The 144179-nt window shown below is 41.6% G+C and overlaps 2 protein-coding genes across 9 annotated transcripts; one reads left to right on the top strand and one right to left on the bottom strand.

Annotated features, from left to right (window-relative positions):
- Positions 1-3383: 3383 nt before the first annotated feature.
- Positions 3384-47534, top strand: LOC140204678 (eosinophil peroxidase-like). Its single transcript, XM_072271368.1, has 16 exons — positions 3384-3498; positions 4649-4742; positions 11067-11195; positions 13865-14040; positions 23371-23503; positions 24550-24679; positions 24786-24992; positions 25104-25464; positions 26995-27155; positions 31242-31500; positions 32503-32673; positions 39956-40193; positions 41990-42198; positions 45089-45253; positions 46199-46295; positions 46503-47534. The coding sequence occupies exons 1-16, from the start codon at positions 3384-3386 to the stop codon at positions 46564-46566; spliced, it is 2709 nt and encodes a 902-aa protein (XP_072127469.1). The 3' UTR covers positions 46567-47534.
- A 3528-nt stretch (positions 47535-51062) lies between these two features.
- rab3il1 (RAB3A interacting protein (rabin3)-like 1) lies at positions 51063-119289 on the bottom strand. 8 transcript variants are annotated; one of them, XM_072272385.1, is made up of 12 exons: positions 112293-112561; positions 93134-93215; positions 91337-91687; positions 87571-87666; positions 87226-87303; positions 86360-86575; positions 77120-77248; positions 76327-76439; positions 76216-76239; positions 58750-58849; positions 54813-54879; positions 51063-54520 (listed from the first exon to the last, which is right to left on the bottom strand). In XM_072272385.1, the coding sequence occupies exons 3-12, from the start codon at positions 91520-91522 to the stop codon at positions 54438-54440; spliced, it is 1092 nt and encodes a 363-aa protein (XP_072128486.1). In that variant the 5' UTR covers positions 91523-91687; positions 93134-93215; positions 112293-112561; the 3' UTR covers positions 51063-54437. The 8 variants fall into 8 exon arrangements, with proteins under 8 accessions (XP_072128486.1, XP_072128488.1, XP_072128490.1 ...); XM_072272387.1 differs by having other exon boundaries at positions 91337-91592; XM_072272389.1 differs by lacking the exons at positions 93134-93215; positions 112293-112561 and adding an exon at positions 119272-119289 and having other exon boundaries at positions 91337-91592.
- Between the last annotated feature and the right edge of the window lie 24890 nt (positions 119290-144179).

The following is a 144179-nucleotide window of genomic DNA, read 5'->3' as shown; positions in this document are numbered from 1 at the left end:
CTTAGTTTGGAGGAAGTGGGAGGAGCCGAAGGAGAAATTATTAAGAGTAAGGACTAATTCCGCTAGACGGAGCAGAGTGGTGGTAGAGGGGAACTGATTAGGTCTGGAATCCAAAAAGAAGCGGAGAGATTTGAGACCTTCCTGATGGGGGATGGAAGTATATAGGGACTAGACATCCATGGTGAAAATAAAGCGGAGGGGGCCAGGGAACTTAAAATCATCAAAAAGTTTCAGAGCATGAGAAGTGTCACGAACATAGGTAGGAAGGGATTGAACAAGGGGGGATAAAACCGCATCGAGGTGTGCAGAAATGAGTTCAGTGGGGCAGGAGCAAGCTGAGACAATGGGTCTACCTGGATAGGCAAGTTTGTGGATCTTGGGTAGGAGGTAGAAACGGGAAGTGTGGGATGTGGGAACTATAAGGTTGGTAGCAGTGGATGGGAGATCCCTTGAGCGGATAAAGTCGGTGATGGTGTTGGAGACAATGGCGGGGTGCTCCTTAGTGGGGTCACGATCGAGGGGTAAATAAGAGGAGGTATCCGTGAGTTGTCGCTGAGCCTCGGCAAGGTAGAGGTCAGTATGCCAGGCTACAACAGCACCCCCCATATCGGCAGGTTTTATAGTAAGGTTAGGATTAGTGTGGAGGGAGTGGAGAGCACAGCGTTCGGAAGGAGTGAGGTTGGAATGGGAACAAGGTGCAGTGGAGTTGAGACAGTTGACGTCCCGTCGTCAGTTAGCAATAAAGAGATCCAGAGCAGGCAGAAGACCAGAGCGGGGTGTCCATGAAGAGGAGGAGGGTTGAAGAAGGGAGACAGGGTCATCAGTGGGGGTGGGAGAGACCTTGCCGAAGAAGTAGGCTTGGAGACGGAACCGCGTCATGGCAAACGCGGAACTCGCTGAGGTGTGTGCGAAGGGGGACAAAGGTGAGGCCCTTACTGAGGACAGAGCATTGAAGGTTGGAGGGGATGGTAAAGACCCGGCACGGATGAGAGCTGGGATCAGAGGGAGGAGGGGGAGGGAGGCTGGGAGTGTCAGTAGAGAGGGGAGGGTTGGGGTGAGAGGAAGAAGGAGCCTCCGGGGGCCCAAGAGTAGCTGATGGAATGTGAGGGAGACGGGGTTGCAGAGTGGTGGTGGGGGAAGGGGAGACGGGAGTCACAATAGCAGCACAAAGACCTGGCCTGGAGTTCAAGGCTGGAATCTTGAGAGCTAGTATCAGAGGAGGGAGAGGGGAGGCTGGGGGAATGGGACGTGGAATTTTAATTCCACATCCCATTCCCATTCTGGTATGTCTATCCACGGCCTCCTCTACTGTCAAGATGAAGCCACACTCAGGATGGAGGAACAACACCTTATATTCTGTCTGGGTAGCCTCCAACCTGATGGCATGAACATTGACTTCTCAAAATGCCGCTAATGCCCCACCTCCCCCTCGTACCCCATCTGTTATTTATTTATATACACACATTCTTTTTTTCTCTCTCTCCTTTTTCCCCCTCTGTCCCTCTCACTATACCCCTTGTCCATCCTCTGGGCTTCCCCCCTCCCCCTTTCTTTCTCCCTAGGCCTCCTGTCCCATGACCCTCTCATATCCCTTTTGCCAATCAACTTGGCTCCATCCCTCCCCCTCCTGTCGTCTCCTATCATTTCGGATCTCCCCCTCCCCCTCCCACTTTCATATCTCTTACTAGCTCTTCTTTCAGTTAGTCCTGACGAAGGGTCTCGGCCCAAAACGTCGACTGTACCTCTTCCTAGAGATGCTGCCTGGCCTGCTGCATTCTCCAGCAACTTTTATGTGTTTTGATTATATTGCTGGATGCCAGGAATCGATGATACCCAACAGCTTTATAATTTGCACAAATAACGGCTGTCATTACGGAGATCACTCTCTGTGTGGGGGTGGGCTGCATTTCAAGGTCAATGGTGAGGATCACAGCACAACTTGTTTTGTGTCATTACTTATATTACGTAATACCAGAATCATTTTGCGCAGCGCTGGCGCGACAGAATTGGTGAAACAAGTTAAAGTGTGTCTCATGCGCCGATGGTATACACTACCTGCCAGAGGAACTCAGCGGATCAAGTAGCATCAGTGGGAGGAAAGAAACTGTTGAAGTTCTGGGTCAAAACCCAGCATCAGAGTTTTGATGTTGACTGACTTGCAGAGCGTTAAGTGCAGGTTTGGATGGACGCAGTGGGGGAAGGGAAACCCGCAAGTCACTGAATGATAATCTGAAAGGAATGTTTAAGATTACGTGTCAAAAGAGTTTAAAAAGTAGGAACCTTGGGAAAACAAATGGAGAACGTAAACAGAGATACAGGATCTGTGAAGCCCAAACGCAGAGTAGCCAGTTCATTTTGCTTCTAGAGTTGGTATTAAACATGCACGGAAAAGGTGCCTCCAGACATTACTTACACTCAATGCCACATTATTAACTTCCTCCTGTACCTAGTATAGTAGCACTGAGTGAATATTTGTGATCTCCTGCTGCTGTAGCCCATCCGCTTCAACGTTTGATGTGTTGTGCGCTCAGAGATGCTCTTCTGCACACCATCATTGTAATGTGTAGTTATTTGAGTTACTGTTGCCTTCCTGTCAGCTTGAATCAGTCTGGCCATTCTCCTCTGACCTCGCTCATTAACAAGGGATTTTCACCCACAGAAATTCCTCTCACTGGATTTTTTTTTTTGTTTTTCGCACCATTCTCTGTAAACCCTAGATACTGTTGTGGGTGAAAATCCCATGAGGTCCGCAGTTTCTGAGCTACTCCGGCCACTGCTCCTGGCACCAACATCATACCACGGTCAAAGTCACTTAGACATCGTTTCTTCCCCATTCTGATGTTTGACCTGAATAACAACTGAACCCTTTGACCATGTCTGCATTCCTTTACACGTTGAGTTTCTGCACGTGATTAGTTGTTTAGATATTTGCTTTAATGAACTGGTGTGCAGGTGTACCTAATAAAATGGCCACTGAGTGCATGTCATCAGATTCAAATTAGTTCAGATTCATTTATTTATTCATCGTATTTCAGAACAGTGCTCACAAGACATGGTAAAGCCATAGATGCATGGCACAGTGGCCTGCCAACTAGCATTCCTGCCTCACAGCTGGGTGGCACTACTGACCCGAACTTGGATGCAGCCTGCTCAGAGTTCGCATGTTCTTTCCATGGGCTTCCTCCATGCGCTCTGTTGCTTCTTATTCAAAGGACATGCTGCCGGGCTAATTGGTTACATAACCTACTGCAAGGTGCAGGTTAATGGCATAAAAAAAGAACTTAAGGAGAGTTGATAGACATGTGTGTGAGGAAGGAAGTTGCAAGTCTGCAGGGAAATGGTGTTGGTTGGCATCTGTCTGTCTCAAAGGACAATGGGTGATGATGATCATCATCATAAGCCTGGGTGGAAAGTGTGGAGATCCTGAGATGCCCAATAATCAAGATCCGCCTCTCAGCTTCACCAGTGTAGTCCGAAAGAAAGCTTATGAAGCAATACGTTTGGCACCAGCTTGGCTGTAGGAGCTGCCAGAAGGATGTTAAATAACACCCAGCCGCCTTAGGGGCTCCACTCCAGATTTGCTGTCTGGATTTACTCTCATAGCCTTCGTCTCTCCCGAGGCTGCCCACAAGGCAGTGGGACTATTTAGCCGTAGCTGGGGATCTGGTTCCCGAGCACCAGGGTGTGCCTGCGTGCTACGTGTGCACGGGCCAGACCTCCTCCCCGTCCTCTGTAGTTCAGCCTGAGTCCGAAAGGAGTTTAGTTTCCATGTGTCACCTGCGAGGAGGCACTACATGAGGCTTGCTGTTGGAGAGACTATGTACAGGCAGGGAGAGACTTCCACATTCAGCTCTCCTTTTCACGAGACTGCTAGCCAGTGGTGAAAGATGAAAGTGAGAGCAACAAGCACTACCCACTACACCACCCCTCGAGACGCGTCACAACAACCTTGCAGGGATATAAGGAGAGATTACAGGGGATGAAAGGAAATGCTCACTTGGGGAGCTAATATGGACCTCATTGGGACAACTAACCTCTTTCTGTCACCAATGAATTATGTGCCAGCAGAAGACCACGTGTCAAAGCAGTAAAAGGCACCGCCATTTCCCCATGGTTCTTGCCCAGATGAGTTTTATGACCTGCAGCTTAACTTTGTGCTATCTTGGTACAGTCAGTTGAGTCATGTTCAATATATTATCACATCAAATCCAATTCTAATGCTAATTGTCATCAGCTATTAAAGTAATACAGTGAACTTTCCTTCTTTGGTCTAAAATTTCAGCCACTTTAGTTTCAAAGTAACTTAGAACACAAACTCACACCTTTAACCACCACCCTGGTATTAACACCAAAATCCGACCCGGATTTTCGAGACTGCCCACCATTAGCTTTACAAACTAAGCCATGGAAATGCTTACAATTATCACCTTTCTATTCCATTGGGAGCAAAAAAGATAAGATTTTTCTTGCGATATTGCAGACGAGGTAACATCACAGCAGTTAGCAGAAGAAAATGTTGATAATTGCACCTCCGTGGACAGATGAATGAAAATATATGGAAAGCTTCTGGGACAAAAGCAGAATATTAAAAATCTGTCATAATTTTACAATTAAATTCATTGCTTAATCATTTCTTATAACCTTGCAGGATCTGTGACTCAGCGAGGCAGCATACAAGTCATCGAGACATTCCATAAAGCAGCCGAGCTTGTGAACGCTGCCTACAAAACATCCAGAGGCAGGTATGACTAAAAGTCACTTAAGAAAGGAACATATCAGAGCCATTTTCAAGTTAGAGATATTGGGCCAAGATGTGTTGTATAGGTTTGAAACAGATTAAGCAATATTGAGATAAATGTGGATGCACATGGAAGCTGATTTCAATTGTAGAAGAAACAGAAAAATGAGAAGATTTAATTCAAAATCCTGAGAAAGAGAAGTCTAACATTCAGAACATGAGGAATAATAAGGATAGCAACCAACGTGCTGGATCTTAAAGAACCAAGCAGAAAATTCAAGACACACCAATAGCACTATTGTTTATAAAATTAAGAAAAAAATCAGAGACCTTAAAGATTTGCAGAAAATGCATTCACCTGTTGAAGTGTTTAAGACAGCATGAAAATAAATTATTATTCAAATATTCCAGACACTAGCATTCATTAGGTCTGCCCTAACTGTAAATTTCTTTCTTTGCAGACCACATGGCTTAAGCTGTCTGGATCAACCAAACCATCTACTCATTATATGGTCCAATAGTAGTCAGTGAGGGATATGAAAATGGAATATAAGAAATACAGCAATAGCAGACAGGCAGTACTTAGAAAAGTTCTGATTAAAACATGAAATGTAATTATCATTCACACCAACCCATAACTCACTGTGGCTAATTCCTTGTCCGTGATGTTTGGAATGTGCGAGTGAATTAAGTATAAAGAGTTAGGTAAGAAGTTAAGACACAGGACCTCACTGCCATGGCAAGGACAACTTGTCCTTACTGTATGAAAATACTGTCAGGCCAATAGGAAATGTGTACCAGTGTAGTGTCTAATTATAGCGAATTTGAGCCGAAGCAAAACTATATCTCATCCATAGTGTGGGCTTCGACAGGTGCTGAAGCTGGAAAACTTTAAGCAGACAGAACAAGGTCAATAAATCTCCCAGCAACAGGTATAGAAGGCAAACTGGAATATTAAATAAAGGGAAAACTCTGAACAAGAGAGAAAGAGAATGAATGTAGGCATTGGCAGATGCTGCCAGGTGTCCAAAGGTTTATGTAATGCAGGGGTCCCCAACACTTTTTTGCACTGAGGACCGGTTTAATATTGACAATATTCTTGCGGACCGGCCGACCCTGGGGGCAGGGGGTAGGGTTGACAATGGACAAGAGTAGCAGTCAAATGCATTGATCTTACCCCAAGAAAGACTACAATGACCATGAAGCCTTGCGTGGGCACCAGTGCGGATGCATGACATGCGCATGTATGTACCTGCCAATTTCTTTCTGCAAATTGTTTTTGGCAATTCTGCTCGGGGGGGGGGGGGGCACGTTAATCACGACCGGAATATGGGTGATAAGTGGCTAATACACTCAATTTCCTTTCTAAAACGGTTTATCTAACGAATTTAATATTAAACACACATCGCGTATTTTCCTCACATGAATATAGTGATAAGTCAATTATCAGGGGAGGACAGGGGAGCTTGAAGTAGGTGTTGAACGAACTTCCAGTAGAAGTGGTAGAGGCAGGTTCAATATTATCACTTAAAGAAAAATTGGATGGGTACATGGACAGGAAAGGAATGGAGGGTTATGGGCTGAGTGCAGGTCAGTGGGACTAGGAGAGAGTAAGCATTCGGCACAGACTAGAAGGGCAGAGATCGCCTGTTTCAGTGTTGTAATTGTTATATAAGCAAGTCAATAGCATCATAATATTTTAAGTAACATTTGGTTATTAAACACAGCACATATTTTCCCCATATGTACATATAAAATCATTGCAACACACCAATATCGCTGAATCAGTGGGAGCCCTGGGCTTGTTTTCCTGCAACAAGACGGTCCTATCGAGGGGTGATGGGAGACAGCGATACTGAAGGGGGTTCCTTATTTCCAGTCTATTCCGCAATTTCGTTTTCATTGCATTCATTGCAGAAAACTCCGCTTCGCAGAAAAATATTGGAAACGAAAGCAACGTTTTCAGTGCTTTCGTGGCTATCTCAGGATATTTAGCCCTGACTTTGATCCAGAATGCCGGCAGAGCTGTTATGTCAAACATACTTTTCAGCCCGCCGTCATTTGCAAGCTCGAGGAGTTGATCTTCTCACCTGCGCTGACATGGATGACGCGCTGTTGATGACCTCATGTGCGTTCAAGTTCAACAATGTGCGTGACAGGGAATGAGGAAAGGTGCAGCTGGCTCATATCGCCAAATCATATTGTTTCCTCGCGGCCCGGTAGCACATGCTTTGCAGCCTGGTGGTTGGGGACCGCTGATGTAATGCACCCACTTCGAAAATGAACCTCTGAGCTTTGAATACCAGTTATTAGGGTGATATAATGTGCAAGGTAAAATGCATTTTAGAGAAGGGAAATAACAAAACAAATTAATCTATAACAGAAAGAAAGAGATTTTCTTCTGAAATAACTGAAAGGCAGGACTGCTGAGAACAGCAATGTTTTCAAGGAGTTCAATTCATTAATAATCTTGCAGATCTCTGGATTACTCCCAGTGCCATGTGCAAGCAATGTCAGAAATAGAATATTCGGCTAGGTAAACTTGTGGCTGAGGAGCTGGTACAAGAGCCAGGGATTCAAGTTCTTGGACCATTGGGATCTCTTCTAGGATAGAGGTGATAGAGGGATGGTTTCTATTTGAGCTAGAGAGAGACCAATATCCTTGCAGGGATGATTGTTAGTGCTACATGGGAGGATTTAGATCACATTGACAGTGAGGAGGGGGCCGAAATCTAAGCAGGAGCAAGTTATCAGATAATGCAGTAGCCTGCGAGAGCAGGATAAATAATCAGGATCTCCAGGAACACTGTAAAGACAAGAAACTGAATTGAACACTGTTAAAGGAAACACAGTTAAACTGCAATTATTTCAATGCATGAGGATTAACAGGTAAAGTGGATGAACTGAGAGCATGGATTGTCTCTGGGGACTGGCATGTGATTGTTATAACAAAAACATGGCTGCGAGAAGCTCAATGTTCCAGGATAGAGATGCTACAGGTGTGACAGAAGTACAGATAAGCAAGAAGGGATGCCTTTTAGATAAGGGGGAATGCAATGGTTGTGTTTTAGACTCAACAACCTTGCAGGATTGTTCAATAAAGTTATATGGATAGGATTTACAAACAAGAAAGGGCCTGCCACTCTAGTGGGGCAAAATTTTAAGACCCCCCCCCACCCCCATATTCAATGGGAACTTGAGGAACAGGTGTTTTGAGATATCACTGACAGTTTTAAGTTTCCTGTGTCAATATATAGAGGGACCCACTCAAGAGAATGCAGTTCTTGGTCTTGCTTTTGGGAAATGAGGCAGGGCAAGTAACAGGGGTGGCGGTCAAGGAACACTTTGGTACTAGCAAACATAATTCCATTTGTTATAAGATAATGATGAAAAAGGTTAGGACCAGTCCACAGTTAAAGGTCCTAAACAGGAGCAGGGCTAATTTTGATGGAATTAGGCAGGATCTAGCAGAGGTTGATTGGGAGGTTCTGTTTGAAGGAAAAGGAATGAATGGCAAGTGGGAGGTTTTTAAGAGTGGGATATCAAGAGTCCAGAGAGAGCATGTTCTTATTAGGGTGAATGGTAAACCTGTAGGATGTAAAACAGTTCCACAAAATTGTGGCCTCCATTTCCCAGCACATGGCAGGAACAAAGACAATTGATCTGTCTGCTTCCTCTGTTCTTAACCCATTCAAGTTCAATGTTTTAAATCCGCCATGACCAGCACTATTAGGGTGAATGGTAAACCTGGCAAGTTTAGCCAGCTCGGGGTGACAAGAGCTATTGAGGCTCTGGTTAAGAAAAGGGATGAAGCATAAATTGGGTTTAGGAGGTCAGGGACAAGTGAATCTCTTAATGGCTATAAAAAGTTGAGGAATACATTTAAGAGGGAAATCAGATGGGTGAAGAGAAGGTGTGAGCTGGATCTGGAGGCTAGGCTAGGGAAAATCCCATCAGTTCTACAGATGTATTGAGAGCAAATGAGTGGCTAAAGAGAAAGTAGGTCTGCTTAGAGATCAGCAAGGCTGCCCATGACACAAGCCACAGGAGACGGGTGGGATTTTTAAGGTATATTTCTCCTCAGTGTTTCATCATCATCATCATCAGGTGCCATGCCCAGTTTGAGCTTTGACTGCCATGGACCACACACTCCTGTTTCGGGTCAAGTGGATCAATTCATTGGTATTCATTTCCAGTTCTCTGGCTGCTGTCTCCATCATCATTTGTCTTTGTCTTCCTCTTGCTTTCTTCCCTTCAATCTTCCCCATAATTACCATGCATTCTAACTCCTCTTCCTCAGTGTTTACTGAGGAGAAAATAATGGTTGTTCAAGAGATAAGGGTATCAAGTGGAGATATTTTGCCGAACACTCATATTACTGGTAGGAGGTACTTACACCTTACAGCACATTATGGTAGATAAATCTCCAGTGCCTAACCATGTGCATCCTCAAATTTTCTAAAGGAGAAATTGCAGAGGTTCTTGTGGAGATAATTACTTTATCATTTGCCACTAGCAAAGTTCCCGAAGACTGGAAGGTGTCTAACATCATTCCTTTGTTTCGGAAGGATAGCCAGTCAGACTCACATCCCTGATGGGGAAGTGACTGGAGGGAATTCTGTGGGACACGATCTACCAGCATTTGGATAGATAGAATCTGATTAGGAGGTCAGCGGGGCTTTGGATGTGGAAAGTCATGTTTCAAAATTTTTTTAGAGTTCTTTGAGGAGGTGGCCAAAAGGTTCAGAGGAGGAAGCAGAGGATGATGGTTGAAGGCTGTTTCTCCAAATGAAGACGTGGGAGCCTTGTTATTTGTTATTTATATCAATGTTTTGGATCTGAATGCAAGGCTTGATCAACAGGTTTGCAGATGACACAAGATTAGGAGGTGATTTGATAGTGAAGAAAGTTATTATAGATGTCAGTGGAATCTTGATCAGTTACAGAAATGGACCAAGGACTGGCAAATGGATTTCAATACTGGTAAGTGTGGGTGATACATTTTGGAAAGTCAAACTATAGTTGGACTTATACTATGAATGCTACAGCATTAGGGAGTGTGATAGAACAGAGGAACCTGGGAGTACCAGGATTAGAAGGCCTGAGTTAAAGGGAGAGGTTGGCCATGTTAGGTCTTTATTTCTTGAAACATACAAGAATGAAGAGCAACCTTATAGAAGATGTTTTACATTACGAGAGATATAGATAAGGTGGATGGTAACCATCTCTTCTCCAGGGTAGGGAAGTCCAAAACTGGAGGACATAGTGAGAGTAGAAATATTTAAAAGGACCTGAGAGGCAACCTTTCTCATCCAGAGGGTGGTGAGTGAATGAAATAAGCTGCCAGAGGAAGTGGATGAGACAGGTACAAAGGTATCTTTTTAAAAGTACTTTGGTAGGTACATGGAAGGGAAATGTCTGGAGCAGGGTTTTTCAACTGGGATTCCATGAGAGGCCGCCAGGGGTTGCGTGAGAGATTGTGATTGAAAAAAAATAGGCATTATCTTTTGAACTTCGTGCAACGCACAATACTAGCGGTCACACTTGTGGGAAGCGACGGAGCAGTCCCATTAGCAATCGCGTTAGACGTCTCTCAGCTCAGTAGGACCCTGTTTATTTGCTTAGATCCATTCTCAGTTTTTAATTGCGAGATAGGGGAGGCCGTTGATAATTGGTGAGCACTGAATTGCATGGAGGGGATGATGGTAGGCTGATAATTAGTGAGCACTGTATTGCACGGAGGAAAGGACAGCAGGCTGATAATTAGTGAGTGGCTCTCCACTTGGCCTTTGATCATGTGTACAATAGTGAAACCTACGTCAGGCTGCTGTTTATGGATTGCAGCTCAGCGTTCAACACCATTATACCCTCAGTACTAATCAACAAGCTCCGAAACCAGGCCCTCTGTACCTCCCTCTACATTTGGATTCTTGACTTCCTCACTGGGAGACCACAGTCAGTGTGGATCAGCAAGGACATCTCCTTGCTGACATTCAATACTGGCGCACCTCAAGGATGCGTGCTTACCCCACTGCTCCACTCTCTCACAGCTCAAATGCTATTTATAAGTTTGCTGATGACGCAACTATTGCTGGCAGAATTTCAGATGATGACAAGGAGGTGTACAAGAGCGAGACAGATCAGCTGGTTGAGCGGTGTGACATCAAAAACCTTGCACTCAATGTCACTAAGACCAAGGAACTGATCGTGTGCCTCAGGAAGGGGAAGTTGAGGGAACACACATCAGTCCTTATCGATGGATTGGCAATGGAAAGGGTGGAAGGCAAGTAAGACAACTGAAACATTACTTGTAACAATTTTTCTGAAGTAAATTTAGGTCAACTATCACCGAAAACAACGCAGAAGCAAGTGGAGGCGAAGCTGATTCAGAGGATGAGCTGTACTGGTGTATCGCAAAGCCGAAACACAGCATGTTCAAGACGCGGTCGCAGACGGAGTTAGTATCGCCGTCGCTGTTGGAGTGAACAATTTGTGAGAGGAAGAGTTTTGATGCCCATCCATTTAACCGGGGTACAATGTTGGATCACTCCAAGTGCCGAGCTGATTTTGTGAGGTTGAGAATGGATTTGGGATGTGTGATCCAAGTGTGCCGTTGCACCGGGGCCCAGGTCCAAGAGTGAGGCACTAACTCGGTGCTTAAACAATTTAAATGCTAGACTGGAAAGCCCGGGTGTGGAGGCAAGGCTTGGGCTGATTCTGCTCGCTTTCTCATGATGTTCATTCCTTTCTCTGGTGGCTGTCGTTTTTGCGAGTTTCGCGGCATTTCTGATATGATAAACTTGATGATCAAGGCTTGGGCCTACTACTCTACCTGCTCCGGGGAATAGATCTAAGGACTCATTCTGGGTCGGGATGTTGTCGATCGCATCTATTGTTTGTGTGATTTGTGTTTTCTCCCTCTTTCTCTGCGTAGTGGCTATGGTCTTTTTTTAAATTGGGTTCTTCAGGTTTCTTGCTTTTGTGGCTGCCTGTAAGCAAACAAATCTCAAGGTTTTATAATTTATAATTCTTTGATAATAAATGCAATTTGATTTGAATTCCTCTGTTGATAACAATTAGAACCAATACAGAGTTTTATAGTACTGTAGTGGAATTGGTAATGTTCTAGTTTGTTCTGTATATCATTTAAATACACAATTTGGTACTCAGTTAAATAGTAGTTTGTCTTTTTTTTATACCTTTTTTTTAACTAGTTCCATGAAACTTCAGCTTACTGGAGCAGTCACTTAATTGGGCCAGAATGTACTGGTCCCAATTTATCGGCACCCACTGTGAATACATGTCTTATGGTAATTTTTTAAAATGGTTTTAAAATTGTGTATTACAATGTACTTCTGCCACATATCAACAGATTTCAAGACATATGCCAGTGATATTAAACCTGATTCTTATTCTTATTCTGATTCTGATCCTGTGGCCAAACCTGAAGTGCTTTGCAGGATCTGACATGAACTATGTGATAGATATTGCTCATGCCCCCTGACTGGATGAACTCTGAACAATTGCTAATAGGAACACATGGCAAAAGGCTGATGTTGGCCTCCTTAAAAATACCACATAAACAGTCAGCACTAAAGGTGGAAGTCATCATTCGAAGGTCCTGGCAGATCAGTGCATCATGGGAGTCAGAAGATCTATGGCTGTGTGCCCAGATAGCTGAGATCTTTGGGCACAGAGCTCGGAAAAAGCGACGCAATGGACTTAGAACACCGTAAACCAGCGAGTTGTTTGTTATGTCTCCCTCTTGCTGTGAAACAGAGACACCCCTTTCTTCCTTATTAGGGAGAGAGAGAGAGAGAGAGAGAGGGGGTGGGGGGGGGAGAGAGAGAGAGAGAGAGAGAGAGAGAGAGAGAGAGCCTGTGGTATGTTGAATACTAGGTGAACTATGTCTTTGGGGTACTGCAAGTCTGTGTCTTTGCTGTTGCTTTGCTGCACACTTGAGTGCTTGGTGGGGGGGTTGCTGATGCTTTTTTTTTAACCGGTGAGGGGAGGGGGGAATCATTGCTTACTGCCACTTACATGTGGGAAGGGGAAGCTGGTGGGGGGGAGGGCTTTGGGGTTCTAACATTTAACTGTCATTCATTCTTTGGAGGCACTCCTGTTTTGGTGAATGGTTGCAAAGAAAAAGCATTTCAGGATGTATATTGTATACATTTCCCTGACATTAAATGTACATTTGAAACCTTTGAAACTTTTGAAATGTTACATGAATATCTTCTGACATTTTAAGGGACCACATGTAGCAAACCAAACAACTTGCCTTTTTAAGCCACACAAAGGCAAATAAGCAAGATGTGGAATTTTCTAAGTTTTATAGCAAGAGTTCCATTAAGATTTACCAGTTTTGACTTACCATAATGCCTCAGGATGGTTCCTCAAAGGCAGGGAATTAGCCACAAAAAATAAACAAGGAATAATGCTCAAAAAGAATTTTCATTCCTTTTATCTTTAAGTGCAACAACTGTGTCACACTGGAGTTAGGACATCTGCAAGTTCCCAAGATGTGAGCTCTGGAGAGTGTTACTATTTTCTTCTCTTCCACTAACTCAGTAGAGACCCAATATCTGTGTCCTCTTCCAGGGCATTAACCTTGGTGCCCAAGTAGCATTTCGTCAGCTACTCTGAGTAGACCGTGTCATCCACAGACATTTTATTCCAACCTCAGTCATTGGCTGTCAGAGAAACAAATACTCAAGGATGTCCTCAAAAATTCCTTGAACGAATGTTACCTCCTTGTTGACTCTGAAATATTTCTGGCCCACAGTCACCCAAAATAAAGAAGGAAATTCCGTGATGGTACTGTATTGAGAAACTTAAGCTCAAGTGTGAAGAACACATAGAGTTCCTGTGAAAGTCGAGGAAGGAGTGGCCCACTTTATAAGCTGCTACTTTCTGCCCCACCTGTGCAGGTTTTGAAAGAGTCTGCAGCTCCCACATTGGCCTCGTTGATGGAGGCTAATTTGGGAGAATCACTAAAACTAAAAACGTATCCTTTGATGAGTATATTTTCATGTAATTATACATCTTATTTGCCTGCATTCTACTGCTTCCACTGTGAAAATTTTAGTTTGCCAAAGTTAAGGCATCTGCTACTGTTTTTCCCAGGGGTAAAACAGCTACACACAAAGACTCCATTCTTGCAAATGACCTGCTTAGTTTTTTCAAACTTCCTGTGGCTGAGACGCGGAATGCAGTGAGAGCAGCTGAGCTGATGGAAACAACCATTGAACTTATTCGGCAGATGGTTTACACCCAGGAGAAAATGTTCAGGAATGCATCAGGTAAACAAAAGATAGTTCTATTGACATCTCGTATGTAGTGTGAAGATGCCTTGTGATACTTTACAAAACAGATATAAATTTCTTGTTGGACAAGCTATGGATGAACAATCAAACTATCAATGAATTGTCTGGATGTTAAAAACTTAAGGAAAAATTATAATTAATTCTAGATTGACATTGATTGTAAATGAATCTTGCGGATGTTCACATCAAGTGTGTCTGTTCTGTGCAGACATCAGAAATAAAGTAACTTCAATTTATTTCAATTCAGTTCAAGTTTAATTGTCCTTCAACCATACATGAATACTCATGAATTCAGCCAAATGAAATACCATTCCTCCGGGGTCGGGGTGCACGGTACCAACAGTCACATACAGCACAAAGCACACAGAAGATAGCAAGCACAAATTCGATGACAATCACACTATAAAACCGTATCATCAATTCACAGTTGACCACAATAAAGCTCATATCCTCCAGCCTGGATGCCATGCTACATTGTCCCCCGATGCCCACCCACCCTGCACCCACCCACCCCCCAAGCGACACTGTGGCTTGAGACCCAGTCCTCGTACATACAAGCCAACAAGCCCATTCAGAATATCAGTAAAATTACAACCATACAAAATGTATATGGCCAGACCCTCCCAGCCCATCAAAAACTACAGACCCTTTCGTCCTTTGAAATCTTCAGTCTACCACAAAAGAGCTTGTCTCCAGCTGAGCAGACACCGTGGGGCAGCCCTGACTCCAGCCTGAATGCTGTGCAATGCCACCCCTAGCGGAGAATACCAGCTCGTAGACCTCTCTCCTGGCGCCTGTAAGATAGGTGACCCTCGGCTTGAGGCCCTGAGACCTTTGAGTGCCACAATAGAGCTTGTCTTCTGCCAAGTGACCACTGGGGGGCGGGGGGGCACACAGACTCTGTTCTGGATACCGCACATCTCTGCCCCAGTGGAGCGCACTAGCTTCAATGCCTCTCTCCCGGTGGCTGCAAATAGGCGACACCATGGCTTGAGGCCTAGTCGTCACTACAACTGAGGCCATGCAGCTCCCCCACCATCTGCCCTGCTCTCAGCCAATAAATCAGTGAATCAAACTTGCAGCATCCCAGATTAACAATGTCCAAACAGGTCGTGCAATCACAAGAAAAGCAACCATGACAACCACTCACTATTAGACTGTAAGCCTCCATTGACTCAGGCAGCAGCACATTGTGCAGCTCCTTCATTAATCTCCACCAGCAACTCGCTGATGGCACAGTGCTTCAAGTTCTTAATGTATAGCAGGATCTTGGGATTTAAAAATAGGTTTAAATAACGACCAAACCCAAGGGCCAAGTCTCCGCAGTAGGAACTGTAACTGATCAGGCCCAAAGCTGCATCCGGGTGCTAGAAGAGCAAGTTCAAAGCCTGTCTGACTATATCAATGATCTTGAGAACAGAACAGAAGTAGGAGAAAGAATATATGAATCATCAGTCTACCTGAAGGTACAGAAGGCAGCCAACCAGTGAAGTTTTTTGAGGGCTGGCTGTCTAATTTCCTTGATTTGGAAACCAAGGCTGGACGGATTAAAATGGAAAGAGCTCACCGTACGCATGTGCCAAAACCAGGCCCAGGCCAAGGCCCTCAACCTGTCCTCGTGCAGTTCTATAATTTCGGTGATAAGCAAAGAGTGATGGAGGCTTCGAGGCGCCGTGGGACTGATGCCCGGGCTTTAATATACAAGGGATCCAGGCTTATATTTTTTCCAAGATTTTTTGGCAACTGTTATTCGGAAGCACAAGGAATTCAATCAGGTAAAGAAATGGCTCAGAGAATCCGGAATCCAGTACTTTATGCTACACCCAGCGGTGCTGAAAATCACCTACAACGGGACCACCAAGATATTTGATTCTCCTGGCAAAGTTAAAACTTTTGTGGACATGTTGGGCTAAAGAATGTATATACTGTGTAGCCCTGGTTATGGACGATAACATGCTCGATGGTCGCTTTATTTTACCTTTCCATTACTCAACGGCAAGATATCTTATAGGATGGGTAACATGGTTGTTTTGATTAATGTAGTTTCATTATTTGTTTAAATTAGCAGTGCTGCTGCAGCCTGAAGGAGTTTAAACATGACGGTAACAAATCGGTGGATTGATAAATTATGCCCTGTTTTCATTTTTGACTATGTTAAATACCATATTGGCAGTGGGGCAGAATATGGGGTACTAGAAGGTTCAGATATCCCCTTTAAGTGTGGGGCAAGTCCTCTTGTTCAGCGCTGTTGGTGCTTTGTGTTTTTTTGTGGGGTTTTTTTATTTACTTATTGCTGCTCCGTTGATCTTAAGTCGGGTTTCTTCTCCTCCGGAGTCACATGATTGTTATAAAGGGTTATGACCAGTGATATATTAAAATTGTGCACTTGGAACATTAAGGGGAGTCATTCACCGATCAACAGAAAGAAAATCCTACTAAACCTGAAAAAGGAAAGGGTGGATATAGCCTTATTGCAGGGGACACATTTAAATGATAAAGAACATCTAAAACTGCAACAGAGTGGATTTGATCAAGTCTATTTTTCATCTTTTAATACCAGGAGTAGGGGGGTGGCCATTTTAATTAGGAAGAACTTACCTTTTAATTTATTAGACTGCATTAAGGATAAGTATGGGAGATTTGTGATTGTTAAGGCTTCAATATATGGAGAGAAATATGGTATTCCCAATGTTTACTGCCTTCCAGCTCATCCGCTCAAATTCCTAACAGATGCTTTTTCCAAACTTACAAGCTTTTCAATACAAAACATTATTGTAGGTGGGGATTTTAATTGTCTCAGGGACCCATTGATGGACAGAGTGTCTAGTGGTCCCCCATTGCTCTCCTCACAATCCAATCAAATCATGGGCTTATGTGGAGAACTAGGACTTGTGGATGTCTGGAGATTGTTATATCCCTCAGACAAAGACTTCAGATTTTTTCTAATCCATGCATGTTACACCAGAATAGACTTTTTTTAACCCCCATAACGCTCCTAGATTTAGTTGTATCCAGCACAATTGGAAATATCACTATTTCTGACCATGCAGCAGTATATTTAAATATTAAGCCCAAAGATAATTCAGTACGATCTAGACATTGGAGGCTGAATCCTTTTATTCTCAAAGATAATAAATCTATAGCCTACTTTACTTCCGAATTCAAAACTTTCCTATCTATTAATTCCAAATCAGCTAGTAGTCTGTCGATGCTCTAGGAAACCGCTAAGGCCTATGCAAGGGGATTAATGTGCTGTACACTAAACTCTTTACTTACACAAGCAGCCAAAAGAAAATTGACATTTGCTAAACAACGATTGTTTGAACATGCTGAGAAACCACATAGGTATTTGGCTTATTTAGCTAGAAAACAAAATGCCTCTCAGACTACTGTTTCAATTAGGGATGGGACAGGAGCCCTCACTAGTAATTCTAAACTAAAGGTGTCACCATGGGCACCCGTATGGGTCCCAGCTATGCCTGCCTTATTGTTGGCTTTGTGGAACAACCTATGTTCCAAACCTATTCTGGTATCTGTCCCCCACTTTTCCTTCGCTACATCGACAACTGTATTGGCGCTGCTTCCTGCACGCATGCTGAGCTCGTTGACTTCATTAACTTTGCAAAAATTTTCAGATCTCCCCCTTCCCCTCACACTTTCAAATCTCTTACTAGCTCTCCTTTCAGTGAGTCCTGACGAAGGGTCTCAGCCCGAAACGTCGACTGTACCTCTTCCTAGAGATGCTTCCTGGCCTGCTGCGTTCACCAGCAACGTTTATGTATGTTGCTAAAATGATTAATATTGTGTTCAAGAATTTTTATTCTAAACTGTATCAATGTAATGATGGACAATCTAGGATGGAGTTCTTTTTCAGGAATTTAGATCTCCTAGGCATTTCTTCTGAACAAGAGTCCCTCCTCAATGCTCCATTATCTATACATGAGATACAGCAAGCTGTGAGACAGCTCCAAAGTGGGAAGGCCCCTGGTCCTGATGGACTCACTAGTGAATTCTATAAAGAGTTTACAGGGTTATTATCAGAGCCTATGCTAAATATGTTCAATCATGCATTTAATTGATGTCAATAAAATTGAGAGAGTACAGAGGAAGTTTACTAAAATGTTGCCTGGGTTTCATCTCCTAAGTTACAGAGAAAGGTTGAACAAGTTAGGTCTTTATTCTCTGGAGCGTAGAAGGTTGAGGGGCGACTTGATAGAGGTGTTTAAAATTATGAGGGGGATTGATAGAGTTGATGTGGATAGGCTTTTTCCATTGAGAGTGGGGAAGATTAAAACAAGAGGACATGAGTTGAGAGCTAAAGGACAAAAGTTTAGGGGTAACATGAGGGGCAACTTCTTTACTCAGAAAGTGGTAGCTGTGTGGAATGAGCTTCCAACAAAAGTGGTTGAGGCTGGTTCGATGTTGTCGTTTAAAGTTAAATTGGATAGCTATATGGACAGGAAAGGAATGGAAGGTTATGGGCTGAGTGCAGGTCGGTGGGACTAGGAGAGAGTAAGAGTTCGGCATGGACTAGAAGGGCCAAGATGGCCTGTTTCCGTGCTGTAATTGTTATATGGTTATATAATTGTGGTCTCCTCCCACTATCATTGAGAGGAGCTAATATCTCTCTAATTCTTAAAAAAGGAAAGAGCCCTGAAGATTGTGCCTCCCACAGGCCTATTTCATTGTTAAATGTTGACTTTAAAATCTTATTTAAAACCTTAGCGTTGCGATTAGAAACTGTGTTACCTTTTATCATAAAAGAGGATCAGATGGGTTTTGTAAAAGGCCGTAGATCATCTAACAATATCAGAAGATTACTTAATGTGATTCAGGCATGTCAACAACAGGCAGTGGACGGCTTGGTGGTTTCCTTAGATGTAGAAAAGGCCTTGATTCTGTCGAATGGCCGTATCTTTTTTTCACTTTAGAACGATTTGGTTTGGGCAATAATTTTATTAAGTGGCTGAAGGTTCTTTATAATGACCCTTTGGCTGCGATTCTCACTAATGGTATTAGGTCGGATAATTTTAGTATTCTGAGGGGCAGCCGGCGGGGCTGCCCTTTCTCACCACTACTTTTCACACTAGTGGTCGAGCCATTGGCTGAGGCTATTTGGCGAGACCCCAAAATATCTACTCCAGACATAGGACTAAAGTCACATAAAATTACATTGTATGCGGATGATGTTCTAATTTTCTTATCAAATCCTGCTATATCAGTGCACCACCTTATACAATGCATCGATTCATTTAGCGGCTTTTCAGGTTATAAAATCAACTTTACTAAATCAGAGGCTATGCCTCTGGGCAATCTGCAGCAGGTGCCTGACACTCAGCGTGTTTTCCCCTTTAAATGGTCGCAGGTAGGATTTGTTTACTTAGACATATTTATCACACCTACGTTTGATCAATTGTTCAAAGCTAACTTTACACAGTTATTTGACAAAATCAAACAGGATCTTGAGTGATGGAGCACTCTTCCCATTTCTTGGCTTCGCCGAATATCCTTGCTCAAAATAAACATTCTTCCTCGTCTGCTCTACCCAATACGAATGATTCCAGTCATTTTTACCCAACAAATACTTTAAAAAATAAATGGCTGGTTTGTTTCTTTCATCTGGAACAAAAAAAAGACCCTGTATTAAAATGTCTACGTTACAGCTTCCCAGTAGTATAGGGGATCTGGATTTTCCAGACATCAAAAAATATCAATTAAGTTCCTTTTTATCTTGTGTGGCTGACTGGGTTTGCAGGGACCCCTTCTCAATTTGGCTAGACATTGAAGCTTCACAAACAGAATACCCTCTTATTAATTTGCTTTTCCTCAATAAGATGAAACCAGATAAGGAATATTGTCGCAACCCAATAACAATTAATACAGTCAGGGCTTGGAGGGCGGTGCGACAAATTGAGGATAATGCAGCGAAAATAGCACCCTTCTCTCCAATAACCGGCAGTCCAGATTTTCAGCCTGGCATAATGGATTCTGGATTTAAACTTTGGATTTCTAAGGGTATTTTCCATCTAGGGGATTTGTTTGATGAAGGAACGATGATGTCTTTTAGTCAAACAGTACACAAATTTAACATATCCAACAAGGATCTTTTTTGATTCTTTCAGATAAGAGATTATATACAGAAAAAAACATCATTGTTAACTGATTTCTATAGTTCTGACATAGAAAAGAGGGTGAAGTCTCTATTAGTAATTTTTACAGCATCCTGAGGGAATGTTCTTGTGGAGAGGCTGAGCAGCTGGGAAAGGTCTGGGAGGAAGAGCTGGGAGTAGAAATTACAGCTGAAACATGGGAAGACATCTGTGAAAATGCAAAGAAGATTTCAGTTTGTAATAGAACTAGAGCATTGCAACTCAAAATTCTGCATAGAGCCCACCTGACTCCAGATCGTCTCTCAAAATGTATTCTAAATGTAAAGTAACTACTGGAACTTCCACCCACTGTTTTTGGACTTATCCCAAACTTCAGGCATACTGGAGTGATATTTTGGGAGAAATGGAAAAGATTCTGAAGATAGAGCTTGAAATGGACCCAGTGTCTTCACTCTTAGGCTTATCCAGCAGTCACGTTATTAATGCACATCAGAAAAATCTTTTTAACATCCTGACTTTTTGTGCGAGGAAGAACATTTTAATTTGTTGGATATCCGATAAGGCCCCTGGACTTTTTGGTTGGCGTAAATTAATCATGGAATACATTTCTTGACATGTATGGTACACTCAAAAACAAATAGTTTTCATAAAGCATGGCAACCTTTTGTGCAGTATATAGATTTAAACCTGTCTGCTATACTAACAAGGGCATTTATATAGGATGTTGTGGTGATGTCTATATTTTGATGGAAGTGTTCTGATGCCTGATATCTGTGAGAGGAAGAAATGTAAATGTAAGTGTATCTGGAAATTGAAAGTTTTGTTATGCTGAGCAAAAAAAAAATTTTTAATTATATTAAAAAATGGTTCAAATAGGGCAGTTGTGTTGGCGCCTGGCCAAGTGGTTAAGGCATCAGTCTAGTGATCTGAAGGTCGCTAGTTCGAGCCTCAGCTGAGGCAGCGTGTTGTGTCCTTGAGCAAGGCACTTAACCACACATTGCTCTGCGACGACACTGGTGCCAAGCTGTATCAGCCCTAGTGCCCTTCCCTTGGACAACATTGGTGGCGTGGAGAGGGGAGACTTACAGCATGGGCAACTGCCGGTCTTCCATACAAGCTTGCCCAGGCCTGCGCCCTGGGAAACCTTCCAAGGTTCAAATCATGATCTCACAAGACTAATGGATGCCTATATATAAAATAGGACAGTAGCACCTTCTGTTGATCCAGTTGAAGCTGCTGGCACAGAACAGGCCGCTATCTTAATTTGACTGAGTGAGAGATCTGGAAGAAGAGTTTTTGAACATTCATAAATATCTCTAGGCTATAGAAAAAGTAAATCAATTATTGCTGGGTCAACAAAACAGAAAGTGAGAATTCTTTCATCTCCTTTCATTGTACCTGAGTGTATCTTATATTTGTTGAAATCACATGTGAGCTAAAAATAATGTCCAATGTATGAACAATGGAAAAAAATAGGCAGGAACTGAGAATAAAAAGAGGGAATGTGTTAGACAAAGTGAGAAGGGGGGATGGGGGGATGGGGGGAAGGGAGAAGAGGGAGGGGGAGAGCAGGGGAGGTGGGGAAGGGGAAGGGGGAAAGGGGAAGGGGAGAAGGGAGAAGAGGGAAGGGGGAAGGGGGAAGGTGAGAGGGAGAGGCACAATGGGAAGGAGAAGATACAGCAAAGTTGTGCTAAGACATAGTCAAGATGGCTTTTCTGATTGAAAGGCAGGGTTCAGTTTGGTTCATTGTATATTATACCTACAGTGATCTGTAGTAGTCCTCCCACTTCACTCTCTTTTCTCTCCATTCTCTTTTCTAGTCCCTCTTCTCCTCAGAGACCCTTCCCTCTCAAAATCAACATTCCTCTTTTATGCAATGTTAAAATAAACTTTTTTACATTGTGTTTACCATGCTGTTAAAGTATAATTAATTCTATTTTTATTGCACAGTTAATCACTTGACAGCCTAAATGATAATGTTGCCACGTTAAAATGTTGATAATGATGAATGCAATACAAAATTAGGTTCACCAGATTGATTCCTGGGATGGCAGGACTTTCATATGAAGAAAGACTGGGTGAACTGGGCTTGTACTCGTTGGAATTTAGAAGATTGAGGGGGGATCTGATTGAAACGTATAAAATCCTAAAGGGATTGGACAGGCTATATGCAGGAAGATTGTTCCCGATGTTGGGGAAGTCCAGAACGAGGGGTCACAGTTTGAGGATAGAGGGGAAGCCTTTTAGGACCGAGATTAGGAAAAACTTCTTCACACAGAGAGTGGTGAATCTGTGGAATTCTCTGCCACAGGAAACAGTTGAGGCCAGTTCATTGGCTATATTTAAGAGGGAGTTAGATATGGCCCTTGTGGCTACGGGGGTCAGGGGGTATGGAGGGAAGGCTGGGGTGGTGTTCTGAGTTGGATGATCAGCCATGATCATAATAAATGGCGGTGCAGGCTCGAAGGGCCGAATAGCCTACTCCTGCACCTATTTTCTATGTTTCTATTTTCTATGTAAAATGCAATCTTCCTATTTGGCTGGTAAGTACAATTCTCTGTGGTGTCACAGAACTTACATAGGAAAATGTCACATTTTCATAACACTTATTCCTTGATTTTATCATCTTCCTACTGTGTTTTCACAGTAGCAAGTAATTAACTCCTGTGGTTGTAATCTTTCACACAAAATTTGAATTATATTTACCATAAATGTTAACCATCCACTTCCACATTGTAGCTTAATCTACCCCCAGAGTAAATATTCTGGTGTTTCAATGATTAACACAGAGCTCTAACGCATACTCTGTCACCTTTGTTTCAACTCCTCTTTGTACCGAATGACCTGGTCTGCATCGGTGCAATAATCAAATGAATAATTTGAGTCAAAGTCATGAATAGGGTGAAAGAAGCTCTTTTCAGAAAACTCTCAAGTGATGTCTGCTAGAAAATGAACTACAGATGTCAGCTGTGGGGCAGGAATGTTGCTCAGCTATGAAAATGCCTCCCAAACCTTACTATCTAACTCCACATGCAAGGAATGATTAGTCAAAAGTGGCAGCTGGCTTTCTATATAGATCAGCAGTTTAAGGGAAATGAGAAATAAACTATAACAGGACAATTCACATATCCCTCTGTTTCTCTGACCAAAATCAAGCACCATAGCCTCTGCTTAACATGGTTTCTTTACCCCTTAGATCTACTCAGCACACTAGATCTTCAGACACTGGCCAAAATAACCGGTTGTACCACTCAACTACAGATGGTCACCTGCTCCAGCTCCTGCCTATTGGACAAATATCGAACTATTTCTGGCATCTGCAATAACAGGTACTGCATCCCCGAGCAATCCTTACTGCAATACAAAAATAAAAATTGCTTCCCCTTCCTAGCTTCTTCGCAGAAACACGTAATTAAATGAAATGGAAGTAATATTGAAAGGCTGCAGACCTGACAAGATGTAAACTATCTATTGGATAATGTATTCAGTGAATCCTTCTTACTGGGTTCTTGAAAGCAACCATGATTAGTACCCCAAAAATCAAAGGTAGATTGGGAGGGAGATGGAGGAGGAGGAAATGGATAAAGTTTAGATGGAGAATTCTCAGTAGACGAATCAGCTTGATATACATTACACTGATCCCTCAGAGAAATCTTCAAATAGTTCCGCTTGCTGAAAGCTGACCAATATCTTCATCATAGAAACTGTCCAGTGCAACAGGTTTGTCAGCTAACTTTCCAACATGAGCTCACTATCACCACAGGATCTGAGCTGCGGTGTGTAGGTCTGATTTGTGATGTTTCCATTCTAGACATGAGCATAGACAGCTGCTTATGTGTCATTGGATTACGTTAATGAAAGTTGATATTTCAATGCTAGTTAATAGCAATATACATACAAGGTGAACCACATTAACAGAAATGGTATCAGCAGAAATAGCTTTTTTTGAAAGATAGGCTGGAAACATCATTACCATTTTCTCTACCCACTGTAACAGTCCTCCTCCAAGAGGACTACAACTTTGTCATAGGGTTGGGAGGCTTGTGTGCCTCAATGACCCGGAGAACTATGGTTGGCTGGAGTTGGGGCCTTATGCTTTGACACCTGGTACGGTCACCCATGCCATACAGGTCAAAGGTAGAGCAGGACTAAGAGTGGTACACCAGTCCTCCAGCTCAGGGCTCACAACCCTGACTGGTCAAAAAAATTGTTATGGGAACGCCAATGAAGATTCCTATATCTGTGTGACAGAGATGGAGGAACTTCATTGTGACCCTCAACGCCAGTGATGTAATAAGCAAACGGATGGACTGTAATAGTCCTGCAAACCTTGCTGACATACACAAATGAATCAATCTGCTTTCTGTGACTTCAGACAGCACACCCACTGGGGAGCAGCTAATGTCCCATATGTTCGATGGCTTCCTCCAGAGTACGATGATGGGTTTTCAGTTCCAAAAGGATGGCGTGAGACTAAGGAATATAATGGATTCCAATTACCGCTGGTATGTAGCAGGGTTTGCAGGGGTGTGGTGAATGTATGAAGGTGGCTGTGCTCATACTGAAGCAATGAATCTTCTAAATCTTACCAACTCCAATGATAATTTGCAGGCCAGGATGGTGTCTACAGCAATCCTGCACACTGGCAACAGGAACATTTCTCTGGACAGCAATTATGCCCATATTTTGGTGGAATGGGGACAGTGGATTGACCACGATATGGACCTGACACCACAGAGTGCCAGTACATCTTCCTTCATCGACCGTGTTGATTGTTCATCATCCTGCAGTAACAGAAGCCCATGCTTCCCAATACAGGCAAGGATCTGTGCTTTGCACACCACGTGCAAATTTTAGTCAATCATCCTTTGGTGCACTCTTGATATGATGAGTGAGTCTATTTTCTGATTAGATCCAAATGTCTTGCAGATCCCAGATGATGATCCACGTGCCTGTGAAAGGGAGAAGTGCATGCCATTCTTCCGCTCAGCCCCAGCATGTGGGAGTGGTGAATCCGGAATCCTCACAGGACAACTCCACCCCAGGGAGCAACTGAACAGCATCACCTCATTTGTGGATGCCAGCATGGTGTACGGAAGTACAGAGACCCTGGCATGGAAACTGAGAAATCATACCAGTGGCCTTGGGTATCTGGCCATTAACCAGCAATATTCTGACAGCGGCCTGGCCTTCTTGCCCTTCATGACCAAAAAGCTTCAGAATCCCTGTGCTCTGACAAGAGACCAATCCTGCCTTGGAAACAAGTCAGACATTCCATGTTTTCTGGCTGGTAAATTCATAACAGAGAACGAGGACAAATTCAGCATTGGAACATGAAAGAGTTCAGTAGTTACCTGATGCTATTTGAGGTGTCAGCTAGCATTCCACAATTAGCCGTAGTGCAAGAGGGTAAGGGGGGGGGGTGTAAAAGCAACTCATTTCTGAACATTGAACTTCTTTGGGGGCTTCTGCATGGGAGAGTTTTGTCCTCAGATTGGGAGTTCTAAATAAACAAAAGATCAACATCTATGTATGGGATGCAAAAAAAAAGTTCTGGAATTCAGTTCAGTGGAATGCACAGGCATTGCCATCAAAGGCACTTAGGGCCACCAAGCTGAGAATGATTTTCTGGATATTTCCATAGGTATGTGAGACACACTGGTTCCGTCGGCTGTGTAAGTCTAAGGAAGACAATGTCTGGCCCTGCCAATCGTGTGAGATTGAGATGCGAGCCCACCCTGAAAGCCCCTGTTTGTGTGGATACTGCATTGCCCTGTTACAAATCAGTGCCATGGAATAACAGACCACACTCTGCATACAATTAAAAGATTTAGCTTTATAGTTCTTAATTGGACTAAAGGGTTAATAAAGAAAGAACAAAAATAGAAAAAGGACCCATTTTAATGAAACAGTCTAAAGTGCACAAGTTGGAGCTCACGGTTTCCCCTTCTCCGATCCTCCTTCGATCTCACCCCCGGCTTCACTGTATCACGGCCCCGCTCTGGGTTGAATCCTACAACCTCTTCTCTCCAGCGTCTTCTGTCTTCATCTATAACAAAAGCCCAAAGCCTAACCTTAGTGTTCCTCACCAGAGAAACCTCCCCTTAATCTGCCCATCCTCATTGGATGGCACACGATTCTCCTATCCCTTGTCATCAACAGTAACCCAAACAAGCAGCTCACACAGAACAGCACAAAATGAAATACAGAACAGCATAACAGTAAAATATATGAACCAGGGCATTACATATATAAAAATGCACAGTATCTGCGAGATTGAATTTAGCTTAAATGAGGTACCAGAGTACTTACATTGAACTATGCACCTTTAAAGCATCTTGCAGTCAAGTAATAGAAAGAGATAAAAATTAAACTAGCAACTACTTATTGATTATTACTGAAGAGTAGGTGTAGACAAGATTGGACTTGAGTTTGCATCATTACTCCAATGATGATCTTACTGTCAGAAATTATCATTGATAACTCTATCTTACCAAGTAACCTTTCGTCTGTTTGCTTGAAAATTAAGACATACAGAGTTTATAACAATAACTATTACAAATTGTTTTGTGTGTTTAGATAACCTAGTGAGTATTATAGTTGGGAATATTGAACATTTCATATCTGAGGCTCAGACTGTATGGATCTCAGTCGAAGTCATATCTAAGAAAGGAACACCAGGAGCTCTAGAACATTTCAATAACCTTCAAGCAGTTCCTAGCAAGCCCTTCCAAATTCTGCACTACCAGATAAGATACACTGAAGGCATGCCAGATTCTACAAGACTGGAAAATTGAAAACCATTTCTTTTACCATTCAGGGGATTCCCGAGCAAATGAACATCTAGGGATGCAAGCTCTACACACTATCTTTTTACGTGAACATAACCGGATAGTGTCAGAACTACATCAGCTAAACCCACACTGGAGTGGTGAGACTCTGTACCAGGAGGCACGAAAGATCATGGGAGCCTACCACCAGGTGAGGAAGAATTGCATTCAAGATAGTCCTTTAATTACACCCCTGTGGATCAGCTCCTAATCAATAACTATATGAGGGTCTTCCATGTTTATGTCTGAACTGCACGTCAGCCATGGCCTGGAAGCTGTTTTATTGACTACTTTTCCACCAGGAGCTGATTTACACTTCGTAGCTGCAGGGTAGTGATCTTGAAAAAAACTTTATTGCAAATATGTTTTCAAGTAACTTGCCAACAAATAGGACTACATATATATCCATCATTTGAGAAAACTTGTATAAAGCAAAATAAAATGAAGTCACTCCCTTGACCTGTTTTGTAACATTCTGAACCAGAAGCCATAGACAACAAGCTGTGGTACTGGAATGGGGTAAGACAACGTTATGCTTCCTTCACAGAGAAGGAAGAGATTTACAGTATATGTCCAAAGAAGTTATGACATTCCTCCAGGAAATTCTCAGCCATCGATTCTGAAGCTAATATTATTTCAGAGAATCACATTTAAGCACACTGTATAGCCATAAAGGCAGCAAATTACAACATACCATAAAAAAGCAAAAGAGATTTGAGAAGAATGTGCTAATTTGATCATAGTTATATAAAGGATTATTAAATCTACCTTGCATATTTGAACAGATCTACTCTCCTATTGCATGTTCCAAAGAGCTTCCCTGAAAATTACAAAATTTAATTTTCTAATCTTCCAGAAATTATAAACACTATATTTGTGAGTGTCTGGAGCTAATCTGTAAACCAAATTCCACAGCCATCTTGTGTTACAAATTATAATGTGGAAACCATAATACTCCCTGTAATTTACGTTGAATCATACTTGAGATGATTATAAAAGAGGATCTTGTGTAGAATCTGCATTTACAATAAGGAAGAAAATAATATGATTATATCACTGCCTCTTCTGTTGAACAAAGAAAAAGTATTCCAGTCTGTAGTTATTTATGAGCTGACGTAGCAGGCCAAATGTCACCTCTAGCTGGAGAACTTGGAACAATGGCAGGATCTTAAAATCTTAGAATCAGCCATTTACAACTGAGATATGGTGAAATTTCTTAAATCTCTCGATCTTTCATCTTCAGAGGACTGTGGATGTTCTGTCATGTTCTGGGTTGAGATCAAAAGATTTATGGAAATTCAGAAGACCAGAGGATATGGGGATTGGGAAAGAAAGTGGATGAGGTGCAGGACTGCCTATGATTTTACTGAAAATTGGCAGATGTAGCTCAATGGGTCACACAGACAACTCCTGCTTTTGCTTCTTAGTTTCCTGCAAGTATTTCACTCAACTGGAACATTTAGTTTCTGACACAAGATACCGTGGTAGATCTCAGAGTCATCCAGCCTGGATGTAGACGCTTTGAGCTATCTGGTCCATGCCCACCAACATGCCCATTTACAGTCAGATAGTCCCATTTGACTTTGCTTGGCCGATATCTCCCCCAACCTTTCCTATGCATGTACCTGTCCAATGTCTTTTAAATAGTGTTAACATATTGCCTCAGCCGCTTCCTCTAGCAATATCTTCCACATATGGACCACTCCCTGGGCTAAGAAGTTGACCCCAAGGTTCCCATTAAATCTGTCCCTTCTCACCCTAAGCCTATTCCCTTCGTTCTTAATTCCCCAATTTTAGGTAAAATATTGTGTACGTTTACTGCCCCCTATGATTTCTCATCTCATCTCATAGTAAATTAAGAATAACTCTCTCTTACAGATTGTACCTTTTTCACTCTTCAAAAAAATCTAATCCAATACCACTGGAGAGTGTGTCGCAGAATCTTCCAAAATTTATGACCTTAACTATTAAAATGGTGCTTCATGCTATATCCATCTGTGGTCCATTTTCAAATCCACACTGAGACAGCGATCTTATTGATTTTTTCCATTTTGCAATGTGCATCATCAATGGTTTAAATAAAACAATTTATGGCTGTTGAATTAAGCGCACAACTAACAAAGCTGTCTTTTAAAATCTGCATTTATTCATCAAAAATTTGTGTTTAAAATACAATACATGAACTAAATGTATTACTTATCAAATCCTAGATTTTGGATCTTTCAGATTTCTGTACTGTTCAGGTTGTTCTGAGCTGGTGCTGCTGCTTGGTTCTTAATCCAGCAACTACCTTCCAATAATGCATTCAATTGCCTCTTTCCCTTCAATTAACTTTCCAAGGGAGCTGAATTGATTATTAGAAATTAATTGAAACTAGTTAAGTTTCCTTAACTCTGTAGTTGTTGCTGTTCCATTTTGCAACCTGTGGCGCATCAGGTGGAAGTTTTGCCATTTCCATAGCATTTGCCCGTATTTTTTTTAAACGGGACCAAGTTGCTAGCTCAATGTTCAATCCAGATTCAAAATCAGGACCACTTCCCTCAGTCCGGTGCTGATGCTGCTTAACTCTCATAAAATGGTCAAAAGAATCCAACCATTGAAAGCGATCAATGATCTAGACTGAACAGAAACACATATGGAAAATGAAAAGCACAAAGAAAGGGGAAAAAAATCAAGAAGAAGTATCACAGCTCAGGGTGATTGCATTTCTCTAGATTAGCTCAACATTCAAGCAGAACTTTTATAAATTTTCTAAAGTTTTCAGGAAACACTTTGTAACAGTTATACAACAGATGAAAGTTAATCATCAGGTACGTGAATTACTTCCATCAGTGCAGATCAGTCACATTTTCAAATCTAGCCAAATTAGAAAGAACTTGTGAAACTAAAAGGAAAAAAAAGACATAAGCAGATCCTGGAGAGGCAGGGGAACATAACAGGATCAGGGTTCAGTCTTCGTGTACCCAAAAGTGACCCACAGCAAAAGAGGTGGAACGAAGGGTAAACAGAAGATGAAGTTAACATACACATGGGAAAATCTGTGTTCTGTACTCCATGGCCACAGGCTCTCCGAAGGCTGACTTCTGCAGGACCTTCTCAGTCTGCGGACAACATGCACACAAAAAAGGTTTGAAAAGACCATAAAACATAGGAGCAGAATTAGGCTATTCAGCCCATATGGCTACACCATTTCATCATGGCTGATTTATTATCCTTCCCAACTTCATCCGCCTGCCTTCTCCCCATAACCTTTGACGACGGTACTGATGAAGAACCTATCAACTTCCATTTTAAATATACCCAATGACTTGGCACCCACAGTTGTCACTGGCAATAAATTCCATAGTTTTATCACCCTCTGGCTAAAGAAATTCTTCCTCATCTGCCTAAAGGTGTATCCTATTCTAAGGCTGTGTCCTCTGGTCTTCAACTTTCGCACTTTTGGAAACATCCTCTCCACATCCACTATCTCAGCCTTTCAATATTCAGTGGGATTCAATGACATTACCCCCTCATTAATCTAAACTCCAGCGAGTACAAGCCCAGAGCCAACAAATGCACCTCAGACTTTAACCCTTTCATTGCCAGGGTCATTCTCATTAAACTCCTCTGGACCCTCTCCAGTGCCAGCACATCCTCTTTTAGATAAAGGGCCCAACACTGCTCACAATACTCCAAGTGCAGTCTGACCAGGGCCTTATAAACCCTCCGCCTATGTCAGAGCCTGTTTTGGACATCATCTGACACCCTCATATACTGTATCCACACCCCACTGCACATCACGTGCACAGTAAACTGAAAATCACTACGCTCCAAGAACCATACAGTTTAGATTGTGCTACATGAAATACAATTCTTGGCCAAAGTCTGTGCTGTGGTAGACCTCTGATTTTAAAACACAAAAGAAAAGGAGAAGTGAATTGAAGCCAGTCTCAAGTTTCGTGTGGAACAGGGTATGGATTTTCTAATTTAGATAAAAATGCTGTGTTCGGCCCAATACATAAATCAGTGCCAACAAGATTTTGATTATCAACAATGGAGAACTGAAAATGCAAAATTAAAATGTAAAACTATGGGTAAATATTCATATAAATTAGATATAAGAATATAATTAGTAGCAACTCAACTCAGGTTCGGGCTCGACTTATTTTTTTGAAAAGCCATTTTGCTTTAACTGGAGCGGGTAAATGGATTAAGAAGAAAAATGTGATCAGTATTTCTGTTCCTCTCCACACAGATTATAAACTGGAGGGATTACGTACCCAAGATTCTCGGTCCTGAAGCAACAAACCAGCACTTGCCTCCGTACAAGGGCTACGATGAAACCGTTGACCCCCGGATTTCCAATGTGTTTGCTACAGCAGCATTTCGTTTTGCTCACGTTACCATCCATCCGATACTCTTCCGACTGGACGAGAATTACAGAGAGAATCCTACCTACCCCAGCATCTCTCTGCACAAGTCATTTTTCTCTCCCTGGAGAATTATAGAAGAAGGTAAAGAGAATGCTGCACATGTCAAAACATGGCGCGATAAACAAAAGCTAAATTCAGCTGCCACTGGGCCAGTGAGCAATGATAAGTCTATTAATATTAGTTAAATTACATATTCCTGCCCCTACTACAATGAACGTCCAGCATGTATCCAATTGTTGAGAAATCCTGGTGGTTCATTTTTCTGGTTCACTCCATTAGTATCTGTCACCAAGTTTACTGTGGTTGCTGAACACAAAGCATTTTGCCTTTTTATTTTACAGCACAAGTTTACTTTTTCACTCCAAAGCTCACCAAGACCCAGCTTTAGCAATCCTTTTAAATTCACCAGGTCCAATTTCAAGTGCTCCCTTTTAACCAATGGGGATAACTCGAAAATTTGACTATATGCTATATGTCCTGTTAATCTTTCCCCCCCAGCATAATCTGTTTTTGTCTCAGATTTCTAGCATCTGCAGCTTATTTTAAAATTCATTCATTATAAAGTTTACCGTTCTACTATGTAATGTCAAAGAAATGAGATAAAAGCGTGCTGGGGCAGAATGTCAAACAGTTCAGAAGCTCTGTTGGTCTGGCACCACCCAACTCCAAAGTGTGCTGGATTATGAGTGCTTTACTGTATTTGGTTCCACAGCTGCTGTCAACTTTGTGGCTCTTGACTCAAACTGCTAAGTTTCAACTGGAACCCAGAAGCCAGTGTGGATCAGTGTCACTCCACTACCCAGCCAGCACTCAAACTAATATTTTAGATCAAGGTATATTTCACAACAAAGAGCTGCCAGGAAATTTGCTTTGTCTTGAGTCTTCAAGAACAATTATTAAATCTATTTTGGCTAAAGTATGTGTATTTTCATTAATATAGGGATTGACTACGATTTACTGATAGCATTGCAGTTAATGGCAGGCAGGCTAAATACTGGCCAACAGTAAAGCTAAAATTCCCCACTAATGCTCTCCTGTTACTCAGACCCAGTTCACTGTGATATATGGTTGTATGTACTACAGGAGGCATTGACCCAATCATTCGAGGCATTATATTAAACCCAGCCAAGCTTCAAACACAAACACAGATGATGCCGGAGGAGCTGACGGAGAAGCTGTTTAAGCCCAAGGAATCCTTAGCATTGGATCTGGCAGCACTGAACCTGCAACGAGGAAGGGATCATGGGCTACCAAGTGAGTATCAACACTAAAGACATACAGAGGGCTCAAGCTAGTCCATCCCTAATGACGTTGTGAAGCCACATCAATGGTCATGATGATGTTTTAAATTATTCAAAGAATACACCAAGCAATTAGAAATGAAAATGCCTCTAATTACAAAGAGGATATAGTGCGGGTTTAAGAAGCTCTTGATACAATTGCCCAGTGTTCTAGTGAAGCCAATCCCCCAGGTGCTGTGCGTGTTTGGTCTCCTTAACTCAGGAAAAACAAAGTTGCCTTCAAAGCCATTCAGCAAGACATGCATGGGTGAAATGAGTTCCAGCTCCTGGGCCAGTACTGGAAAAGGAGAGAGCTGTTACACTGGGATGGGCTTCACTTGAACCATGGCCAGACCTATCCCGAACTATATGGACTAACTTGAACTATCCTGGGATTATAGACAGGGCTTTAAACTAGAGAGTATAGGGTTTCAAATGATAGACGGTTGCTACGATATTGTCTACTGTACTGGCTGCATATGGTAAAGGTCATGAAGTTTCAACTTATTATTCAGCTTTAACACAAATCTCCAGGAACAAAATTCTGTTGGGTCTTAAAAGAGCATGGGAAAAAGACCCGAGTGTGACTTTTGAGACAAAAGAGTGGGACAAAATTTGCAAAAATGTCAAAATAATGTCAAGAGACCTGAGGGTTTAAGATCCTACACCATTTCTATTGGACTCCAGCAAGGTTACATAGATTAGGGTTGAAAAATACCCCTGAATGCTGACACTGAGAGGCGGATAAAGGGGACTTAGTGCATGCCCTCTGGTCCTGTCCCAGTATTCAAGAATTTTGGATTATGATACATAAGTATATTGGTGAAGTTTCAGGTATTCAACTCCCTTTCTGCCATAGACTTTTTGTCTTGGGAGACACATTTGGGTTACCTGGGGATAAACACTCTCAAAATTGGATCCAGACAAGTATACAAAGACAAATTATACTTGCAGGTTGGAGGAACTTGGGGGGACCATCATTTCAGGAGTGGGTCACAGAAATGGCCAAAGTGGCAGCTTTTGAACGCATGTCTTACAAACAGATTGGTAGAATGGACATCTATACACAAAAATGGGGCAAATATTTAGGTTACCTGGCCGGGGGGGGGGGGGGAATAGTCGTGAATGAAGCGGTGAATCATATTGCTGAATGGCAGCCTTTTATGTTATTAGAGATCTAAATAGACACACATGGTTATTATATTGATATTTATTTCTGCTATGTTTGTTTTTATTTTATGGATAATTTTATGTTCTGTAAGCTATGATTTACATAATTCCAACACTGACTCAAGGGTTCGGGGTTAAAAAATGTTCTAGAAATAAAATTTGATGGTTTAATAAATCAAAATGCAGGAGCAGTGAAACATGTTTGTGAAGGGGTGAATAAAAATACTCATATGAAAGAAAAGATAACTTATAAACAAATCTGCACATTCAAAATGGAAAGCATAAAACAGTTAAGCTTATTACTCTTCATCTGAATGAAGAGCCTCTGAAAGGAGGATGACAAATGTTATTCCTTTGCTCAAGAAAGGTAATAGGGATAATCTTGGGAATCCAATGAGGAAAACTGTTGGAGAGGATTCTTAGAGATGGGGCTTACTAGCATTTAGAGAAGCATAGTCTGATTAGCAATTGTCAGCATAGGTTTGTGAGGGGCACGTCATGCTTCACAAGCCTGATTGAATTCTTCGAGGAAGTGACAAAACAAATTGATGAAGGTAGAGCAGTGGATGTGGTCTACAGTATCTGGATTTTAATAAGTTTTTCGACAAGGTTCCCCAAGGTAGGCTATTCAGAAAGTCAGGAGGCACGGGATCCAAGGAAATTTGGTTCCAAACATTCGGGATTAGCTTGCTCACATAAGGCAAAGGGTGGTAATAGAACATAGAATAGTACAGCACAGTACAGGCCCTTCGGCCCACAATGTTGTGCCGACCCTCAAACCCTGCCTCCCATATAAGCCCCCACCTTAAATTCCTCCATATACCTGTCTAGTAGTCTCTTAAACTTCACTAGTGTATCTACCTCCACCACTGACTCAGGCAGTGCATTCCACGCACCAACCACTCTCTGAGTAAAAAACCTTCCTCTAATATCCCCCTTGAACTTCCCACCCCTTATCTTAAAGCCATGTCCTCTTGTATTGAGCAGTGGTGCCCTGGGGAAGAGGCGCTGGCTATCCACTCTATCTATTCCTCTTACTATCTTGCACACCTCTATCATGTCTCCTCTCATCCTCCTTCTCTCCAAAGAGTAAAGCCCTAGCTCTCTTAATCTCTGATCATAATGCATACTTTCTAAACCAGGCAGCATCCTGGTAAATCTCTTCTGTACCCTTTCTAATGCTTCCATATCCTTCCTATAGTGAGGTGTCCAGAACTGGACACAGTACTCCAAGTGTGGCCTAACCAGAGTTTTATAGAGCTGCATCATTACATCACAACTCTTAAACTCTATCCCTTGACTTATGAAAGCTAACACTCCATAAGCTTTCTTAACTACCCTATCCACCTGTGAGGTAACTTTCAGGGATCTGTGGACATGTACCCCCAGATCCCTCTGCTCCTCCACACTATCAAGTATCCTGCCATTTACTTTGTACTCTGCCTTGGAGTTTGTCCTTCCAAAGTGTACCACCTCACACTTCTCCGGGTTGAACTCCATCTGCCACTTCTCAGCCCACTCCTGCATCCTATCAATGTCTCTTTGCAATCTTTGACAATCCTCTACACTACCTACAACACCACCAACCTTTGTGTCGTCTGCAAACTTGCCAACCCACCCTTCTACCCCCACATCCAGGTCGTTAATAAAAATCACGAAAAGTAGAGGTCCCAGAACAGATCCTTGTGGGACACCACAAGTCACAATCCTCCAATCTGAATGTACTCCCTCCACCAACACCCTCTGTCTTCTGTAGGCAAGCCAATTCTGAATCCACCTGGCCAAACTTCCCTGGATCCCATGCCTTCTAACTTTCTGAATAAGCTTACCGTGTGGAACCTTGTCAAATGCCTTACTAAAATCCATATAGATCACATCCACTGCACTACCCTCATCTATATGCCTGGTCTCCTCCTCAAAGAACTCTATCAGGCTTGTTAGACATGATCTGCCCTTCACAAAGCTATGCTGACTGTCCCTGATCAGACCATGATTCTCTAAATGCCCAGAGATCCTAATTCTAAGAATCTTTTCCAACAGCTTTCCCACCACAGTCGTAAGGCTCACTGGTCTATAATTACCTGGACTATCCCTACTACCTTTTTTGAACAAGGGGACAACATTCGCCTCCCTCCAATCCTCTGGTACCATTCCCGTGGACAATGAGGACATAAAGATCCTAGCCAGAGGCTCAGCAATCTCTTCTCTCGCCTCATGGAGCAGCCTGGGAAATATTCCATCAGGCCCCGGGGACTTATCTAATGTATTTAACAACTCCAACACCTCCTCTCCCTTAATATCAACATGCTCCAGAACACCAACCTCACTCATATTGTCCTCACCATCATCAAGTTCCCTCTTATTGGTGAATACCGAAGAGAACTATTCATTGAGGACCTCACTCACTTCCACAGCCTCCAGGCACATCTTCCCACCTTTATCTCTAATCGGTCCTACCTTCACTCCTGTCATCCTTTTTTTCTTCACATAATTGAAGAATGCCTTGGGGTTTTCCGTTACCCTACTCACCAAGGCCTTCTCATGCCCCCTTCTTGCTCTTCTCAGCCCCTTTTAAAGCTCCTTTCTTGCTTCCCTATATTCCTCAATAGACCCATCTGATCCTTGCTTCCTAAACCTCATGTACGCTGCCTTCTTCCACCTGACTAGATTTTCCACTTCACTTGTCACCCATGGTTCCTTCACCCTACCATTCTTTATCTTCTTCACCGGGACAAATTTATCCCTAACATCCCGCAAGAGATCTCTAAACATCGACCGCATGTCCATAGTACATTTCCCTGCAAAAATATCATCCCAATTCACACCCGCAAGTTCTAGCCTTATAGCCTCATAATTTGCCTTCCCCAATTAAAAATTTTCCTGTCCTCCCTGATTCTATCCTTTTCCATGATAATGCTAAAGACCAGGGAGCGGTGGTCACTGTCGCCCAGATGCTCACCCACTGAGAGATCTGTGACCTGACCCGGTTCATTACCAAGTACTAGATCTAGTATGGCATTCCCCCGGTCGGCCTGTCCACATACTGTGACAGGAATCCATCCTGGACACACTTAACAAACTCTGCCTCATCTAAACCCTTGGAACTAATCAGGTGCCAATCAATGTATTCTGCAGGTCTGTTTTAGGACCCGTGTTCCTGTGATTTTACTGAATGACTTGCATGAGGAAGTGAAAGGGTGGGTTAGTAAGTATGCAGATGACATGTAGATTGTTGGTTTTCTGGATAGTGTAGAGGATTGTCATAGGTTACAATGGGACATTGAAAGGATGCAGAACTAGGCTGAGAAGTGGCAAATGGAGTTCAATCCAAAAAAGTGTGAACTGACTCACTTTGGAAGGTTGAACTTGATGCAGAGCATGGGATTAATGGCAGGATTCTTAGCAGTGTGGAGAGACAGAAGGATCCTGGAGTCCACATCCATAGATCCCTCAAATTTGTCCAACAAGTTTATAGTAGAAGGCGTATGAGGTATTTGCCTCTATTAGTTGAGGGATTGCATTCAAGTGTTGCAAGATAATGTTACAACTCTATAAAACTCTGATTAGGCCATTCCTGGAATGGGTTCAGTTTTGGTCACCTCATTATAGGAAGGATGTGGAAACTTTAGAGAGGATCAAAGGAGATTTACCAGGATGCTGCCTCAATTAAAGAGCATGCCTTATGAGGAAGGTAAAGCAAGCTAGGGCTTTTCTCTTTGGAGCAAAAGAGGAGGAGAGTTGACCTGATAGAGGTATACAAGATGATAAGAGGCATAGAGTGGACAACCAGTGCCATTTTCCCAAGGTGGAAATGGCTAATATGAGAAGGCATAATTTTAAGGAGATTGAAGGAAAGTATTGGGGGGGACAGATGTCAAAGGCAAGTTTTATTTTTAAACAGAGAGTAGTGGGTGCATGGAATGCTCTGCTAGAATGTTTGTGAGGGAAGTACACTAGGGACATTAACAAGGCTCCTTAGATAGGCACGTGAATGAAAGAAAAGTGAAGGACTCTGCGGGAGGGATTATTAGATTGATCTTTGAGTGGGTTAAAACTGCAGAAGGGCCTGTACCATGCTGTACTGTTCTATATTCTATGACTATATGAGGCACTTGTAACCAGATAGATGAACTGACAGCACAAATAGAAGCTAGCTATCATGACAATGTAGTTGCTGAGTGACCAGAATCCATAGTCCAGGTTATTCAGTTTTCCAAAATAACAGGCAAAAAAGGAAAAGGAGACGGGATGGCATTGTGATTCAAGGAAGTTATCAGTATCAAAATGAGTAATGAGAAGGGTGCAGCAGATTGTGATGTGGAAATCAGTTTGTGAGGAAATAAAAAAAATAGCAATAGGTGGAGTTGCTCTGTAAGCCCCAGTGTTTTGATCTGCAGCGGCACAAACCATAAATGGGAACATAATATTGAATATGAATAAAAGAGGAACTGTAATTATCATGGGTGATTTTAATCTGCAAATTGATTGGCCAGTCAATTTGACAATGTGGGAGAAATTTTTACAGTGCATCAAGGACTGTTTCTTTGTGCAAGTGAACCTACCTGGGAACAGGATACTTTTGAATTGATCTTTTTTAATTAGCTAGGGTAATTAAAAGAACTTGTACTTGAGGATCATCAAAGGAGTAGTGACCACAATGCGGTGGAATTCCAAGTACAGTTTGAGAGTAAAATCTTGGTTCCACAACCTGTGTCCTCAACCTAAATAAAACTGTCAAGCTTGGACGAGGAAGAATTGTCAAGATTGTACGAGGAAGAAAGGTTAAAGGGAAGTTCAACAGATAAGTACAGGCAGATATCAGATAATTAGCAAGAGGATTCTGAGGAACATGTTGGTTGATAACCATCAGTAGTTAAGAAAAATATTGGGTCAAATCTAGAGCACACTGAGTGTTAAAAATGAATTGTATAAAGCAATCCTTGAAAGGTAAGAAAACAATCATTTTCAACAACTTGCATATAAATATCTTCTCAGAGAGTGGTGGATCTTTGGAATTTTCTACTCTAGAGAGTTGAAGAGCTAGATTATTGGAGGTATTTAAAACAGGATATAGATACATTGTTGAAAGATCTGGGGGCTGCATGGCACAGGAATCAAGGCCTGGAGTAGATCAGTCATGATCACAGTGAGAGACAGGGTAGGCTTGAGGCTCATACGGCATTGCTTTGCTCCAATTTTTTGTATGTGTTCCTGTATGTAAGAGCTTATCACATCGATTCCTGAGATAAAAGGAAACATTGAAAATCTGTAACTTCAAAAGTTGAGAACTGATGTCAATTAAACGTACAAAATTAAAGGAGTTTGAAAGTGTGATTTCCGAGAGCTTTTCCCACTGGATGATGGGCATTCGACTGAAATTCATAGTCTTGGATATGATGATATCAGATCAAAAGCTGAGTCACAAAGATGAATTAAAGGGAGAACTTTTAAACAACATAAGGATGTGAAGAGTTAGAAGTGTTTAGGAAGAGTTTCATAGCTGGCTGAAAACATGAACAGCAGTGTTGGGGAAGGGACTGTTACAAAACATTTATATATAGTAATTAATAAAAGTAAAATTAAAAATGAGTTTACTGATGCATCTTGTTCTCAACCTCACTGGGACTATAAAGCTCTTTTGATGTCATGGTACAAGGCACTTCTGTAAGTTTCTGTTGCAGAGTGCCACGTCACACTCTAGGTCCAATATCAGTATGATAGCGAGTAGCAAGAAGGGTGCAGCGGATTGTGATGTGGAAATCAGTATGTGAGGAAATAAAAACATAGCAATGGTGAGAAGATATTTACTCCTAAAATTTTGAAGAGATAGTTTTGAGGCATATAGAATACTGTGGAGTTACTGATTGAAGCAACGTCCATCTCACTTTTCAACAACAGATTTGATGTTTGTTGAAGGGAAAGACCAAGGAGAAATGGGAACAGTGGGCATAGGTAGTTTGGACAGCTGCTCAAGAAAGATTTTCCAACATTTTGACTGATGGAAGGAGACAGGGCAGATTGGTAACAACAGTAATATCCAAAGCTGTACATAAATGTAGTTTGATAATCTTTTCTTTCTTGTGTAGATTATAACGCTTGGAGGCAGTTCTGTGGACTGCAGGAAGCCAAGAACATCTCTGAATTAACGCAGATCGTTAACAGCACGTACTTAGCGAGAAAGCTCCTGTCAGTGTACAAGACACCAGAAAATATAGATGTGTGGATTGGTGCAATAGCAGAGCCACTACTACCTAGAGCTCGTGTTGGGGAGCTCTTGGCTTGTCTTCTTGGAAAACAGTTTCGAGTTCTGAGAGATGGAGATCGGTGTGTATGCAAATTTGCTGCCCATGGACTTGACTGCCTCCCGATGATTTGATATTAGGGGATCATGGATTATATTTCCTGTACAGGTGGTGCTCTTTATTTGTGTTGTTGTACGACCTGCCGTACACAATAGGCAACACACAAAATACTGGAGGAACTCTGCAGGCCAGGCAGCATCTAGGGAAAAGAGCACAGTCGACATTTCAGGCCGAGACCCTTCATCAGGACTGGAGAAAAAAAGATGAAGAGTTAGAAGGAGCAGGGAGGGGAGGAAGAATCACAAGGTGGTAGGTGAAACCGGAAGGGGTGAAGTAAAGAGCTGGGAAGTTGATTGGTGAAAGAGATACAAGGCTGGAGCAGGGAGAATCTAATAGGAGAGGACAGAAGGCCATGGAAGAAAAGAAAAAGGGGGAGGAGCACCAGAGGGAGGTGATGGGCAGGTAAGGAGACAAGTTGAGAGAGAGGAAAGGAGATGGGGAATGGTGAAGGGAGGGGGCATTACCACAATTTCAAAAAATCAACGTTCACGCCCTCAGGTTGGAGACTACCCAAACGGAAAACAAGGTGTTGCACCTCCAGCCATCTTGAGAGTAGAGGCAGCCATGAACTGTCCTGTCGAAATGGGAATGGGAAGTGGAATTGAAATGGGCAGCCACTGGATGGCACATTGACACAGCTAGTAGGGCTACTGGCTCACAGCTCCAGTGACTCAGGTTTAAGCCTGACCGCTGGTGCTATCCATGTAGAACTTCCATATTTTCTTCTTGAATATTTGGGTTTCCAGGGGGTACTCCGGTTTCCTTCTCATCCTTTAGTTTGCCGGTGAGTGGTAGAGCCTGAGAGGTGTTGATGGGGACATGGGGGTTATGTAGCACTAAAATGTCTGTTTCCATGATGCATGACTATGACTTTGTGAGGGGATTCCCTACTACAAATGGAGTTCCGAGAATTGGCCCAGAATGCACACACTTATTGAAACAAATCAACTTTCTTGAAAATCAGGTAGCTAACACTGACTTGCTACATTAGAATGTGAAGTTTTGGAAGAAATTAACATGGATAGATAGGACCCAAAAAGGTTTGGGATCTACAGTTCTGCTCACAAGCACGGTCAGAGTTGAATAAGATAAAATTCTATGCAGTACATTGATATCTTTTCACAATCAGTTGCCACTGTGGCTGTAATGCCAATTTAGTGTTTAGGAATTTAGCATGGAATAGAGTGTAACCCTTTAATATACATTCACAGTTCCAGTTCACCATCGTGTGGCAAGACAGGCTCCTATTAACAGCCTGCTACAATCAAGTAAAAATCTCAAGTAAAACCATGATACCAGCATACTTTTGCACACATTTTTAAAACACTTGCTGTTTTCTTTGCCAGATTTCTCTTTCTTGAGATTGCTGATTCTTGTGGTATATTGCCCTTACATCCGCTGACATCTTGTATTTGGCTGTTTTTAATCAGTCTGCAGAAGTAATGAATGTTAGCAAGTTATGACAAGATGGGTTGGATAAAATTGTCTTTATCTAATTTCTACTTACAGACAACACAAAGTAGTTGTCTTACTGGAGTAGAGGTACTCAAGTTGATACCAGCATTAGCAATCAAACAGATCAAATAACTCAGCGAAATGTAGGAATCAAGACTATGAATGAGGTAATACAAATTACTAAGGTACGTGGAGAGAGGAACATCTTCTACCCCACAATTGAGCACAGCAAGTTCAGTACCACGTCAGGCAAAATGCATTAGTCAATTCCTAGTTGTGACACTTGTTTTCTTTTTGCAAAAGGTTCTGGTGGGAAAACGAAGGTGTGTTTACCAGCCAGCAGAGAGAAGAGTTGAGTAAAGTCACTCTGTCCAGAATCTTATGTGACAACAGCAGGGTTCAGAGAATCCCCAAGGATGTGTTTTCACGGAACCAATATCCCAATGACTTTGTACTTTGTGACAGCTCTGCAATCCCCTCACTCAACTTAGCTCCTTGGAAAGAGGCTACAGGTGAGTTGCCATGAACTAATTCTAAAAAGGAATATTTAGATGAGGTACAGTAAGAATGGGGAGGGGAGGGTGGGAACAGCATGGGAAATGGTGGAACCGGCAGGAGTGTTAATAGACATTCTCTCACTTCAGCAGACTGAGGTACTCACCTGCTTCAAGCAGGCCTCAATCATGCTGGTGGCCAAGACTGTGGTAACCCACCTCAAAGACTCTTGTTTAGTAGCACTTACATCCACTTTTTTGAAGTTCTTTCAGAAGTTGGGGATGAAACATTAACTCCTGCCTGAGAAGTGACCTGGATCCACTCAAATTTGCTACTGTCACAAGAGGTCAACAGCAGATGACATATCATTCACTCTTTACTCAATTCTGGAACATCTGGACAATGAGGACACATGTCAGGATGCTCTTCATTCAGCATTCAACACCAATATCCCCCTAAAACTAATCACTAAGCTCCAATATCTAGACCTTGATACATCCCTGTGCAACTAGATCTTCGATTTTCTTACTTGCAGGCCCCAGTCAGCACAGATTGGCAATGACATCTCTTCCACAACCACTACCAGCATCACTGCACGACAAGTCTGTTTACTTAGCCCCCTGTTTTACTCGCATTATACCAGTAACTGTGTGGCTAAGTACAGCTCCAATGCCATACTTAAGTTTGCCAAATCAAAAAGGATGACAAACCAGCATATAGGAGGGAGATTAAAAATCTGTTTGAATAATGCCACAACAACCATCTCTCACTTAACATCAGCAAAACAAAGGAGCATATTATGGACAACTGAGGAAGAACCCAGAGGTCCATGAGCCATTTGTCATTAGGCGATCAGAGGTGTAGAGGGTCAGTAACTTTAAATTCCTTGGTGTTACCATACAAGAGGATCTGTCCTGGGCCAGCAAATGCATGACAGTGTCTCAATTTTGTTATAAGCTTTTTAGATTTGGCATGCCATCTAAAACTTTGAGAAACTTCTATAGATGCATTGTGGAGTGAATCATAACTGATTGTGTCATGGCTGGTATGGAACTTCAAGGCCCAGGCATGGAAAAATGTACAAGTGGTCGATACAGCTCAGTCCATTACAAGCAAAGCCCTCCCCATCCCATCACTGAGCATATTTACAAGGAACACTGCCCCAAGAAAGTAGCATTCATCATCAAGGGCCCCCACCATGAAGGCTATGCTCTCCTCTCACTACCACCATTGGGCAGCAAGTACGGGAGCCTTAGGTCCCACACCACCAGGTTCAGGAAGTTATTATCCTACAAACATCAAGCTCCTGGAGGAGCAAGGATAACTTTAATGACTCTACAATTCATGCTCTTATTTATTTACGTATTTGTGCAATTGTCTTCTTTTGCAAATTGATTGTCATTATTTATGTTTAGTTTTTCATAAATTCTAATGTATATCTTTGCCTTCCCGTATGAAAATGAATCTCAAGGTAGTATATGGTGACATATACACACTTTGATAATAAATTCACTTTGACTTTGAATAAAATGAATCATAGATAAAATTGGGGCTGTTTAAGAAGCTGAAAGAGTACAAGCTAAAGGCCAGAATGGATGTAGATTAGGGTCTGAGATGAGAATGAGACAATATGTGGAATAACAGCTTGAGTTCTGAATTTGATTCCAAATTATGAACATCCATTGACAAAATATAATTGATAAGTGCATACTAAGTAGAATAGCAATAATCACTATTTTATCTTAAAGTACTTGCGGACAATAGCACCATTCACGGTGACAGCTTTGGAGAAAAAAATACTAATGTTATATGTTCTTTATTACGTATTCCTGAATATTCACAAAAATGAGATTACTTTTTTTTAAAAAAATAACTGGAACCAATTGCTAGTTTATATAAAAAGATGATTAATCAAATAAAATTCCCTCAGAGTTCGCAACATCCTCTTTCCCACCCTTGGTATTCATCAGCAATGAATGTTTATACCTCAGTCAGACCTCACAGTACATGGGATCACCTTACATCAACAATAGCAGTCCTTTTAACAAAGCAAAGCCACATGGTGTACATTCTGAGGCTAATTTCCAAGTCTGATTGGCCAGTGTAAGACCTCAACTGCTGGGAACATACATGAAAAACATTCAAGCATCATTGTGAATATTTCACCCATTTTTCTAATTTTTTTTTCTCTCAGATTAATACCAGTCTTGGTCTAAACCACAAAATAGGTGATGTAATACTCAAATCACTCATTGGCCAGAATTCAGTACCATTGACTTTACATTGATGACACAGCTGAAGTTCTACAAAAATGCTTTAAAACAGATATGAATGTTTTAATTTTAAAAAGCTATTCTTTTCCTTGCATTTGTGTCTGTCACATTTCTACCCTTTTTGAATCCAGCACAATTGTTGACAATAATTTACTGAGTCCTGAAAGATGTCAGTGAAGAGCCTCATTCACTTCCATGCAACGTATATATTCCTCAGAAGCCATTTAAAATGTCACCAAACTCCCCTAATTTTAGGTTACTGAGATGAGTTAGAGCAACCTGATCTCAGTGCTCAGCATTAGAGAAATTTGCTGATAGCCACAGCTCAGTATCACAGCTGATGTATTTACCGACTGTGGGATTGTTTGTTGTAAATTATACAAACTAATCAAAAGCAAGCTGATAAAACAACCTCAATTCTTAGAGATGACTGCAAATTATGATTTACTAAACTTATAAATCCAACAAAATTCATTGTTACAGTTATGTGAACCAGTCAAATGATTTGTTCCAACCGTAACAAAAGAAATTCCAAATATTTAACACTGATCTATCTTGTTCTGATTTGGTTCACCACGGTATGCAAATTGTTACCATTTCAGTAGCTTGATGAAGTTGTTTCTGCTTTTCACAGAAACTGCTTGTGGGGAAGTCCCCATGGTGGAAAACGCACATTTCTTCTTCTGCAAAACATCATTCCATTTTGAATGTAATGTTGGATTTAATCTTGTTGGACCTCCATCTATAACCTGCAATCCTTTGACTGGAACATGGAGTTCTGCAGCACCCAAATGTAAAGGTATCATGGGGTTCTTCCTTCTATCCTTTTTAAATCTGAACACTCGCACAGCACAACTGCAAACATGTACAATGATTTGTGAGAATTGCTGGTAGACCGGCTGCCTACGGCATAATTCTGAAATTGCTCTCCACCCAGTTGGAACTTACTTAATTAAAAAATAACCTTTTTTGATTCACAGCCCATTTAACAGTCATAGTATGTTGAGCCTGAGAGACTGAATAATGATTATCTGACATTAGAAAACTTTAAAAGAAAATTATCCAAATATCCTGAAGAATCATGGTCTGATGCACAGGGTACTACAGAGGATGAAAAGAGTAGGGGCAGAGTAGGTTTAAGTAACACCAAACTTGCACACTTTAGGAAATAAAGATAATGGAATTTCACACTTACATCTCAGTTGAATATAATTTTAACTACAAAACACTATAGTGAAGATTGTAGCAGCAAGGGTTTAATAGAATTGACTTGATCAACTTTAGCCAGAGTGCCAAGTGCATGATTAACCTTTGCCTAGCCGTGAACCTCTCACCATTACAGAAGTAATCTTCAACAGTTCCATTCACTCCAATTTATCTTTCCTGAACTGAATAGACAAAAACATAAAACAATATTTCGCTGAAGACTTGGGCTCTGAAATACTCTAGTTTCTCACCAAACTCTTCCAGTACATTCAGATCACCCAATAATGTGAAACATTTGTGAAGTATGTCTCATCCATAAAATTGAGGCTTAATTAAACTACATACAACTCCATCAAACTCCTCTCAATTATGGTAAATGAGAAGAACCTGTTACAGATATTGCTAAGTGGCAATTAGTTGGTAAAGAAAAACTTCATTTCATCAAGTATCATCAAGGTGCTTTAATAAAATTGACTTCCTGCAGTTATTGGCATACAAATACTTCATAACACATTTATTTCTTAAATTTTCAATATAGAAAACAACTCAAAGAGTTCCAGCCTTCTCATCACAATGCTCGTAACTGTCTGTGGCTGTGTTTTCATTATCCTACTGACAGCGACTGGTTTTCAGAGGTAATAATCCATTCATTAATATTCAATTATATTAACAGAGTCATAGAGTAATGCAGCACAGAAACACCCATGCCCTCTGAACCTTTTCTATCTGTATACATAGTCAAATACCTTTCAATGTGAATAGCTGGCATGCACAATTGTGAACTGGTTAAAAATGTTCAATCAATCTTTTTTTTAAATCTACATATGTTCTTTTTAATCTAGATATCAAAGAAGACACAAAGACATGAATGAAACTGTAATCAAATGTGGATTGTGTGTTAACTAATTTTCATCAAAATGATATCTTGCAAGATAACAGCATTGAATTTACACAGATGCCATTCATAACCTGGAAGTCGCAACAACTCCATTGTCTAGGTTTCATCATTCTCTACAAATGCCTCCATTCACTGAATCCCCATCTTTTTGAAGATGTTCAAACATGCAGACTAGATGGCATGAAGGCATTTTATCCCCTTCTAATTTCATATACTAATCTTCTAATCAGAGTCAACTCTTCCTCCACATTTCCTCTCTTGATCCACCTCTACCTCTCTAAGATATGCCTTGAAGATAAAACCATTGTGAAGTTCCCCACCAGAAATACCTGTGGATCACTTCTGATCACAAGTTTAATGATCATGACACGAACTCAGATTTTGAAGTCTACAGTGATCTTTCAGTTATCTAAAAATTTACACCATCTTCAAAGCATGGGTCAATATTGTGATGTAATGTACCCCAAATTTCAGCTCAATTGATGTTTAACAATTTCAACACTACCTAGAACAAAGATCACCAAATGACTCTCACCTAACTCTTCTTAAACTGCCACTGTGCAGAAAAATATGCAAGCTAAAAGATAAACTTAAGCACATCGGCAGGATTTCTTTGACTTCCTCAAATCCACATAAAAACCACCAGGGTATGGTATCACCAAGAAGTTCCTAATTATGTTTATACACTGTCCAGACTTTGAATTGTATCATTATTCTTTCATTGACAATGTCTAAATACTGAAATTCCCTATGTGATAACACAGTTGAACTACAGGCACAAGCTCTGCAGCAATGCAAAGATATGGCTTAATAACACTCTCAAGAGTACCTAGGACCTGGCAATGCATGCTGGCACTTCCAGCAATTCCCACCTCTCCTAAATATAAAAAAGATGATCAGCTGTGCTTGTGCAACTATTGACCAACACGGGCAGAACGTGTCCTTGTTTCTGCTTTTGTAAAATACAGAGAGCCTCCGCTGTACTGGAATTTCTCAGTCTTTCAGTAAAGTGGTCGGGACTTCCCTTTCTCTAAAAAAATTGTTTATTTGCTGCAAAATGCAACTGGAGTAAAGTATAAACACGAGAAAGTCTGCAGATGCTGAAAATCCAATGCAATGCACACATACACAATGCTAGAAGAACTTTTCAGGCAACATCTATGGAAATGAATAAACAGTCGGCACTTTGGACAGAGACCCTTCTTCAGTAAAGTATGCTTGTATTACAAGAAGCCTATTGTTTCTGTGAAATGTGTTAGTCTTGAAGAAATTTATTTCTCCTTCTGTAAAGAGACCTCGAACATTTCTTTCTGTAGCTGAAAAATGCACAATGAAATCTTAGCAATCACTGCAATTCTCAGCTATTGTTTTACACTCATACGCATGAAGTGACTAGATAGCTCAATCATCATCTTATTTTGTAAGCATCCCTGCAGGCAGAAAAAAAGGACTCAACTTCAAACTTCTTAAATAATACCACATAAAATACACAAGGCTTTTTAAAGGTTAACACGCATATAGTTAGTAACTACAAAAGGCAAATCACACAACTCAGAAAGCATAAATCAACAATGTTGCTCTATTTATATCGGCAAAATTCGTCGCAGGTGTATGTTCATCACCTCAACTCTTCACTCCTCATTGCTGTGAGTCACCTCAATCACACCGCCTTGATCAATACTTAATTGAGTTCAGTTAATTATCACACACAAAGAATAAAAGGAATGATACACTGGTTGAATTATTTCATGTTGATAGGGCCTTAACAATTATGATTCCAATTTCCATGTAAGCAGCTTGACCAATTATTCTTCCTAATGTCACTTCATCGTTAGCATTTGTAGAAGAGCAATGAGATCAGTTTTAGATTTGAGCTCAGCCCACAGCTATGCACAGAACAAATAGGAAAATCTAAATAACCTCATATCATCTCAAACACCTCATCATTTTACAATTAAATTTAGATTTGGGAAACCATTATATAACCTCTTGTATATGTGATTGCTTCATATTTGTACTGGCTGAAACTGAATTTTGAATAAAGTTCGGTTCTATTCCTATTCTTTCAGCAAACCTATTGTTTGAACAGTGGCTTAAATATATCCAGCTATGAACAGTAAAAGGACAATACGTTAACTTAAAATCAAACATTTAACATATAAGTGAACAAGTCCAATGCGATTCTGTAAAGCTCACAAAATTCAGTATGTCAGTGAGAGGAACAAAAGTGAAATATTGTAATCCAATAATAATAATAAAGCATATTGGGAAGTTGGGTCCATGGATCTTCAGAATAGGAATAAATAAAGGTTTTTTTTTCTGTTTTTACTCTGTTTAATGTGTTTCAATAGAATGAAGATTGTATTCCAGTTTAGTATTCAGCATAAACAAGCATCCAAACTTTCTGGAACTGGAGTCTCAATGAGTAAGAGAGCTGAGAAAGAGTGGAAACTTTGTCAATAATGCCTCTCAAAGCGTAACTTCAGCATCTGAAATAAAAAGCTACAGCTATGTAGCCACTACAAAATCTGCACGCTTCTATTTGAGATTACTTCTTTTATATGTCTAGCAAAGGACCTGAAATAAATTGCTGTACGTATCAGAAAATATTGAGAATCCATATTCAACATTATTGCAGTTTATCTTGAGTGTATTTATTGTCCTGGTAAAATTATCAAAGTTATACCTTGCGGTAAAGTTTGTATCTATATATTTGTTTAAGTTGAAGATCAAGTTAGCCCTAAGAAAATTTCAACACTCGGCCATCTTTAAATTGAACTCATCTGGTGTTTCTCGCCTCTTGATGGAAAATGCTTCACATGCTGCCTCTGCTCTGGTGGAACCATTTCACAGAGCTGTTGTCAACCTATATTGTATCCTTCTCAATAGTATAACAGTATCATTCACCAAGAATTACATGAAAATAAAGAAGCCATGTCTCCAACCTGATGGCATGAACATTGACTTCTCTAACTTCCGCTAATGCCCCACCTCCCCCTCGTACCCCATCCGTTATTTAATATATACACACATTCTTTCTCTCACTCTCCTTTTTCTCCCTCTGTCCCTCTCACTATACCCCTTGCCCATCCTCTGGGTTTTTCCCCCCTCCCCCTTTTCCTTCTCCCCAGACCTCCTGTCCCATGATCCTCTCATATCCCCTTTGCCAATCAACTGTCCAGCTCTTGGCTCCATCCCGCCCGCCCTCCCCCCCCCCCCAGTCTTCTCCTATCATTTTGGACCTCCCCCTCCCACTTTCAAATCTCTTACTAGCTCTTCCTTCAGTTAGTCCTGACGAAGGGTCTCGGCCCAAAATGTCAACTGTACCTCTTCCTAGAGATGCTGCCTGGCCTACTGCGTTCACCAGCAACTTTGATGTGTGAAGCTAGGTTATGCCTTCACTTAGCCTTCTTGTCAAAAGGGCTGTTACAACAAAATGTATCCGAGTCACTGCCAAAACTCTGATTCAACTACTAGCCTTCAGTCCAGTTTTAGAAACTCAATGTGCTCAGATTTTCCCCAGTTCTTGTTAGTGCACCAGTTTTGCTCTCCAAGTACCAAATTCTAGAGACCCACCTAGTTTTCAAACTGCTGAGGAAGTGTAGAGGGAATGCAATTTTTCCATTACAAGTGCTGGGCTCAAATTATGTTACAATTACAACTTAAGTGTTTGAAACCTGAAGGAATTTCAGTGATGCATTCAGTAACAGCTCCACTATCTTTGAAATCCAAACCAGCAGTAGCATACCCGTGTCCTGCATTTGTGATGTCTCGGATTTAGTAAAATGGCAAAATTACCCAAAGCAAAGAACTTCTGAAGTTCCACCTTCCAGCATTGCAGAGACCTTAGTCAAGAAAACAGCTGCTGGTAGGTTAATGCCTGCTCACATGAAACCTATATCATTTGGAGGCTATTTCATTAGCAAGTTACCTGCCCTAAATATCAGTCCTATGCAAGTCATCAGCTCCGAACCAACTGTCTAAGATGTGAGCAAGGAAAGCAATGGTCTACATTCTTGTTCAAATGTAAATTTGTACACATCAGCCAGAAAAAAATGATTTATTTCCTTCATGCAGCTTCCTGTTCAATGTCCCAATTCACCTGGGAACAATGTTAAATGGTACACACACTACCATGAATTAGCTTGAGATCTTATTGACATACTTGGGCCTCGATAAAGGTACAGCATTGAATCTCAAACTCAAGTCACTGACTACCTAATGAAACTGTCAGTGGAGTGATAGACGGTGACCAGAGCATGAATTCTGCCACCAGTCGCTCTCTGAGTTAAAATTAAATGTTCTGTATCAGGACAACAGAGAAGGTACCTGCTTATGATTTATGGCTTGGTGGCAGGTTATTATTAGACCTTTGATTTATTATAACAGATTGGTTATGATACCAGAGGTATGAGCTTCAGCAGGATAATAGCATTTTCACATTCCTGACACTCATATTCCTACTTTGCTTTGGATATTCATTATTCTGTGCATAAAATATCCAAGATCCCTTTATTAGATTCCAATCTATAATTTATTAGCATGCTAAAAATACAATGTTATTGTGCCCATCGACTTCAGTTTGTTTATACAAAGAAGCAAATGATCAACTTTACTCATTTTCTTTTAGATACATTGTAGAACGTATTAGACATTTGTATAAATGTATAGTCAGCCCAAACCAAACTGAAGAAAAAGAGAATTCCCTTCATCCCACTGGCATTTCATTTGGCAAAAGTGCATTTTTTGCTCTCCAATAATACAAACACTGGAACTAATTAATAACAATTGAAATAGTCAATTAAAAAATAAACTCTCCACACACCTTAAAGGAGCACTTTTTCCTCTAGGGAAAAAATGTTTGGAAAACACAGTTTCTAAGAGATAGAAGATGAAGGGTCAGGAGGATACCACGCCATTTTGGAATGTCAACATCTCAGATGCCATGCTATCATATAACAATGTGATTTATTGTTTTCCTTATATTTTTAAGCAAAGATTCCCCTGCTTAATATCCCACTTGTTATGATATTGAACCATACTGACAAGCTGAATTGTCTGCGTTCAGATTGATCTAGATCCACATCACAGATGCAGAGGCAAATAAGGCAGGGAAACCTTACTGGAAAATCCAACTATGGATATCAACTGAATAGACAACCAGGGTCTACTGAGACACATCCTGTTTAAATAAGGAGTTCTCACTCACTGAAGACTGACGCCAGCACCAACCACAGGACTCTAGCACTTGTCAATCCCAGCACAAAACAGTACCCTAAGATACAAGTGGAGAAAGTTGTTGTAAATTATTTTTATTAAGGTTTACCAAACATTTAACAATGCTCCTTTAGTGGCAATGGATAGACGATAAACACTATCCATTGTTTATAATAGATGGATTATAAATATTTTTATACATATTAAACATTGATAGGAATGATACATCGCGACTTCCTGGAAGTTATTGGAACCCATTCTCAGGATGCCATGCTTCACCACGTCTTTACACAAAACATATGTGATATGTGATATGTGGAGATTTAACATGAAAACACTTACTGCTCAGGAGGCTAGTTACCAAAAAAATGGTACACCCAGAAATGTAGGAAGAATAGACATGAAGACACAATGTTCTCCAGATTGACAGATAATGAAACCATTCTGTGAGAAATGGACGGTAAGGGAATGTGAAGAATCTACCGATTCATGGGCCCTGAGGTGAAATATTTATTGAACAGCAGAAAGGGAAGAGACACTAACGTGATAGTGTTGGGTCAAGGTGCCTCTTATATATTATTAGTTTTAGTGGACATTCTCATTATTGGTTCTCTAATACTCTAACAGGGGTTCCCAACTTAATGGTGTTGGTCCATGGCATAAAAAATGGTTGGAGATCCCTGCTGTAGGATGCGCATCAGTGGGAACGTACAGCACAATATGCCAATAACGAGATAGTAGATTCTTGCAAAAGTACAGTGGCAAATACATAAAGTTATAGGAGCTCAAAAAAAAAACAAAGACAATGATTTATGGCAATAATAGGCAACTGGGTCTGTCAACTGACAGAGGCATTTGTGTATGCAGTAGTGTTACTGCAACTTTACAGTGGTAAAATTTATATTTTTATTTATTTCACTACTTATCTATAAACCTTCCTTTCTATCGACCCCATTCCTATAACACCCTCAACCTTGCACCCATAGGCTCCCAAAAGTTTATTTTGATGAGGTACAATTGTATGGGCACAGGTCATTTTCTGGTATGTGGGCTAGGTATTAATTATTTATCAACATTGCGCCTATTGTTTCCAGCTGGAGGGAAAGTAACGTGGGACCTTCTTCCCCAGGTTGTCCTAAAAGCGTGCTCCCACACGTGTTTGGGCCATTGTCTACTCCAAAAAGGGGAGGCAAGTGGCACCACTGCTGAACATTTTGATTGATTTATTTCAGTGATCTCGTGACCTACATGAGGTGTGTTACTTATGCAGCTCCCTTTGTACACTGCAGGACAGTGTAGGTCTTTGTGCGAGTCATCTATTATTTAACACATTTTGCTTACCTTGAGTTTGTGGTATTTGTATGGTTAGTCTTTAATATCCATGTGAGCTTCAGGCATCCTTGCACATTGTTATACTGGTGTGGTAACTTTACCTAACACACTTTACACGATCTGAGATGTACTTTATGTGAAATCTGATGTGCCTCTCTATGTACAATGTTTTTAAACAAAACTTCTGTCTGTTAATAGAATTTATTATAACTTTAAATGACCTTGTCGGATTGCCTGCTTTAAAGAGGTCCAGAACCTGCCTGTAATCCTGGCCCAGTGGTTACAGTAATGTCATAGGTGACAGATTGTTTATGTAGAAACTGTTTTACAAAATTCACAAACACAGTCATTGAACTGCTGGTTTCACTTTAGAGATGGTGTCTGATGTAATTATGTCAGCATAAGGCAACTGCTTTTTGGTTTGTTCATAATGGAAGTAAACATCTGTGGCTTTTGTTAAGCACATAAAGTGACTCTCGCATGTTTTATTCACAACATCCTACAGTACTATGGCTAGACCTTGCGGAGAGCACAAAGGCAACATGACAATGTGGACATGTTTGTTAATGTACTGGAGAGAGATTTCCAAAGGGGTGTTAGAGCAGAGTGGTCATGGCTGGACTGGCCTTAATGCTACATCTTGAACTTGCAAGGTAGCCACTTTTAAGGAACTTAATCAACACATCAACCTTGTGTTTCCGCATATTACAGCAAATCTTGTACCTTTTGCTGCTCAATTCTCTGGCATAGCATCGATACTAATGTCTCCTAGCATGAAAGAGTAAAAAAAAATTCATCAAGTTTTACTTAACTGCCCACCCTCAAGGTTTTTCATGAGCTGGTGTTGAGCTCATCAATGCAGATATAATCAACTGATTATTATTCATGCCAGAGTCCAGAATCGTGGGCAGTGGGGAATCCACAAGAAAATTAAGGGAATATTACATTAAAGGGAATAAACACTTTCCTTCAGTTGATTCTCCATAGATATTTGTCTCCATGTTACATAAGGTTCTTGACTATTGTGAATAGAGAACAAAGTTACAGGTTAAAAAATAATAAAAATTTACCCTGTATACATATATATATATTCACAGTCTTTCAGCATCGATTTTTGTTTAAAAATATAGCACAAGGCCAGGATATAGGAGGTACTAAATTCTGAATACATTACCACACTTGCTCAATTCGTTTTTTTCATGAATGCAAAGGGTTCTTGTTTACAGAACACATTATTTCTTCCATTGTTTAAATCAATCGTTTGTAATTAATGGCCCCTCAAAATTCAATTGTGCAGCCTAGCGCTAAATCTGGAACACAAACTTAGGGACTATGACTCCTCAGTAAAATACCCTAGTTTAGCAATTGACATTTCCTTCCTCAGCTTCATAACTTCCCAGTACATCTGTTCCACTGCAAAGAAAACAAAACAATTTATTAGGACAAGTTTGAGTACCCACTCTGTTCTCACCCTATGCCCAGCATGCACCTCCCACACAATCTTATTGCTAACCTCAGTCAGAGACTCCAGGTGGCTTGTGGAAGAATTCCACACCTTCCTTCAAACTTCTTACTATTGTTTTCACTTCCCACTTTACTCCCACTCTTTAGTTAATCCTTTGCAAATTTAGAAATCCCAAACTATAGGTCCCAAATCTTCATTATTGATTTTTAATGAGGGGGGAAAAAAAGATTATGTTCTTACCATCTTGTCGGACCAGGCCTTGCTGGATATACCGGATATATGTCAAAAAGTTGCAAACAGCAGTAATCTGAGAAAGATGTAGTAACAATTATTAAGACAAATAAACATGCAGCAAAGCTCCACATATACTGTAGATACACGATTTCTGATCTTTTAAAACGTTAAACAACTCCCCCTGAGAACGTCATGAGAATTTTACCTTTGGATGCTGACAGAAATTATGTTGGATTCAATTTTAAAAATTAAGTTTTTCTCTGAAACTGATGAATCTAATATAGTAAAAATATCAATGTGTGATCTCTCATCACCACTGGCTGCCACTAATGAAAACAAAGAAACAAAACCATAAAATGTATGCTAGATTTAAAGCATACACTGAGAAATCACAAACACTGCTACATATTATAGGGAACTCAGCACCAAATGTAGCCAAGAAAAGTTCACCTTGTACATGGAGACTTCACATCTTCATGCATATTGCGTGCGGCAAAGAAAAACACAGGGCACAGATATAAGTGCCTAGAAATTACAGCAATTGGAGAATGAATCAGAGATTGGCAGTGGGAAACGACTGAATTCGGAACTGGTAACTAAAATAGGGGAAATGCAGAGGGAACTCATGACATTGTTTGCTTGGGGTAAGGGGAATTGGCTACACATCTGCAGGAGAGATGTGGTAGATGTGGATTGGTGCAGTGCGATAGGAAAAGATCATGAAGAAAGAAGGCTGGTCATTCATTTACATGGCAAGCCTCCTTGTCCAGCATGGCACTGGGAAGATCATATTGTTCCAGCAATGCTCAATGCCAGGTGCCTCTGAGACATGGTTCAATTTCATCTGTAATGTTCCAGTAGCATCTTTGCACAGAGAATGACATCTGACTCTATATTTGCTAATCTAGCATGGAAACTGCACTGGAGCACAAAGGTGACTTGTACTTGAAAGAGCCCTGTCAAAATTCTGAACTGACACAAAACAATCTGGAAATGCATCTGTGGGAAAGAAAACAAGAGTTCTGACAAAGGGTCATAGGTCTGAAAAGTTAACTTCTTCTTTCCTCTTCCCACAGACACTGCCTGAATTCCTAAGTATTTCCAGCATCTTCTGTTATTATTTCAGATTTCTTTCATCCGCTGTTTCTTTGATTTTTCACAACCTGGAAATATTTGTTAATGCATTTCAGTGGGAAGAAAATACAATTCTCAGTTGCAGAATTATGGAAACATCATACTTAAAGAGGAATAAAGTACAGAAAAGATCACTACCCTCATTATTCATTTTCACCAACTCCTCAAAAAAAAACTCAAATTTCTAAGACAAGGTTTACCCCAATTAAAGTTATACTGACTACCCCACTAATAAGTCCATGCATTTCCGAAATGCAAACAGATCTCTACGAATTTCCTCTGATAGTTTCCAACTACTGGTGTAAGGCTTTCTGGCCTGTAATTTGCTAGATTGCTGCTCTTCTTAAAACAAAGGAACAATACTAATTATTCTCCAGTTTTCTGGAGCCCTGCCTGTGACTAACAAATATAGAAAGTTCTCTGTCAATCTCCTCCATTGCCTCCCTCCGTATCCCAGGGCAGATTTCATCAGGCCTTGAGGACTTGGCTACCTTAAAGTTTTTCAAACTGAAACTATTCTTCCTAATATTGATATGCTCTAGAATATCAACCTAACCCCTCTGATCGCACCATCGTCCAGTATTCCTTGGAGATTACTGCTGTGAGTTAGTCATTAAGGACCCTGCCTATTCCTCTGGCATGAATTCCCTCTTTGTCCTTGTGTGGAGCAACCCCTTCCTTAGTTTCCGTTTTGTTCCCAAGGTTCTCCTTAATCCTACTTGCCAAGTTTAACTTCTTTCCTGATACCCTTAAATACTCTTCAAGGGCCTCATCCTATTTCAGCTTCCTAAACCTTATATATGAACTTCCTTTTACTTTTTGAATACAATTATAATATCAAAATATAAATCAGACCTTTTCAGGGTAGTAAATAGTGACTTGGGGGATAATCAGGGAATAACATTGCTCAGTTCTCGGCTATTCCCAGACACAACGATTTGAATGAGGGAAACAATGGTAATAGTTCTAAATTTGTCAACAATTTAAGACTGTGTGTGATTATGAATTGAGAGGATGATGGAAAGAGGCTTCAAGAAAATACAGACCAGTTTAATGAGTGAGCAAATATCTGGCAGTTGCAGTTACTTCATATTCATGGATAAAGAATATAAAGTAAAAGGCAAAATTGAAAGACAGAGTATTATTTAAATAGGGATAAATTGGGAAAAGTTGATGACCAAAGGAATTTGGGTGTCCTTGCACTCAAGTCACTGAACAAGTGCCAGGTTCACCACTCTGCCATTCTGAATACAGGGGCAAGTATCGCACTTCGATCATACATGGTCTTGGTAGGTTAACTTCTGCAGGAACTTATGCAATTTTTTTCTCCTTCCCACAAAAAAAATATACTTGCCATAGTTCAATGAAGATTCTTGAGATGATGCACTGTTATGTGAGAAATATTAAGTTAACTAGATCAGTATTCGCTACAGTTTAGAAGAATGAGAGGACAGCTCAGTAAAATATACAAAATTCTGACAGAGTTTGAGCAGCAGTTTGCGTTAAGATTTTTTTCCCTGGCTTGGGGCTCTGAAACCAAGAGTCACAGTCTCGAGTTATAAGGTAAAATGTCTTGGACTGAGATGAGGAGAAATTTCTCCACTCAACTGGTGAATTTGTATCGTTCATTATCACAGAATATTGTAAATGCCAAGTTAGTGAATATATTTCCAAATGAGAGAATCTGCAGATGCTGGAAATTTACGCAACACACACAAAATATTCTGAACCTGAGGAGAGGAGAAGATGGCGCCGTGACACAGCTCACAGCGGTCACTCCGGTGGTGATGTCTGTTATTTTTCAAGTAGGGTGCCATGCACAATCCTGATTTGATGGAGACAGACGTGAGAGCACAGAGGAACGTCTGGTGAAACTTCTGAAATGCCTGCTTTGCTGCTGCTGCTACTATGTGGTCCGAAATCTCCGGAGGGGAAGGCCCCAAGTCCTTGGCTTTGCTTGTTGTTCGGCGGCCGGGGTGGGGTCGAAGCGCTCGGCAGAGGATGGTGCTCAGTGTCGAAGGGCTGGTCAGAGGCTCGAAGTTTTTGGACGGACTCAGAGTCCGCTGCGGTCGGGTGCTTCCAATGGTGCTGCATCGGCAAGTTTGCAGCGCTTGGAGGTTCATGGCAGGGAGAGTTTCTCCCTTCTACCATCTGCGTGAGATGATGAGTCTATCAGGACTTTGAGACTTTTTTTTAAACCGTGCCCATGGTCTGCTCTTTATCAAATTACGGTGTTTCTTTGCACTGTTGTAACTATATGTTATAATTATGTGGTTTTGTCAGTTTTAGTCTTGGTTTGTCCTGTGTTTCTTGTGATATCATTCTGGAGGAACATTGTATCATTTTTTAATGCATGCCTTTCTGAATGACAGTAAACGAGGACTGAGTGCCCTCAGTCTAAAAATGCTAGAGGAACTCAGCAGGCCAGGCAGCATCTCGGAAAAGTGTACAGTCAACATTTCAAGCTGAAAACATCGACTGTACTCTTTTCCTAGATGCTGCCTGGTCTGCTGAGTTCCTCCAGCATTTTGTGTGTGTTGGTGAATATATTTATAGGAAATAGATGGATTTCTATAGAAAAAAGGCATCAGGGAGTATAAAAGCAGGAATATGGTATTGAATTAGAAAATCAGATGTGATTACACTGAATAGAAGAGCAGGCTCAAGGGGCCAAATGGCCGCCGGTTCTTTGTGTATTTCTATGTTTTCTTTGCTGATTAGATAACAGTTATCTTTCTCTTATCTGAAAACAGTTTTGAATCATCAGTTCTATCTGACACATCACAGCATCCTTTCATCTTGTGCGTACCCTGGTCCTGCAGGATGGTGAAATGTAGAAATAACTTCCTGAGTCTCCCAGCTTGATGCGATGCTTACAGGTTCTGGACAGGCCACTCAATGCGCATTTCCTGTGAAGGAGGAACAATAATATCAGAAAGGAATACACCTTGCTAACTTACTGACAGAATAATATTTTTGCCAGAGATAACATGTAGTATTTCAACAAGCAAGGTCCACCAAGTATCTAACCTCGGCCTGCAATACTTTGGATTGGACTTGAATTTTTTCATTATTATTCCTTTTACAGAAAATATGACATCATATCTAACCGATTTCTCTGGAGAAATGCACAATAATTTCAGTTAAGACAATCTTCAAAATGAACTACTGCTGTCCTCATTGAAATAAAAACACAACTAATTTGCCAGTGTCCTTCTGGGTGAGACATGTGACTCAATAGTTCCATTTAATGTCAGAAATGAATGCAATATACATCCTGAAATTCTTGTTCTTCACAGACATCCATGAAAACAGAAGAGTGCCCCATAGAACAAGTGACAGTAAAAACATCAGACAGTAAAAAACCTTGCCCCACTCACCCCTCCCATGTACCAGCAACGAAGCAATAACCCTCCCCACCCATTCCCCCCAAAAAATCAGCATCCTCCATCCACCAAGCAAACTGTACCACAATCGCCAATAAAGACCACAAGACCATGAGACCATGGGACATAGGGCAGAAATAGGCCAGCTGGCCCATCGAGTCTGCTCTGCCATTCAATCATGGCTGATCCTTTTTTTAAAAAAAATTTCCCCCTCAACCTCAGTTCCCAGCCTTCGCTCCTTAACCTTTGATGCCATGTCCAATCAAGAACCTATCAATCTCTGCCTTAAATACATCCGAAGACCTAGCTCCACAGCTGCCTGTGGCAAAAAATTCCACAAATTCACCACTCTTTGGCTAACGATATTTCTCCACATCTCTGTTTTGAAAGGGCATCCCTCTATCCTGAGGCTGTGCCTTCTTGTCTTAGACTCTCCTACCATGGGAAACATGCTTTCCACATCTACTCTGTCTAGTCCTTTCAACATTCGAAAGGTTTCAATGAGATCCCCCTCATCCTCCTGAATTCCAGTGAGTACAGACCCAGAGCCATCAAACGTTCCTCATATGATAACCCTTTCATTCCCAGAATCATCCTTGTGAACCTTCTCTGGACCCACTCCAATGCCAGCACATTTTTTCTACGATGAGGGGCCCAAAACTGTTCACAATACTCAAGGCAAGACCTCACCAGTGCCTTACAAAGACTCAGCATCACATCCCTGCTCTTGTATTCTAGACCTCGTGAAATGAATGCTAACATAGCATTTGCCTTCCTCACCACCAACTCAACCTGCAAGTTAACCTTCAGAGTGCTCTGCACAAGGAATCCCAAGTCCCTCTGCATCTCAGATTCCTGGATTTTCTCCCCGTTTAGGAAATAGTCCGCACATTTATTTCTACTACCAAAGTGCACGACCATGCATTTTCCAACATTGTATTTCATTTGCCACTTTCTTGCCCATTCTCCTAATCTGTCTAAGTCCTTCTGCATCCTACCCGTTTCCTCAACATTACCTGCCCCTCCACAAATCTTCGAATCATCTGCAAACTTGCATCCTACCCGTTTCCTCAACATTACCTGCCCCTCCACAAATCTTCGAATTATCTGCAAACTTGGCAACAAAGCCATCTATTTCATCATCTAAATCATATATATACACAACATAAAAAGAAGTGGTCCCAATGCTGACCATCATCTGCTGTGCAATTTAAAAACCAATCATTCACCCAACAACTCAACATTCCACAGGCTCTCTCTCTCTCCCTAATAAATGAAAAAAGAGCTGCTCCCTTTCACAGCAAGAGGGGAGACATAACAAAACTACTCACTGATTTACAGTGTTAAAAGCTTTTCTTTCCCCCTCACCCAAGTTCTCCCACGGGGGGGGGGGGGAAAGAGGGAGAGGGATTCAGAAAAAAAATTGGAAGAGGTGTGATGTCTCCATAACAGAATAAAACGTGACATAAAGTCATCCTGTCAAAATTAAATTACAACAGCCAAAATTATATTTGTGAACAACATGCTGGATATCACTGAAAAGTTTTTAAAAATTAAAATTAATGACTTTTTTTTCCCATTGGATCAAAGAAAATTAAATAATATTAACACATCCTCCTTCTCCTCTTTTCCTGGCTATTACATAAAATTGCATAGCATACATATCCAGACATTCAGCCAAGTCCAGGCCAGGGTTTATGTTTCTCTCAGCCCATCCTTCCTCAACTAACAGCATACCTCACTGTTACTCTTTTCCCTTCTAACACTTATCTAGCTTCCCCTTAAATGCATCTGCGCACTGCTCTTCAACTTCCTCCTACTGGTCAAGAAACTGTTCGCGAGTTCCTTATTTGATTTCTTGTTGAATATCTTGCATTGCAATTCATTACACTGAAGTTTTTTTTTGTGGTTCATCTCAAAATCTCTCAATTTTAAATCCTCCATTAGGCCACTTTCGGACAGGAAAGGCCTAACCACCATCCTTAACCAATATGTTTATATTATTTTGTTTCTTTTATCTTATTCCCTTTTCTTGCTTACTTTTCAAAACCTGTGTGATTATGCATCACGCTAGAAACTTCTTTTGATGGACAACAAAACTAGGCCAAATTTCCTGCTACACGTGTCTCCACCAATCTGTTGACCAACCAGTTCACCAGACACCACTGTTTTTAGTCCCTTGTTGTGATGCCGAGTTATCCATTGAACTTAAAAACCCAGTGGAATCACCAACTGTTTACATTAGTTGATCATTCAGTGTATCTACTCCGTGTAGGCATGAGCTGGCATATCACAAGGACAATTATAATCTTAATCACAGTTTAATGATTTTAGGTAAAAGTTTGCAAGATCAGCTGCTTAATACTTTGTTACAACTTTGGCAGTTCGCTGTGTTCTTGACTGCATGACTTAACACTGAGTAAAATATGCAGCCCAGCATATGCAGAGATGTTGAGTTTTTAAAAAGCTGTAAAAACTCTTAAAGAGTACCGGGTGATAATAATCATTTAAAAAAATTAAATGGCTGGCTACATCAGAAAGACTGATGAGATTGGTTACACAATGGATAATTGGCTCATGTACACTGAGCTATTGGAACAGTATTTTGAAGCAAGTAAAATAGCCAATGAGAAGCGACTGATGTGGCTGAATGGAAGAGATTGAGCATTGTCAGTTCGGTAATGGACTTAATGATACAGTAAGAGATTGTTTTGTGTGTTGAATTTTAAAAGAAAGCATTCAAAAACAGTTCCTAACTGAAACACAGCTTACATTAAAATGACCCATGGAAATCACTGTTCAATGGAAACCGCAGACAGAAGATGCAAATGAGTTGCAGTCAGAAATGAAAGTAAGCGTGAATAAAATTGCAGCATCTAAACAAAAACTGGCCTAGATGAAGAAATTGTGTTACCATTGTGACAGGGGCTCACATACAACAAAGAAATTAAGATTTAAGGGTGAAATTGCAGAAAAGGCTACAAAGTAGGACACATACAGAGACACGTTGAGCAGAAAAAAAATAAATGGACTTTGGAGATAAAAGCAAAAGCTAAAAAAATGCAGTTTCAAGACGTTAGAAGGGCGTTAGATGGCGTCCCGGGGCAGGTTCTCCGGGCCTGTGCAAGCGAGCTAGCTGCAGTATTTGCTGACATCTTCAACTGCTCCTTGTTTCAATCTAAGATCCCCTTGTGTTTTAAGAAGGCAACGATAATCCCAGTGCCGAAGAAGAGCAAGGTGGCATGCCTGAATGACTATCAACCTGTGGCTCTGACACCAATTGCTATGAAGTGCTTCAAGAGATTGGTTATGGCACACATCAACCACAGCCCACCGGTCAACCTCAACACTTTGCAATTCGCCTACCGGAGCAATAGATCAACGGCAGATGCCATCTCTCTGGCCCTACATTCCCCCTTAGAACACCTGGAGAATAAAGATGCATACGTAAGGCTCCTTTTCATTGACTACAGCTCTGCCTTTAATACCATCATTCCAAATAAACTGATTCCTAAGCTCCGGAACCTGGGCCTTAGCACTCAGATCTGCAGCTGGATCTTCAACTTCCTCACAGACAGGACCCAGGCTGTAAAAATAGGGGACAAGCTCTCCTCTACAATCACTCTGAGCACCGGTGCCCCACAAGGCTCTGTACTCAGCCCCCTGCTGTACTCACTGTACACCCATGATTGTGTAGCCAAGTTTCCATCAAACTCAATATATAAGTTTGCTGATGACACAACAATTGTAGGCTGTATCTTGGGTAATGATGAGTTTCAGTACAGAGAGGAAATTAAGAACCTGGTGGCATGGTGTGAAGACAATAACCTATCCCTCAACGTCAGCAAGACGAAGGAATTGGTTGTTGACTTCAGAAGGAGTAACGGACTGCACGACCCAATTTACATCGGTGGTGCGCAAGTGGAACAGGTCAAAAGCTTAAAGTTCCTCGGGGTCAATATCACAAATGACCTGACTTGGTCCACCCAAGCAGATTTCACTGCCAAGAAGGCCCACCAGCGCCTTTACTTACTGAGCAAACTAAAGAGGTTTGGCCTGTCCCCTAAAACCCTCACTAATTTTTATAGATGCACCGTAGGAAGCATTCTTCTAGGGTGCATCACAACCTGGTATGGAAGTTGTCCTGTCCAAGACCGAAAGAAGCTACAGAAGATCGTGAACACGGCGCAGCACATCACACAAACCAATCCTCCATCCGTGGACTCACTTTACACCGCACGCTGTTGAAGCAGTGCTGCCAGGATAATCAAGGACACGACCCACCCAGCCAACACACTTTTCATCCCTCTTCCCTCCGGGGGAAGGCTCAGGAGCTTGAAGACTCGTACGGCCAGATTTGGGAACAGCTTCTTTCCAACTGTGATAAGACTGCTGAACGGATCCTGACCCGGATCTGGGCCGTACCCTCCAAATATCCAGACCTGCCTCTCAGTTTTTTTGCACTACCTTACTTCCCATTTTTCTATTTTCTATTTATGATTTATAATTTAAATTTTTAATATTTACTAATTTTAACTATTTTTAATATTTATAATATTTAATATTTGTAATCCAGAGAGTGTGAAGCGCAGAATCAAATATCACTGTGATGATTGTACGTTCTGGTACCAATTGTTTGGCGACAATAAAGTATAAAGTAAAAAGAGCACTAATCTAAATGCTGTTGATGAAAAATCTGATGATGAGAGTGACACAAGACTAGCTACCCTGTGAAAACTAACAATAGAAAAGCAATATGTGGAAATGACATTTGTAACAGTGAAATACAATGACCAACAAGCCACATTGGGCTTGCACGCAGTAAAAACAAGAGGGGCATGATTGGCTGAGACAATTACAAGAGGATTGGAGATCCAGCCACCACCTACATGCCACATCCCCTGCAATGAAGCCATATGAAAGTGAATTAAGAAATGTACTGGATGATGCCTCAACTGCCTGTGCTGAATGCCATAAAGTGCAACCCAACAGAGGACAAACAGATGTTGGTGCCAACCTCTATGCCTCTGGTTGGAAAGCATCTCGGACCAAGGAAGGACCGTGCTGCTCAGAAGAATTGTAAAGTGTCAAAAGCAGTGGTCTGACTACAACAATTTTTGTAGGCAATGTATCTGAGAAAGCTTTTGATACGTTAATCAGATAGTTACTTGTAAAGTTTGGCTTGGTTTTGAGCTGGAAGAGAGTTCAAAGAGCTTCAGGAAAGTTGCAAGTATTCAGCTTTTGTGAGTATAAAGAACCAGAATATACTCTGTGTGGATTAAAGTTGTGGCATGAACTACAAATGGGAGACAAAGAGCTGCTTGAAAAAGTAAATGCAAAGACCAAAGCCCAGCTGGACGAATGGAAGGTCAAAAAGAAAGGAGTCAATGGAGATACAAAAACAGAAGATTCATTACACGATGTTGTGGATGAGGAAACCAAAAAGACAGATCAGATCATAAAGGGAGCATAGAAGGACTAATAAGAGAATGCCCCAGTGAACTAAATACACCTTCCCAAAATCACGATGCACAAGGTAGAAGAAAAAGGAAGAACGACTTCCTGTGGTGTCAGAGTCGACTCCTACAACCACCATGATGGAGGACCCAGAAGCTGAGATTGTTTTCACAGCCACAAGTCTCTCCTGCCAAGCAGAGTGACCACCCTTGTCAGGAAAGGTGTTATCCCACAAGAATAAGAAATCCTCCACAGGCCAGAATGGGACAATTTAAAATTTACTATGCTGTGGATGTCTGTTATTGTACAGTATACTGTGTAAATAGTTGAAATGCATTCTGTTGAGTTGGAGTTTATAGCCAAGCAGGAAGGAATGTTGTGTATTTAATATTTGAGTAATATTGTAAATATATTGGTCGATTAAACTTTCTTTCTCATTTGAATAATTCAGGTTACATGTATAAACACGTGAATTACATATGTCAGCACACTACCACGTGAAACGCACACAACTCGCTTAAAGTAAACTCAGGGTTAGACGCCCATTTCGGACTCCAGTGTCTTCCTTTGAATTAGTTTATCACTTTGAAGTGACTGAACATGACACAGGGCCAACAAGTTTAACTTTGGCTACTTCTAAATAATATAACTTAAATATCTTAACTATATCTGATATACATTTAACAAATTAGTCTCCATTCAACTGAAGACTACAAGATAATAATCAGTAGTCATTTCAAAGTACATTTATCAAAGTGTGCATACTTCATATAACCTTCAGTTTTGTCTCCTTACAGGCAGCCACAAAACAAAGCAGCCTTAACAGAACCCATTAAAAAATTCCGTCAAATAGCCAAACTGCGGAAATATTAAAACAAATCAAGCAAACAATAAGAGTAAGCAAATAACATCCAGAACTGAAGCTCACAAAAGTGAGTCCACAGCCACAAGGACAGTCACAGCCGATTCAGGAGCCTGTTAGTTGCACAGCTCCAGTTCAGCGCAGAGACGAGTAAACCTCGTGAGCAGCGAGCTGAACACTGGCCCGTCCCTCTCATCCAGTCTGGACACCTTGACCTCTTTGATCTGGCCCAGCACTTAAATCAGCCAAACAGCAGGGCATTCCCCATTCTTGAACCTTGGCTATGCCGCTTTGCCACACTCTTGACCCGGGACCCACTGCCTGGATTCACCCCGTAGCTAACCTTTCCAATCTGGCCCAGCACTTAAGTCAGTCAAATATCAGCTCGTTCTTCCCTCTAAGACCTGGGCCCATACACACCACACCAAAGCCATCCTGCCCCTTCGAGACTTCAGTTCACACTGCAATAATGCCAGTTCGTGGAGGCAGTTCAAAAGCTCAACTCTGAACGAGAAGCTACAGGCTACTGATTGCAGTGATTGTTTCCCAGAAAAAGTGTCATTAATTAAGTAGTTAGCAGTTTTCCCACAGAATCTGTTTCGCCAGCATCATCTTAAATTGGAAAATGCTTGTGTCTTCCAATATAGCTGCTTGTCACCAAAGAGATTTGCTTTGGAAACTGACAAGGCAATCATAACTCCTACCACTATTGTGAACTAGCAGCCACAACACTCACCAATACTGTTAAGAGAAAAACATCCTATCGGAACACAACTTCAATTATGAGATTCTGTGGGAAACGGGTTTTCCTATTATATTTTTAAAAAATCACCAATACAGTTTGATGAATGTAACACCACTATATTGAAAGGGGTCATCCGTATATGGTTAGTTCCCAAGTTCAAAGTAAATTTATTATCGGAGTACGTAAATGTCACCATATACTACCCCGAGATTCACTTTCTTGTGGATATTCACTAAAAATACAAAGCAATATTAAAGAATCAATGAAAAACTACACACAAAACAAAAACAAACAACCAACCAATGTGCAAAAGACAAAATGTTCAGATGGAAAATAAGTAATATTGAGAACAAGAGATGCAGAGCCCTTGAATGTGAGGCCATAAATTGTGGTATCAGTTCAGTGTTGAGGCGACAAAAATCATTAACACTGGTTCAGGAGCCTGATGGTTGAAGGATTAAAATTGTTCCTGAACCTGGTGGTGTGGGACCCAAAGCTCTTGTACCTCCTTCCCAATGGCAGCAGTGAGAAGAGAGCATGGCCTAGATGGTGGGGGTCCTTGATGATGGATGCTGCTTTCCTGTAGCAGTGCTCTTTGTAAAAGTGTTCAGTGATGGGGAGGGCTTTTCCTGTGATGGACTGGGCACTGTTCCAATACTTCTGGTAGGCTTTTCCATATGTGGGCATTGGTGTTTCCATAACAGGCCATGATGCAATCAGTCAGGACACTCTCCACTGTGCATCTATAGAAGTTTGTCAACGTTTTAAATGACACATCAAATCTACGCAAACTTCTAAGTAGAGGCGCCTATTAGCAGTGTCATGTTTCATAGTCATAGAAACATGACATGCATGTTTATAGTTCAGAGTGCAGTTCTGATAACCTCAGGCCTCAGTACAATGACTCAGGTTTGTACAACGAAAAATGAAGACGTCACTGAGATGGAAGCTGTTTTCACCAGATGAATCTTTTGGGGCCTGAACTTTAAGGCAACAGCCATCAGGGCAGGCATAAATGGATTGTGGTCCTCTCAACATCAGATTTGCTAATGAAGAGGTCTGCTGAACTTCACAGGAGGTTGGGCACACTCCACACTTGGGAAAGTGAAAGCCCTCTATTAAATCCTTGTAGACTCTCAGTCTAAATTCTCAGACAGAAGTGAGATTACATGCACCACAGTAAAACTTTCAACACTGACAAGTTCAGATCCACCCAGAGAACTTGAATACAATGTGGAGTGGCCAAGAAAAAAGGTGAACATAACTATATAAAAAAAACTGGTATCCCAATGTCCTTAAGTACCTGTCAGTCAAATATGTGACTTGATCCCTATATGAAGTAAATCCTTATTGACCTCTAGTGTTCAGACTCTTAGGGGAAAAATTCTCATTCAACCATACATACATATACAGCTAATAAAAACAGCATTCCACTGGGGCCAAGGGGTAAAACACAATACATACAGTCACAAAAATAAGATTAGCTCGAGTCCCTGAGGGGCATCGCCTGAAGGTTGACAGTACACAGGATGTTGCCCTGGACACGCACTTCTGCACAAACAAGCTTGCGTTGAGTCAACCAGCTTGTCTTCCAGGGATTGAACACAGAAGAGCAGCCCCGACAGAAGAACCAGCCTGCAGGTACCACCCTCCAACCCGAAGGGGATTCCATCACGCCCACCGCACCTCTGTTCTCTCCCACACCTCCTCCCCGGGTAGCTGCAACAGGCAACGCCGCGGCAGGAAGGTCTGACCTGTGCAACAACTGAGGTCACACAGCTTCCCCTGCTGTCGGGCTCGCCAATGAACTGGACTTGAAGTGTTTTTTTTTATTGACAATATCCAACAGAGTCTTGTAATCAAAGAATAATGTTCAAGACACAAACTTGCACCATTTGTTGGACCCAGAGAGGCTAGGCCCATTGCTATCTTACTGGAACAAGATCAAAACTAACTTTTTCTTTTAAATATAAAGTTGATACAACATACCTGTCGGTGGTTTGGACAAACTGTATTGCAAAGAACAGAGGTGAAAAAAAACTGGATACTTTGAAAACTGCTTCTCAAGTCCACAAACATAATTCAAGTTGCTTTGAAAGAATCATCTAGATTTTCTGTGGCCAGACAATAAGAAAGGAATTTGGAAATGCTCATTTAATCCTCTGGTGAAGCTGAAGATGAAAGAGTTAAATTTCAGTAAAATGTTTAATCCTGTAATATTGAGTTCTAATCCTCCTTTGTTTTTCTGAGGTACAATACCTCCCACTTATCTGCAGGAATTATAAGAATTTATATAATCATGAAAAATATTCGAGCAATCTCTGGGCAACTCAGATGTGAAGAGAAGTCACAAACACTTCCACCAGCACCAGATTTGAGCACAATATAAAATTCTTTTGCCAAAGATTTTCTTCAGAGTTCAGTTGGTCCCACTGTTTTCTGTTAATGCTTTATGTGTTAAGACAGTGAAGGAGCCTACTTTTACAACAGTAAGCTAGACATTGAGCATGCAATAAATCTGCATAAGTAATAACAATCTTCTGGAGTTTCAGTAAAATAAAGGAAAATGTTTACTGTTTGCATCACCATTAGGTATGGCGGTGCCTATGCACAGGATCACAAGAGGCTTCAGATGATTGTAGACTCAGCCAGCTCTGTCATGGGCACAAACCTCCCCAGCATCTTCAAAAGGTGCTGCGTCAAGAAGATGGCATCCATCATGAAGGACCCTCACTATCCGGAACACACCCTCTTCATCAGGGTACAAGAGCCTGAAGACCCACACACCATGTTTTCGGAACAGCTGCTTTCCCTCTGCCATCCGATTTCTGAAAGCTTCATAAATGTGACATTATTCCTCTTCTATACTTATTTTTTTAAAAAATTACTGTAACTTAATATAATTTGTTACACCTGCCCTATACCCCAGCCAGAAAGCAACAAATTTCACGGCTGATGTCGGTGACAACAAAGCCGATTCTGATTCTGGGTGCATTGCGCATCAACTAAGTTCCAACCACTTTTATTTCAATATCACAAGACACAAGACCATGAGACATAGGGGCAGAATTGGAGAATTCGGCCCATCGAGACTGCTCCACCATCCCGTCAAGGCTGATTTATTACTCCTCCAAAACCCATTTTTCTCCCTTCTCCCTGCAAGTTAACCTTTCAGGAATCCTGCATGAGGACCTTAATGTCCCTTTGCAACTCTGATTTCTGAATTTTCTCCCATTTAGGAAATAGTCCACACCTTTATTCCTTCTACCAAAGTGAATGACCATACAGTTCCCTACACTGTATTCCATCTGTCACTTCTTTGCCCATTCTCCCAATCTATCCAAGTCCTTCTGTATATTCCCTGCTTCCTCAACAATACTTGCCCCTCCACCTATCTTTCTATCATCCACACATTTGGTCAGACTTTCATGTTCTAGAAACAAAATTCTGACATAAAATGTCTACAATTAATATCAATATGAGCATCACAACCAACTTTCAAATGCAAGATAGTTTTTAACCTCACAGCACTACAAAACAACGAGTATTATCCTAACATTGTTTCCTTTCAAACTACACTAGTTATAGACTCAACATTCAATAGACAATAGGTGCAGGAGTAGGCAATTCAGCCCTTCAAGCCAGCACCACCATTCACTGTGATCATGGCTGATCATCCACAATCAGTACCCTTTTCCTGCCTTCTCCCCATATCCCTTCACTCTGCTATCTTTCAAAGCTCTATCTAACTCTTTCTTGAAAGAATCCAAAGAATTGGCCTCCACTGCCTTCTGAGGCAGAGCATTCCATAGAACCACAACCCTGTGTGAAAAAGTTTTTCCCTCAACTCCGTTCTAAATTGTCTACCCCTTATTCTTAAACTGTGGCCTCTGGTTCTGGACTCCCCCAACATCGGGAACATGTTTCCTGCCTCTATCGTGTCCAATCCCTTAATAATCTTATATGTTTCAATCAGATCCCCTCTCATCCTTCTAAATTCCAGTGTATACAACCCCAGTCGCTCCAATCTTTCAACATATGACAGTCCCGCCATCCCTGGAATTAACCTCCTGAACCTCCGCTACACTCCCTCAATAGCTAGAATGTCCTTCCTCAAATTTGGAGACCAGGATACTGCTTACCACTTCATTGCTTTCTCCACACTCTCACACAAGACTGGGCCTCCCTTACAGTTTCACCAACTCTGCAGTAATCTAACCCCACAAGCAATGGATATTTGTCTCCACCCAACAATATTTTTACTGGATGGCATGGAGACAGACCACAATCAATTCCTTCGTCTCACTGACATAGAGTACAAGGTGGTTGTTGCAACATCACTCACTCATCCAGCTGATCTACCTCACTCCTGTACACCTCCTCACCATCAGAAATTCTGCCAACAATAGTTGTGTTGTCAGCAAATTTATAGATGGCATTTGAGCTGTGCCTAGCCACACAATCGTGGGTGTAGAGACAGCGAGAGAGCGCAAGAGAGAGAGAAGCAGTGAGCTAAGCACGCATCCTTGAAGTGCACTAGTGTTGACTGTCAGCAAGAGGAGATGTTATTTCTGATTTGCACAGACTGCTCTCTCGGTAAGGATTCAGTTGCAGAGAGGTACAGAGACCCAGGTTTTAGAGCCTGATGATTAGAACTGAGGGAATAATTGTGATGAATGGTGATAAAAGGATTAAATAATTTCAATAAAAAGCAGCCTGACACAGATATGGCTATTGTCCGGGTGATTCAAGGCCGAGTAAAGAGCCAGGGAGATTGCATTCCCTGTAGACCAATCGTAGCAATACACAAATTACAGCAGGTCCAGGTCCTTGCTTAGGCAGGAGTTGATTCTGCCCATGATCAACCTCTCAAAGCACTTCATCATTGTAGATGTGAGTGCAACTGAGCAATAGTCAGTGAGGCAGCTCAACCTGCTCTTCTTGGGCACTGGTATGACTGTTGCCCTTTCGAAGCAGGTGGGAATCTCCAACAGCAGCAGTGAGAAATTGAAGATGTCCTTGAACACTCCCACTAGTTGGTTGGCACGGGTTTTCAATGCCTTACCAAGTACAGTATCAGGGCCTGTCAGCAAGCGAGGGTTCACCCTTTTGAAAGATGGTCAGACATCATCCTCAACGATAGATCACAGGGTCATCAGATGCTACAGGGATTTGCATAGTAGTTTTATTCTCCTTTTCAAAGCGTGCATAAGAGGCATTGAGCTCATCTGGGAGTGAAGTATCACAGCCATTTATGACACTAAGTTTCACTTTGCAGGAGGTAATGGCCTGCAAACATTACCCGAGCTGACGTGCATCTGATTCAGTCTCTAACCCCAACTGGAATTGTTTTCTCGCTCTTAAAATAGCTTTCTGTAGGCTGTATCTGGATTCCTTGCTCTGGATCACCAGTATTGAATGTTCTCATCACACCCAACCACACGGGTCCTGATGAAGTCGGTGGCAACCGTGGTGCATTCATTCAGAATCAAACACAAATCCCTGAACAGTCCATCAACTCAGAGGAGTCCTGCAAGTATTTCTCTGCCTCCCTTGATCATATCTTCCTGGTCTTCACCACTGATACCGTGGGCTTCAGTCTCTGCCTATACGCTGAGAGTAGAAGTACAGCCAGGTGATCAAACTTTACAAAGTTTGGACGTGGAATGGTACAATAAGCTTTCTTGATGAAGGTACAACAGTGGTCAAGTGTGTTGACTCCTCTGGTTCCACAGTTGGTCTTAGTACTTCAGCGACATCTTCAAGCTGGTCTGGTTGAAATCTCCCACAATGACAGGGAAGGCATCAGGGTGCGCAGTTTCACGCCTGCTGATTACGGTCCTCAATTATTACAGTGCTGACCTGATGTTGGCCTGAGGTAGAACGTACACTGCTATCAGGCAGAAAACTTCCTCGGCAGGATGAATTTTGACTGCTAGGTGCTCCAGGTTGGGAGAGCAGGACTGAGACAGAGCCACCAAGTTTGTGCACCATGATGAATGAATCAAAAGATACTCCACCTCGTCTGTCTTTAAAAGACTGAGCTGTCCTGTCTTTTCAGAGACTGGTGAAGTCATCGGACTGCTGTCCTGCATCCAAAATTGTGGGTATGAGCCATCTTTCCATAAAGCAAGGTACACACTGGCCTCTGATGTCTCTCTGGTACAGCAATCTTGCTTGGAGGTTTTCAAATTTATTTTCCAGAGAATGTGTATTCCACAGCAGGATAGTCAGGAGTGGAGGTCTCAGGCCTCTGAGTTTCATTCATACCCATTGACTGGCACAGTATTCCAGATTCCATTTTGTTAAAGGGGAACTGGACTTGTAACCCAAGTCTGCCATCCGATAGATAGATGTTTGAAACATCTTAAAACGATGCTGCTTACTGAAATACACATGGCTGTGACTAAGGATTTCAGCTGTGGTGGTCCTGAACTGGAATATTTGATTCCTTTAGGAGCTGCACGCAGAGTCACCACTTATCACCGCCACCTTCAGGAAGGGCAAGTCGAGGGAACACACACTCGCCCTCAACGTGGGATCAGTGTGGAAGGGTGAGCAATTTCAAGTTCCTGGACGATCTATCCTGGGCCCAACATATTGATATGATTGCAAGAAAGGCATGACAGTGGCTATGTTTCATTATGAGTTTGAGGAGAATTGGTACGTCACCAAAGACACTCGCAAATTTCTACAGTTGTAGCTTGGAGAACTTCTTACTGTTTACGACACCATCTGGTACGGAGGAGCCACTATATAGGATTGGAAAAAGCGTAGAAGTTGTAAACTCAGCCAGCTCCATAATAGGCATTAGCCTCTGCTGCAAGCAGGATATCTTTGAAAGGCAATGCCTCAAAAAGGCGGCATCCATCATTAAGGACCCCCATTACCCAGGACATGCCCTCTTCTCATTGCTACCATCAATGTGGTGGTACAGGAGCCTAAAGACACACTCAACATTTCAGGAACAGCTTCTTCCCTTCTGCCATTAGATTTCTGAATGGACAATGAACCCATGAACACTACATTAAGTTTTTTCCCTCTCTTTTTGCACTACATATTTAATGTTAAATAAAGGAAATCGGCTAGTAGGTTGTTTCAAGCATCTTGAAGCATCAGTTCTTCTGCAGACTTTGGTTGGTCTCACTTGCTCCTGGCTCTCTAGGTCAGCGGTCCCCAACCACCGTGCCGCAGAGCATTTGCTACCGGGCCGCGAGGAAACGATATGATTTGGTGATACGAGTCAGCTGCACCTTTCCTCATTCCCTGTCACGCCCACTGCTGAGCTTGAACACACGCGAGGTCATTAACAACGCGTCATCCATGTCAGGGCAGGAAGAAGATCAACTCCTTGAGCTTGCAAATGACGGCAGGCTGTAAAGTATGTTTGACATAACATCTCTGCCGGCATTCTGGATCAAAGTCAGGGCTGAATATCCTGAGATAGCCACGAAAGTACTGAAAACATTGCTTCCATTTCCAACATATCTCTGCAATGAATGCAATGAAAACTAAATTGCGGAAAAGACTGGACATAAGGAACCCCCTTCGAGTATCGCTGTCTCCCATCACCCGTCGATAGGACTGTCTTGTTGCAGGAAAACAAGCTCAAGGCTCCCACTGATTCAGCGATATTGGTGTGTTGCAATGATTTTATATGTTCATATGGGGAAAATATGCGCTGTGTGTTTAATATCCAAACATTACTTAAAATGTTATGATGCTATTGACTGATAAGTGACTTATATAACCATATAACAACTACAGCACAGAAATAGGCGATCTCGGCCCTTCTAGTCCGTGCCGAAAGCTACTCTCACCTAGGCACACCGACCTGCACTCAGCCCATAACCCTCCATTCCTTTCCTGTCCATATATCTATCCATTTTTTCTTTAAATAATATCCAACCTGCCTCTATCATTTCTACTGGAAGTTCTTTCAGCACTTACTTCAAGCTCCCCGTCCTCCCCTGATGATTGACTTATCACTATATTCATGCGAGGAAAATATGCCCTGTGTGTTTAATATTAAATTCGTTAGATAAACCCTTTAGAAACAAAATTGAGTGTATTAGCCCCTTATTACCAATATTCCTGTCGTGATTAACACCCCCACCCCCCAGAACAGAATCGCCAAAAAAGATTTACAGAGAATAATATCGGCAGGTACACACATGCGCAGGTCACACATGCGCACTGGTGCCCGCGCAAGGCTTCATGGTCATAGTAGTCTTTCTCGGGGTAAACACAACGTATTTTTTGACTGCTACTCTTGACCATTAGTAACCTTACCACCACCCCACCCCCCCCGCGGGTCAGCCAGTCCGCAAGAATATTGTCAATATTAAACCGGTCTGCAGCGCAAAAAAGGTTGGGGACCCCTGCTCTAGGTAATCCCAGACAGCCTAGGTGATGTTGAGATCAGAGCTCTGTGGAGGCCATACCAACTGAAACCATATAAAAATCTAGAACAACATCTGCCCGTGCTACTAAACCCAGTTCTGATAGACAATATACATTTGAGCATCACCTACAGATAAAGATCCCAAGTAGGAGACGACACATCCAAGGCTAATCATCCAAGGCTTTTCAATCCAATTTACCAAATCCACATCTGGACCTCGCTGCCCAGCTATGTGTGTAGCATCTAAACTTCTTCCACTTTTTGTGGTTACTCTTGCCACCTTACATACAGGCACACACAATACTGGACTGCTGTCACAGTTGAAGATTACTGACACCATCAACTTCCTAACATCAGCGCAGTTAATGTCTAGTCAATTTCAATGCCTTCTCCTCTTCTTGATTTATTGTAAGACCACACAGCCACTGGCACTTGTGAGCCTGCCCTTGAAGGAAGCCATGAACAATGCACTCAATGTTTTCTTGAAGCATGGCTATTGTGATGGTGGGAGAAACGAAGCAAAGTGCTGTCAGGGTTTCAGAAAGGGGCCTTGACAGGCTGGTGGAAAACATTACCCACTGCAGAAATGAGCCCTATGAACACCAAAACTCAATGCCACAATTAGGCACCCCAGACAGGGGTTTGTCAGGAAGCTATTTGTGATGCCCTCCCTCAAGCAGAAGAGAGCAAACTATGGAAAAAAAAACAGCAACCTGGGAAGGTGTTAAGTGAATAAAAAAAACAAGTCTACCTCAGTGATGGGGATTCAATTATCTTCTCAATACTGACCTTTTTACATAGACCTGAGCCTAAACTTTTAAATGATTACTTTAATTTAGTACTAATTACACAAAATACAACAAAGTGAACAAAAACGTAATTTTACTATACTCCTCAGGCACCTCATACAATTAATGGCACAAGAGTTTAAATGGAAATTACATGTCCTCACTAATTTCTGGAATCCTTCACACACTTTGTACGGTTAGGGACGCAAATTCGAGTATGGACAAACCATTCTAATGCGGTGAGATGCTTCATTCCAAAACAGAGTGCCCTCTGCTGCGCTAGTGTGGGATTTTCTTTCTCCCATATCAAACATCACACAATTCCCTTAAAACTGACAGTCTGACACAATTACAGTGCTGAAGTCCAGTCATTGGGAGCTGAATTCATAGTATCGTTTTTCCTTTCACTTTACAGCCAGCAGGTAGGTACATACACCAGGAAGGCCTGGATTGAAATCTGCATCCTACACAAAGAGAAGCCGAATCTAACAAATTGCAGAGGTCTGTGATTCGTAATTTATACATTTGTGAGGCCCAATAAGACAATAAAGCTGTGTTAATATTGTGAGTATGAGCTGTTGTAACGCGGCATTAGTTTGCATTAGGATTGGGAAACACTATGTGAACACTTACGTCACTACTTCAGCCTGCCACCCACTAGAAGAGAGAAAGAACATCAAATCAAGAGGAGAAGACGACCAATTAATAACAATTAGATCAAAGCTATGAAGAGCATGTTCTTACTTTGGTCCACCACACTCTACAGCTGAAGCTTTGACCACTGGTAGCGCTTGGGCAGCTGCTGGTTCAATACTCAACGTGTTGCTCTCGACGGCAGCCTGAACCGCTTCTGTCAGCTGAGAAACAGGAGTGAGAGCCAGGGGAAGTAAATAATGAGGCAGAAAAAGAAACAGGAGGACAAAGCACAAGATAGAGACAACAAATGCATAAACAAAGACAATGAGGTTCCACACGAGGTAAATAGAAGCAGACAATACAAGATACAGAAAGAGGGAGGATAGGGTAAGCGAGGCGGAGAGGTATGAAAGAGAAGAAACAGACAAAAAATATCAGTCAACATACACAGAATTTTCTTATTAACAAGGGCTTAATCTTACCCAAATATTGAGGAAGACCTAAAACTCAATTATAGTCTAATCCTTCTCATATCCAATACTAACAGCTATTCTAGAACAAGAAACAACTACATCACTGCTTTCACTTCCCCTCCACTTTCTTCTTTTTTTTAAAGATTTAAATATTACACTTGACTCAGCTGCCTCCGAAATCCCTTCACTGTTTCAACAATACTGCAGTTATCAAAATTTGCACTTAAAGTCAGAAAGTAATTGACAGTAACTCCTGTACTTTCATAGACAGAATTGAACAGTATGAAACAGAATAATCAAGGTTTGCATTCTCATACACTAAATGACCTGGCCACAATGTTGCTTCAGGGTTCAAAAGAAATCACATGGGCTCTTTGAAAATTGAATCTTCATCTTCTAATACGGCCACGAGGAATTCACAAACTCACCTCGTGTTTGGCGAAGGAAAGGCATGGACCAATGTCTTCTTGGTAAATCCTTTCTAAGAATGGGCAAGCCTTATCCAGAGTCGGTTCCTCCTTCCATGCCTGGAACTCATCAAATAAAATCAGGTCCATCTACAATGGAAAGGCAGTCACATTAGTAACAGCATTTTGCTGGGTTCTAAATTGTTGTGTGCACCTTTGAATGGAATTCCATCACTGCTGATTTGTTATTAAGGAAACATATATTCTCACTCCTCTTTTAAAAGACACTGATTCACCCCAGAGTACAAATCGATGAATATCAAATGCCCATTGGTAGCCCACTCAAGGTTATTTTTAAGTAAAATGAATCAACAGGCCACGCTAGACAACAAAATCAAAGAACAGTTCTACCCTTGCTGGACATCCACACATATGCAGGTTATCAGACTGTGGTGGGGAGTAAGGTAAAGCAACTTTCTTGACTATAACCTATTCTTATTAATTTTCCCTTCTCCACTCTTAAGATCATACAGTTCCAACTACCATCTAATTTTGTGTACAACAGCGATGATTTCTACAATTCCTCTGTGCATATGGTTATGCACCACGCCTCAGAATGCATTTTCTCGGTAGGCATTCCCACACGCTTCCTATAATCCCAACATTGCCTCAAAATATATTGTGGAATATTTCTATAAGGAATTGAAGTAAAAATGAACCTAATTGCCAGTTTATGTTTCATACTTTTATTTTTATGTCTAAAGGCTTAGCAACAAGATTAGATGCACCTTGCTAATTAATACAGTAAAGTGGGAAAAATTAAACCTCAATTGGCTGGCATAAAGGCATTCTCCCAATTCATTCATTGATTAATAGTGAGGAAGGACAGAACCCTATTATTAGTTCCTGAAGATAAGGTGAACCCCAGTCATCCTCATTCATTTATTTAAGAAGAAAGAGAAAGTCCCAATCAATCAGTGGATGCGAAGGGCATTAACAGGTTTACGAATGATTGATTTATCCCGGTCATAGTGAGAAAGACATTTAACCCAATTATAATGAGGGAATGGTGCACCCTGATCATAGTGGTGAGGCCATACCACAGTCACTCATCAGGTATCCTAACTGATTGTGGGAAATAAAGGAGCAATGCATTCAGTATTAAAGGACTTGTCAGGAAGGAAGTACCCTGATTCTCATTGACTGAGGAGGGATGAATCTATCCTCATCACTTACTACTTCCAAGGTCAATCCTCCAGGGCCAATTAAATAATATTGCTACTCATAGACTTGGTCTTAATATCTTGACTTCCATTTGATTCCTCTTTTCTCTTCAACTGAAAATTTGCCTGTTCGTGATTAGCAATTGAGAAAGCTGATGCATTTCAAAATTAGCGGTCTGTGCTCTATATCATGTCTACCAAGAAATAGAGTGAGAAGGTCCCAGAGATAATTTCACCTACCCTTATACCCAGCAGCTAGAGAAGACATTCAAAGGTGCAATGTACAACACCCTATAACATGTCTTGTCACCTGTACATTAATTATTTAATCACATTTTATCTTCTTGGGCTGCAGATGATTAATCACATAAGCAGGTCTCTTTCAATGCAGATTGGATGAGGAGGAACAAACATGCAGACTTAAATACATTTATTTCGGAATATCATTCTAGACTGGGCAGAGCAAAAGGTGGCAACAGTACCTGATGCTCCTGCATTGATGATGACTTGGAAAGGTGCTCAAATGGCTCAGGTGTGACATAGATCGCCCTCCCAGGTACGATACAGAGAAGCAGAGACAGAAGAGTAGGTACCCCTGGCTTCAAGAGCACCATGAAAAATTAATATTAGAAGAATTTGAATATTATACAAGATAGACAGGGAAGATCACCATTATGGAGAAAAGTACAAACAACTCGCAAAGTTTTGAGAATAACAGCAGAATCATTTTAATATTAATTCAGTTCTCAAAAGAGAGCACATTAAAAGACAGAGTCACGGGGAGAGAAGAAGATACACAATCTCACACACACACACTTAAACACAACCTCACTAGTTACTCCACCGTCCCTCCCTGTAAGGAATGGGAGGGAAAGAGAGGACAGCAAGAGAAAAAAAAAAGCAGAATGGTCGGGCGAGGAAATGAGAGGAAGATGTAAGAGTAAAAGGGAACAGAAGCGAAAGGAACAAAAGCAAGATAAAGGGAGAATACAAAGAGCACAGCAATAACTATGTCCAGAAAGGACCTGAAATAGAGTGCACTGAGCTCAGGTTGATCGGTTACTTCAGTTTTTAACCCACTCAATCTGATAGCATTCTTTCATAGAGGAAGTATCAAATATCATTTCACATAAATGATAAAACTGCATTTCTCATTTAGCCTGGCCTAAGTAGCTGGGAAGATGTTGTTGTCGATTGGTAAGGGTGGGATCTTAAGAATACTTGGAGGCACATGATAAAGTAGGCCAAGGTCAGCATGGATTCCTTAAGGGAAAATCTTGCCCGGCAAATCCTATGGAATTCTTAAGGAAATAATAAGCAGGATAGACAAAGGAGAATTAGTGGATGTTATGTAATTGGATTTTCCCAAAGTCTTTGACAAGGTGCCACACACGAGGCTGCTTAACAAGATAAGAGCCTGTGGTATTACAAATTCAAAATCTGAGTTGCAAAAGGACTTGGGAGTCATCATACAGGATTCCCTAATGGTCATCTTGCAGGTTGAGTCAGTGGTGAAGGCAAGTGTAATATTAGCATTTATTTGCAGAGGATTAGAATATTAAAGCAAAGATGTGATGTTGAGGCTTTATAAAGCACTGGCAAGGCTTCACATGTAGTTTTGTGAGCAGTTTTGGGTCCCTTATCTAAGAAAGGATATGCTGACATTGGAGAGGGTTTAGAGAAGGTTCACAAGAACAATTCTGAGAATGAATGGACTATCATATGAGGAGCATTGATCGCTCTGGACCTGTACTCACTGGAATTTAGAATGATGAGCAGGCGATCTCATTGAAACCTATCGAATGCCGTAAGGGCTAGATAGAGAGTATGTGGAGAGGATATTTCCTTTAGTGGGGGAGTCTGGGGCGAGAGCACACAGCCTCAGAATAGAGGGAAGTCCACTTAGAACGGAGATGAGAAGGAATTTCTTTAGCCAGAGGGATGGTGAATCTGTGGAATTCATTGCCACAGGCAGATGTGGAGCCCATGTAACTGGGTGTATTTAAGTCAGAGGTTGATAGGTTCTTGATTTATCGGGGCGTGAATGTTACGGAGAGGAAGCAGGAAAATGCAGTTGAGGGGGGAAATGGATCAGCCACAATGAAATGGTGCAGCAGACTCGATGAGCCAAATGGCCTAATTCTGCTCCAATGCAAAACATTACTCCTGTTTACCATTCGCAAATAGAGCACATACGAATTTTATCTTGCATACTTGTTACCTCTTGATTGCAAGTATTTAAGATTTTCTACCATCACTTTCTCCAGAGTGCAATCAAAAGTGAACCAATCTAACTTGCTGCCCATCTAACATAATTAGTGATATACACACACACATATAAAATGCTGGAGGAGCTCAGCAGGTCAGGCAGCATCTTTGGAGGGGATATTTCGGTCTGAGACCCTTCATTGGGTCTGGTTGAAAAGACTTGGCCCAAAATATTAACTGTTGAGTTCCCTCCATAGATGCTGCCCAACTTGCTGACTTCTTCCAGCGTTTTGTGTGTGTGGTGCTCAAGATTTCCAGTATCTGCAGAATCTCCTGTGTTTTTCATTATTAATATTCCCCATGATTTTGTTCATTTCAGATCAAGCCACTTATGCTGATAGCATTACAGTTCTCTGAACTTCTTAATTTACTTCAAAAATGTTACCTATATTTAATTTCTTAATAGCAGTTAAATAAAAGTTGGAGTCATCAAATTTGCTTTGGAGGTAGATGATAAACTGATTTGTTTCCACAGAGTTTAACTGTCAGGGATGCTCAAGGATTGAAGGAAATCTGATCACGTCAGCTGGGCTAATGCTACCCTTGGAACAACACGCTAGTGTGACGAAAACTAAATGGCAGAGGTCACAGTGAAATATTAGCTGGGATTTAGAAGCCAGAAGGACTGTGTGGTTAGAAGCTAATAGATTCTAGATGTCACAAAGACTGGCTTGTGACAGGACTCAAATAAATTATTATTTTTGTTTGTGAAGCTCCCATTACACAGAACAAAGAACATAGAACAGAACAGAACAGAACAGTACAGCTCAGGAAGAGGTCCTTCAGCCCACAACGTTTGCCAAACCAAATAAATTAGTAATCAAATGGCTAACTAAAGCAATCCCCTCTGCCAACATAGTCCATATCCCTCCATTTTCCTCACATTCATGTGCCTATCTAAATGTATCTTACAAGTCCCTAATGTACCTGCCTTTACCACCACCTCAAGCAGCACATTCCAGGCACCTACTACTGTCTGTATGATAAAAGAACTTGCCTCTCACATCTCCTTTAAAATTACCCCCTCTCACCTTCAGTGCATGACCTCTGGTATTAGACATTTCAATCCTGGGAAAACAATACTATTTAATCTATGCCTCTCAGTCTTATAAACCACCATCAGATCTCCCCTCAGCCGCCACCGCACCACAGAAAACAGCCAAAGTTTCTCCAACTTCTCATTATAGCACGTGATCCCCTGGCAAACCTCTTCTGCACCCTCATCAAAGCCTCAACATCCTTCTTATAATACCAGATGTGACCTAACTAGAGTTCTATAAAACTGTACACAACTTCCTGACTTTTCCTTGGCTAATCAAAGCAAGCAGGTCTTCTTAACCACTATCAACCTGCGTAACCACTTTCATGAAGCTATAAACTTGGACCCTAAGATCCATTCTGCTCATCAACAGTCTTAAGGGTCTTGCCCTTAATTGTGTACTATCCCTTTACATTTTGACTTACCAAGGTGCAATACTTCACATTTTGCCGGGTTAAATTCCATCTCCCATTTCTCTGCCCATATCTGCAACCCATCTATATACCAATGAAATCTTTGCCGGTTTTCTGCACTATCCACAACACCATCAATATTTGTATCATCTGCAAGCTTACTAACCTACCAATCTACATTTTCATTCAGATCATTTATATACATCACAACTGACTGAGATCCTTGTACAGATCCCTGCTGAACACCACTAATCACAGACCTCCAGCTAGAGTAAGTCCCTTCAACCACCATCCTGTCTTTAATGGGCAAGCCAGTTCCGAATCCAAATGGCCAATTCACCATGGATCCCGTCCACTGTAATCTTCTGGATGGACTTCCATGAGGGACCTTGCCAAACACCTTACTAAAATCCATATAGATAACATCTAAAACTTCACTTTCATCATTCACTCTCGTCACCGCGTCAAAACACTCAATCAAGTTAGTAAGACACGACTTGCCTCACACAAGCCAAGCTGGCCCTCCCTAATTAGGACATAGCTTTCCAAATGCTCATAAATCCTATCCCAAAGAATTCCCTCCAGTAACTTCCCTACCACTGACGTGAGACTCACCAGTGTACAGTTTCCAGTTTTACCCCTGGCTTCCTTCTTGAATACTGGAACATAAGCTAATTACCAGACCTCTGGGACAAAGATATTGGTCAAGGCCCCAGCAATATCTTCTCTTGCCTCTCTCAATAAACTGAGGTACATCCCATCAGGCTCTAGGGACTAATCCACTTTATTGTGCTGTAAGGGACCCAACACTACCTTCTCCTTTATCCCAGTGTCCTAGCATATCAATACACTCAGCACAGATCTGCTTGTCCTCCACATCCTTCTCCTTGATAAATACGGATGTAAAGTGCTCATTCAGGGCCTCACACACATCCTTCACATCCAAGCAATGTTTGTTTATTTATAATACAACACAGAGTAGGCCCTTCACGTCACGCCACCCCAGCAACCCCCGTCAAACCTGATTAACCTTGACCTAATCACGGGACCATTTACACTGACCTATGAACTTTGTGGTGCATCCTTGTGACGTGGGAGCGCCCGAGGAAAACCTATGCATTCCATAAGGGGGACATACAGACCCTGAAGTTGAACTCTGAAACACCCCGGGCTATAATAGCATTGTGCGATCCACTAAACTGACCTGGCGCCCAAATGTTCCCCCCTTTATCCCAGATGTATTCTTCTTGCTTCTGATGTACATACAGAATATTTTGAGATTCTCTTTAATCCTACTTGCCAACAACTTTTCAAGGGTCCTCCTGTGTTTTGTAATTCCCTTCTTGAGTTCTTTTCTGGCTTCTTCATAATCCTCCAGGGCTCTATTTGATTCTAGCTTCCTAAGCATTATATATTTTTCCTTTTTCCTCTTGAATGATTCATCACCAATCTAGACATCCAAGGTTCTCTTATCGTGCTACTCTTGTCCTTCCTCCTGACTGGAACACACCTGCCCTGTACTCTGTGCAGTTGGTCTTTAAACAGACTCCACATGTCAGATGTGGACTTGCCCAAAAACAGCTGTTCCCAATTAACTCTCCCTAGTTCCTGCCTAACGCTCCCGTACTTTGCCCTGGTCCAGTAATACTCTCCCGCAAGGTCCATGCTCAACCTTGTCTATAGCTACCTTAAAACGTAGGGAGCTGTGGTCACTGTTCCATAACTGCACGCCCATGGAAAGGGTCATTCACTTGGCCAGGCTCATTATCCAACATCAGGTCCAGTACAGTCCCTCCTCTTGTTGGAGTATGACATATTGATTTAAGAAACCCTCCTGGACGTACCAAACAATCTCTGCTCCATCTCAACCACTTGCACTAAGGCGGTCACAGTTTATATTAGGGAAGCTGAAGGCCCCATGACTGCAACCCTTTTGTTTTTACACCTTTTCTTGATCTGCTTGCACATTTGTTCCTCAATGTCCCGGTGGCTACTATGTGGTCTACAGTACAATCCTATCAGTGATTATACCCTTCTTATTTTTGAGTTCTACTCATATAGACTCAGTGGATAAGCCTTTCCCTCAACCACAGGGCTCTGCAGAGAGTGGTGCAGATAGCCAGCGCATCTTTGGATGTGAGCTTCCCACGATTCAGGACACTTACAATGACAGGTGCGTAGAAAGGGCCCGAAGGATCATTGGGGACCCGAGTCACCCCAACCACAAAATGTTCCATCTGCTACCATCCGGGAAACGGTACCGCAGCATTAAAGCCAGGACCAACAGACTCCTGGACAACTTCTTCTACCAGGCCATCAGACTGATTAATTCATGCTGTATTTCTAAGCTCTATTGACTGTTCTGTTGTATATCTCACTGTACATATTATTTATTACAAATTATTATAATTTGCACGTTGCACATTCAGACAGAGATGTAACAAAGAGTTTTACTCCTCACACATGTGAAGGATGTAAGAAATAAAGTCAATTCAATTTATTATGTCCCTTCTGAGTGCAGCAGTGATATTGTCCCCAATTAGTTGTAACTTTCCCACTCCCTTCTTTTACCACCTTGTCAATGTTTTCTAAAACATCAAAACCCTGGAACATTAAGCACCCATTCATGTCTCTGTCTCAAACAGGTCTCTGTAATGGCCACAATAGCATAGTTCCATGTACTGATCTACGCTCTACGTTTATCACTTTTACCCAAAATACTCCATTAATATACACATTTCAAACTATCAATTACTTTGCTTCTGCCTGCTGTTACTGGCCCTGATAGCTACCTTTCTCTCCACTTTCTGATCTGGTGCTGTGGCTCTCTGTCAAACTAATTCCAACCCTCTTGAGTAGCACCAGTGAACCTCTCGGCCAGGATACTGGTTCCCCTCCAGTTTAGGTGCAATCCGACCCTCTTGTACACGCCAGACCTGCCCCAGAAGAGGGTTCAATGATCCAAGAGTCTGAAACCTAGCCAGCTGCAACAGTTCCTCAGCCATTCATCTATACTATCATCCTATTCCTGCCCTGATGAGCACGTGGCAACGGGAGGAATCCGGAGACTACTATTTTGGAGATCCTGCCCTTCAGCCCCTTTCCTGACTCCCTATAACTCTCTGCATAGCAGCTCTCTCCCCATTCTTCCTATGTCATTAGTACCAATGGCACCAATGTCTCTGGCTGCTCATCTCCCTTTTGAGAATATTCTGCAGCTTCTCCGAGACCTCCGGAACCCTAGCATAGGAGGTAATGCACCAACTTGGCATCCCTTTCTCAGCCTTTGCTTGTCCCCCTAATTATCGAGTCTCCTATCACAATTGCTCTGCCCGAATTCACCCTTCCCTGGACAGCCACACTGCCACTTGCCTGGCTGCTTCTGCTGCGGCCTGACAGGTCATCACTCCCAGCATTATCCAGAGCGGTATACTTGTTGCTGGGGGAAGTGGCCACATGGGAACGCTGCGCTGACTGTTTACTCCCCTTACTTCTCCTGGTGGTCACCCATCTATTATCTGACGCCTGCTCTCTGGGTGTGACCACTTCAGTAAAAGTCTCATCTGTAAGGTTTTCACCCCCCTGGCCGGCTCTAAGTATGTCCAGCTCCAGCTCCTTGATCTTGTCAGACAGGAGCTGATGTCGGGTGCACTTCCTGCAGATGTAGTCATTAGAGAGACTGTCAGGTACGCTGAATTCCCACAACTCAGAGGAGGAGCATTCCACTGCCTTTACCATCCTGTCTACACTGAACCAAAGACCATCCTGTCTACACTGAACCAAAGACTAAGAATTTACACACAATAAAAAAGCTTACCTGTATCTTCTCTCTGAATCCTTTGACTCCAACTTCCCAAACCCAAGTTCCACAACTAAAATAAATGATAACAACTCAGCACATTTAAGCTCCACCTGTTCTCACCAAAGCCTGTTAAACCGAAGTCTAACCACTCTAACACTCCAACAATAGCTGCTCCCGTCCTGATCACACCTCCCTTCTTTTATTGGCTCAAATAAAACTCATTCCTGGCGAGACTTGTTCCTTTCAATTGGCTCCAGCCCTGCAACAATGCCTCACTCGCAAACTCAAAGACTATATTGATACAACAGTACAATACCATTCTGAGGAACATGTACTTTGACTCACTTGATAGGTATAGAGGGAGACACAGATTTAGCCAGCAAACAGAGAAATAGGCAGAGGAACAAGCTGGCATACAATAAGACTAGCAGGTTTACTGATAGGCAATCAAGAGGAAGAGACAAATAAGAGACAAGGAATAGACTGACAATATATCAAATATATTTTTACTCTTACCTCCCTACTATCCTTATTTATTGTCTGCAACTGCGCATTCTGTGTGGCTGCTGTGACGATGGCACTGCTCATGCTTTTGTTGCGACCATGGCCCTTTTTAAAGACGGCTTTCGAGGGATTCTGGAGCTGTGGATGTAGCTCTCTATTGGGAGATGATGGTGTCGATGTAATAACCAGTGTCTTCAATGCAGTCACCTCTGCCAGTAACACATCAATCTAAGTTGGGAAAAAGAGCAACTTTTCACTCACAGGCAAAATAACAGAAAATTACTAAAACATGTGATAGCTTGTTTGTGTGTTTTTTTTTTGTTGCACAATAAGGTGAAGTAAACCAATGGTGAGGGATGAATATTTTTATTTCAGCCAGCCACGGGTTCATTTTATAACCACCTATCTGAAAGAAAAGTTTAATCTCAGCTCTCAAGCTCAAGGAACATTACCTCATTTGTATGAGCACATTGGAGATATCCAGACTCGATACTAAATTCTCCATCTTCAAGTAATTCACTCCTTCATTCTATCAATACAAGAACTGACCATTATTGTCTATCATCACTTTGCCTCAGTTTTCCTTTCTATTGTTATATTTTGGCCTGATGAACATGTCCCACAGCCTCAACATTAACAAAAGAAGCACGTGCTTAGAGCTATAGAGTCATACAGCACAGAATCGAGCCCTTCAGCCCAATTCATCCATGCTGACCTGGATACATGCTAATCTCATTTGCTTCTAACTGCCCATTAACTTAAAAGTAGGCAAGTGTATCATGTATCATGAACCATCCATGGTATCGATCTTTTTAAAGCTCCCTACAGGACAAGCCAATCTGCAAGGCAATTATGGGTGAGAGATGAAGTTTGCCTACCTTCCCCTGTGCTTCTTTAAGCTGCTTCTCAGCTGCAGCTTGTTTAGTGTTTGCTTCTCTCACCATCTTGTGTGCTTCCTGGTTACATGAAAAAGAGAAGTGAAAGAATGGTAATAGTGAATGGTTATTCTAGTTAAGTAGTTTACCATTTTAGCAGCCAACACTGAAATCAACCCCATCTTCATTAGTGGAGCCATTTATTTTCTGAATCAGTGACCAAGGAAAGGATCTCTTGGCCACCTCTGATGGGAGAGACAAAGTAAGGGGACCTCATACATCAATTGAGGAGGGAAAATAAGCCTCAAGCAGCACCTGATTGGAAAGTGAATATATTGCCAGCAGTACCTCAAAGAGACTAGCTGTCAGCTCTTCCAGCTCCTGCTCCAACTGCTCCCGCACTTTAGACAGCTTCTCACATTCTTCATCCTTCAGCTTCAGCTCCTGGGCAAAGAACACCATAAAGACATGTCACACGGGTGATAAACCTTCCCTCCACCACTGGTTGATTTACTCAATGGCTCCAATGTGAATTCATCATCTAAAATCTTCCCAAGTGGCACAGACAAGGAATATCTGTGGGTTCAACTCGAGTAATCATATTCAACACAAGTAGCACCTTTGTCTTGTGAGGCAAGTGTAATGGAGAAATTAGCTATTGTATTGTACGTGCACCAGAGCAATTTCTGCGAACACTTTCTGGTTAAGATTCCATGTTTGTGGACAGCAGGAGAGAATAGGAACAGGTGCAGCTGCAACGTGAAATACTCAACAGCAATCAGTATCTGAACTAACTCTGATAACTGGGCATCTTTAATGGCATCTGTGAACTATGACCCAGCATCGCTTAAGTACCTGAACGGGAATGGAGACAAACAGGGAGACAAAAGAATAAAAGGACCAGTTAAAGCTATTTTTACTGGTGATTTCCCATATCCAAGCTTATATTAGATTCCATTAGACATTATAATATACAATGTATTACTCTACTTTTAATGGAGACCCACAAAAAAAAAAACAAATAACTACAAAAGGTTAGTTCTTGTAAAAGGGCATTTTTTAGCTCAAAGGCTAACTTTTTATAATAATCATATTTATCCACAGATTTACAGCAGCCTTAAATCATCACTCCTTCCCCAAAAGAAATGCTAATATCTTAAAGTTTAAAGTTGGGCATGGACATAATGGGCTGAACGGCCTCCATCTGTGCTATGAATTTCTCTGATTCAAATGGTTAACTGTCTTCATCACATTGACATTTTCAAAGATTCCTCACTAGTGGTCTGCGGCTGTGCTATTGGGTGATATTTTCAAATCGGATGGACTCATTTGCACATCTACATGGACATCCAAAAGCAAAATCATTGTTGATGCTGGTTGTGCATCAAAAACTGCAATGGTTAGTTAAAGCTAATAGACGGTCTTCTCTCCTGCACTATTGTGGAGAGTCACTTCCCACCTTGAAATGCTATTCAGTGTAAATAATGCACGATTTGGTAAGGTGGTAAGCACAACAGATAATTCTCCTAGTTATCTCCTGTTCAAGATTTGTCACATCAATATGTGAGCAGCTCAAAATTCTATCACCGACAAGTCAACTGCAAAGATGGATTTGGATGGTTCCCCACTGTAGGTTGAACCTGGAAGATAAAGATGCATGGAATTCAGGGTAAATTGCAAGTTGGGACTTGGAACTGGCTTGCCCACCGAAGACAGAGCAAGGGTTGAAGGATATTACTCTGGTTGGAGGGTCTATGACCAGAGTATTCGGTAAAGAGCAGTGCTGGGACCTCTGTTGTTTGTGCTATACATCAGTGATTTAGATGAAAATGTAGCTGGAAGGATTAGCAAATTGACACCAAGATTGAAGGAGTTGTAGACAGTGTAAAGGACTAGTGAAGAATATAGTGGGACATACACTCAGTGGCCACTTTATTAGGTACCTCCTGTGTGGTCCTCGCTTGCTGTTGCCCATCGGCTTCATGGTTCAACATGTTGTGCATTCAGAGATATTCTTGTGCACACCATTGTTGTATTGCATGGTTATTTGAGTTACTGTCACCTTCCTGTCAGCTTTCACCAGTCTGGCTATTCTCCTCTGACCACTCTCACTAACAAGGTGTATTCACCCACAGTACTTCCATTCACTGTTTTTTGTTTTTCGCATCATTCTCTGTAAACTCCAGAGACTGTTGTCTGCAAAAACCCAGCAAATCAGCAGTTTGAGATACTCAAACCATCCCGTCTGGCACCAGCAATCATTCCATGGTCAAAGTCACTTAGATCCCATTTCTTACCCATTCTGATGTTTGGTCTGAACAGCAAATGAACATCTTGAACAACTTGGCCGTGCCAGGATGTTTTTATGCGTTGAGTTGCTGCCACATGTGTGACTGATTTAGATATTTGCATTAACGAGCAGGGGTACAGGTATACCTTAGAAGCTGCCACTGAGTGTAGTTCAGTTACAGATAAGGGCAGAGAAGCGGCAGATGGAGTTTAATCCAAGCAAGTGTGAAATGCCACACTTTGGGAGGTCAAACGGAAGAAGTGTACATTTATTGGCAGTCCCCTTATGAGCATTAAGGTTCAAAAGGATCTGAGGATCTGGGGTCCAAGCCCCTGGTTCACTAGAAAGGGCTACTCAAATGGATAAGGTGGTAAACAAGCTGCACTGAATGCTTGCCTTTACGTGCAAGGCTGCTGAGTATAAGAGCAAGGAAGTCATGCAGCAGCTATATAAAATGTTATTAGACCCTATTTGGAGCATCGCATGCAGTTGTGAATATCCCTCTATAGACAGGATGTGGAGATTATGGAAAAGGTGCAGATGTTTACCTACAAAAACAGGTTGGATATACTTTGGTTGTTCTCCTTGAAGCGTCAAGAGACTGAAGGGAAGCCTGATAGAGGTTTTTATATGACAGTCATGGGTAGGGTAGACATAAGAATTCGTACCACAGGGTAAAAATATCAGACACAAGAGGACACACACAAAATATTGGAGCTACTCAGCATTTTCATCTATGGAAAAGAGTACAGTCAACGTTTCCGGCAGAGACTCACCAGCAGGACTGCAGAAAAAAAGATGAGGAGAAAGGGTAAGAAGGTGGGGGAAGGGGAGGGAGAAACACAAGGTGATAGGTGAAACTGGGGGTGGGGGAAGAGGTGAAGTAAAGAACTAGGAAGTTGATTGGTGAGAGAGATACAGGGCTGGAGAACAGGGAATCTGATAGGAGAGGACAGAAGGCCATGGAAGAAAGAAAAGGGGTAGGAGCACCAGAGTGAGGTGATGGGCAAGTAAGGACATAAGGTGAGAGAGGAAAAAGTGGATTGGGGAATGATGAAAGAGGGGTATTACTGGCATTTCGAGAAATCGATGTTCATACCATCAGGTTGGAGGCTACCAGACAGAACAAGGCATTGCTCCTCCAACTGACTGTGGCCTCATTGCACTGTGGAGGAAGCCATGGACTGACATGTTGGAATGGGAACGGGAGGTGGGTTTAAAATAGGTGGCCACTGGGAGATTCTGCTTTTTCCAGCATCGGCAGATTTTCTCTTGTTTGCGAGAAGACACAGGAGGATGCAGTTTTAAGATTAGAGTGGGGAAGTTTAAAGGGAAAATTTGTTTTTACACAGAGAGTGGTATTTGCCTGGAATGGATTACCGGGGCAGCAGTGGAATCAGAGAGTTCGGTAGAGTTTAAGGGGCTTTTTGATAGACATACGAATATAAAAGGAATGGAGAGATATGGATGATAAAATGGAGGAGGACAAATTGGGATCAAGATCAGCACAACATCATGAGCTGAAAAGGCCTGCCCAGTGCTACTCTGTTCTCGATGTTCTACTTCACAGTATCCTGTTGCCTCGTTGGTGGCACTGCTGTTGACTTTGGCACGAATTCAATGGAGCATTATAAATTTGCATAATTGCACAAAAGATTTCCAAAGGTTTTGCATCAATATAAAGTACCTCGGCTCACAAATCCATTTAATTTATGCTACTCTTAGACAGCTTCAGCATCCACTCCCTGACCCCGACCCACTACCTCCTGCTGCTCATCTCAAAGCTTGGATCTTCGCTGTCTGTTACAGAGAGTACCCACTTACCCTCTGTGCCTTTGCCAGCTCCTCCTTCAGCCGTTCTGACCCCTTCTCCCTTATTTCTACCGAGGAGCTCCGTAACCGGGAAAGGTGATAGGCGTTGCGAAGCATCTCCTCGCTCATGGGCTCTGAGTTTTCCTGTTGAGCATTTGCTGCCTGCTGCTCAGGCACAGCTTCATCATCCAAGGGCATTGCTTCCTTCCAGGTGCTAAGAGTTCGATTACCGGAGAAACACTGATTCCCAACTGTTTGCTTCTGCTCCCTGGTGGAAAGATAGAGAGGAATCTTTGTGATGTATCCAAGCCATTAGGGTGAACCAGTCCACTCCAAATAATGATATTGCTTCAGGAATAAAATCTGAAAAAGACAGAGAAAAGACATTGGACGAGAAATGAGAAGGGTTGGGATGGATGGCGCTTGGAAACAAGGAGAGCATCCACAGGAAACTAATGCAGGGGATAAAAGAGAAGAACCAAATGGGTGAGATATGATGTAGAGAAAGAAAAATAGAGATCTCTAGCGATGGGGAATGAGGAAAAATGAAAAAAAAAATAGGAATAGAAAGAGATGGATTGAAAAAAAGATCTGAACATAGCTAAAGATTGTCCTCACACTACTTGGCAAAAGATTGCAAACTATTAGTACATTTCTGTAAAACAGCAAAGGTAAAAGTAGATAACATGTTATTGGAACTAAGAATAACCTCAAGAAAGAGGAAATTATAACAGCTTTTCAATACAAGGTAAGTAAACACCACTGGTATAATGGATAACTTGGAGACCAAATGACAGGGAAGCAGTGTCCTCCTGGGATTATAGAACCCTGGTACTATCTTCCCTATTTCAGCTGTGGCAACTTCCCACAAAAGTGAAAATTTAAGAACGTTGTGAAGTCATATAACCACATGGCCCTTAAACACATTCACGTAGGCAGTGACATTGCACAAGGTATTCCACCATTGGGACATCACAGCTCCAATTACATAATCACAGCTCCAATTACATGTAATTGTCCTCTCCAGTCATATTTACCATTACCATTCCTTAGAGCATCATGCTATTATTCAGCATGGAAAATGCACTATATAATCATATTTTCAATGCTTTTTGTTCAATTGTATCCAAAATTAATAGGTTTTCTCAGGCACATAGAAACACAAGATATGTAATTCATATATAATGCAAACACTTTACTGCCAACTTAAATTATTACAAATCAGCTGATTAAACAAAATCTATCAACCTTTTGCCCTCAAAACAATCTGTTTTGTCGAAAGTCAGGATTTCACCAGTCATCAATTCAAAACATCAAAACCAGCAAATTTCTTGTTCAGTTTTTCCAACATATAATCTGCAAATCTTTTAAACTCAAATGCTGTCATCCAATTACCAGTTCTTTAGCTCTTCTTATCTCCTACTTCATGCAATCTCAGAACTTTTCACCCTAGCTTCTCAATTTTAAAAGACTGATAAAACCCTGGGAACAGAAACTAGAATAGATAAACTCTACATTGATATGTTATTCAATGAGCAACTGAGTCCAAATAATCTACTTATCTATCGCAACTCATCCACATCAAATCACGTCACCCTACTGGTATTTAAGTGTTTCTTGAGTCATTCTATAGATTTTAATCACAACAGGCAAGGAAAAATACAATCTGACCCAGAAATGTATTTATTCAAGACCTTAAATATATCCTCCATCATTTGTCAGTTGTTTAGGAAAATACTGTACTTTTGTTTATAATTTTTTAAACAGAGTTAGAAGGAAAGGAGAATGTAGAGTTAAGACAGGACTAACCATTTGATGATGTCTCCTTTGTAATATTACTTTGCAATCTGTGTACTTCGTTGTCAGAGATGAAACAGGTGATAAATGGTTCCTTGAAGTTAAAAGAAATGTGAATAGAGTTATGTAGACGTTAGTGACCAGGAGAAGATGGAGGCTACAAAGATGGCCAAATAAAACTCAATGCTCCATCAGGCAGCTTTTCCAGTAAGCTGAGTGCTGTAGCCCACAGGAATGCAAGATCTCTGAATCACAGTGAAAAATCAACATTTTCAGGATCACTGCACTTCCCAGGAATCTGAGCCAGAAGGATTGCCAATATCAGCATCAACAGCTTCTATTCTGCTATAGTGTGGGAGGCTCGGGCCGGTTAGACATGCTCTGTACTTGAGACTAATAGTGCCTTATTTTGATTTCAGTGCCACTGTTGCCTAGCTGTAAAAGACGACATTTTCTGGTTGATCACCCTCTGTTTTTCCGCCATGTGCACCCAAGCTCGTCACAATTCCTATTCCTGCTGATGATGTAATGTCAGAAACAAGCCCTTTGGCCTACATAGTCTCTGCCGAACTATTATTCCACCAAGTCTCACTGGTCTGCACCTGGACAATAGCTCTCCATAACCCTCCCATCCATGTATTAAACCAAATTTCTCCCAAATGCCGAAATCAAGCCTGCTTCCACCACTTCCACTAGCAGCTTGTTCCACACTCACAACACCCTCTGAGTGAAGTTCCCGCTCATGTTCCCCTTAAACATTTCACCTTTCACCCTTAACCTGTGACCACCAGATCTAGTCTCAACAACCTCAGCAGAAAAAGCCTCTTCTAATGTGTTATACTGTACCACTATCAAATTTCCCCTCAGCCTCCTACACTCCAGGGAACAAAGTACTAACCTATTCAAACTTTCCCTTTAACTCCGATCCTCCAGTCCCAGCAACATCCTTGTAAACTTTCTCTGCACTCTTTTAAACTTATTGATATCTTTCCTGTAGGTAGGTGACCAGAACTGCACAGAAAGCTCCAAACAAGGCCTCACCAATGTTTTATACAACTTCAACATAACATTCCAACTACTGGACACTATACTTTGATTTACGAAACCCAGAAGCTCTCTGTGATGCTACTTGCAAGCAATTACAGATCCATATTCCCAGATCCTTTTGTTCTACTACACTCCTACAATGCCCTACCATTCACTGTGTTGGTGCTACCCTGGCTCATCCTCCCAAAGTGCAACATCACACACTTGTCAGTATGAAATTCCATCTCCCATTTTCAACCCGCTTTTCCCAGCTGGTCCAGATCCCACTGAAAGCTTTGATCTCCTTTCTCGGAGTTCACTACGCCTCCAATCTTGGTGTCATCCACAAATTTGCTGATCCAGTTTACCATGTTATCATCCAAATCCCATCGATTATTGGGTAGTCTGCGATATAGTACCAATACCATAGCTATCCCCTTCTTATCTCTCAGTACCACCCATAAAGCCTCAGTAGGCCAGCTCTCCAGTCTGTGCTGCCTGAGAACTGCTGTGACATTTTCGCTAAAAAGCAATGCCACCCCTCCCCCCCTTAATCCTTCCCACTCTATCATGTCTACAACAGAACCCCAAAACGTTGAGCTGCCAGTCCTGCCCCTCCAGCAACCAAGTGGCACTAATGGCTACAATGTCATAATTCCACATGTTGATCCACCATACCTACAATACTCCTTTCAGTGAAACAGGCATACCTCAGAACATTATTGCCACTGCGCTCAACCTTTCGATTCCTGTCTTTGTATGTAGGTTAAACAACATCTTCCTCCACAACCACCTCACTACCTGTCCTGGCACTCTGGCTCCTGTAGCCCTGAAACTCCAGTTTAAACCCCCAGAGCAGCACTAACAAACATTCCCAGCAAGGATATAGACCCCCCCCACCCCACTCAAGGTGCAAACTGTCCCATCTGTATGGATCCCATCTTCCTTGGAAGAGGCCCAATGATCCAAAATTTGAAAGCCCCTCTCCTGCACTAACTTCTTCACCATGTACTAAACAGTATTTTCGCATTTCTGGCCTCACTAGCACATGGCATGGAGAGCAATCCCGAGATCACAACACTTGATATCCTGTCCTATTACTTTGCATCTAATTCCATAAACTCACCTTACAGGAACTTGTCACCCTTCCTACGTATGCTGTGGTAGCAACATGGACCATGAATTCTGGCTGCTCACCCTCCCACTTAGGAATGCAATGGACTCGATCTGCAACGTCCCTGACCCCGACACCTAGGAGGCAACGTACGATTTGGGAATCTCATTCTTGTGCACAGAACCTCCTGTCCGTTTTCCTAACCAATGAATCCATTATCACCACAGCTCACATCTCCTCCTCCCCTTCCAAGCCACAGAGCCAGACTCAGTGCCAGAGACACAACTGCTGTGGCTTTCCTCTACTAGGTCATTCCCAAACAGTATCCAAAGCCGTACACTTGTTATTGGCTGGGATACCCTGCACTGACTGCCTATCCCCTTTCCACCTCCTGAAAATCTCCCAGTTGCCCGTATCCCGTACCTTGGGTGTATCTACCTCCCTGTATTGCGTGTCAGATGACTCCTTAGACTCTCCAATGATCCAGGGCTCACCCAGCTCCATTTCCAGTTCCCTCTCATGGTCTGAAAGAAGGTACAGCTGGATACATTCCTTGCAGATGTAGATGTCAGAAACACTGGAGGTCTCCCTGCCTTCCCACATCCTACAAGAGGAGCATTTCACTACACTGCACAGCATTCCCACTGCTCTAACTATGCAATAAGGGAAAGACACACACACACACACACACACACACACACAAAGGAAAGAAAGAAAGAGAAATAGAAAAATCTAGCTACAGCCTCTGCTGTAAAACCTCAAGCTCCCCACTCTAACACAAGCTTACTCCAACAATGGCTGCATCCACAACAGCTGCTCCGTTTAAACCCCACTTCTTTTTATTGGCCCTCACCTGCTGCCTAATTACCCCGTAATCTCTGGCATGCAGAACGTCCTGACTGGCCCTGCTTGCTTTCTTAAACCTTGCTCTCACAACGCCCAATCCAACGGCTCCTTGCGCTTCCTGCCGCACAGAATGCCACCACTGGCCCTGCTCACTTGCTCCCACAATGCATCTTCGCTGGGCTTACCCAACATTTTCATCAAACAACAAGCCAGCAAGATTGTTACATTAATTATTTCAAATCTAAGCAGCTCTGGCAACTGTTCAAATTAGAGAGAACTGGTGTGGGAAATTCGAGTACCACCAGGGTGGTGTAAAGTCTTTCAAGAGGGTCAATATATTAAAAATGATTCAAAGTATAAAAAATGTTAATTCAAACCATATGCAGCTTAGTCAGGTATGCAAAATTGCATTCCTTCTATTTTAAAATGCATGTTAGATTTTTCTGTAAATATGCACCTTCATTATTTGTTTTGTTGGTCACCATCATCTGATGATGTGATCCTTTGCTATATTTTGTGGATGAGAGAATAGTTCTACGGTAGTGGGAAATAATTTAATAAACAATTGATCAATAGAATTCATTACTTTAGACATTAATAAAAACTATCAGAACTAATGAAAATACTGTTGAGGTTAGGTAGAACTGTGATTTCATAGGAGTAATTTAATTTTACCTTGCTCATTATAACTGATAGCTTCACTCACTTCGACCTTTCTTGGAATTCAGAGACTGAAGGATATTACTAACATAACCTACCTGCATGATACTTGAAGATTTACTGAAACACCAATGATAAAATGCAGTACTACTCTAGCTTAGCATTATCACTTAACTGGCAAGAGAAGATGTCAGTCATATTGGCCAATCCAATAGGAAATTACTTAGATGAGGACAAAAGCTGAAGTTGCAGGTTACTTCTCAACCATTCGGCAATGAGGCAGTGACAGGTGACCTTAACTGTCAAAGTTTATGCATCCATATGACGTCACTGCTAGCGCCAAGTTTCGTTAATAAACTGATTCCCAGGAAAAGTGCAGCGCCTATTTCTGAAGGTCAATGGTAGAAAGGTTTGCCAAGGCCTGCCGATGTGTTGATTTCCAAGTTTGGATGCCTTCTAATCTTATGCCTACCTCATTTTTCTTATACCAATCAAGGACTAGTAGGTGACATGTTCAAATCAAACCCACAATGAACACAAACCAATGCATGACTTTCACTTAGATATCAAGGGAAGCTCCATTGACTGCCCAAGATAGGTGAACATAGGTCAGCAATTTTTTCACTGAGAATTGCAAAAAAAAGTGTCCATTCCCCGCTTGAGAAATGGGATCGCTTGACATCACCTAAATATTTAAAACTTTGCATTACAAGTTTCTTCACAGCGTTGCAAATCCATCAATGAGAAAGAGATCCTTCATCAAGCAAGCTAATGCTTTTTCAAACCATTGCTCATGGATCAAAAGTGCATACCACTACCAACCCAAACACTGACCTTTCACCCCAAGCAGAACCATATCTCTCCGTTGCTCCAAATTCACAGTCCAAATTATGATCCCTTCCATAGTTCAATACAATCCATGCCGCTTCTCTCCATCTCTCCTAATTGCCATTTCCTGTACCTTGTAATCTTTAATACCATCTCCAAAAGTCCCCTACTGTGACATTCTACCATTGTTGCTTTTCCATCTTATAGCCTGCCAAACTGGCCAGACAGACGGGGACACTGTAAAAGAATTAATCAGATAGCACACTTCAACCCTTATTCCCAAGGAACATGCCCCAGACAGTTTTTCACTAGAAATACTGGGACCCTTGTTTCACCAGAACCATGTTTCCATGCCATATATCTTGTTAAACTGTTGTACAATACAATAGAAAATCCAAGGCTATGGGCATCATAATTGTTCCATTTTGGGGCAAAGGAGGTTCCTGGTAGAAAGGTTTTTGGAAAGATTGAAGTTATAATGTTGAGAAAAACAAATTCCCCAAGAAATAAAAAAGAAAGCAATTTTATAAAAATATCTGCAAAAATAAGCAAGAAAAATCAAAGTCAAAACACCTACATTGTAAAATTGAAGTACTTTATTAAAGTCCATAAATCCTTTAACCAGTTCTGGAGTGTAGCCAAACTGAACATTCAGGAATGCATTCCTGAATATCTGGAAAATTGGAATAACCATTTGCATGAATGGGAGCATTTGGTTTGATAGGTGGGGAAGAGGTAAAGGGTAAGAGTAATGAGAAGTGATAAAAGAAATATGGTGGAGAAAGCACTGGGAACGGGAACCTTAAATTATGTAAACGGTGGAAGATTCTTTAATGGAATAAAAAGCTCAACATTAACATAAAAAAGCAATCTGAAAACAGATTATATATGTTTTATTTTACAACTTCTGTTGTAATTTTTCTCAATTAATCTCCGCATTTACAAAACATCCCAAAGTAGCAGCTAGAGGAAAAAAATGTCACATGACATGATCAAACCCCTTGCAATATGTCCTGTTAGGGTTACGAACATTAAGCTAATACCAGTAATTGGCTGGATTGATAATCTACTTCAAATTCATTTCCTCAATATGCTGAATTATAAAGTAGTAAAATAAAATAGGATCTACAATTGAAGGGTTAATATTTACAGGATCAAGGGGAAAATCTAATACGGCTGAGACTGGTTATCTATGTCTTATCTCTAGTGTCAATTTTGACCTGTTCCCGGAATATGCATTTACCTAGATCATGCTTTACATTCAGATAAAACTCTATCCTGATTATTTCCTCCCATATGGCACAATATTGAAGTTAATGGATTTCACTATAATAATTAACGAATATCAGTAACTTGAAATAGCAACAATTTTAAAACCCATTTTGTAACAGTTATTGTGGAAGCCAGCACCAGGATTTTAGAAAATTTAATATCTTTGATATGGATGCCTTGACTCTGGCAAGCTGTACAGCCAGGAAATTAGCATAATACGCAAAAGTCAAGGAAGAATTGCAAAGCTCTAAAGTGTTGGCAATTAAATATATGAAGTGACCTCTTAACTGAAACCCCAACAAACCTGCCAACAACTAAGGATCTCTTACACAAGTTTGATGCAGGTCTTCATCCTGTTGTTTCCAGTGCATGATCCACACACAAATATAACAAACGAGACAGGAAATCAAATAAATGTTCTGGATTCACACTTGGAATTTGTGATTAAATGAAATAAGTAATGCAGATTACATGATAATATAGTTTAAGCCAATTCACAATCAAAACTACAAATAGGAGCTTAAAGAAACCTACACTATTCTCAAAGGTCCATTTATTATCATAGTATACAACTCTGAAATTATTCTTCTACAGATAGCCACGAAACCAAAAGAATAGCAGCACAATCACCAACTCCAAAATCCCTACTCCCTGCAAAAACACGAACAAAGACGGAACAGGCACATCGACCCCCAAATTCCCCAACATACACAAAAAAAAAAACAAGATAGATCAGGTGAAAAACACTGAATATATACAAAAAACCACAAGACTGAAGAAAAGTCTACAGTCAAGACCATATCCAAAACGCAGAAAACCTGAGCAACATTCTCTAGGCACGGCAGCAGCCTCTCCCCTCTCCGGCAGCAGAGCAATCTCCCAGTGATCAAAAGGCAGTCTCCCTTCTCCATAGCAGAACGATCCCAACAGCGATCAAAAGGCAGTCTCCCCTCTCCAGTAGCAGAGCAGTCCTGCAGTGATCAAAATACAGTCTCCCTTCTCCGTAGCAGAGCGATCCCACCAATGATCAAAAGGCAGACAGCTGGCATTCACCTTCTGCAGTCACCTCAATGTTTCAATCTCCCTCATTGCTTTAATCAGCAAAATGGAGTGGAACACCAGCTTGCAGCTTTCTTGCCACCAGCTTCACAAACACAGCCCCTGCCTCCCGGAATCCCCTCGGAGACTGCAGAGCGGTGAAACACCCAAATGACCTCCAAACTGCAAATCGCACTCTCCAACGGTTCCAGAGTCACATTCAAGATGAAAAACAAACGTAAAACACAGAAAAAGAAGTGAAATAAATAGTTTCATAATCTATCCAGAACTTGTCAACCAAAGGAGTGCTTTCCTCAGGTGCCATCTTGTGCGGAAGACAGGAAGGAATGAATATTCTCTTTCAAATCTCTAATTTTTTTTTTAAGATTATGAGAACACTCAGTCCTCTTTATTGTCATTTAGAAATGCATACATGCATGAAGGAATGATACAATATTTCTCTGGCGTGATATCACAGAAAACAAAACAGAACAAAGACTAACACTGACAAAACCACATAATTATAACATATAGTTTGTTTGTTTGTTTTTCCAGCATCATTGCTGATGTTTTTATTCATTATAAAATATTTATAACATAACATATAGTTACAGCAGTGCAAAGCAATACCATAATTTGATGAAGAACAGTCCATAGGCACAGTAAAAAAAAGTCTCAAAGTCCCCGAGTCGATTGACTCCCGAGTCCCCGACAGCGGCGGCAAAAGGGAGAAACTCCCTGCCATAAACCTCCAGGCACTGTCAACTTGCCGATATCTTGGAAGCAGCCGACCCCGAGTCCATCCACCTAAAAACTCCGAGCTTCCGAGCAGCCTCTCCGATACCGCCTCCCGAGCGCCATCCTCTGCCGAGCACCTTCGACCTCTCCCCGGCCGCTGAAACATGCAAAGCCGAGGATTTCGAGGCCTACAGCTCCAGAGATTCTGGTTACCACACAGTAGCAGCGGTAGCAAAGCAGACATTTCAGAAGTTTCTCCAGATGTTCCGCTGTGCACTCATGTCTGTTTCCATCAAATCAGAATTGTGCACGGTCCCCTACTTGACAGATAACAGATATTCATCACCAGAGAGGCCGCGCGCGCTGCCGTCGCGCCACCATCTTCTCCCTTAAATTGCTTTTGCCTTATCCAAAGTTAAGACCTTTAGAATCCAAACGCTCTTCCCAAACCTTTGCAGCAAATTATATCTTAGTCTCGGCAAATATCTATGTTTCCTTTTCACTAAAATGAGCTGCTACTGCTGAATTCTGTGAAATGTGATGTGGGCAAACCAGAAGAAAAATAAACCCACAAAAGAATGCCTGTCTGTTATGCAGATCTAAGGATTAGGTGAAAACATTAAACTTGAGAAAAGAAAACAAGATCAGATTCTACAAGGTTGCTTTGAAATAATATTTTGTCTTGTGACTAGAAAAGAGGAGATTTTTCAGTGGTATGTAGAAAATATTCCATTGAAACTATTAATTTAACTTCACTAACAAAGTGAGACTAATTAGTCATATCTAGAAAATATCCAAGGGCACTAGTCCAATTTAGTCTGTAATTTCCATTTCTTCCCATTATACTTATTCTATACTGTATATCTTTTCCCCATCTTGTCACACACGACAACTGTTTAGTCATTATCCTCCTTTGAATCAAAAGGTAACACACATAGTTGGTGGTTGGTTTACAGTCTTTTACAAATGGAAAATGGAAAATGCTCCTGTAGTCAGTGAGCTTCCAAAATGTCCAGTTTTAACTAAAGGAACACATGAATTAAATCCAGCCGTTTCCTTTACATTCCAGATGTACAACAAGCTGATTTCCCAAGGTGACACTCATGCTGGGTCAGAGAATTCAGTATTTTATTACAAAACTATGCTTGTCTAAGCAACATTACAAATTTTGCTGATACAGCAAATGGAGGTTTGAATCCCATGCCTGACCATTATTCTGTGAAATGCAAAATGTCCTTTCTCCAATTTCCTTTGTTTATTTACTTTCCCTTCTACTTCTTACCGATTATGTCATATAACTTAAGCCCACAAAATCTTGAAGCTTCACGGTGAATTTCAGGCAGGACATATAATCACCAGCAAAACACATATAAAGAGCAGTACAGAAAGACAGCGAAACAGTAACATGTCCTTTAGAACCTGGGCATTACAAACAATTTCCAAGTAGTTTTCATGAACACGTTACTAGAGTCCTGAGAGGCTCCAGAGGCACTTGTTCTTTTTTTTTAAAAAATCCTCCTATATATGTTCTTTTACACTACGATGCAGTACCACAATATTGTTCTCCTTTACGACTTCCGGCATTATTACTCCTTCTTCAAACTTCGGGTTCTGTGTTTGGGCATGTCAAAGAAAGATTCTGACAGTAATTACTACATTTAGGGTGATAAAGACGTGAACTAAGGATGCCGTAAATGCTAAAGAGGGTTCATCATCTAAATGGGAGGAATCTGAAGAACAAGATCAGTCATCCAGTAATGGAAGCGTTGTTAAAGTAATTAGCTCAGTCCGTTACAGGCATGCGTCACACTGGCACAAGTGTAGACTGTGAATACCAACAGCGAACAGGTCCCTGGCACCGAGTCGGACTCTGTAGCTCAGAAGAGAAGTGGGGGGGGGAGGGAGGCGGGGAGGAAGAGGGGGAAGAATAGGAGTGTAGTGCTGATAGGGGATTCAATAGTTAGAGAGGCAGACGGGAGGTTATGTGGATGTGAAGGAGATACCCAGATGGTATGTTGCCTCTCGGGTGCCAGGGTTAGAGACATCTCAGATCTGCCTACATTAGACTCTACAGCTTTCTAAAGGGAGGGGGAAGGTGAGCAGTCAGGAGTCGTGGCACCAAACATATAGGTAAGAAAAGGGATGTGACCCTGAAAAGAGAATATAGGGAGCTAGGTAGAAAACTGAAAAGCAAGATCTCAAGAGTGATGATCTCTGGATTGCTGCCTGTGCCACGTGCCAGTGAGGGTAAGAACAGGACAATTTGGCAGATGAGCACATGGCTGAAAAACTGGTGCAAGGAGCACAGTTTCAGATTTCTGGATCATTGGGATCTCTTCTGGAGATAGGACCTGTACAAAAATGGCATGTTACACCTGAACTTGAGGGGGATCAATAACCTTGTGGGCATGTTTGCTAGAGATGTTGGGTAGGGTTTAAACTAACTTGACCAGGAGATGGGAACAGAGTGATAGGGTTGAGAATGGGGCAGTTGGTATACAAGAAGATGCAGTCTAAAGTGTGACTGTGAGAAAAGATAGGCAGTCGATAGGGCAGTCAGTGGGATGGGTTGAGGTACATCTTTAAACCAACTAGTAGGGAGGTAGGTTCAACAGTCTGGAAAAGTGAGGATAAAGTAAAAAGGAAGGACAGTGCAGAAAAGGTTACAAAAGTCTCCATAATAAATAAAAGACAAAAAGTTTAGAAAGGGACAAAAATTTTTACTTCCAGTAACACAAAAGCAAAATTTAAAAAGGTGATGAATACAGGGCTGAAGGTGTTATTTTGAATGCACACAGTATACGGAATAAAGCAGATGATCTTTGTAGCACAGTTGGAAATAGGCAGGTATGATGGTGTGAGCATCACTGAGTCATGGCTGAAAGAAGATCACAGTTAGGAGCTTAACATTCAAGGATACACATCATATTGAAAGGATAAGCAGGTAGATGGGGAGGGTGGGGTGGATCTGTTGGTAAAAAAAAACACAAATCCTTAGAAATAGGTGATGTAGGATCGTTAGATACAGAATTCTTGCTGGTAAAGTTAAAAAATAGCAAGGGTAAGAATACCCTGATGGGAGTTATATACAGGTACAGGCATCCGTACAGTAACTAGGATGTGGGGTACAAATTCAAACAGGCAATAGAAAACACATATAAAAAGGGCAATGTTACAACAGTCATGGGGGATTTCAATATGCAAGAAGTTTGAGAAAAATCAAGTTGGTGTTGGATCCCAAAAGAGGGAATTTGTAGAATGCCTATGAGATGGCTTTTTAGAGGAGCTTATTGTTGAGCCCACTAGGGGAAAGGCAATTCTAGAGTGGGCATTGTGTTATGAACCAGATTTGATTAGGGAGCTTAAGTCAACGGAACCCTTAGGAGGCAGTGAACATAATATGATAGAATTCACCCTGTCAATTGAGAGGGAGAAGATAAAATCCAATTATCAGTATTACAGTAATACAAGGGGAACTACAGAGGGATGAGAGAGGAACTGACCAAAGTTAATTGGAAAGTGACACTACCCGGGATGACAGCAAAACAGCAATAGCTGGAGTTTCTGGAAGCAATTCAGAAGGTGTAGGATTGGCTCATCCCAAAGAAGTACTATTCTAAAGGGAAGCAGAGGCAACCATGGCTGACACGGAAAGTCAAAAACAGCATGAAAGGAAAAGAGATGACATGTATTACAGCAAAAATTAGTGAGAAGCTGGAGAATTGGGAAGCTTTTAAAAACCAACAGACAGAAACTAAAAAAAGAGACAAGATTAAATATGAAACTAAGCTTTTTTTCAGATATATAGATTAAAAGAGATGCAAGAGTGGATAACAGACCATTGGACAATGATGCTGGAGAGGTAGTAATGGAAGACAAGGAAATAACAAACCAACTCAACAAGTGTTTTTGTGTCAGGCTTCACTGCGGAAGATACCGGTACTATAGCAGATACTCAAAAGGTAGCTTTGTGGTTAGCGCAATGCTATTACAGCAACCAGGAACGGGGTCCCATTCCCGCTGCTGTCTGTAAGGAGTTTGTATTTTCTCCCCGTGACTGGATTGGTTTCCTCTGTGTGCTCTGCTTACTCCCACATTCCAAAGGCATAGGGGCTAGTGGGTTAATTGGCCACATGGGTGCATTTGGGCAGCGCAGGCCTTTTACGGTGCTAAATCTCTTATTATTTTTTAAAATTTAAAAAATATAAGTAAAGTCTAGAAAGTAATTTGAGGCTTTACAAGGCATTGGTAGACTGCACTTGGAGTACTGAGAGCAGTTTTTGGCCCCTTATCTAAGCAGCAACCTGCTGGCATTGGAGAGGGTCCAGAGAAGGTTCATGAGAATGATGCTGGGAATGAATGGGTTAATGTATGAGGAGTGTTTGATGGCTCTGAAGTTTAGAAGAAGGAGGAGGAATTGTACTGATACCCATCAAATACTAAAACGTCCAAAGCAACACACACAAAATGCCAGAGGAAATCAGCAGATCAGACAGCATCTATGGAAATGAGTAAAAAGCTGAGAGCCTTCATCAGGACACCCCAGATAAAATGGACATGGAGAGGACCTTTCCTGTAGCGGAGCAGTCTAGGACCAGACAGCACAGCCCAAGAATAGAAGGACATCCCTTTACAAGAGAGATGAGAAGGAACTTCTTTAGCCAGAGGGTGGTGGATCTGTGGAATTCATTACCACAAACGACTGTGGAGACTAAGTCATTGGGTATATTTAAAGCTGAGTTTGATAGGTTCTTGTTTAGTAAGCGTGTCAATGGCTATGGGGAGAAGGCAGAAGGATGAGGTTGAGAGGGATAATAAATCAGCCATGCTGGAATGGGGATCATGCTCGATGGGCTCTTATACCTCGTGGTCTAAAATAATAGGAGAGGATCAACAAATCCATTTATTAACTGAATCCCAAAGACCTGAGCTTTCCAGTTAAGTGTCACAGTCCTCTCCCTAAACCTAGCACTCAAGATCGGCAGATAGCAGAGACCGGAAACAGAATGTAACATTTTGGCCAGTATATCTTGGCACCACAGTAGCCAGAGCATCTACTGACAGTCATCAGGAGAGCAATGAAAGAACTTAGCTTGTTGACAGGAGTACCAGATTGCAGATGGTGAGTAATTATTCCCAGTTGTGAAAACAGACCAAATACATTACTTTTTAATCATCAATAAGTTGGATACATACAATACTAACTGCCCTTTCAATTTTGTTGTGACATTGTCAACCTGCAGTACATCATCTCACCAGCTAACTGAGAAAGCTGTGCAATATTCAGAGAGACATCTGATCCTCTGTAGTCATTGGTATGATGTGTCTGTTGGACTTGGCTCTCATTTTTAAAAAAAAATTAACTCAGTCAAAGCCTGCTTCTCATTTAAATATTTCTGGACATCTGACACTAAACTCCGTACAGATGAGTGCACTCAGAAGAACAGATTAGAACAGCACTTCTTTTTCCAAATCCCTAACCACATTCAAAAATAATACTGGGCTCAGCAGCATTGAGTGTAGTTACATTTGGCCTCAACTCATATCCTTCCCTCAAAGGGCAAAGAAAACAGAGAAGTTCTGATTTCTGTATTTCATCATCACTTTCCATCAAAATATCTCAGTCTTTCACACACAATAAATTACCTACAAGTGCAGTCAAATACACCTGGAGCTCACATTTACCAGATTTCAGCATGGTTAATCTCATCTTTCTCTGATCTGTAAGTGTCACTTCTCATGATAGTTCTGTTCTTCTCTCAAGTACTGATCTGACTAGTCCGCTGCCATTAATCAGCCTATTCAACCACAGAAGATACCACTGCAGAAAATTAATTACCTTAATCCAAGTGATAGGCACTCAGAATAGGCAAGAAAAGCATTGCTCAAGTTCTGAAAGTAAATTTTCAAATTATATTTGATTATTTAATGATTTATACTCTTACAATACATACTTCACATAGTGCAAGCGTTTTTTGGAATAAAGTGTTAACTGTGTTTTTACCCAATGGGTTGAATTCAGTTTTGATGCACACGTGCTGTTAGTTTCTTTCACAATGTGTCAGTGATGAGTAAAACAAGGACGAGCTGCTTCGTGGGTGTTTGATCTCAATCAGATCACACAGTATATACTGTATGTGCAGTGATGAGATTTATGTCTGCACGTGTACTTGCAAGAAACACTTCCTGGGAAAGGCAGAATTTGTTGCTAATTCTGGGAGCATACTTACAAGCCACAATTAAGCAGAATGAAAAGACTAGCCTGTGAACTTTGGGGTCACCACTCGTAACTGTAATTGTCATTCCCTTCTTCCACTCCACTTTAAACTAAGTCTCTGACAAGTTTCCTTGGTGTTATTTTCACCCCTATTCGCTTACAGCTATGGGTGTAGGGCATATTCGAACTTCAACTTCTCCTGAATAATGGCAGCCTTGTAGGCAAGGGAATCATATCCACTGGATCCTCACCTTTCTCAAAGGTCTTTCACCACTAGGAAGATCTAAGGATCTAACTGGCCCAGGGACTGTGCCTAAAATGTCTTTGTGTTAGATTAGAACAAGCCTCCTCCTTTCAGTATATGTTACACAGCAAATAACATCCCAGGACTGGTCACTTAATCACATGGCTACTGGAACAAAAGGGTTGGAAAGAGGTTAGAAGTGCTGATGCCCAGTGCATTAGTCTTTAGAGGGATGGTTAGTTGGTAGCTTGCTTAGCAAACCAAACCTCTGCTGCCTGACATAAACAGATCTCAGTAGTGTTGATGGCTTTGGGAGAGTTGTTGCTGAATGTGGGGGAAAAGTGTTTATGAGTGTCGACATTTCGGGTCAAGACTTTTGCTCACGAGGTTGCCTGGCCTGCTGAGTTTCTCCAGCATTTTGTGTGTGTCACAGGTGAAATGTTGCCTCACCTGGAAGAACTGTCTGGGGGCCCTGAATGGAGGTGAGGGAGGAGGTGAATGGGCAGGTGTAGAGTTTCTGTCAGTTGCAGTTACACGTGCCAGGAGGAAGATTAGAGGGGAGGGACGAATAGACATGGAAATCACAGAGGGAATAATCCCTGTGGAATGTGGAGAGTAGGGGATGGTGAGGGGGTAAAGATGTATTTGGTGGCATGATCCCACTGAAGATGGTGGAGTTTGCAGAGAATGATGTTTAGGATGCACAGGCTCAAGGGGTGGTAGGTGACGATAAGAGGAATTCTATCCCTATTAACGCAGTAGGAAGATGGGGTGAGAGCGGATGTCCAGGAAATACAGGCAATGTGGGTGAAGGCAGCATCAATGGTGGAGGAAGAGGAACCCCATTTCTGGAAGGAAAGCCTCATCCTAGGAACAGATGCAGTAGAGAAAAAGGAACTGAGTTTTCAAGATAGTGAAAATATATTTCCCAGATATATCCTATTATATGATGAACTCCTAGGCCATCTTTCATTGCATGTTTAAATTAGTCATTATACTTCTAAATTCATTACAGTCTCAATCAACCGGCAATTCACACATCTCTATAATATTCCACATCTTAAACGTATACATATATTTTCTGTGCATTGTTGAATATTTGCTGTGACGTTGTTTAAGAGTTCTACAGTCATGGTGTGAGCTGGAAGAAATGTGAATTCAGCGTTTGTCCTGATGATCTGAGTCACTGGAGAGATGAATGAGTGACTTTCATCGCCCACACTATATTGCGCTGGGGAAGCAATGGTCAGCACTACAGGGAGAGCAGCAGTAATACTGCACCAAAACAATTGCAATCCGGAATATTCAAAAATGCAAAACTTTGGAATTTAAGGTACCATTTCATATTTCAAAACAGATAGGTGCAGCAAAATGCTTCTGTATTTATTGGAATCACTGAAAGTGGCTATTCAGCCATTCGTGTGCGTGCCAGCTCTCTAGTTCCATTCCCTCCTCCACCCACCACCCCCAGTCCCTTTAGCACTGCAAAATTTCAGCACCATATACCTGTATTTACACAATCGCCCCTTAAAAGCGACATTGAAATAAATCTAGCTCCACCAAATCTGCATTCCAACACTGTGTGCAAATGTTTTCCTGGTATCGCTATTAAATCTTTTCCCTTTCATTTCATTTCTGCTCTACCTCCAACTTTCTAATTGGGGATAAAGCTCTGATAGCTCCAGTGTGGCTCACTTGGCATCCACATCCTCACATTTTACACTCAAACAATAATCAGGAATGAACAGAATAACTATTGTTTTCTATCTAGTTGCTAAACACAACTTATCATTATTGACCATGGGAGATTACTGCGTACAATTTAACCGATCTATTTCCCTTCATCAGCAATGTGTGAAAACACTTCACTAATTGTGATGCTTGTGAGGTGTCCTGATGAACTAAAATGTGTTACAACGATGCATGATTTTTTTTTCCAGAAATTCAATGCAGAGTAAAGCTATCCCATTAAGCACTCTCAGATCAAGTAGAATTTGGATCAGTTGCTGTATAAAAGTTCTCATTATTCTCCATTCCAACAACTGCCTCAGTCTTAATTATTGAAAATACATTTCATCTGCTTCTTATAGCTATCATGATATGGTCTTAGATTCAGATTCCCAAGTGATTTAGAGCCCGCCTCATACAGAGAGATCATTAGTAACTGTATTGAGACTGCCAAAAGTTTAGATAATCAGATAAAATAAACTTTCATCCAGTGGTTAAGGCTGTTTAAATACTTGGATTGCAGATGTGAAAGAACCAACCATTCCAGGATCTAGATTCAGTTGTATATTTTGTACCCACACTAGTTCTCTCTCCCCCCTCCCCTCCTGAAAAAAAAATTGTTCAGCAGTTACTGGGTCTGAAGTGGCTGTCATTAATATGTGAACTTTGGCAGAGACTGCATGGCTCAAACTAATCCTATTCCTGAGGATCTACTGTTATTGTGTTAACTGGATAATAACCAATCTCAGAATTTAGAGTTAGATAAGGGATCAAACCTGGAAAATTTCTCATACACGCAGCTCATGTACACATCAAGGCCATTTACTGGCATGACATAGCTGAAGAGCCTTATGTGTAGTTTAAGAAATATTAAAGATAAAATATTCTGTTTATATTTAGTTCTTTTAATTAGGAAAATGCATTCTTGAAATTATCATCATTGTACATGAGTCCTGAAGTATTAGTTATTGAATTTTAGCCTCTGAGTGTTTGCCAGTGAGAAGTGATGTGTCCAATGGCTTTCAAAATTAGCTCATAAATAAAATTATTCCACCAGGACCAGAAAGGTATATTATTATCCAAAACATTTCTATAGCTCGAGTGCTGCATTTGTTAAATGCTTTGTTCACTGCTCTACTGCCATGGTGACTGGAATGTCATTCTTCTGTGTCAAATCTACTGAATCTGCTTGGCAGCAGCAGAAATTTGAAAATGACCCTGAGCTATGTGAATGAGATCATCCAATCATCTCAGGTCTCTTATCCTGTCCTTCATCTCAGCATCCTCCATTTCTTTTAAGATGTAACGGGACACATCTTTGGACAGGTTTTAGAATTATACAATCACAGAAACATTATTTCACTGAAAAGCCTTCTCCCCCCCCCCCAAGTGCACCCCAGTTCCATTGCACCCATTGGCAACTACAAAAACTTTATCCTCAGATTTCTCCTCTCTTGACTTTGGCAGATACACCAACAGGATTGTTGCCCAAAAACCTTGATTTACAAGAGTTGACAGACTTTAAAGATCAATGACATCACATGCAGGACATCAGCCGAATCCCCAGAGAAACAATTTATCTATCACAACTAGCTACTGAACAGCAGTCAGTAAAAGGAATAGTGCATAGCTTTCCCCTTCTTATAGCAGGGACACTGTTGGTTGGGCCTTCTTTGTCATCAGCTAGAATAGTGTTCCACCTGAGCCTGGTCCTTTATTTACACGTCTCAGCTAGACATTGTCCTTGCTAAATGAGATGCTATAAATTTCATAGCTATCACAGTAACCTCACCTGTAAACTTGTAAATCCAATTAAAAAGTGAACATCAACTGGACTCATTCCTCATCAAGGTATCTTCCATGTAAAGTAGGCTTAGACTTTAGTCAATATCCTCAGCAATACAGACAAAACTTCATTTGGGGCAAGAAAAAAAGCCAGTGCTGCTAAAAAGTAGACATGACCCAAAGAAGAATTTCAAAACAGTCACTGCTTAAAGTACTTGTAAATTCAAGCTGAGGTTTGCCATCTTTTCAAGAAGTGTGCCTTCAAGAATAACTTTATCAGTACAGAGAACATAGAAACCTACAGCACATTACAGGCCCTTTGGCACACAATGTTGTGCCATGTAACCTACGCTAGAAACTGCCTAGAATTTCCCTACTGCACAGCCCTCTGTTTTTCGAAGTTCCATGTACTAAGAGTCTCTTAAAAGGCCCTATTGTATCTGCCTCTACCACTGTCGTTGGCAGTGCATTCCACACACCCACCACTCTCTGTGTGAAACATTTATCTCTGACATCCCCCTTATACCTACTTCCAAGCACCTTAAAACTATGCCCCCTCGTGTTAGCCATTTCAGCCCTGGGAAAAAGTCTCTGGCCATCTACATGATCAATGCCTCTCATCATTGATCATAGTTAAGAAATATTGTATCCTTTCTCAGAATTATATGAAACAATAGGTTTATTAATGTCACAAGATAGGAAATCAGTTTAAATAATGAAAATAATCATTTTAAATGGGAGGTGCCCTATGTTTTGGTCAGAGAATGCATTTCAGAGGCAGTGCAGGGACTAGCAGGTTTTAGATTTGACCCCTACACTGTGGTGAACTAGCTGATCACGTTCTTCATCTCACCCCTGATCACTTTCTAGTCTGAAAGATGAAAGCAACTAGTCAGATGAAGGCAGGATTGGGCTCAGCAGTGAAATTTTCACAATTGTCTGAGCTCACACATGGAGAATGACCCTTTGCCCAAGATCCAGGATGGTGTTAGTTGGTCCCAAATCTGCATCCTTGCAGTAGCAATGACGTCAGAAAGGAAGAGGAGAAAATGGAGGAAAGAACATAACCACAAGTATGCTAAATGTAGAGACTGATACAAGTACGTTGTTCATTGAATTAAAGCAAAGATCTCTCCTGATGTAAACGAGAAACAGATGAAAATTACTTAGCATAGACAAGATCTGTCACTATGCTTTGGTCCAAAGGAAAAGCATTCAATGTCCTAATGCCTTTTTTTCTGACTTTTTTAATGTTCTTGTCTTTACCCTTTATATCCCTGTGTGATTTTGTACATCACCATACAAGAGATCGAACGACTTTTTATTATAGATCACAAATCAACATATAGTTTACACATTCAGTCCATTACATTATCTGAAGTGCATCGCTAAGTAGTAGTTTAATTCACCACTAACATTAAAAACAGGGAACAACATAAGGATTTAGATGCATTCATTAATACATAAGTACTGGCACAGCACTGCAGTCTAGTTTCTCAACCTATTCTCTTCAAGCACACTGAAAGCCCAAACCCCCTCTAAGCCTGCTTTCTCCGCCCACAAAAAAATTTCCTGTCAGAGACCCCACTGATCTGCATTAGAACTGGCGACGGCAGAAGGTTTCCTGCTGCCAGCACATGAAAGAAGCAATAACTTGAAAAGGGATCAGACTTACCGCTTCCACATACCAACAGGGATCCCCTCACTCATGCGTATCTAACTACCCAATGCTTTGGGTTGCAGCTGTAGTTCCATTACGCAGATAGGGTCATGATGCCAGCTCCTGGCAAGGAAATACTGGGGGATCTTTCCCTGCTGTGCTGCTGGGATTCTCGCTCTCTCTCTCTCTTCCAGTTCACTGCATTCTACAGCACAAGGCACGAACAGGAACAGCTCAGCAGCCTCGGCTCGGTATCACGTGACCACATGCAGCTAACCCACTCGCGCTTTCTCTCTCTCTCTCTCTCTCTCTCGAATAAGTATAGCATGTGACCCTCCCTCTAACATCATATGACGAGCAGCTCCAGCTGACAGAGAACAAGGAAAGAAAACATCTGATTGAAAATTGCTTACTTTCAGTCAGGATGCCTGGGAGAGCGACTTTCCTTGCCAAGTAAAACTGACACCTTCTTCCGCCTGTCTGAAAAACACTGGGAGGTGCCCAGCCAATGTCTCTAGAGCTTCAAACTTTACTGAACTCTCAACCTATCATGGTTTTCCAACTCACAGACCAGTTTCTCTGCAGACTTTCGGCATCAGTTCAATTCAGCAGGATAGTGAAAGGCAAAAATGGAAACTTTCTTATTTGAATGGAAACTTACTTTTCGCTATCTTCCTTGAAGGTATTAGCTCTTTCTGATCTGTATAATAGCACGGTATTCTTGTGGCATGCCGTGCAAATTGCACAGACCAGCAAGAACTGCAGACAGTACTTAAATTTGCATATGCTCAGAGAATAAACTCCAAGACATTGACTCATTCACTAAATGTCCTGTAACTCAACCTCTACTACATTACAGTGCATTCTAACAATAAAGGTTTACAGTGAGAATTGAAAAACGTGGACCACTTCCCTCCCAATATAATAAAATTCGCCATTGCCTTCGATGCACCAGCATAACTCAGAGTTGAATTTAAAAAGGGATATATGAAGGCCAAAACTTCAGACCTTAAACAAAACTTATGATATACCAGGCAACAATAATTACTGCTCTCCCATGTGATTTCGAAACGTCAGCTCCTTACAGCAAACACTTCAAGACACTGAAAAGGTACCATCAACTCTGGTTCCACAAAACCCTCCAAATCCACTCAAAGGAAAAGCAAACCAACATCAGTCTCCTCTCCCAGGCCGACGCACCAAGCAATAAGAAGCTAATTACACTTTATTGGTTTCATTGGGCAGTTCACATTATGTGCATGCTCTATCCTGAGCTCTGTCACTGGAACAGAATATCAGGTGGGCAGAGGAAGAAAATCCAAAGAAAACTCCTTGAAAAAATATCCAACATCTCCACTGACTCTCGAAAGTGTTGGCTCATGATTGCTCAAAGTGCAGAAACATTTGAATTGGTATTCAGGAACTGGAAAACAGAATTCAGAGCATACCGAAGCCATGCATGAGTAACAGAACTAGCATACCATCCCACAAGCTACCTAATCACTCAATCCATCAGGCACCTCCTAATCCATCTGTGGGAGACGCTGTAATTCCCACATTGACCTCACCAGCTACCTCAGAACCCACAGACCTGGAATGGAAGCAAGTCACCTTCAGTCACATGCCTACTGATTTTGCCCATTTCACCTGTGGTCAGAGTTTTTACAGAAAGCTTCAGTAAATTATCCAGTGGAAGCTAAGCTTTCTCTCGACATTCACACACTTTCTCCATGAATAATGACATGGAACAGTGTACCTTGCCTGGTTTGCCCTAATCTGGGTGCTCCACCCCAAGTACAGCACCATTTCTGCCACCTGAGATGTCCCAGAGAATGGAAATCAAGCCTGTAATCTCTCGATTTATGTATACTCCAAGACATCAGGGTAGCTGACAAAAATGAGTAGTCTGGCAGGTTCCATCGCTTTCAATGTTACAAACTGCACTCAAGGCTTAAACAAAGTAGTGCAGAGAAACAAAAATAAAAACAGGTCAAACTACACAGCAAAACAGATTCAAAAATGACCACAAACATGAGGAAATCTGCAGATGCTGGAAATTAAAGCAACACACACAAAATGCTGGTGGAACACAGCGGGCCAGACAGCATCCATAGGAAGAAGCACAGTTGACGTTTCAGGCCGAGACTCTTCGTCAGGACTAACTGAAAGAAGAAAAAAAAGAGAAAGAAAAAAGAAACGTCGACTGTGCTTCTTCCTATAGATGCTGTCTGGCCTGCTGCGTTCCACTAGCATTTTGTGTGTGTTGCTCAAAAATGACCAGCAGTGCACAGAAAAAAATTCCTCTGTTGGCCATTAATCACTGCTTGAGAATAGATCACTCACCAAACAATCAATATTATTCACCAGCTTGGCACATCTATATACAAAATTGAGGGAGGAAAGTGATCTAATTTAATTAATTTATCTAGAATAAAAATACATTCAGAATTTCTTTTGTATCATAACCTAAATTAAACATAAATTATACAGATGTTTTACCAGAAAGAGCACAATTAGAACAAAAAAAATGATAAGTCCATTTTTAGTGCAACATGATCAAAGTGCTCATGGTATTGCTGAACTGTTATGACCAGGACTGTGCCACTTGGTTCAAGACCAAATGGTTGAAGGGAAGTATCCGTTCTTGAACCTAGTGATGTGAGACTTCAAGCTCCTACCTGATGTAGCTGTGAAAAGATGGCATGGGCGAGATGGTGAGTGACTTTTATGATAGAGGTTGCCTTTTTGAGGCAATGTCCTCCTGACCACCAATGGTGGAGTAGAAATTGCCCATGATGTATTCGGCAGTTGGACATAATTCAATCAAATAAATGTGCAGATTTGTACAAATTGTTTGTTACTACCATCAGGAAAAATGTACCATTTAGTTTTTTTTTACTTATAATAATTTTTGCCTTTACACTGTAGTGCTGTGATGGATATTCACTTTCCAGGGCCCAGGAAGCTTCCTGTCAACCTCAGCTTTCTGGCACAGCAGCACAACCTTTTCAAAGGGTCAGAATTACTTTGACAAAATTAAACTACTAACCAGTATTCCTTGCTCAGTTTCTTGTTGTAAACACAAACCAGCTTTCATTTCTAAATGTATAGTAAGTTGCAAGTAATAATCAGTCCAAAGTTCAAAGGACGGCTTTGCAAGCAAACAGCGCTCTCCAAAGAGCACAAGCTGCTGGCCTACAGCTGCTCAAGAGATATGGTTTACTAAGTGAAGTGACTATGAGATGTTTTTATCTGCATCAGCAAACATAAGACAATGGGGTTACATTAATTGGTCTATATCAAAGCAGACAATACTGGGTAAGTTATTTAGTTTAAGAAAGTTTGTGGACCAGACTGATTTTGTCACTTAGCACATCAAACATGGTCACAGGTGTGTTCAATCAATAGTTTGGGATACTTGTGTACTCAGAGAGTTAATCCTCACAGCATTAATTTTGGGTGTCTGAGACCTATGCCCCAGAATTTTTAGACCATCTGTGCAAATTACTTTGTCCCAGCAAAGGTATCTGAAAAACATCACATATAAATAATGTCAACTAGTAGCAAAACAGTATAAACATTAGAAACCATCTGGGGATTGTTATGAAAGACCAGGTGACAGAAAGAAGAACTAGAATTCATTCCTCAACCTTTGGCTTCTGCAATGGACAGCTCGTTCACCTGTAACTCATTGGTCTGTTCTTTTAGTTTGTAAGAATTGTACTTCTGTTTCAAAATCCTTTGTAGTTAATAAATCTATTGGAATTCAGAAATCTTTTTATCAAATAAGAAACCATCTGTAAGTTTTAAATATGGATTAAAAAGTAAAATACACTATGTTTAAGCTACTTCATTAGCTGGAAGTATTCCCTCCTAGGTAGGAAGGGGGAATGCCCCACTCAAATAGTGAGTATTGGCAGCTAGACCTCACTGCAGAGACTAGACAGGGAAGTAAGCTAGTCTTTGAAGAGTAGGGTGATATAATATAACCTCCCTAAGTGAGGGCACACATATATTGGAGAGGGCTTAAAACTCTCCATTTGAGTTTAGGGCTTCATGGACAGTGAAGCACTTTTTAAAAAAGGAGGGAGAGAGAAACCAGGGAATTATAGACCGGTTAGCCTAACGTCGGTGGTGGGGAAACTGCTGGAGTCAGTTATCAAGGATGTGATAACAGCACATTTGGAAAGCGGTGAAATGATCGGACAAAGTCAGCATGGATTTGTGAAAGGAAAATCATGTCTGACGAATCTCATAGAATTTTTTGAGGATGTAACTAGTAGAGTGGATAGGGGAGAACCAGTGGATGTGGTATATTTGGATTTTCAGAAGGCTTTTGACAAGGTCCCACACGGGAGATTAGTGTGCAAACTTAAAGCACACGGTATTGGGGGTAAGGTATTGGTGTGGGTGGAGAGTTGGTTAGCAGACAGGAAGCAAAGAGTGGGAATAAACGGGACCTTTTCAGAATGGCAGGCGGTGACTAGTGGGGTACCGCAAGGCTCAGTGCTGGGACCCCAGTTGTTTACAATATATATTAATGACTTGGATGAGGGAATTAAATGCAGCATCTCCAAGTTTGCGGATGACACGAAGCTGGGTGGCAGTGTTAGCTGTGAGGAGGATGCTAAGAGGATGCAGGGTGACTTGGATAGCTTGGGTGAGTGGGCAAATTCATGGCAGATGCAATTTAATGTGGATAAATGTGAAGTTATCCACTTTGGTGGCAAAAATAGGAAAACAGATTATTATCTGAATGGTGGCCGATTAGGAAAAGGGGAGGTGCAACGTGACCTGGGTGTCATTATACACCAGTCATTGAAAGTGGGCATGCAGGTACAGCAGGCGGTGAAAAAGGCGAATGGTATGCTGGCATTTATAGCGAGAGAATTTGAGTACAGGAGCAGGGAGGTACTACTGCAGTTGTACAAGACCTTGGTGAGACCACACCTGGAGTATTGTGTGCAGTTTTGGTCCCCTAATCTGAGGAAAGACATCTTTGCCATGGAGGGAGTACAGAGAAGGTTCATCGGATTGATTCCTGGGATGGCAGGACTTTCATATGAAGAAGGACTGGATGAACTGGGCTTGTACTCGTTGGAATTTAGAAGATTGAGGGGGGATCTGATTGAAACGTATAAGATCCTAAAGGGATTGGACAGGCTAGATGCAGGAAGATTGTTCCCGATGTTGGGGAAGTCCAGAACGAGGGGTCACAGTTTGAGGATAGAGGGGAAGCCTTTTAGGACCGAGATTAGGAAAAACTTCTTCACACAGAGAGTGGTGAATCTGTGGAATTCTCTGCCACAGGAAACAGTTGAGGCCAGTTCATTGGCTATATTTAAGAGGGAGTTAGATATGGCCCTTGTGGCTACAGGGGTCAGGGGGTATGGAGGGAAGGCTGGGGCGCTGTTCTGAGTTGGATGATCAGCCATGATCATAATAAATGGCGGTGCAGGCTCGAAGGGCCGAATGGCCTACTCCTGCACCTATTTTCTATGTTTCTATGTTTCAGAAAATCTAGCTATGGATTGAGATTTCCCAAATGTTTTGTTGCAAAATACAAAACTGATCATTATATTTCCTTTATATTCTGATTATGGTGGTACACAAGTTTTATATATAGAGAAGCTGAAAAAAACTGCCATCCCTGTGTCTTTCCTACTTCCGACATTATCTCTAAGAATGCAAATTGGTTGAACTGGGCAGAGTTCGGCCTCTGACCCTCTCCATTCCATAAATTAATGTTGAAAGGAATGTGTACAAATAGAAAGATTAATATAATCTGGAGCTTTATTAGCAATGTATACATAAATTCAATAAATTCATATATTTCATCTGAAACAAGTTGAGTTTCTCTGAAGAATGCAGTTAAGTGAGCATCATGCTTTTAAATGCACTGACAGTGACATCAAACTAGTTCCCACACACAACTGGATAAAAAACTGCTCCTATCCAACATTACAGAACAACCGTTATCATAACTGATTTTAATTTAATTCCTTTGCAGTGTGCATAATTAGTTAATAATAATCCTTCATAGTAAAGGATCGAAGAGTTTGATTTCCAATCAATACACCAGAAGGGATTCTTCACCACAGACAGTAAAAAAATAAATTGCTTCATTCATCAAACAACATTAAGTTTGCTAATGTCAACCTGTTATGCCACTGGAATTAGCTTCAATCCCTCAGCTAAGGACAATAATAATCTGCCAAACTTCCTATTCCTTTAAAAACTGGGATGTTAATCATTAGGGTTAGCGGGCTTGGTTGTCCTGGAGAGTGACTGATCTCCATGCAGGGTGTTCAGATTCATACAGCCTAACCTTGGAACCAGATTGCAACAAAGAAAAAGCCTTCTGAAAAAGTGCAAAACTCTGAGGAGTCAGTTAACAAATGAATCTGGGTAACCAGAAATGGCAGCAGCAGTAAATCACTTGTAAATGTCAAAAACCCAATCAATAATAAAGTCAATTCATGGCCAACTATAAAATGCTAAGTCTCCTTCATTTGACTCACTGAGTACAACAAAATTCCAAGGTCATCTATAACTTTGTTTTTAAGGGGACTCGGTATCAGTGATGAAGAGGGAATGAGGAGCTTGCCAAGTGCCTATACTGTACTTGGGTTACCTCAAGACATTGACAAGGACCCTGAGAATCAGGATCAACCAGGTTTATTGCATATCATGTAGTTTGTTGTTTTGTTGCAGCAGTTCAGTGCAAGACATAAAAATTACCATAAGTTACGATAAATAAATAAACAAACAAACAAATAAATAATAGATTAATATTGTGAAAGAGGAATAGCAAGATAGCATATATGGGTTCACAGATCGTTCAGAAATCTGATGGTGGATTAGAGCTTCATTACCAGGTGGTATTCCAACCAGATGGAATGCTTTCTACTGTAAATCAGTAGGAATTTACCAGAATCTTGGGTGACATACCAGACCCTCTTAAACTCCTTTGGAAGTATAGTCACTGGCATACCTTGGTTATGATTTCTTCAAAGCGCTTAGCCCAGGATAGATCCTCAGAGAAGATGACACCCAGGAACTTGAAGCTGCTCTCCCCTTCCACTGCTGACCCATCGATGAGGACTGGAATGTGTTCTCCCAACTTCCCCAACCTGAAGTCCACAGTCAACTCTTTGCTCTTACTGACATTGAGTGTACGTTTATTGTTGTGACATTATTCAGCCAGCCGATCTATTTTGCTCCTGTATGCCTTCTCATCTCTATCTTGGATAATACCAGTGACAGTGGTGTCATCAGTGAATTTACGGTTGGTGTTTGAGCTGTTCCTAGTCACACAGTCATGAGTGCAGGGAGGACAGAGCAGCTGGTTAAGCACACATTCCTGAGGCAATTGTCAGCGAGGAGGAGACGTTATTACTGACCCACACTGGCTGTGGTTTCCTGATGAGGAAGTCAAGGATTCAGTTGCAGAGAGAGGTACAGAGGCCAGGTTCTGAAGCTTGTTGATTAGTACTGAGGGGATGATAGTGTTGAACACCGAGTTTAATCAATGGACAGCAGAATGACATATGATTTGCTGTTCTCCAGGTGGTCCAAAGCTGAGTGGAAAGAGGGATTGCATTTGCTGCAGACTTGGTGTGGTGGCAGGCATATTGCATTGGGTCCAGGCCCTTGGGCAGGCAGGAGTTAATTCTCACCATGACCAAACCTCCAAACCTGTTCATCACAGTAGGCACGAGGGCTATGGATCAATACTCATTGAGGCAGCTCACCCTGCTCTTCTTGGGCTAATTGGTCAGCACAGGTTTTCAGTACCCTGCCAAATACACCATTAGGGCCTGACACCTTGCAAGGATTCATCCTCTTGAAGCATATTCTGACATTAGCTTTCAAAACACTAATTCCAGAGTCACCAGATGCTGTGAGGATTCACACAAGTGTAGCTTTATTCTCTCTTTCAAAGTGTGCATAAAAGGTGTTCAGTTCATTAGGGAGTGAAGCATCAGTACTATTTAAGCTGGTAGGTTTCACCTTATAGGAAGTAATGGCATGCACCCCCTGCCACAGCTGTCATGTCTCTCTACTGTTACATGGAATTGCCTTTTCACCTTCCATTGGCCATGTCTGGACTACTTATAGGGTTCTGGATCACCGGTCTTGAACTCTCACAGGTCTAGTCCTCTGCAGACAGGATCTTCTGGTTTATTACTGTTTACTGGCTTAAATATTAGCTTTATTTGTCACATGTACATTGAAACGGCAAAATATTTGTTATTTTGCATCAAACCAAATCAGTGAGGACACTTGGAGGTTGGAGGCAACCTGCATATTACCACGCTTCCGGTGCAAAACAGCATGCCCTCAACTTACTAACCCGAACCATATGTCTTGGGTGTGGGAGGAAGCAGGAGCACCCAGAGGAAACCTACACAGTCACGGGGAGAACGTACAAATTCCATACTGACAGTGGTGGGAAATTGAACACCAATCAGTGATCACTGCCGCCATAAAGCAATTGTGCCAACCGTACTGTGGTTTGGGTGTGTTCAGCATGATCTCATAGGAAAACACTCACCCACACAGGTCTTGATGAAGCTGGCAACAACTGTGGCATAGTCATTCAAATCCAAAGATGAATCACCGAATATGATTCAGTTCACCAATTCAAATTGGCTCTGTAAGTGTTCTCTGCCTCCCTTGACCATACCTTCACATTCCTCACCACTGGTGCTGCGGAACACCGTCTCTGTCCATTTGCCCGGAGCAGAGGTACAGCCAGATGCTAAAACGCGGGCGTAAGATAGTATAACAAGTGTTCTTGGGTGGTGTAATAGCGACCAAGTGTGTTGGCTCTTCTAATTCCACAGTGACGTGTTGGTAATAGATGTTCAGAGACTTCTTCAAGCTGGCCTGGTTGAAATCCCCGCAATGATTAGGAAGGCATCAGGGTACACTGTCTCATTACCATTGATCACAGTGTTCAGCTCCTCCAGTGCCAGTGGTGAAAAGTACACTGCAACCAGGATGACGTATCAAAAACAAAAGGACATAGGTTAACTGTGGGAGAAAGCAGTTCTCAAGGCAGTCTGAGGGGGACAGAGTTTCATATAAATAATGGCTACTTCCTGTGGCCTGAAAATGGCTGCCACAGGAAGTAGCGTCACCAGATAAAATCATTACATTTATGAGGCATTTAAATCAGCACTTAATTAGGCAAGCCATAGAATGATGCAAACTTAACGATGGCAAACTGCAATTATTGTGGATGGACAAAAACGTTGCCATGGATGCAATGGGCTGAAGGCCCCGTTTCTACACTGGTGACTCTATGCAGCTAAAATTATAAATACCCAGACAATAGATGTCTTTGCCCTTTTAGGTAGCACGGGTCAAGGATTCTCCATGTAATCATGACAAATAACCTTTCATAGGATCTGGTTGCCTCACTATATGAAGGACGTGGAAGCATTGGAAAGGGTACAGAGGAGATTTACCAGGATGCTGCCTGGTTTAGAGAGTATGGATTATGATCAGAAATTAAGGGAGCTAGGGCTTTACTCTTTGGAGAGAAGGAGGATGAGAGGAGACATGATAGAGGTGTACAAGATAATAAGAGGAATAGATAGAGTGGATAGCCAGCACCTCTTCCCCAGGGCACCACTGCTCAATACAAGAGGACATGGCTTTAAGTTAAGGGGTGGGAAGTTCAAGGGGGATATTAGAGGAAGGTTTTTTACTCAGAGAGTGGTTGGTGCGTGGAATGCACTGCCTGAGTCAGTGGTGGAGGCAGATACACTAGTGAAGTTTAAGAGACTACTAGACAGGTATATGGAGGAATTTAAGGTGGAGGCTTATATGGGAGGCAGGGTTTGAGGGTCGGCACAACATTGTGGGCCGAAGGGCCTGTACTGTGCTGTACTATTCTATGGTCTATGTTCTATAGTTGTTTGCTCCAAGATGGAAAACGATAGAGCTTGCAGGCACTGAACATTGGGCTGCAGTGAAAACTCTTTGTGGTTTATGGATTAACCTGTGGAGTGGACCACTTCAGCCTGAGTGAGGCCGAGCAGTGCTCCAGGCTATAGAATACAAGCAATTAGATATTATTCAAAATTACCTTTGAAGAACATTATGGTCAACTACAGTAGTTAAGTGATGGCTGAGGTTACCTTCGGTCAGTTGGGAGAAAAGGGCAAATGGTAATGTTGTTGAGTGTCAAAGGGGAAATGGAGTGAATTCAACTTAAAGCAAATAGTTATTGTCAGGCACTTAACATGGGAAGATGGAGCCTTCTTGTTAAGAAGGTGAAAAGTCACTTGGTGGAAAGAGAATGTTGCGTTCAGGCACAAACTATCTCCTATGCCTGGAAGTAGTGGAGCAGTTCTATAGAATATCCAGGTTGGTCCTCTTTTCATTGCTAACTAACACCGTTCGCTTCCATAAATGTTTTCTCATACCCTTCTTTCACTGTTTCCATTCATCAGGCAAAGCGCTTACCCTCATAATGACCTAATGATGAAACATGCCGCAAATAATGATGACCCACGCTGGAGAGTACTCGAGGGCTTCTCTTAATCATTCCACTCTCCATTAAGTTCAAGCATCCCCCGAATGTAATTATGTTCCCTCTCAAACCTGAAGCCTAAATTGAAATAATGAGCCAACATCCTCAGCAGCCACTTATTCATGCAACACCTTGGCTAAAATATCATAAGCATAATAAGGTGCCAGAAAATGCTCACTGGATCACAATAAATTTCTATTTACAGTCACACAGAAACTTGACTAGTGCCTGGTAATCCAACCCAAATCAATTGAATTTCAACAATACGTGTCAGATTTTGGTCAGGACTGGTGTACTCCAATTCAGATATTGTCAGATCAAACTGGGATAGCTCAGTACTTACTAAATATATTTCAACTGTAGTACAGATTTCTTTCTGCTTTTTCACAAAATTACTCCCTTCTTGATTAGAATTAACTATGGCACATTTCTGATACATTCACTTCTGGAAATAGTTAAACTTGGTGTGAGAAATTGAGGCCTCTGGTTCAGAACGGGTTCACAATCGTACGCGGATTCATACAACAAGGAAACTATCACAACGCTTTGTGTGGAAGTTATGCCAAGGCAAGCTTTAAAGAAAGTTCAAAGTTCACAGTAAATTTATTATCAAAGTACCTATATGTCACTACATAATACCCTGAGATCCATTTTTTGCAGGCATTCGGAATGTTAACCTCCAAGCACCAGACGCAGATATACAGTATATACATATTATATCTTGCGATATTTGACAGGCCTCCCAGCCTCTGTTGCTGTTTCCCCCTTCCCTCCAACGTCTGCCCATCATCACCTAGATCCACCTGTTGCTTCAACCTCTTGCTCCACCCAATCCCGTCACCCTTTTATTCAGGTATTTCCCCGCCATCATTAAGTCCAGACGAAGGCTCTCAAGCTGAAAAGTAACTGTCCATTTCCCCCCATACATAAAGTTCAAGTTTATAACCATTTCAACCACATACATGTACAGTACTGAGAAAAATCTTACCCACCCTAGATTTTTTCAATATAAATTTTGTGTTAGGTGTTTATTTTTTGTCTTCTGCATTAGCGTGTTAGTAGAAAAGAGCAAATTTTAGGTTTCCAAACATTCATTTTCCAAAAAGTTTAATGTTACAGAGGAATATTGTACTTTGTTAAAGAAAGTACCATATTAAGTAAAATAAGACAAATAAAACCTTGATTACTTTCTAGGTATACAGCCCAGTGCATGATTAAACAAAGGTGCTAATGATCAATGACATAATGAGTTGAACGAACTAAACTGATTAACTAAAACAGAAACGGGTGTAGAAGGAATCAAACTGGGTGAAGGACAACCAAACTCGAAGTGAGGGTGTAGCAGATGTGATAATTTAACCTTCAAATTATCAATTCTTACACCATATTAAGAGTGAGCATGTAAAAAGATACAAGGTGTTTACTCTGTGTCAGCAAGGTCTCGTCCAAGCAGAAATTTCACAGCAGACAGGAATTTCAAGATATGCTGTTCAAGCTCTTCTAAAGAAGCGCCAAGAAACAGGCAAAGTTGAGGACCAGAAACACAGTGGCTGGCCACAGAAACTGAGTGCAGTAGATGAGAGATATGTCAAGCTAACATCCCTTTCTAAATCGAAAGAAGTTCAGCACTGCCATCAACTCTAAACTCACAGAAACCAATGGTACCCAAGTACACCACTCTACAGTCCAGAGAAGTCTTGTCAGAAGTGATCTTCGTGCAAGAGTTACTGCTAAAAAGCCTTTCCTCCGAAGTGGTGGGACCCAGGCCAGAGCTTGAGAATGAGGGTTTGTTTTCAAAGTGGAAACAAACAAAGAACTGGCCTTGAACAAAGACACAGGGACTGGGGTGCCAAACAATGGCAGCAAGTATTCTAGACTGAAGAGTCAAAGTTTGGGGTCAAACAGATTGTTGGTAGAAAGGGAGTGATTCTTGACAATACTAAGAGACCTGCATTCATAAGGTTCCTGATAAATATCTTGGAGGATGGAAGAGAGACCCCGATGATCCTCTCCGCAGACCTCTTAATCTTTTGTAGGGTCTTGCAGTCAGATGTCTTGCATGGTGATGTAGCTGGTCAGGACACTCAGTGACAATTGGCTTTGTGGCTGTGGACTCCCTTTCATGAACTTCGGATCTGAATGTTATTTGCTTACTTTTATTCTTTACATGATTTTTTTTATTTCTGCACATTGGGGGTCTGACAGTCTTTATTTAATAGGTTCTATTGGGTTTCTTTGTTTGTAGTTGCCTACAAGGAGACAGGTCTCAAGGTTGTATATAGTATACTTATTTTGATAATTAATGTACTTTGAACTTTGAACTGGAGCGGGCTGACCACACAGCCCTGGGGGGGCACTGGAGCTCAGCTTTATGGAGCTAGAGATGTTGCTGCCAAAACGGACTATGGACATTCAGTCAAAAAGTCAAAGATCTAATTGTAGAGAGGTGTTGACACCAAACAAGGAGATCTTTCCCACCAGCTTCTGAGAGATGATTGTATTAAACACATAGCTGAAGTCAATAAACAGCATTGTAGCATATAAGGCAACATTTTCCTAGTGGGCCAGGATGGAGTGGAGGGCAGAAGCTATGGCATCATTGATGGGCTGGTTTGAGCGGTAAGTGAACTGGAGAGGGTCTAATGTAGCAAGAAGATGGGATTTATTATGATCCATAACCAGCTACTCATTATTGTTGTGGTCAGTGCCACTGGACGGTCATCATTAAAGCAGGTTATAGTCACCCTCTTGGGGACTGGAATGCTAGTGGCTGCCTTGAAGCCTGAGGGAGAGAGGCTGAAGATGTCTGGTAGAACCTCTGTTAACTGGGCAGCATAGTCCCTCAGCACCTAGCCGGGTTTTTTTTTTCAGGCCCCACAGATTTATGTAGATTGACTGTGTCTAGAGTCTTTCTCACATCAGCTGTGGCCAGAAGAGTGCCTGCTCCTTGTGGGGGGTGGGGGGGTGTTCTTCGCCAACACATCGTTCTGTGTGTAAAAGCCTATCAGGAAGTGTCACCATCCTTGACACACAGGATGGAATTGTGGTTCATTATGATCTGAATGCCCTCCCATATGTGCCTTGAACTTCTGGTGTCACAGAAATGGCTGTATATTCTCTGTGAATAATCCCGTTTTGCCTTCCTGATGGAATGGGAAAGCACAGCTCTTCCTGACCTGAGAGCCATTTTATCCCCCCCAATCGGAAGGTTGCATTTTTAAACTAATTTACAGGATGTAGGTGTCGCCAGCTAAGCCAGGATTTATTGCCCATCCCTAGTTGCCCTTCAGAAGGTGGTGATGAGCTGCCTTCTTGAACCGCTGCAGTCCCTGAGGTGTAGGTACACCCACAGTGCTGTTAGAGAGGGAATTTCATGATGTTAACCCAGTGACAATGAAGGAACGGCGATATGTTTCCAAGTCAGGATGGTGAGTGACTTGGAGGGGGTTTTCCAAGTGGTGGTGTTCCCACGTGGCCAAGTGGTTAAGGCGTTCGTCTAGTGATTTGAAGGTCACTAGTTCGAGCCTCAGCTGTGGCAGTGCGTTTGAGTCCCTGAGCAAGGCACTTAATCACACATTGCTCTAGTGTCTGTGTGAGGAGTGCTGCCCCACACAGATTTCCAATCTGTGCCTTGTAAGGCATGAAAATGCCTGACGCAGGCCTCTCATGGTCTGAGTCAATGTTCCCCCCTCCCATGTTCCCAGGTATCTCGTCCTTCTAGATGGCAGTGGTCGCGGGTCTGTAAGGTGGTGCTTTAGGAACTTTGGTGTGTTGTTGCAGTGCATCTTGTAGATCGTACACACTGCTGCAACTGTTCGTCGATGGTGGAGGGACTGGATGCTTGTGGAAGTGTCCGATATCTCAGCTGTGCTTAGACTTCTGTTGTCACCAATGACTTCTGACTTGCCATCGTAGAGATGTGATTAATAATGGTGACGTCTTAATATCCTTCTCTATGCAGCCAGTCACAAATCCTGCGTATTCATCAGTGTTAATATGATGGTCATAGGAACCACCTCCATGAAGATTTTCCAGTCCATGTTTTCAAAATAGACCAGCAATACTGAGGTTGCTCTTCCTGGCCAGGTCCTTATCTCCCTTTGAACTAGTTTGATTCGTTTGATCAGCATAACAGATGAGTGGTTAGAGTATCCAAGATGGGGACAAGGACCTGCTTTGTAAGCACCATAGATGTTGATATAAACCAGGTCTAATATTCCCTCACCTCTGGTAGCAAAGTCAACATTCTGTTATAGCTATTATTCTACAGGTTTATTGAGTATGCCCACAAGAAAATGAATCTCAGGGTTGTACATGGTGACACAAATGTACTTCCTAATAAGTTTACTTTGAACTTTGAATTTAAGCAGGATTGCTTTAAGTTATCAGCGTCGAAGTTGCCAGCAACAATAAAGAAACCGTCGGGGGGTGTGATATCTTGTCAGAATCAGAAATCACCAGGGTGTGTGCTATCTTATTGTTGTGGAATAGATCGGGCTCAACACCAGCTGAATCCACAATAAACCCATAGGTAATCAAAGAGTCCTTTAGGGAAAGTACTGGGACAGTTCCTGCAGTTAAGACTTAATTTGTGAAGTTCAAATTGGCTGCTAGTTATACTGTATATCTATGATTCAATGTCAAATGAGTCATCGACTAGTACTAACTGGAACCACCCCTGAATGTTCACTGTATGTACTCTGAGCATAAGTACATTGTAAAGTAGCTAATTGAAGATCTCATTGTGTATAATGTAATCCACTCAAAATGCTAGATGAACTCAGCAGGCCAGGTAGCATCTATGGAAAAGAGTAACCGATCAATGTTTTGGACCGAGGCCCTTCATCAGGACTGGAAAAGAGAGATTAGAACTCTGGCTTCATAGATACTGCCTGGCCTGCTGAGTTCCTCCACCACTTTGTGTGTATTACTTTGCCTTCCAGCATCTGCAGATTGTCTCCTGTTAGTGCATAATATGTTAGGCAAAATTGGCAGGTAAACTGCATTTTTGTACATGATATGCAATTGATATTGCAGAATAAAATTAGTTTATGTTTCCTGAAGTAGTTTTGTGGGGAGAAAAAAAGTAAAACAGATTAAGATTTGCCAGAGGAAAAAAAAAGAAATCAAAGAGGAAATTGGCAAATCCAATCATCCTGCAGATGAGGCGTTCCAGCATTCAGAGTCATGACTTAGAGATCGTAACTCACCAAGGTCGTTCCAAGAATTGCAAACTACTTTGTGCATATCTTGTGCCAGTAAATCTAGGTATTTTCAGTAAAAGAAAATGCAAAAGAAATGAGTATTGTCCTATTTGTCATACTGGAAATGCAAATGTTCCAATGAAACCATACAGCATAAAGACTTATTCGAGAACTTTCACTTTCACGGTTGATGCAGGATTGAAGTTTGTTCAGGATGAAAGAAATAATAGAAGGTAAATGATACAAAATGTGAAATAAGGACCAGAAATGCTGGAAATACTCTGGGATAAAGCGATATTCACTACCTAAAACACCACTACATATCTCAAGCTTGGTGTCCAGCATTGCCTTTACCTAAGTTGATGGTGGCAATTTCCACCCTTCTCCCAGCTGCTGTTGTACCTATTCTGCTTCAAATAAATCTAATTGAACAGTGTAATTGTCCACAGGCCTCCCAACTCTCAGCCTGGGAAATTTGCTCTCAATGTAATTTGCACTCAGATACATGGGGTATATAACTTCCTGAAGGAAAAGTAACTATATTTTTATTATTTATTTGTTAGTTTCAATGATTTCAATTGAACTATAGTGTATGGGTGAATTTCCTCTAGTTTTTTGGTAGTGTAATTGTTTTTAAAATGTTTTTGAAAATTCGCTATCATTGTTTGTCAAAGTAGTTCAGAGTCCAGCAGATGCCTCTGCTGAGGGAGTCCTTGTGTTGCACTTGGCCGCGCCAAAGAGCTGTGGGGCAAGGTCCCAGCAGGAGATTGCACTGCTGGGTTCCTGCTGGAACAAGCTGCTCTGCTCTAAGACAGATGGTGTCTTTTTCTACAGATGGTGCCGCACCTGCTATGTATTTACGGCATCTTCTTCTGTTTTTATATCAAATGAATGGTTTATTTATCCATATCTACCTGCAACCAGGAAAATTGCATCAGGAAATCTCCAAATTATCCTCACTGAGCTTGGTAATCGGTAGCACAATGCGAAGCAAGTTGTCATTCTAGAAGTATTGCCTGGTGAATTTAACTAACTCGGAGCATATCAGAATCGAACTGGAACAACCTGATCTACACAGTTCAATATCATGTCCTTCCAACCTCTTGATCATTAGGGGAACAGGACCAGCAGTAAAAGCAAAGAAACAGAGAACTCAAATACTGATAATCTAAATTATCTTGCTCCACAGCATTTAAAATGCAGTATTTATCAAACTATATTTCTCTTTTAAAGTTGATCTTTCATGAGCTTATTTGTTTAAAGCAATTTTCCACTTCACAGTAATGCTCAGAACACAAAGGACTGCACAAGCAAGGGAGCTGATAACGATATCTGCAAAGAGCTTGGCGTCCACAGTATATGATATTTATATAGGCGATAGGCCAAAGTTTAATGAATTATAACAAGTTAATGTGGCACAGTAAATTGAATGAGAACAAATGAGCTATGGTCAAAATCAAGATACTATGGTGGCTGAAAATTGGAAATTTTTAAAAGTGCAACATTTTAAATGTTGCACAGGACACCCAGATCTCCCACAGCTCTGCACCCCGAAACCCAGTGCCAGATCCATACAATTTGCTGAGGTCCCTGATAGAAAGCTCAGTGTATAATATTTATCCCATCAATATGTTTAATCTTTTGGAAGACCTTGGGTCCAATTCTTCTCTCTGTATCCCCAAACACCAAACTCATGGAAGAAACTCTACTCCCATACCCCAAGGTTCCCCAAACCAGTACACAAGTGTCTGATGCCAACATCCCAATGCAACACACTCCCTCTCTCAAACAATAAATGGAGAACAATCTGGTCTTGGTTTCCGGCCAGCACAGTTTTTAAGCAGAAAACTAGGCAGTTGTAAATGTTACTGAATAGTGGGTCATTCGAATTTGCAGTGAGAAGTCTAACTATCAAAACAGCTCCTGGCATCCCACTGAAATACACAATAGTTTCACCTGAATGGTTCAACTAGTGGATATGGCCCAGTCCACCATGGGTAAAGCCCTCCCCAACATGGAATGTTGTCGCTAGAAAGCAGCATCCATCATCAGGGACCCTCACCACCCAGGTCATGCTCTCCTCTCACTGCTGACATCAGGAAGAAGATACAAGAGCCTCTGGACCCATACCACCAGGTTCAAAAACAGTTATTACCCCTCAACCATCAGGTTCTTCAACTAAACGGGATGACTCCACTTGCCCCATCACTGAAATGTTCCCACAACCTATGAACTCATTTTCAAGGACTCTTCATCTCATGTTCTTGATATTTATTGCCTACTTATTTATTATTATATCTTTATTTTTGTACTTGCACAGTTTTTTGTCTTTTGCACATAGATTGAATGCCCAATTGGTGTGGTCTTTCATTGATTTTGTTATGGTTATTATTCTATTATGGATTTACTGAGTGTGTCACAAGAAAATGAATCTCAGGGTTATATATGGTGAAATACATGTACAGTACTTGGATAATCAATTTACTTTGAACTACAATTTCAGACCTTCATAGCCAACGTAAACAGACACAGATGTCAAATTGAATTCTAATTACCAGGTCTTCAAAGATTCCTCTGGATCCTTGCAGGCAGAAAGCACACGACTACCCAACATTGTGGGTATTCCATGTGGCTAATTATAGCCTACATCTTGTATCACAAAAGTTTTTAGGTTAGCATAATGTAATAAGACTCATCCATTTCATATCCTCTAGGTCCCAATTCTTCATACTTTTAGATTTGGAATTTAGATGTATCAAATTTAAAATGGCATTGGGATGTAAATTAAATCATTGAATAACTTAAATTACTCAGAAGCCGTACCCACCTACAACTGGCAGGCCTGATGCTTCTAAACACCGGTCAGTTAAAGTGGCAAAGTTAGGCACAGAGTGGAAGTGCAAAGAGTGCTAGCTGTACAAGAATTTCATTTCATCCCTACCACAAAACACCACTGTTCTTGCTATAAACCTAGTATTAAAATCAAGCATTGCAAAACTGTGCTGAGCCAACTATTTCAGCTGAGGCCTTTACAATAAAATCTGGGAGGTCACTGGATTTAACAGAGACATTCCAGTAACTTATGAAAATTACTTGAGGTCAGCATGGCCTTGTCAAAGGTAGGTTGTGCCTTACGAGCCTGATTGAATTTTTTGAGGATGTGACTAAACACATTGATGAAGGTAGAGCAGTAGATATAGTGTATATGAATTTCAGCAAGACATTTGATAAGGTACCCATGCCAGGCTTATTGAGAAAGTAAGGAGGACATTGCTTTGTGGATCCAGAACCGGCTTGCCCACAGAAAGCAAAGAGTGGTTGCAGGCGGGTCATATTCTGCATGGAGGTCGATGACCAGTGGTGTGCCTCAGAGATCTGTTCCGGGACCCCTGCTCTTCATGATTTTTATAAATGACCATGATGAGGAACTGGAGGGATGGGTTAGTAATTTTGCTGATGACACAAAGGTTGGGGGTGTTGTGGATAGTGTGGAGGGCTGTCGGAGGTTACAGCGGGACATCGATAGGATGCAAAACTGGGCTGAGTAGTGGCAGACGGAGTTCAACCCAGATAAGTGTGACATGTTTCATTTTGGTAGGTCAAATATGATGTCATAATATAGTATTAATGGTGAGACTCTTGGCAGTGTGGAGGATCAGAGGGATCTTGGGGTTCAAGTCCATGGGACACTCAAAGCTGCTACTCAGGTTGACTCCGTGGTTAAGAAGGCATACAGTGCATTGGTCTTCATCAACCGTGGGATTAAGTTTAAGAGCCGAGAGGTAATGTTAAAGCTATATAGGATCTTTGTCAGACCCCACTTGGAGTACTGTGCTCAATTCTGGTCGCCTCACTACAGGAAGGACATGGAAACCATAGAAAGGATGCAGAGGAAATTTACAAGGATGTTGCCTAGATTGGAGAGCATGCCTTATGAGAATAGATTGAGTGAACTCAGCCTTTTCTCCTTGGAGCGACAGAGGACGAGAGGTGTACAAGATGATGAGAGGCATTGATCGTATGGATAGTCAGAGGCTTTTTCCCAAGGCTGAAAATGGCTAGCACGAGAGTGCATAGTTTTAAGGTGCTTGGAAGTGGGTACAGAGGAGATGTCAGGGGACACACATGTGTGTTGCTTGAATTTCCAGCATCTGCAGAATTCCTCTTGTTAGATGTCGGGGGTAAGTTTTTTACACAGAGAGTGGTGAGTGCGTGGAATGGGCTGCTGGCAGCGGTGGTGGAGGCAGAAACAATAGGGCCTTTTAAGAGACTTTTGGATAGGTACACGGAGCTTAGAAAAATAGAGGGCTATGGGTAAGCCGAGGTAATTTCTAAGGTAAGGACATGTTCGGCACAGCTTTGTGGGCTGAAGGGCCTGTATTATGCTGCAGGTTTTCTATGTTTCTCTATGTTCCAGATACTTGAGAGCTGTCTGAATCACTGCAGGTACAAATATTGGAACCACTTACCACCCTAAAACCCAAACCCACCTCACTTCTTAGGAGAACCACAGACATTCAATGTCAGGTCTGTGTAGACACACCAAAGTATGGCTTCCCACATAAAAAAGTCTTAGCATCAGCTATTTACTTAGCTTCCCAGATGTAAATCAGTCTCAGGGACATAATAGGGAGCCAGTCAAGATGCCTGATCCTAATTAACAATTAACGACTTTCATTGAAAATCATCCATCTCCGAACACTCTAAGATCATGAAACCTGGCTTCTGTTCCATGGTAGAATAGCTTAACAAAACTCAAATGAGGAACTATATGTGACAATAATTTAGGAGGAAGTTGGAAGAAAACAAAAAAAAAACAATCTTTAATTTTCATTTAACCTCATAAAGGTTTGCGCTTTGACTCTCAGGATTATTCAGATATATAATTTAGAAGCAAAGCTTTTAGAGATTCCAACCTCCTCTAATTTTAAAGCAAGGCTGTAACAATCAACCCAGTTGTAAGCCATATATTTGAATAATCATAAAACATTAAACTAATAAATAAAAAACTATATGTATCATATCAGCTCTAGGGTATAACAGGGTGACTTTAATATATTCTTTTCTTTGTCTTATTCCCTTTCTACCTTTCCTATTCTTGTTCCTTATACTTCTCTTCACAATGCGCCTTTGCACAAAATTACTATTTGATTTGTACTGCCATATTATGAAAGCTGAAGTAAAAGGCTAATTTTAAAAACATTGTGATATAACGTCCTATTTTATTATTTATAATTTACATAAAATATGAAGACATATACATCGAGTGTTGTGGTTTGAAAATCAGCTCTATTTAAGTCAAATGAATTGAACTTCAGAAGTTCTAAATACTACACGTAGAGAAATTATAACCATAAGAAATCATAAGAAGGAAGAAATTGAAGAAAATTATCCTATCATGCTTGGCACATGCTTGATTAGATCATGGCTAGTGGATGATGGTACCTATCAGTCAGTAGCATTCAGTTATCCTTGCTACCTATAAACAATAATAAAAGATTATTTTCATCTCTGGAGCATTTGGACAGTAAAGACTGCTAAGTCATACTTTTATTTACTGGCTACAGCTCTGCCGTCAGTACTATAATTCCAAGCAAACTGACCACCAAACCCTGGACTCTGGGAGTCAATGCCTCCCCCTCTGCAACTGGACCCTTGAATTTCTGACCAACAGGCTGCAATTAGTAAGGATAGGTGGCAACACCTCCACCATAATTATTCTAAACACTGATGCTCCACAAGGTTGCATCCTTAGTCCCCTACTCTAATTCCTGTACATTGATGACTGCATGGCCAGATTCTGCTCTGACTCCATCTAGAAATTTGCAGATGGCATCACATAGTGTGCTCTATCACAAATAACAATGAGTCAGAATACAGGAAGGAGATAGAAAGCTTAGTAACATGGTGTAAGGACAACAAAATTTCCCTCAATGTCAGCAAAACAAAAGAGCTGATCATTGACTTCAGGAAGGGGGCAGTGCTCATGCTGCTGTCTACATCATGCTGAGGATGAGAGGGTTGAGAGCTTCAAGCTCCAAGGAGTTAACATCACCAATAGCCTGCCCTGGTCCAGCTACAGCTAAGAAACCTCACCAATGCCTCTACTTCCTCAGGAGGCTAAAGAAAATTGGTGTATCCCAATCGATCCTTAACAAATTTTATTGATGCACCATAGGAAGCATCCTATCTGGATGCATCACACCTTGGCATGGCAACTGCTCTGCACATGGCCACAAAAACCTGTATAAAGTTGTGGACATCTCAGCACATCATGGAAACTAGCCTCTCCTCCATGGACTCTGTCTTTACTTCTCACTGCCTCAATAATGCAGCCAGCAGAATCAGATACCCCACCTACCCCAGACATTACATCTTTTCTCCTCTTCCATTGGGCAGAAGGTACAAACCAGGCTCAAGGACAGCTTCTACACCATTGTTTTAAGACTAGTAAGTGTATCCCTAGTACAATAAGTTGAACTCTTGGCCTCACAATCTACTTTGTTGTGATCTTGCACTTTATTGTTTACCGGCACTGCACTCTATAGTTGTTACATTTTATTCTGCATTGTTATTGTTCTCCTTCAATGCACTAAGTAACTATTTGACCTGTATGAACAGTATGCAGGACAAGCTTTTCACTGTATCTCAGAACTTGTGACAGTAATAAATCAATTCCAATTCCTGTTGTTACATTTTGTAACTCCAAAACTAATAACAAAGGAGAGCTGGGAATAACTCATGTACATATAGTTTTACTTCTTTACTTTAGTGACGCATGTGCTTATGACATGGTGGCATGATGACGCATGCCATTCACTTATTTTTACATATAACCTGTAATGAATTATATAGACAAAAAATGCTTAATCAAAGAATAGTGTATATCTAGAATAATGTCTCAAATATTACTGCAATATTAAATACACAACACTCTTCATGACTTAGCTATAAAATTCAATTCAGATATTGTAGTGTATATCTACAATAATTTCTCAAATATTACTGAAATATTAAATACACAACACTCTTCACGACTTAGCTATAAAATGCATCTCAACATGTGTATTCAGTCCTTGGCACTCTGGATTCTTTAGATAAGTTTTGCTTTAGATTTTTTTTTTGTCATCTGCATTAGTGTGGCAGTAAAAAAGAACAAATTTTAGATTGATAAATATTCATTTTCCAAAAAAAATTAATGTTACAAAGAATTTTTTTGGATTTTGTTAAAGGAAGTAACATATTAAGTAATAGACCACTTTCAAATAAAAGCTTGATTACTTTATAGGTATATACATAGCCCAGTGCATGATTAAACAAAGATAACAAACAGGTGATAATGATCAATGATATAATGAGTTGAATGAACTAAACTGATTAACTATAACAGAAATGGGTGCAGAAGGAATCAAACTGAATGAAGGACAACCATGGTGTGGCAAATGTGCAAACTGAGTTAATTATCTGGTCAAAATTAATGAAATTCTCAATGCTGAGAAGTACAAATAGATTCTCATCCATCATACAATATTGTAAGAGGGGCATCTGATCAGTGCCAACCTCATTTTGCAGCAAGACAATGACTCCAAACACATGATCAAGGTCATATAGAACTATCTTCAGTGAAAAGAAAAATGAGGAGTTCTGCAACAGATGGAATTGCCTCCACAGAGTTCTGATCTCAACATTATCGAGGCAGTCTGAGATTACCTGAGAGACAAAAGCAAGCGAAAGAGCCAAAGTCTGCAGAAATGTAGCAAGTTCTCCAAGATGTTTGGAATACCCAACCACCCGATTTTCTTATAAAACTGCATGGCAGTGCTCTTAAGAGAATTCATGCAGTTTTAAAGGCAAAGAGTGGTTACACCAAATATTGATTTGATTTAGTCTTTTACTGTTTACTGCGCTTTACAGTAAATTTTGTGATATTTAGAAACTTTTAATTTCATTAATTTTGAAAGCACCTTTACATTACAGAATTTTTTACATGTGCCTAAGAATTTTACACAAAACTGTATATACACAGACGGATACATATTATATATATAGTATATTATATAATGCAACTAGTAAATACACAGTATATTAAATTTTAAATTGTCCCATTCAGGCCTGAAGATTTATTCGCTGTGGAGTGTTTCTTTCTCTTGTGGGATAATGTTTTTTCTGCTGGGAGATGGGGGTCAATCTGCTTGACAGGTGAGACTTGTGGCAGTGAAACAATCTCATGTTCTGGGGCTGGTGGTTGTAGGAGGTTCTCTGGGACAGCAGGAAGTGGTTTTGACAGCCTTGGACACCTTTTTTCTAGACACGTTGCCATCCCGAACAGTGAATGGCAAGCTGCTCAATCTACTGATCTATCGCAGGTCACCAGATGAAGCTCCAAGCTAACATTTTCAGTTTGACCATGCCTAGATGACTGGCATGTAGCTCCTCCAACACTTTAGCTCTCAGCTTAAATGGTACAACTCTTGATCCCCACATAAAGCAAGGGCATCATGGCACTGGTCAAAATGGGGGAATTGGACTGGGATTTCTGATACACATTCCAGCCATTTTTGGTGGCCTGGTAAACCAGAAACAATGTGGGATTTTTTTCCTGATAACTCTATTGATCACCTTGGCTGTCATTGAGAGAAATTTGATTTATGTTAGGGAGAATATGTCAAGAGAAGTATCCTCTTTTGTGAACTATTCCAAGGGTAAACAGGACAATCCGTCAGCACTTCCATGATTAGTGGAATTCAATCCTGTAATTCTGTCCTCCAAGAGACAGAGCCTATCTCTGCGTTCGTGCTGCTGCTGTCAGTGGAACACCCTAGTGTGGATTGAAAATGGACACCAACTGTTGATGGTCTGTAATGATTGTAAGCTCTCTCCCATATGGTTGAAGTATTTACACCCCAAACCAGACTCAAGGCCACGCTATCAATTTTCCTTGTAGTGGTAAGGGAAAGTGATGCAAAGGCTATGGGCCATTCACTTCCATCACTCAGCGTATGCGACATGACTGCACATATAGCATAAGGCAAGCTTCACTGGAAGATGTGGATCATCATGTATGAGTATAGTGCCTAATGACACCATTTCTTTTGTCGTTTGGAAAGCCACCTTACACTGCTTTGTCCATTGCCATTTCTTTCCAATCTGTAGTGATGTGTTCACGGGGTGGAGCACAGTAGCCAGGTTTGGCAATCAGTTATAGTAATTGACACATTACAAAACAGGACCATAACTGCGAGACATCCTTTGGCCTTGGGGCATACACCACTGCTTATTTTTTCTCAGCACACTTGTGTAATTCTTGTGCATCAATGGTGTGACCACAGCAAGTGATGCTTGGTTTGAAGAATTGACACTTGTCACATCATACTCTGAGCCCATAATCTTCTAATCTTTTTAACACTGTCTTGAGATTTTGGAGATATTCCTTGTCATCATCACCAGAAACAATGATGTCATCCAGGTGACACTGAGTGTCTGGGCAGCCTTCCTGCACCTGGTCCATAGCTTTCTGCCAGCGTGCAGGTGCAGATGCTACCCTAAGAATCAACCTGCTATACTGATAAAGCCCTTTGTGAGTGTATATGGTGAGAAATACCTTGGACTCTACTTCTATGTCCATCTGTAGGTAGGCCTCAGTTAAGTCCAATTTGCTGAAGTGTTTTCCTCCCAAAAGACTGGCAAAGATATCCTCTATCCTGAGCAGAGGGTATTGATGTACTTTCAGTATTGGGTTGATAGTGACTTTAAAATCACCACAGATCCTGACAGACCAATTCTTCTTGGCTACTGGGACCACTGGCATGGCCCATGGGCACCACTCAACCTTCAAAAGAATTCCTTCAGCCTCCATGCGATATAGCTCACTGGCTACTTTATCACGGATGGTATAAGGAACCAGGCAGGTTTTGTAAAACTTGACTGTCACATTGTCATTTAACGTTATTTTACCCTTGATATGTTTGAGTTTTCCAGTGTTATCCTTGAACACTGTTGTGGCATCACCCAGTACTTTTATTAACTCACTTTCAGTTAACTCTATTGCAGGAGATTAGGCATGTAAATAGTGGATCGATCGCCAATCAAGTTTTAGTTGTCTCAGCCATTCACGATCCCAATGTGAATTGTTGGTTGTTGTATTTCACCATTACGAATGACATTCCCACAGGGGTTACCTTTTCTCCAGTGTAAGTTACTAGTGGGATGTTTGCAGATTGCAATCTTTAAAATGTCATTCAAACTTATTTTGTGGAATGACTGAAACAGCAAAGCCTGTGTTATTTTTGGCGTGTGCCTGCATGCGTGCGAGTCTGTGCGTGTGCGTCTGCGTGTGCGTGCATGCGCGTCTGTGCTGTGCGTCTGCGTGTCTGTACGTGCATCCATGATGATGTCTTTTTCATGGCTTTTTACAAGGCACAGAGCGAGAGAGAGACTGTGTGGTGCGCCACTCCTCACATAAACATTTTCGCAGTATTTTCCCTTTATTTTACGAGGTTGAGTTGCGATCTCGACACTCAACCCGGCACGGATGGAAATCGTACTCGGGGGCAGACCCGACTGGTTTCAAACCCAGGAACCTCCGCTGCCGGGTCCGGCACCAATGTCATTGTGCCACCAGCCGGCCCAGCAAAGCCTGTGTTCGATTCCATTTTAATTAATTTACTGTTCACTTCTGATGTAAGCCATATTGCTTGACTACTATTAGTTTTCATATTGTAAATCTCAAGGCTATTCAGTCCTGTGTCAGTCTCATCATTATCAGATTTTTAGTCAACAGCATGCAGATTAGTGCTCTTTGTGAAACTGAAACCTGATAAAGGGATGAACATTGACTTCTCTAACTTCCGCTAATGCCCCACATCCCCCTCGTACCCCATCCGTTATTTATTTATATACACACATTCTTTCTCTCACTCTCCTTTTTCTCCCTCTGTCCCTCTGGCTATACCCCTTGCCCATCCTCTGGGTTTTTTCCCCCCCTCCCCCTTTTCCTTCTCACTGGGCCTCCTGTCCCATGATCCTCTCATATTCCTTTTGTCAATCACCTGTCCAGCTCTTGGCTCCATCCCTCCCCCTCCTGTCTTCTCCTATCATTTTGAATCTCCCCCTCCCCCTCCCACTTTCAAATCTCTTACTAACTCTTCCTTCAGTTAGTCCTGACGAAGGGTCTCGGCCCGAAATGTCGACTGTACCTCTTCCTAGAGATGCTGCCTGGCCTGCTGCGTTCACCAGCAACTTTGATGTGTGTTGCTCTACTTATTACAATTTATTATTATCACCCAGTACTCATTGTTTATGAACCTGTGAATTTCATCTGTTTTCTTTCTTTTTCTGACTTGACCATCTTCCAAAGAAAAGAACATGCTGCACCTTTTTTATTTGACTGTTTCTCTCTTCTTGTGAATAAAATGTCCTATGCATTTTAAAAAAAAACTTGAACATCTTGCTGCATTTTAACAGGTAGGTAGTTGTCTTGGGCTTGTTTTAAAAACTTACTCGTCACTGTTATGCTTTGTATCTCCAAAACTAATTGAAAGGAAAAACGTGGGCGATCTGAGGTTAACTCATATATGGCTAGTTTCATTTCTTTACTTTAGTGAGGCATGCACTTATGACGCATGTCATAATGACATATGCCATTCATGTAGTTTTACATATAGCCCGTAATGAATTATGTAAACAACAGAAAATGATTAATCAAACAATATATTTACAATATCACTCAAATATCACTGAAATATGAAAAATATAACCTGTCATCATGCTAGTGCTCCAATCCACTGAAATTCCAAAGCATGCTCTTATTTGTTCCAATTATTCTGTATGACCCACTGTGTAGATCACTATCCAAGAGACAGGCACCCATCAAATTTGTTTTCTGTTTTGTGCCTCATTTAAAAGTATATACATCAGCCTGTCTGGAGGATATAATCACCTAAAGCTTACACAAATAACTAAAAGCAAAATAAAGGGCTAGTGGCGAAGAAGAAGAGCAGTGGTTATTAGAAAACTCCATTTCAGGTGAGAAGCTGGTAGTTCTACTCCTGTTAGTCTTAACACTGAATAAAAGGGAAGTGGTTTTCAGTGGAGCAACCATTTTGAGAGGGACTGCTTTGAATTGGAAGTGTTGGTGATATGTTCAAGCGCAGCCTTTGGTGAACATAGAGCTTTGGCAAGTAGGGCAGACAGCAACTAGGTAAGGGTTTGTCACTTTTCCTAAGTCTGCTGCTTTACTAAAAAGGGATCATGGCAGTCAGTGGAAAGGTATGCTCCTCCTGTAAGATGTGGGAGATCAAAGAGAGTTGTTGTGTCCTGATTACTATGCCTACAAGAAGTGTGCTCAAATGCAGCTCCTATCAGACCATGTAGATTAGTTGGAACAGTACTGAGGAACAGACAGAAGGCAAATTATACTACAGATAACAGTTTCAGGAAGGTGCTTAAACCAGTGGTTTAGTCAGATAAACAGGTGACTGTCATGAGTGCTAGGCAGGTAGTTCAAGAATATACTGTGACTATTCCACTCTCAATCAAGTATACCTTTTGAATCCACCTCGCTGACCATCAATACTAGCATAGTGCAAGGATATGTGCTTAGCCCACTGCTGTACACTCCCCACACCCACGACTGTGTGGCTAGACACAGCTCAAATGATGGCGGCGCGTGCAGCGCGCAGCAGCCACTCCGGTGAGTGCTATCTGTTATCTGTCAAGTAGGGTGCCGTGCACAATCCTGATTTGATGGAGACAGATGTGAGAGCATGGAGGAACATTTGGAGAAACTTCTGAAATGCCTGCTTCGCTGCCACTGCGCGATCTAGAAGCTCCAGAGGAGAAGGCCCCGAGTCCTCGGCTTTGCTTGCTGCTCGGCGGCCTGGGCGAGGTCAAAGCGCTTGGCAGAGGATGGTGCTTGGGAGGCTGTATTGGAGGGGCTGGTCAGAGGTTCGAAGTTTTCAGACGAACTCAGAGTCGGCTGTGGCCAGGTGCTTCCAATGCATCAGCAAGTTGTCAGCACCTGGAGGTTTATGGCAGGGAGAGTTTCTCCTTTTTGCCGCCTGCTATTGGGACTATCGGGAGTCGATCAGAACTTTAAGACTTTTTTTTACCATGCCCATGGTCTGCTCTTTATCAAATTACGGTATTGTTTTGCACTGCTGTAACTATATGTTATAATTATGTGGATTTGTCAGTGTTAGTCTTTGGTTTGTCCTGTTTATTTTGTGATATCACTCTGGAGGAACATTGTATCATTTCTTAATGCATGCATTTCTGAATGACAATAAACGAGGACTGAGTGTCCTCATAATCTAATCTAAACTAATCTATACATTTGCCAATTACACAACTGTTGTTGCAGGATGCCGGATGGTGACAAGGATGCATGCAAGAACGAGATGGTTCAGTTGATTGAGTGTTATCGCAGCAGCAACTTTACACTCAACGTCAGTCAGGCAAAGGAATTGATTGTGGGCTTCAGGAGTGGTAAGCTGATGGACACATACCAATACTCCTCCAGGGATCGGAAGTGGAAAAGGTCCATTGTGGGCAATAGCCTCCCCAGCATCCAGGATACCTTCAAAAGGCAATGCCTCAAAAAGGCTGCGGCCGTCATTAAGGAACTCCATCACCCAGGACATGCCCCCTTCTCATTGCTACCGTCAAGCAGGAGGTACAAGAGCCTGCAGACACACACTCAACATTGTAGGAACAACTTCTTCTCCTCTGCCATTAGATTTCTGAATGGACAATGAACCCATGAGCACTTCTTCAGTATATTTTTCCCCTCTTTTTGCACTACATATTTAAATAATATTTTTATATATACTGGTTATTGTAATTTATCCTTTTCATACTCTGTACTGCTGCTGCAAAACAACAAATTTCACAACATATGCTGGTGATAGTAAACCTGATTCTGATTCAGTTGGAGAGTGCGATAGCATCCAATCGACAGCCCGGGCCCCCAGCAGCTGGAAGTGGCAGCGGAGCCTCCCCCGTCACTCGGCCCGACCCGGAGCATCCGCCGTTCGATCCCCGGGGGATGCATCCATCAACATCAAAGAGCTGACAACAACACACTGCATCGATGGAAACCTGGAAAGATGCACTATTTACCGAGGAAGCGTGGGAAAAGATCTGGGCTGCCGGTCAGATTGAAGCTGAGGGGCTTCAGGGTCCCTATGTCCACCATCCTACTAGCTAATGTGCAAGCCATAGAGAACAAGGTGGATGATCTTAAACGGAGACTCACCTACTTCAGGGAGATGCAGCACTGCTGTGTATTCTGTTTCACCGAGACCTGGCTCTCCCCTGCCACCCCCGACTGTGCCATCTGACCAGAGGGATTTTCGATCCATCGGATGGACCGCACGGCGTCTTCGGGCAAGACGAGGGGAGGTGGTGTCTGCCTACTGATCAACACTGCGTGGTGCTCAGACACAGTGGCACTGATATGCTCCTGCAGCCCGGACCTGAAACACCTGTCAGTGAAGTGTCGACCCTACTATCCGCCACAGGAATTCACCTCAGTGATACTGACAGCGGTCTACATTCCCCCCCCAGGCGGATGTGGAGTGTGCTCTGAACATACTGTATGCCAACATCAGTGAACTTGAGACCAGATATCCGGAGGCTTTGCTCATTACAGCCGGGGACTTTAACCAGGTCAACCTCAGAAAGGCACTGCCAAAGTTATACCAACATGTCTCCTGCCCCACTAGAGGCTCGAATATACTTGACCACTGCTACACAGCAGTCAAGGATGCCTACTGTTCCGTCCCACGGCCTCACTTCGGAAAATTGGACCATCAGGCCGTACTCCTCCTCCCAGCTTACAAACAGAAACTGAAGCGGGAGGTCATGGTGTCAAAAGTAGTGTCGCGTTGGACAGGGGAAACGGATGGGGTCCTCCGTGACTACTTTGAATCAGTGGACTGGTTAGTATTCAAGGACTCATCAGCTAACCTCGATAAGTATGCCTCAGCTGTCACAGACTTTATTTGGAAATGCACAAAGGGCTTTGTGTCTCACAAGACGATCCGGCTATTCCCTAACCGGAAACCTTGGATGAATTATGAGGTCAAGTCCCCTTTGAAGGCCAGAACTGTGGCTTTTAGGTCCGGGGATACCAGTCACTACACGGAATCCAGGCGTGAACTCCGGAAAGTCATTAAGGGTGCCAAGAGGCAATATCAAGTCAAATTGGAAGCCCAGGCTAACCAGATGGATGCCAGTAGACTATGGCAGGGTCTAAATGAGATCACTGGGCGCAAAGAAAAGGCTGGGAATATCAATAACTGTGGCGCTTCTCTTCCTGACAAACTTAACATATTCTACGCAAGATTCAAGCAGAAGAGGAGCGTCCCGCTCCCTCCGGATGAACCAGACCTGGTGGCATTGAGATCCATCATCACCGAGGAGGACGTTAGAAGGGCCTTCCTGAAGATAAATCCAAGGAAGTCGACGGCCCAGGTGGCGTCCCAGGACGGGTTCTCTGGGCCTGTGCAAGCAAGCTAGCTGGAGTGTTTGCCGACATCTTCAACTGTTCCTTGCTTCAGTCTAAGATCCCCTCGTGTTTTAAGAAGGAAACAATAATCCCAGTGCCAAAGAAGAGCAAGGTGGCATACCTGAATGACTATCGACCTATGGCTCTGACATCAATTGCTATGAAGTGCTTTGAGCGATTGGTTATGACACACATCAACCACAGCCTACCGGTCAACCTCGACGCTTTGCAATTCATCTACCGGAGGAACAGGTCAATGGCAGATGCCATTTCTCTGGCCCTACATTCCTCCTTAAAACACCTGAACAATTGTAGGCCGTATCTCGGGTAATGATGAGTTTGAGTATAGAGAGGAAATTAAGAACCTGGTGGCATGGTGCGAAGACAATAACCTATCCCTCAATGTCAGCAAGACGAAGGAATTGGTTGTTGACTTCAGAAGGAGTAGCAGACCGCACAACCCAATTTACATCGGTGGTGTGCAAGTGGAACAGGTCAAAAGCTTTAAGTTCCTCAGGGTCAACATCACAAATGACCTGACTTGGTCCACCCAAGCAGAGTTCACTGCCAAGAAGGCCTACCAGTGCCTTTACTTCCTGAGAAAACTAAAGAAATTTGGCTTGTCCCCTAAAACCCTCACTAAT

The sequence above is a fragment of the Mobula birostris genome, chromosome 11 (assembly GCF_030028105.1).
Source record: "Mobula birostris isolate sMobBir1 chromosome 11, sMobBir1.hap1, whole genome shotgun sequence".
Taxonomy (NCBI): Eukaryota; Metazoa; Chordata; class Chondrichthyes; order Myliobatiformes; family Myliobatidae; genus Mobula; species Mobula birostris.
The sequence above is the reverse complement of the archived record's forward strand: the minus strand, read 5'-3'. Positions and strand labels throughout refer to the sequence as shown.

Bases quoted from the DNA above. Each gene is read 5' to 3' on its own strand.
- rab3il1 (XM_072272382.1), bottom strand. From the start codon at position 112,327: ATGAGTGAGGGGATCCCTGTTGGTATGTGGAAGCG. The intron at 91,593-112,292 runs GTAAGTCTGATC...TCTTTCCACCAG, and splicing joins CCTGTTGGTATGTGGAAGCG to GGAGCAGAAGCAAACAGTTG. The intron at 76,440-77,119 runs GTGAGTTTGTGA...CCTGTTTCTCAG, and splicing joins TTTCCTTCGCCAAACACGAG to CTGACAGAAGCGGTTCAGGC.
- LOC140204678 (XM_072271368.1), top strand. From the start codon at position 3,384: ATGATCATCATCATAAGCCTGGGTGGAAAGTGTGGAGATCCTGAGATG. The intron at 24,680-24,785 runs GTATGTAGCAGG...GATAATTTGCAG, and splicing joins ATGGATTCCAATTACCGCTG to GCCAGGATGGTGTCTACAGC. The intron at 45,254-46,198 runs GTATCATGGGGT...TTTTCAATATAG, and splicing joins TGCAGCACCCAAATGTAAAG to AAAACAACTCAAAGAGTTCC.